At 42.6% G+C, this 144,179-nt stretch overlaps 2 protein-coding genes and 1 long non-coding RNA gene across 3 annotated transcripts in view; 1 reads left to right on the top strand and 2 right to left on the bottom strand.

The window, feature by feature from the left end:
- The window catches only part of SUSD1 (sushi domain containing 1), a 122,968-nt gene extending 113,056 nt beyond the window's left edge, over nucleotides 1-9,912 (top strand). Inside the window, exons 16-17 of the mRNA XM_078061296.1 lie at nucleotides 8,414-8,507; nucleotides 8,858-9,912. Coding sequence (XP_077917422.1) covers nucleotides 8,414-8,507; nucleotide 8,858 — 95 coding nt within the window. The 3' untranslated portion in view covers nucleotides 8,859-9,912. The remainder of the gene's footprint in view (nucleotides 1-8,413; nucleotides 8,508-8,857) is intronic.
- Nucleotides 9,913-25,342: 15,430 nt separating this feature from the next.
- Nucleotides 25,343-90,990, bottom strand: LOC118534866 (uncharacterized). Its single transcript, XR_013443796.1, has 4 exons — nucleotides 90,558-90,990; nucleotides 85,885-85,956; nucleotides 30,899-30,990; nucleotides 25,343-25,606 (listed from the first exon to the last, which is right to left on the bottom strand). It is a non-coding gene; the product is annotated as an uncharacterized LOC118534866 (long non-coding RNA).
- An 11,852-nt stretch (nucleotides 90,991-102,842) lies between these two features.
- UGCG (UDP-glucose ceramide glucosyltransferase) lies at nucleotides 102,843-141,098 on the bottom strand. Its single transcript, XM_036090942.2, has 9 exons — nucleotides 140,566-141,098; nucleotides 120,960-121,101; nucleotides 113,844-113,946; nucleotides 113,033-113,134; nucleotides 111,462-111,574; nucleotides 108,031-108,209; nucleotides 106,896-106,982; nucleotides 105,850-106,039; nucleotides 102,843-105,347 (listed from the first exon to the last, which is right to left on the bottom strand). The coding sequence occupies exons 1-9, from the start codon at nucleotides 140,661-140,663 to the stop codon at nucleotides 105,177-105,179; spliced, it is 1,185 nt and encodes a 394-aa protein (XP_035946835.1). The 5' UTR covers nucleotides 140,664-141,098; the 3' UTR covers nucleotides 102,843-105,176.
- Nucleotides 141,099-144,179: the final 3,081 nt, after the last annotated feature.

Here is a 144,179-nt window from a genome sequence, read left to right as displayed (position 1 = left end):
CATGTATACTTTTTAAAAAAAGATTTTGTTTATTTATTTTAGAGAGAGGGAGAGAGTAAGAGGGAGAGTGTGCGGGGCTGGGGAGGGGCGGAGGGAGAGGGAGAGAGAGTCCTAAGCAGACTCCGTGCTGAGCTGGGAGCCTGACGTGGGGCTCCATCCCATGATCCCAAGATCACGACCCCAGACGAAACCAAGAGTCGGGCGCCCAACTGCACCACCCAGGCCCCCCCACATATACTTTTAGGAAAAACACCCATTATGGAAGAATTATCCTCTGTACAACCAAAAGTGGAACTTGATTGGAAGACAACCCAGAGGTGGGTCTGTTACTGCATCCAGCTCCAAGACCAGGATTCCTGGCGACGGTCCATTGCTCTTGATCCAATGCAGGTGGACTTCTCATGATCCGATGGCAGTCGGTGACTAAATGCCAAATGTAAACATTCCCAAACCACAGTCTGTAACATGAAAGGGGGAACTGGACAAGCACAACAAGCACTTTCTTTTAGAAAGGAAGAAAAGATAAAGTGTGGTGCAATGGGCAGGGGGCCCAGAACAATGACCACATCCTGCTGGCTGGGAAAAGCAAGCATCCCCTGGCTGGCAGCAGAGTGAGTCACTTGGTCACTTAGTTGGGCTGCCTCAGTCTTTTCCTGGGAAAGTACCCTGGCCCTTTCCTCTAAAGCTGTCCATGCATGAGAAGCAGCAGGGAGGAGCTCTGCCGAGTGCTCAACAGCCTCAAACTTACCCACGCGGGCAGCTGTCCAGGTGGGAGAGCTGCCTCAGGGATTGAGCAATCGCAGCTCTGTGTCTGCCAGACGTGGGATTTCCCTGGCAGTACGTTTCTTTCAACCAACAGGCAGCCAGCCAGCCAGTGGATTTGATTCCCAGGGATTCCATGAGTTTGTAGCTAATACCAGAAATCTTGTCAAGTTTATGACCTCTGAATCTGGACCTTTTCTTTGTGGTTTATGAGTCCTAGCAACAGCCTGAGGAATTTTGCTCTTAGATTGGAGCATCAGTTTAACCCCTTACATCCTGCCCCTCACCTCAGAGCAGCAAGAAACAATAGGCTGGGGTGGTAAGGAAGTGCCCACATAACCCTGCTTCCAGAAGGATTCCAGCAAAGGGCACTTTACAATGGGGGATCTGTTACCTTGTCAGCAGAGGGTGCTTAGCAGGAAATGATTGGGAGGGACCTAGAGAATTAGGCTTCCTTCATTTGTCTGCTTATCTTCTAATCTTATTTCCCATCTTTTTATCTCTGCTCACACCAACTTCCATAAGAGCAGAGGACATGGCTTTTCTACTGGGCAGGGCACATTACCTGACCATCAGCCATCTTGGATTGTGGTTGCCAGGTGGCGAGGGTCTCCCCCACCCCACCCCTCCACTTTCATGAGATATAGCTTACATAACATTGAGGTTCATTTGTACAGTGTGATGATTTGATTTGTATTGCGAAATGATGACCTAAATAAGGTTAGTTAACACCTCCATCACCTTACATAATTACCATGTATATATTTGTGTATGTGTGAACATTTAAGATCTACTCTCCTAGCAACTTTCAGTCATATAATACAGTATTGATAATTATAGTTACCATGTTGCACATTAGATCCCCAGTACTTAATTTATTTTATAACTGGAAGTTTGTACCCTTTGGCCAACATCTCCCCACTTCTCTCCACCCCCGAGACCCTGGCAACTACCATTCTACTCTCTGTTTCTATATAGAATTCAGCCTTTTTAGATTCCTTGTATAACTATGAATATATAGTATTTATCTCTCTCTGACTTATTTTACTTAGCATAATTAGTGAGGGTCTCCCTTCACAGAGATGTATGCTCTTACACTAATGCGTGCAGATAGGCCTAGCTTCCTGTCTTGGAATTTAAGTGAAGACCACAAGAAACAACCACATGTTCCAGCATTTGGAAATTTTTCAGCCAGTGCATTCCCTGAGGCTCTAAGGGTGGGAATGCAGTTCCCACAAAGAAAAGAGGTGCTTTTATCTGAAGAATGGAGATGTGCAAGCCTCCTGGACAGGCTCAGAAATAGCTTCCAGAATCCACTGGTTTCAGCAGCTGTTTGATATCATTAGCAAACACTCTAACTGGGTGGAAGAAATGGCCAAAGAGCTGGCTACTGTGAAGTTAACAGGAAGGATTTTGCTTTGGAAATAGAATCTAAGTGGCTTTTGGTAGTGCCTTCTTTACCCTCCTCAGCCTAAGAAGCAGTGTTGAAAGAGAGCGCAAACCTTTGAATTCATACTATTGGAAGGCTCTGGAGATAATAGAGAAGCCCACTGTTTTTTAAAACGCTGAAGGCAATTCTGATATAAATATTTACGTGTCATGCACTCACCTCTGGCAGTCCCCTTTTGCAAAAATGTCGGAGACTGCCATCTCAGAAAATAATTTGGAGAGAACTAGGATCCAGATTAGTCCTGAACTTGTTCAAGTTCATCTGTGCCAAGCAACTGCCCCATTCTCACCTTTGCCCAGGGAGGAATTCTGCTATTTACCTTATGCAGATTGCCCCTAAAAGAGCTTTGTGATGACTACCAGGGAACCAGTAGTTGGCTTGAGGGGAAATGCAGAGGCCTGGGCTTCCTTGCTTGAGCCTTGCTACTCAACAGCCGAGTGTCTTTGAAATTGTATTTAACTTGGCTGGTTCTCAATTGCCTCTTACCGAGATCTCTCAGATCCCTTCCAGCCACAAAGTACTGGCTCTTTGATTTCTTGAGTCACAAAGCAAGGTCATTTGACATGCGTGAGATGATCACAAACTGTATTCACAGAACACTCTTCAGTCATAGGGGTGAAACCCGTGAGTCATTAGTGACCATTCCCCTTTCCCTTTCAGCCCACATTTTACACCTAGGGTGTGCCCATCTCATGTCTGGATTCACCCCCTGAGCATAGGCCTTTATATCTGTAGCATAGATGACTGGCAGAGCCTCTTTCTTCCTCTCCCACCATGGTGTTCAGGGGCTCGTTCACTCCAGCCTACACATCTGACTCATATTTCTAAACTGCAGCACTGATTTGATTACCTCCCCTGGTGGTTCTTCCAGAGTTCTCCATTAACATTTTAGACTGGTTTCTAAGGCCTCGGTTTGACACCAGCTTACCCTTCTGGTTGCCTCTCATCTTCTCCATTCAAAGTGATGTGTCCGCTCTTCTCTGGTTATGGTCCTTGCTTACTTTCCTTTGTGTCTTTATTCATACAATTACCTATTTATTTCTACCTGGCTTGCCCTATGACTTTCCTGTAATCTCTGTTTATTAGCTTATTACAATCCCACCTGTTTGTCAAGGTTAAAATCAAATGCTATGTCCTCCATGAAGCTTTTTTTATTTCCTCAGTGGGGCAGGATCTCTCTCCCTCCCTCCCTCCCTCTCTTTTAGCCATTCTGCCATACTATAGTGCAACTGGTGCACTTGTCTTTTCTTACTAGATTGCATACCCCTGAGGGAGAGCATTTGAAGAAGGGGGGCAGTGCTTGGTGCACATTGGTACCTAATCAGAATTTAGTGAATTGGGTTGGAGGATTACTGGTCAACCAGCAGTAAAATCAGATGAAAAATGAAGCACAGTAAGTGCAATACTTAAGTGAACCAGAGAAGATGGAAGCCTAGTGTGTACGTATGTGTTTGTATATGCTGTGCACTTGTATGTATACACACATACACAAACACACACGCATACTTTAAACCTTCATCATTGTGGCTGGAGAATTATGATACAGCCTCACAAATTCCTGGCCACTGGTATACACCCACCTTCACTCAGTTACTCATTCAAAGGCTATGCTAAGTGTTGCTGAGAAAGGATTTGAAGAATTAAGGTCCCGAGAAGGGAGATTATCCAGATGCACCTGACCTTCACATGAGCCCTTTAAATCTGGATCTAGAGGTCAGAAACAGGAGATTGGAGATTCAAAGGTGAGATGGATCCGACATGAATAAGGGTTTCTCCTGCTGTCTTTGAAGGTGGAGGGAACCACATGGCAGGAATGTGGGTGGCCAGTAGGAGCTGAGTGGCCGATGGCTGGCAGCCAGTAAGAATATGGGGACCTCAGTCCTACAACTGCAAAGAATTTGGAAGCAGATTCTTCCCCAGAGGCTCCAGAGGGAAATGCAGCCCACTTGACACATTGATTTCAGCCTTGGAAGACGCTGAGCAGAGGACCCAGTCACAATGTGCCTGAACTCCTGGCCCACAGAACTGCGAGCTAATGAGTGGGGGCTAGCTGCTAAGCTGCACTAGAAAATGAATTCAAAAATGTTGCTGATTCATCAGGTGTTACATATCTCTAAATTAATCTCTTACTTTGATCTCCTTTTTCATCGCCCACTCTGCATGGAACTCAAGTGAGGAGACCTTAGGATAGCAGAAGAAGAATTTAACACACTAACTAGACGTCATGGTGCAAATTATTTGTACCATTTGGAGAACAGGATTATGGCTTTCAGGAAGTGACCCTGCTCGTATGAATTCATGAAAAAATGTCGACAGCCACAGGAAGTTCTCAAGCTGTCCGGAAGCTTGAAAGTAGGCATGGAGTCTTTCTAACTTGCTCTTCAGCACCTGTGGTATTTGCATTAGTGGAAGAGTTAAAAGATAAGCCCAGAGAAGCCCTGTCACGCCTCACGAACATTGTACCTCCTCTGGGAGTCACCCTGAAGAGAAAGGCAGCGTTTAACCTAATGGATTTACTCTCTCCAAGAATGAGTCACTGTGATATAACACATGATTCACTCGAGTTTCCGAAAGAATATTCTACAAGTGATTCAGAAGAAAAATAAGGATGATTTTATAGCATGAAACCGTGAAAGGAAGGGTAACCAGAAGACGGCAAAGCTCTAAAAAATGTAATTTGAATTGGCCAGTTGTAAATTTTCTCAGTGAGGAATTAACTGGGAAAGTCCCTAAAGAAATCTTGTGTGGCTACACTGTGAGGGCTCTGGGTTGGACAGACTCAGATTTTCACAGAGTACATACACAAAGTAGACCAAGAGACCTATACCAGCAAGAATCATGCCTGAAGCCCAAACCCAAGTCATGTTATGCAGAATAATTAAAAAGAAAAAGATGATTTTCCAATATTTACATCTAGAGTAAGGAATAGTTGGGTGGGCCCATTGCTTAGGGTGAATGATGTCCTGCTGGTGGATGGTCAAGAGAAAGGTCCATCAACTCCAACTTTGCTTCTGTCCTGTTGGTTTGTGGGGGGACATTTTAAAAGCAAGAGAAGAGCTAACAGCTTCACATAAAGCCTTCTGACCTGGATGAAGCATATTCTAGCAGGTTCATACAATTTGCAAGTGAGATGGTGAACAACTGCAGGTGATCTTTAAGAGCAAACTTAAGTCGACCAGAGATGAGCAAAGAACGTGGAACTTTGTACGAGGAAGACAGAGTTTGCAAAGTGTAGTTGATGATAACTTGTGGTCAAGGGCCAGGCAAGATCTTTTAGGAGGTGGCTCTGTGGTAGAAAGAGCAGATCCCAGCAGTGAGCATTATGGTTCCTGCATTAATAAATACGCTTAGACAATTTGTACCTGCTTGAGATGTTTTAGATAAGGATTCACTTACCCTTTGTTCTAACTCTTTTAGGTTTCCATTTAAGTCTTTAAGCTGTCTGGATTTTATTTTGGCATATATAGTATAAGTTCTAATGATCAAAATCACTTTATTCTAAATGGTCAGCCAATTTTCTCAACACGAATTATGAATAATATGTCATTTCCCCTAATGATTTGAAACAGTAACAAACAACAATAATGAACCATAGCTGACATTTGCCAGTTGCCTACTGTGTCCAGGGCACAGTTCTAACAGGACTTACCTCATTTATTTCTCACAATAACCCTATAAGGTGGGTACTATTATTATCATTCCCGTGTTACTAGATCATCCCTCGGTGGGGCAATTGAGGCACAGAATGGCTGAATAACTTGTCCAGAGTCCACAGTTAGGGTGTTCAAATACAGACTTGGACAACCTGACTTGGAAATTATTTGATGTACATGGGTTTGTTTCTACACTATTTTGTTCCAGTGTATTCATCCCTATGCTGATACTGCACTGTTTTAATAGGTAGTCATTCAAGTCACTCCCCCAATTTTTTCTCTTCTAATTTCTAGTTTAACCACAGCTCCTCCTTCTATTCTGTAGTATGGCTTCTTAAAATATCAGAGCCTTTTTCTTCTGAATCCTAAAGGTAGCCAAACAATATAAGCCATGTTTTTCTGGAAAGTCTCTTGACAACACTTTCTGAGGTAATGGGTTTTTCAGAGCTTTTTAGCAAGAAGTGTATTCCCCGGCTACTTTTGCTGGTGCCAGCTACCCTGTGAGAGAATAGAACCAAACTGCTCTTAAGCTGGTTGAAGAGATGGAGCGGTACCCTTCAATGCAACCCTCTGCAACGGTGGAAAGGTTTTAAAGTGGTGCTGTCCAAGATGGTAGCAACAGCCACATGAGGCTGCTGGGCACTTGAAGTGTGTACTTGAAATTGAGCGCTTGAGATTATATGATCAAGAAACTGAATTTTTAATTTAATTTAGTTTAAACCTAAACTAACTAATTTAGGTTTAAACAGCCACATTGAGGCCAGTGGCTACTGTGTTGGATAGCACAGATTTGGTGATGAGAGAGTTAAGGAGCAGGAACTCTTCTCGGATGAGCTTCATTTGCTGCCAGGGAAGCGAGTCATCTATGTTTCGAGGGTCTCACGTCCAGGGGCTACTATTTTTCCTCTCAAGCCCCTCCTCCTTACTTAGCAGATCTTTGCTTTTGCTGTTTTCAGCTCTTCCTAGGCAGTACTGGATGCCCCACGGGGCAGACTAAGCATATGCTCGGGGCATCAGTAAAAGGAGGGTACCGAAAAGTGAAATAATTTCATATTCCGACAGTGACAACCATGACAAATTATCTGGCAAAATTTGGACTTAGTTGCACTTCCTTACACTTCTTCCATGGCTGGGCAGTGTTTTTCTTTTTTAATTCTATATATGCAACGTCAGCCCCCAAGATCTTTTCAATGTCTGGTGGCACCATTGCATGCAGACCTTTGTTCTTTTAAAGAGGAACTATCCCATCATCATCAGCCTCTGCAGGAAAGGGCAGGGCCTGCACCCCTAACTCCTGAGGGGGAGCGTGACCTGCTCTGCTATAGACAGAACTGGATTCAGATCTGCACTGGGAAAGCATGGTGTTGTGGTTAAAAGCAAAGATGTTGAAGCCAGACAGCTCGGGTTTGGATCCTGACTCTGTTGTTTATTAGCTGTGTGATCATGGACAAGTTGCTGAACAACTCCATGCCTCGGTCCCTCATCAGTAAAATGGGAATAATAATAGTGCTCAGTGTGTTATTAAGCCAGGCACTATTATTGTAATACCTGTGTGAGTACTAGGTAGTTAGGAGAAGTCATTAGAACAGTGTTTGGTATATCGTAAGTGCTAAATAAGTTGTTTGCAAATTAAAATGAGACCTTTGGTGTAGAACATGATGCTCTGATTGAGTCAACTGGCCCAAATGTGCAACTCAAGTGTGGGTGTTTTTCAGTCTATAGCAAAAGATCTCCCTGCAGTCAACATATGATACACCCCCAAACAGAGCATATGTATGTCTTTCAGAGAGCTTTTACATTAATTTTCTTTTTTTAAAAAAAGATTTTATTTATTTGAAAGAGAGAGAGAGTGCGCGTGTGCACAAGTTAGGGGAGGGGCAGAGGCAGAGGGAGAAGCAGACTCCCCACTGAGCGGGGAGACTGATGCGGGGCTCGATCCCAGGATCCCAGGATCATGACCTGAGCCGAAGGCAGACACTTAACCGACTGAGCCACCTAGGCGCCCTACGTTAATTTTCTTACTTTATCCTCATGGCAACCTGCTGAGCAGAGCGAGGAGGTACTATCCTTGTTGGTGTGTCGGGAAAATGACAGATGACTCCATCCATCAGAGAGGATTCATTTGCTATATTTGACCATTGGAGCTACCTATCACTTTTGGAGCAAAAGTCCAGGATGACTTCTTCCTCAAGGCAAAGGAAAACTGCCCATAAAAACTTTCAGTGCAGTTGACTGAGAGAGGACCAATACAAGCAACACAATTCGCTGTATTTGTATGCACAGCAAGATGAACTTTTTTATCCCTTGTAACTTGAATGTGGCCTGCGTTTCCATTTCCTTTCAGAAATACCCCGGGACTGTGTTTTCCTTAGGTCCTACACCCTCAGGGCCAACTCAGGGGACACAGAGGCACTCTGGGCATTCTTGGGATGGTTTGTTAAATGGGGCCAAGCTCTGGGTTAGACTGGAGTGAGCACAGGTGCACGTGTGCCTCCCAGGAGGGCCATGATTGCGTGCTGTGGGCTCAGTGTGTGGTTTTGTCCCGCAGATTCGTCATTCATGCTGCAGCAGATGGTGGGCGTCGGGCTGGGCTCCATGGCCGTTGTGATTGTTCTCGCATTCCTCTCCTTCTCAGCCGTGTGGTATGTGAGACTGTCATTTTTGAGAAATGAGTGGAATGGCGGAAGGATGGGGTTGGAGTCATGAAGAACAGCTGGGACTGAGGAGGGTCAAAGGGGCTGTGGGTAGAGGTCATCCTGGGCTCAGCACTCAGCAGGTGAGAGGCATGAGTAGCTCTACACCTCAGGATGGGGTGGGGGGTGCCCTTCTGGTGCAGAAAAGGAGCAGGGTCAGTGATGGCTGCCCTGGCTACTCACAGAGTGGTGGATGATCTCCCACACTGCTTCCCCTGAGGGTACGTGAGCAGCACATACAGATGCACCAAGGGAAAACCAAAGTGTGTCAATGGACTCTTTTCCTCCTCCATGTCTAGATTGCAGATGGGCGCTACGTGTGGGGGATGCAGTGCTGCTGGGGCAGGTGTAATGACAGCTTCTCAGGTGCCTGCCTACACAGAGGCCCCGTGTGGCTTCCATCCAGGTGTGTCTGGGTCTGCAACTTTTTCCATCCCCAGCTTGGCCCCATTTCTGGATTCAAGATGGTGAATACCTCTGTGGAACCCCCCAAGAGGAGGAAACTCAGGAATTGCTGACGTCTTCTCTGCCTACTACACAACCAGTTCTGTGTCCGTGTACTTGAGACCCTTGATAGATAGTGTAATATTGACCACAGGCTACAGATCATGTGGGTTGGACCTTTGTCTTCCTCTGAGTGATTCCTGAGAGTCAGCTCTTCTGGAAATTGAATGCAAGAGAGCCTCTGCACCTTCCTTTATAGCATCTCTGGATTAATTTGGAATCATCCTTTTACAATGAGCAATGAGATGGACTTAAGTTTGGGCTAGAATTTGCCTTTATGAAGGAGGTCATCGAAAAGGGTAGAGATCATTGACAGAGGCAACTTGTCAAACATTTTAGAAGCAACCCCTTTCCTACAATGAATTGACATACTAATAGAAAGTATACTAACCTGGCCACTCCAGTAAGTTTCCTGCAATGTCTGTTAGGCAGCGTGGCTTTGACGCAGATCCATGGGTCTTACAGGTATTCAAAAGCCATAAGTTTTCATTCAAATAAAAATATTCTGTTAATTTAGACAGTTCTTCTCTTCCACACCAAAGTTTATAGCAGTCTTGGCTAACTTTTTTCATTACTCTCTCTTAAAAATGCCCTTGTCTTCCTTTAGATCAGGTGCTCATGTAGTAACAATGGGCTGAAACACTGTCAAGCCCATGGCCAGCGTCCATGTGTTTACAGGGAAGGGGGAAGAATGTGAGTGATGTGATCTTCCCCTTTACCTACAGCCTCAGTGACTATGGCTGTTACTTGATCATGAACCATGACACATTAGATGTAAGCGGTCCTGGGCCCGCTCTCAACTTGCTGAATTTACGGATGGGCATATTAGATTGGACTTTTAAAACCTGAATCAGTGTTCGTTAACTTTCCTCCCTAACCGATGGTGTGACTCCAAGGCTCAGTAAGAAACGAATGGAGCAGAGGCATGTGGCTCTCCTAGGCAACAATGGTATTCTCCCTCTTCTCCCTCTTTTTCGAGGCCTGGAGAATAAAAAGCTTGGGGGAGGCAAGCAGGGGACAGTTCTAGTATATGACCTTCGGGGGCAGTGTGTATGAACGTGGCCCTGGAATTGTGCAGGGTTGCAGTCCTGCAGAAGAGGGACAATGTTCCTGACGGGGTGGGGGCGGCTGTGTTCTCTCTCTGCTAGCTCACTGGGCATTCGTTGAGGGTCAGATCTGAGTGGTCTGGGCTGGTGGGCAGAGGAGGAAACGAGAGGAACAATAGAAACAGGTGGAAACTGTCTGTGAAGCGGCCCTGCCCTGGGAGACCTGGCTCCAAGTATATCCCCTCAACTGGGGAGAGTCAGAGAGAGGGAAGTGATATCCTGACCCTTGGGTGTTCAGGAACAGCTGTTAGCCCCAGGCCCCATCAGCATTCGGCAGTATTTGGAATAATTGTCCTTTGTCCTCTGAGGCACCACCTCGGCCTATAACCTAGGATCAGCATTTAGAAACTTTCGTGCTCTCATCTTAGGTGACTTAGAGAGTCGAGCTCTCAAAAGACTAATACACATAGCATTCTACTTTTCATTTTTATATGCAACTATTCAAGCTTATAGTATTTTCACAGCCTTTGAATGAAATTTGGAATCATTACACATTATCGTGGTTACTGTAGGGTAGGGTCTCTGATGAGTAAGGATTTTCCTGAAAGCCTCCTCTATCCAAAAGAGAATCTGAACTCCCATTATTATTATTATTATTTTACTGGTTCTGTAAACACCATATGTTTCTGCAGCCCCCTTAACTTCCAGCTTTAGAATTAGCTGCCAAAGAAGTTCCTGTGGTCCACAGGGGAGCTTAGCAAAATTGTCATTGAAAGGAAGAAATCCCACTTGCTTAGTATCAAAAGCTTCTAGTTAAAATAACTAAATATTGAGTAAAATATTACGTAAAATGTACTTGTGGGTATAGTGCGGAAGTATGAAAGAATACTAAAATAACAAAAACATGGACTTTTTCACTGCCTATGAATGTTCTAAATGACAGCCCAGAGTTGCTCAGTAGTATTACTTAACAAGAGCAGGTGCTGAGCATTGGCAAGAGGATGTGCCATCTTTCTGCAGTTCTAATTGTTTTCTCATAAACTTGAGGGCAGCCAGAAGTTCTCTAAATTCGCGTGGTAGCTTTGCCACAAGACTGTTCTTTTTTTCCCAAGCCGATTCATGGTTAAGGTGGGGAGGGGATCTCAGGAGAGTGATAGTGGGTCTTCCTGGGAGAACTCAGGGTCTGTTTGTCGAAGGACCGGTAGGACGGCGCTCGGAGTTGGGTTTGCGTGCCACTACATAAAGCTAGGCCCAAGCTGGGGGTGGAGAAAGGATCTTTCCCTTATTAACTGTCTTGGGGACAGTGTGTCGAGTTGAGCTCTGAGACCTGGCTGTGTGCTCCCTTCTAGATGAGGAGTCAAAATTGGGGGTTGCCCAGCTAGGGGGCTGATTATTCCCTAGCTGATTTGTGTGTGTGCATGCCTGTAGTTCTGATTTATCTCATTGGAGTTTTTGTTTACACACATTCTTCCATCCCCTCCTCACGACAGTTGTGGATGGTGGGAAGGTCAGGGGTTACCGTTTTCCCCACTTTAGAATGGAGAAATGGGTTCAGAAAGGTATGTGACCTGAATTGTGGGGTCAAATCTTCTGACTGCAAGTGTAGTCCTCATTCCTGGAATTGGACAGGCCTTGAGCTAACCTTTGAACAGTCCTTTTGGTTTTGGGGAGAATCAGGTCTTTGCATTTCCTACACACACACACACACACACACACACATATTTTAACCATTGTCCTTAAGTACTGCAACACAGGCCTTTTTATATCTATCTTTTCACTATATGGTATCTCCCCGCCCCTCCATCACTTCTAGAGGAGAACACAAACTACCAAACAGATGGAAGTTAATTAGGGGAAATAGGTAATAGCCCATCTCTGACTCAAGACCTGAAATTGTAGCTGGGCACTTAACCAAGACCAGAGCAGAAGTGATTATCTTGCAATTCCACATTAGCTTGGAATCAAGTTAATATTTAAATTGATTTTAAAGGAAGTAAAAAAGAATTCTCAGTGCTCCCTTTTTATTGCTAACCTCACATTTGCATTTTCTAAGCCTTCTATTTTTCTATTCTATTCATCTGAGGGAAAACCAGTATCAGTAGTAGTAGTCAATCAAATAGTGTGTTAGGGGGCCTTTTGCCTGCCACACCATTGTCACTGAACTGAAGTGCACGATTTGGGAGAGGAAAGAGGATGTGGCTTTTTCTGCGCCCAAGTTTGTGGGCGGGTGATACATTGAAGCAAATCAGTTTGAAAAAGCAGTGTGCTCATTGTTTGAGAGAGAAAGAGAGAATGAATGAATCATTTTGGTGATGTGTATGTATGCACGTGTACCCATATCCATACTTTTTGGGCACAACCCAGGGTTACCAGAATGGGGTTCAACTACACATGTTTTGTAAACTATTGCTTCTTTCCTTCTTGGGCACATTTATTTATTTATTTATTATGTCAATAGTGACTACGTTAAAAGTTTGTGCTGTAGTTTCTTTAACCAATACTCTTCTGTGCATGGTGCATTTAGAATGTTTCCAGATGTTTGCTATCCTTATACAATTCGTATGTATGTAATTATCATTTAGGCTAAATTCCTAGGGATGAAATTGAAAACTATATACATTTTGTGTTTACTACATATTGTCAGAGGAATCTTAACAGGAAGTTTATACCAGTTGACATTTTCATCAGCAGAAAGCCTCAAACACCACTGGGCACTGTTGATGCGTTTCATCTTGATTAATCTGATGGGTGAAAAATGATGACTCAGTGTTTTACTTGCATATCTCTATTTTTGCATGTGGATTGGTCATTTGTAATTCTGTCTTGGTGAATTATTTTTTTTCTCAAGTACTTGGCTTGTCTTTTATTGATATGAAAAGCTTTGTATCATAGTAATTTTTTTTTCCTAGCTGTCATATATTTTGTAAACAAATTTTCTAATTTATCATCTCCCTTTTGACCTTGTTTGTGTAAAAAATTGCCACACAAAAACTTTACATTTGGATAGTCAAATTTATCAGTCTTTTCCTAATCTATTTTGCCTTTGGTGCCATGCTTGGAGGGACCTTCCAGTCTCAAGGTAATAAATCTAAATCAGCAGTTTAAAAAAAAAAACACATAAGTCTATAATCCATCTGAAATTTATTTTAGTATAAGGAGTGAGGTTCGGGGGGTGGATCTTTTTTTTTATTCAGTTGCTAAATGGTTTAGCCAGTTGTCCTATTAATATTCATTGACTTTTTTCCCCCCAGTGATTTGAATTATATACTGAATCATATACCAAAGTCTATTTCTGAACGTTCCCCTTTGTTCTACTGATCTATTTCTGTGCCAATACCACCTGCTATAACTTTAAAATAGGGTTTTTCATACCAAGTAAAAGTAAGTTACCACTCTTTCTGTTAATGCTCAGATTATCCTCAGCTTTTATTATGTATTTATTCAGGGATACATACTTATTATGCATAAACTAAAGAATTATTTGGTCAGTTTCCCCCCTGAAATCTTAACATTTTTGGGGGGAAGGGGAGAGATGTGTTAAATAATGAGTACTCCCATCCCACAACATGGTACGTATCTCCATTTAATTTTTGTGTGTGTGTCCCTCTCGAGAGTATTCTACTTTTTCAACTTACAAGGTAGTTTATGCTTATTTTTATGTATGTCTAGGTATTTTATATTTTGTTATCCTGGACTCTTGAGTCACTACCTCAGCTCCTGCCCCTGAAAGTGCTCTCTGCTGCCATTACTGTAGCTTTCCTGCCCTGGAAGTCCTAATTACTTTCCAAGGTATCTACTGGACTTGTGGAAACTCACAGATCCTTGCCATGCCAAATGGAGGACTGCCTGCTCTCACAGCTAGCTCTAGCCACAGACTAGTTTTCTTACTCATTTGACCTTTTGTCCTCCCATTAGTGAAAGTGTAGCTCACTCCCAGTGTGGTTCTTACTTTTTTGTCCTGCTGTCTGGCCTGACAGCCTCAGCTTCTTGACCCTTGAGTTTGTTATCCTTGGAATCAGTTACCAGGCCAGTGTGTCTTCCAGAGCTTTAGGGTACACAAGTCAGATTCTCTGAGTGTGGGGCTCCCTTGAAGTTTCTCTTTCCAGGCTTGCCCTGAGGAAGGTCCCCCACCCCCACCGCCATTGTGGTGGGGTGGGGGGATAGAAAATGCTCAGCACACCAATGGCTTTCTCCAAAGAACTTCTTTCTTTTGACCTTTTCCATTTAAATCACTTTATATCCTGGATATTGGGCTAAGGGTCTCAAGACTATGGGAAAAACCTCCTTTTAGAATATGGAAGTACTTGCAACCTGTTATTTTCAGGGTTTTTGAATTTGGTCAAAACAAAAAGAACAGTTTGGGGTCAGAGGATATGAAAATACAGCTCACAGAAAAGGAAATGCAAATGGCCCTTAAACATTAAAAAAAAAAAAGATGCTCAACCTCACCTTTAAGAAAAATGCCAATTAGTAAGATATTGTTTCTCACCTATCAATCTGAGGGAAATCCAAAAGTTTTAACAACCCACTCTCTTTGGAGGCACTCAAACACTGTTAGTGAGGGTACAGAATGGTACGACCTCTATGGAAAGGAAGAGAACCTGGCAATACTTACTTTGCCTTTGTCCCACAACCCTGTCAGTCCCACTTCCTGTGGGCTCACCTGCACACGTTCAGAATGACACAGGAACAGTTATTCACTGTGACATCATTTATCGTCACAAAAGCTGAGAAACAACCCCATGCCTCTCAGGAGGAAACCAGTTAAATGAACTATGATACTTCCTCATAACACAGTGGAATATCATGCAGTCGTGAAAAAGGAATGAGGAAGACCTCTGTGCACTGATACGGAGAGATTTCTAAGATGTATTGTTTGTGTATATGGTATTCTAATGTGTAAGATAGGAGAATGAAAATATGTATTCAATCTTGCATAAACACTGGAGTAATAATAAATTAAAGCAAATGGTTACAAATAGAGCAAGGGAGAATGGGGTGGGATGGACAGGGTGAACGGGAGTCTTTTGAGTGTTTATCTTCTCATTTTGTTTTGGTTTGAAACATATGAATATATTCAAAAACATAAAAATAAAGTTTCTTAAGAAAAAGTATGCCCTTTCATATTCAGTTACACATGTGTCAAATCAAAACCTGACAGGGACAGCGTGGCTTCCTTCTCAACCTAATCTGAGACACTGAAGATTTGGGTAGCATTGGTTTAACTCCTTATTCCAAAATTGGTAGAGTATCCAGTGCTGTCTTTTACAATTTTTGCAAATTCTATGCGGGAGTAGAGGTGCCTGTGTTATATCCCTAGGATCAACTCTAGGGTGGAGTCTCTGCTTCCTCTGAACTGCTTCAGTGGACGGATCATCTCACCTGTGTGGGGTCCCTGTTCCACCCCCACTGACCCACCTGTAGAACCTGGCTCCTTTCCATGATTTCCACTCAAAGTCTTACTAAGGACTTTGGGCGTTTAGAGAACATGAAGAGAGAGTGTATCACTTTCCAGTTGATGCCGTAACCAACTGCCACAAACTTGGTGGCTTACAACCACACACACATTTATTAATTTACCATTCTGGAAGTCACAAGTCTGTCATGAGTCTCTCTGGGCTGACGTCAACATATGGGCAGAACTGTGATGCTTCTGCAAGCTCCTAGGAGAATACATTTCTTTGCCTTTTCCAGCTCCTAGAGGCTGCCCACATTCTGTAGCTGTGGCCTTTCTTTCATCTTCAAAGCCGACCGTGTTGCATCTTCACATCACTCTCTGACTCTTGACTGGCTCCCCACCCCCTCTTTCACTTATAAGGATCCTTGTGATTACCTTGGGCCTGCCTGGAAATTCCAGGATAATCTCCCTACCTCAGGTTTCTTAATCACATCTATAATGTTTCTTTTGCTGTGGGAGAGAACATAGTCACAGCTTCTGGTACATGGACATCTTTGATGGCCCTTATTCTGCCCACCACGGAGAGTATTATATTTTATATATGCAAATTACAAATGGATATTAGTTATCCCTGTTCTTCAAATTTCTCTTCCCTTTCCATCTTTGTTCTTTATCAAACTTTCTAAATTCCTGAAATATAGAACAATTTAGCTATGTCCTTTTTTTTTTTTTGCTAATCTATGCTGTAAGCATCCACCTTTACCCAAATAGTTTACCAAAGTTTTTTGTTGTTGTTACCAAAGTATGTATGTATGTATGTATGTATTTATTTATTTTAATTTATTTGACAGAGACAGACACAGCGACAGAGGGAACACAAGCAGGGGGAGTGGGAGAGGGAGAAGGAGGCTTCCGGCAGAGCAGGGAGCCTGATGTGGGGCTCAATCCCAGGACCCTGGGATCATGACCTGAGCTGAAGGCAGACGCTTAACGACTGAGCCACCCAGGCACCCCTATTTTATTTATTTTTAAGATTTATTTATTTTAGAGAGAAAGTGTGGGGGGATGAGTAAAGAGAGAGGGAGAGAGAGAATCCTCAAGCAGACTCCCTGCTGAGCATGGAGCCCGATGCGGGGTTCGAGCTCACGACCCTGAGATCATGACTGGGGTGAAAATCAGGAGTTGGTCTTAACCGACCGAGCCACCCAGGTGCCCCACCAAAGTATTATTTTAAACAAAAATATTTTCCTCCTTAATTCTGTTGCTAGCTGTTCACTTCAATTTTATATATATTTGGCCTTCTGAAAATTTCACACATCTTATTATTATTGAGTGTATTTTTCTTTGTTGCACAGTAGTGATTGAGTGATTTTTCTTAAAAGTTTTCTGTGAATCTTTGGCCATGTGATTTTGGGGGACAACCAGAAACTAGAACGTGAACTATTTGTAAGAGAAGTATAGCAAAGACTATATATGCTTGTTGCCATGTATTGGTTTTCTGTTTGCTGTGCAAGAAATGACCACAAAGGTAGTGGCTTAAAACAGTCCACATTTGTTCTGCCCTAGTTTCTGTGGGTCAGGATCCGGGTGTAGTTTAGTTGGATTCTCTGCTCAGGGTATCACAAGTCTGCAGTCAAGGCATTGGCTAGGGTGCATTTTCATCTGAAGGTTCGACTGAGGAAAATTTCTCTTCCATGCATTTAGATTGTTGGCAGTGTTCATTTACTTGTGGTTGTATGGTAGGGCAAAATCCCAACATTGTGCTGGCTGGTGGCTGGTGGCTCAGGTCCTAGATGCCACCTACAGTTACTACAGGCCAACTGCAGTCGTCTACCTTGGGGGCTTCCTGAACACAGCTGCCTAGTTCATCAAGCCAGCAAGGACAATCTATGCAGGGAGGACATAGTCCCTCTTTTAAAGGGCTTTCATCTAAGTCAGGCCCACCCAGGACAATCTCTCTCCCTTTTAACTATCTAAAAGTCAACTAATTGGGAACTTTAATTACATCTGCAAAATCCTTTAACCTTTGCTGTATTCTGTAGTTTAGAAGGAAGTCCCACCGGCAGGATGAGGTGGGGAGGGGGAGGGGTGTAAGGGTGGGGTAGAGGAGGGGAAGATTATATAGGCTGTGAACACTAGGGGGCAGGGATTGCGGGCCATCTTAGAATTCTGCCTACCACATGTTGCTAAAGAAAAAAAAATCAATTATGAACTTTAAACTTCACCACAGTATTTCCTGGGTCCTTCTGATGGGGCTATTTTGACTTTATAGCAAAACCCTAGGGCATAATTCTGTTCTCTCTAGGGAGAGGTGTCAAGGCTGCCGGGAGTAGAAATGACCAAGGGCCCAGAGATTTTAGGAAGGCACCTGGGTCTTTAAGGCTGCTTTCTCATCTTTGACTGGACGCATTCACTTGAGTGAGGCACAGAGATTTGGGGGAGGGAAAGGGCGCCATTTCTCTGGGTCCATGGGCGTGTGTCCTATCTCCTAGCCTTTGGGTTAGTTAGCGGGATTCAGGGTTTGTGAACTTGGCCTGAAAAAGTCTATCTCTGCCAAACTTGAGAGAGGTAGCGTGTGGCCCTGGAGGGTTAGCTCTCTCCTATGATCCCTGGAGGTGGCCATCCTGAGACTTGGTGGGCTAGACAGGGTAAGGCAACATTGACCAGACTCAAGGCTTCCAGAGGGTGGAGAGAGCTCCCGGGATCAGAGCTGGAGAGCGCAAAGGTTACGCCCAGCCCCCAGGACCCTCCCTAGCCAAGGACTTGGAAGTCGTCCTGTAAGGCAGAGTGGCTGAGGCTGAGGGAGGAGCAATCACAGCTCTTAGCCACCAGCTGTGACTTCCGGTGAAGAGTGGACCCAAGAACCTGAAAGAGGCCTGAATTCCAAGAGCGAAGGGAACTTGGCATTTTGGGGGGTGATCGCTGTGGCTTGGGATCTCACAGAGATGAGCACCAGATGAATCCAGGGCCCTTGTGGTTTGCAGGGGCTCTGCCATGCTGGTGATGGTCAGGGACACGGGGAGGCTCTCCACCGTACTGCCTTCTGGTTAAAAAAGGGCAGTGCCCAGGACAGGGGCATTGTTATCACAGAGCCTAGGAAGGGGCAGTGGCTGGGCAGTGCAAGTCCTGAGCTGAACAAGGAAGACTATGTCCCGGTCCTGGGCCAGAGGATGTAACTGTCCACACGGCACATAGCCCTATAAGGGAGATGGCGCACGGGGCTGGGAGGCTCCAAGAATCAGCCTGTCTCCAGCTTACCGCCAAGAGTGCAGAGCTGCTGAGTCTGACTTGGCTGCCTGTGATCTGCGTTCATCAACATTCTTACTGGATTTCTCTTGGAAAATTAATGCATAGCCATCTGGTCTATCAGTCTGAGTTTGGTGCATCTGAAACAATTTGCTGGATTAGAGGGGGACTGAAGGAACTCCGCAAAGGCAAAAGGCCCAGCCCCCCAGACTGATCTCACAAGACTACATCTCCGTCTCCAGCTGTAACACACCTGTGGTGTCAGCCGCTTTCCTCCCTTTCCCCTCACTGCTGCAGCCACGGCTCTGGCTTCCTCTCCCTTTCCCTGCAGGCTGCTCCTGCGGACCCCTGCAGGCCTCATGGAGAGGCCACGCAGATGGGGTTGGAGTTAGGTGCAGAGCTGGAAGCCACAGTGGAGATACAGCCGGGAGAGCAAGTGAGTCTCAGTGAGAGCCAAGCATAGAAAGGTCCAGGCTTATAACTGAGATCAAAGAAAGAGACCCACTTCTGGAGGGAAACAGGCAGTCCGCCTTCCTGGAAGGATGCACGAAGCTGAACAGCCTTGGGGAGTTGACAGACAGCTTTAGGGAGGTGGCCTGGAATGTGGTCTGTATTGATCGTACTGCATACTTAGCTTTTTAAGGTTGACCAGGCAGCTCATTGTCCTCAGCCTCTGCCGGCAGGTGGGTTGCCAACTGGCCCTTCATTCCCCATGTGGCTTTCGTCAGCCGGTCACCCAGTCATTGCCCTTAATCCCTGGGACTTCACTGGTTTCCCAAGAACGTAGGATTCGTAGAACCTCTCATCTGCCACTGCGAGTTAGCCTGCATTTTAGGAAACTGACAAAGTTTCCAAATGGACTTTTTTTTTTTGCTGTAGGACTTCTGCTTTGCATAATTGCTTGCTTGGTCAGCCACCATGCTGCATGCTGATAAACCAAAAGTAAAATAAGGTGTTTGAACTGAGCAACAGGAAAAAGAACTTATTTTGAGCAGATACTTTCTGAGTAAATGAGAGCCTGAGACTTGAGTCTGAAGGGGAGGATGACCAGCTATACCCAACTTGCAAGTGTTTCAACAGGGAGGTTCCAAAATTCTCTGATCTCAGTGAATTCCCATAATCCTGAGGAGGCTCCTTAGGGACGCCCTTCTGAGGGTGGTGATGGGTCATTAGAGTTGTTTATATCTATTTTTATAAGATTTATAGTAAATGCTTAAAGTGAAAGAAAACTTTTTTTTTTTTAAACCGTAACACAAAGGGATGGGGTTTGATGCACAGTGAAAGAAATCATAGCTTAAATTAGTCTGTTACACTGTATTTTTGGAAATGCTCCAAATAGGCCACATATCTAAGACTCTAAGTGTGTAGATTATTATTTTTTTTTATTCCCAGGAATAAACTTGCTGAATCACCACAGGTTTTTGTTTGTTTGATTCGTTTTTAACTGCTAGTTTCCTGAATGTCATTGTCGAATTGGTTTGGAGCGCTCGGGGTCCGCCTTTGAGCCCACCTTTACAGCCTGTGTGACATTTGGAGCCCTGCATTATTGGCCATCCTCCCTGCTAAGTATAAAGCTTTGGTGGCCATTTCAAATTAGTGGGGAAAGATGGATTATTAGGGAGGCGTAGGAATAAATGTCTAACCATTTGGGAAAAACTTGTTTGCAATAAACATGGTTAACAAAAGAGTTAAGAGGCCTACTATGTGCAAGTCTTAACCATCAGTAAGAAAAACTAAGCTCCTCGTACAAGGGGGAAAAATGATCAGACAATTCACAACAAGTCTGCCCGTGTTTTTCTCTGGAAGTCATACCTGTAGTTTAGTTTTTCTTGCACTGCCAAAACTGGAGCAGCCAATGAAGAACCTGAGAACATTGGAGTTGGGAGCCAGGTGAACACATCAGAGAGCTGACCAGTGTTTTCCCTATCTAAAGGCGAGGTGTGATTTTCGTCCTGGCTCACACAGTGTGCGTCTTCAATTTCTCTATTCCCAGATATTATTATTATTTTTTGCCTACCACTAGTCTTCTCTAATTGATGACTTCCAATTGATCATATCTCTCTGAGTCCTATTTCTTCAACCCGAAGGAGGACTTGATGTGTGTCCCCCCATATGGAGTGTGCCTGGGAAGCTTCCCCCTATAGTTTCAAAGGAATGAGACTGGAAGTGTAAAATTCAGTCCCCTCTGTTGTTAATTTATCATTCATTCTGAGCAAATTGGATGTTAGCCCAACTGAAACAAACTTATTTTTTTCCCCCTTTCATTTTGACCCTGAATTTCCCCTGTGATTGAGAAATCAGTCCAACCTTCATTTCACAACACCCAGCTGATGTCTGACTGAATGCCACCCGGGATGGAGTTCCTACACTACACAGTGGTTCAGAGTGACAAGCAGAATGACAGGGAGCAAAGCAGGAGGCCAGCAAGCCCACTACTCAGGTGGATTTGGGGCTGGACCTTGGAGGGTTAGGAGGGTTTTGTCAGGCAGAGAAGAAAGACTAGGGGGGAAATTCCAGTAACGGCGGGGGTATAAGAGTGTTCGAACAAAGACATGAAATTTCAATGAGAGAGATGTTAAAGATCACAATGGAGGAACTAGAGAGGAAGGTCCAACGTAAGGGAGATGTTATGAAAGAAAAAATGGAAGTGATGGTGCACTGGATTGGCTGGTGTTGGAGGGTGCAGGGAAGTAGGTAGAGGAAGGGGAAGATTTGCTTATCAAGCCTTTCAAAATAACATTTAGAAAGAAGAAAACATCAGCTAGACAAACTGAATACTCTCATGTGACTTTTCCCCAAAAACAAACCAGATATTTATGGTTTTCCCCAAAACAAATCAGATTATTCACTTGTGATGCTATTAGTGTTTAAAAAAAATCTTTAGAAATACCCTTTGGAAATTGCCTTCAGAATGTGTTAATGACCTATAACAGAGCATCAACTAGTCTTGCTACCTTATAGTTTTCTCTGTCTCTGTGTGACTCTATATATGATGAAAGCATCCTATATGCATATAAGATATATATCATTAAAACTTAACCAGTTGCACATTCCTTTTATAAATTGGAGAATGTGACAAATGGCTTTTCCCTCTTCCCAAAAATCGAATACAATCTAAAAAGGATTTCACTTGTGGACTCAGAATCCCAAGAACAATGTGCTGCAGGCTCTGATGGCAATCCCCGAAGAGAGATTCCAACAGTACTTTGAGCCCACACAATGGAGTCAGCGTGGGCCCCCACAGTGTCTGTAGCCACAGGGACCGTGTTCTGTGATCATATGTATTCTGTGGAATTTTTGTCACCGTGAGTAGACAAGTCGTTATGTGACAGCATACGGTTCACAGGTGGCCTCCAGTGCAGTCACTCATAATTAGAACCTCTTGCTAAATCACCCGTGAAGACTGACAAAATTGGGCAAGGAAGGGGATTTCCTAGCACCGGCAAAGACGAAGACAGACAGCCTAGTGGCGGAATCAGCTCACTGCACACTCTGGCTTTGTTTCACAAACACGGAGCCCTTGTGCAAAGGGAAGAGAGCCCTTCCCATGACTTGAACTAGGAAATAGGCAGCCATGCTTCTCTATGTACTGATTCCATTTTGAAGAGAACTGCCCCCTCCACGACCACATTCATGGGCAGTATTCTGATTCGGAAAGAACAGAAAGCTTAGAAACAGCTGAGCAGTACACTGGGAAGGAACATGCTACAAGGACGCAGGTGTGATTCCTCAATAAACTGCCCAAGGTGGTGTGTGTGTGTGTGTGCGTGTGTGTGTGTGTGTGTGTGTGTGTGAAGGGAGCTGGGAGAATCCTGGTAGGAGTGAGTAGTAGGAACTGCCGTTGGTCATACTTCTTCCCTTCATCTTCAGAGGCCAGTTGAGTCAGGAGAAAAAAATTTATCAGCTGTAGAAACTATACTTTTTTGTTGTTGTCCTTTTTCTTTGTTTTGTTTCTTAAATTCCACATATGAGTGAAATCATGTGGTATTTTGTCTTTCTCTGACCGACTTATTTTGCTTAGCATAATACCCTCTAGTTCCATCCACATTGTTCATTTTTTCATTCTTTTTTTATGGCTGAGTAATATTCCATTGTGTAAATATCCCACATCTTCTTTATTCATTCATCTATGATGGACACTTGGGCTACTTCCGTATCTTGACTATTGTAAATAATGCTGCTATAAACATAGGGGTGCATGTATCTTTTTGAATTACTATTTTCATTTTCTGTCTTTTGACGAACCTATTGGTTCTTTTTTTTTCTTTTTACTTGGAAGGAGGAATGATTTATTCTTAATTGCCCAACTCTTTATATTAGAGTATCAGCAGATTGTCTCTCATCCGTATTACACATATTTTCCCACATTTGTCCTTTGTCTTTCAGCTTTATTTATAGGCTTCTGTATGTTGTTGCCATTGGAAAGTTCTCATTGTTCACAGTCGAGGTTATCAATCTTTTGTTTGTGATTGCTAGTTTTCATGATGTGCTCAGAAAGACCTTCCACCCAAGATCATAGAAGTAGTTGTGCAGTCTTTCTTCTAGGTCTTACATAATTTTAGTTTTTACTTTAAAACATTTGTTGTGTTTGGAATTTACTTTGAGTAATGAGTGAAACAAGAGCCCACATTTTATTTAAAATATTTCGCACCAAACCTGTGTTTCTCTCTCCTACTATTCATCACAGTGATAATAGCACAATTATTTATATGATTATCTTTTCCCAGTCATGGGTTGGGATATTTTTTAAAATGCTCCCTCCCACAAATATCATGTTGGGATTTTGACCAGAAATAAGATGATTTTCTAGATTATTTTGGAAGAAGTTATGTTTTTACAACCATACTGAATATTTATTCACCGCATATGCCTTTTGACTTAGTCACCTATTATTTTATATTTCTTGGGAGTTTTCCGCTTTTTCAGATCATTCAAATATATTTGTGTAATTTTATGTTTTTATATTTTTTTTTTAAATTTTTTTATTGTTATGTTAATCCCCATACATTACATCATTAGTTTTAGATATAGTGTTCCATGATTCATTGTTTGTGCATAACACCCAGTGCTCCATGCAGAACGTGCCCTCCTCAATACCCATCACCAGGCTAACCCATCCTCCCAACCCCCTCCCCTCTAGAACCCTCAGTTTGTTTTTCAGAGTCCATCGTCTCTCATGGTTCTTCTCCCCCTCCGATTTCCCCCCCTTCATTCTTCCCCTCTTGCTACATTCTTCTTCTTCTTTTTTTCTTTCTTAACATATATTGCATTATTTGTTTCAGAGGTACAGATCTGAGATTCAACAGTCTTGCACAATTCACAGCGCTTACCAGAACACATACCCTCCCCAGTGTCCATCACCCAGTCACCCCATCCCTCCCACCCCACCCCCCACTCCAGCAACCCTCAGTTTGTTTCCTGAGATTAAGAATTCCTCATATCAGTGAGGTCATATGATACATGTCTTTCTCTGTTTGACTTATTTCGCTCAGCATAATACCCTCCAGTTCCATTATGTTTTTATATTTTTACAGATTGATTTGGGGTTATATTTTAATACTAACTAATAACACTGTGAGACTTGTGATTTTTGAATATTAATATATCATGAAAACTTTTTGGACTTTTACTTTTCAATAATTTTCTGCTGAATCTTAGACTTTGTATTATCTGCAAATAATGATAATTTGTTTTCTTCATTCCAATATTTAAACCTCTTATTTTGTTCTCTTGTCTAATTGGAATATCTATCACATAAAAACACTGTCATAGACATTATCACCAAGGATGATATTGACTTTTGGTTTAAGATATGTCTTGATATTAAGGAAGTCATTCACTGAATCCCATTTCACAAAGAGCCTTTATCAGGAGTGGACACTAAATGGTAAGAATTGTTGATACCTACCATAGGATCATATGCTTCCTCCCCCTTTGGTCAATATTAATATAGATTTCCTAATATTTAGCTACCTTTGCATTATTGGAATACACACTCACAGTCATAGTGTATTGCTGTTTAAATCTACTCCTAGATTCTATTTGCTAATACTTTATATAGAACCTTTTATTTAAAAAAAATTTTTTTAAGACTTATTTATCCATTTGAGAGAAAGAGAGAGTGAGCGAGCACCAGCAGGAGGGGCAGAGGGAGAGGGAGAGAGACTCTGAAGCAGACTCTGTGCTGAGCATGGATCCCCATGCGGGGCTCGATCCCACGACCCCGAGATCACAACCCGAGCCGAAACCAAGAGTCGGACGCTTAACCAACAGCGTCACCCAGGCGCCCCTAGGACCTTTTAAAAATCAGTCTTGATATCTCTAGTTTTCTCTTGTGCATTGTCTGTTGAAGACAGAAGTATATTGGTATTTGTTAACGGGCAAGAATTCCTTCTTTCTCTAACCTAGAACATTTTAAGTAACTTAGGAATCTCTTTCCATCTAGTTTTCCAACTATGTCAGACAGGATTATTCAGTATTCTCCGTGATTGTGAGGTAGGCTTTGCCCTTAGACATTGCCCCAGTGTGAGAGGAAACAATGAAGAAATGGTGTGCTTGGCAGGACAGTCTCCCTTGCAACACCACATACCTTAGCAATCAGTGGTGGCCCAATGAGCTCTCTGGGGGAGTGTTTCTTACTCTTCCAGAAGCTTGTCCATGCCTCCAGCACTCATACAGGTGGGAACCTTTGGAATTTCCTTCCCTTGCGACCTGCAGCACTGCACTGAGTCGTGAGCTGGAGACTGGCGTTAGGTCATGGGATTCTCAATTTGTTCCACATGGCATTCTATCTGGCTGTATTCTTCAGAGTGTGCTGATTTGCCGATGGGAGATGGTTAGGTTTCCAAGGGAATCTAGAAAATTTAAAAATAAACCAATAGCTTGTACTCTGTTTACTCAGTGTATTTTTAGTTTTTCACTGGAGAGAGGGCACTAGGGTGGCTAAGAGACAGGAGCACTGCAACAAAGGAGAGTGGTCCCAGCTGAGGGGTCAGAATCACGAATGAAGATTCAGCATAGTGCATCTCTAAATGAAATCATGTGTCCTTTATTCAGGCCAGAACATTTCAGCTAATTCTGTATGATCTTTACATATCAGATAATGACAGGGACACTTCTAAATCTCTTAGTTTATAAATAGAATATGACTAGAGGAATGATTATGATCTATCGAATGCTTACCCTGTGCCGGGCATGGAGCTAAGCCCTTCGTAAACAACTCATGTTGTAGGTGTTTAACTGTCTTCATCATCATAATCATCATCATCCCTGTTTTAAAGATGACAAAACTGAGATTTAGAGTGGTTAAATCATTATCCAAGGTCACCTACGAGTACCGAACAGAGCTGGGATTCCAACCGAGGGCTTTGTACTCTCAATCTTGAGCTAGGAAATTATTTTGAATACAAAGTTCCATAAGTGCAGACATTTGTCTCATTCTGAGAGGAGTTCCTGGATGATAAACTCAACTTCCTGTTCTCTAGTTAAGAGATCACAAAAAGACGACCCCTAGGAATAAAAATCAAACACTAGCAAATACTTCTTTTCGCTTCTCAAATGTCAGGGTGCCACCCTAGTGTTCTATTTTCCAAATTTCAATACGATTCATTTTGTTTCCCTGTAAATATCTTTTTAGTTCTGCAAACTTTGACCTTAGGGTGGGTGTGAATATGTGTTTGTTCTAGGTGCTTGTATGTCGAAACAGTTTGTAGTACAGTTAATTTTTAAATTCCTCTTGGCCATTGGTTTAAACAGCATTCCAGCCACTGGAGAGTTGACAAAGAAATGAGTTCACGTCCTAGGAAACTCCTAAATGAACAACTCTTTTCTTGCTCTTAGTAATTAAATTCTCACATTCAACTTCATCTCAGGAGTAGCTTCTGTTTCATTTCCTGTGATGTTTTAACCTTTTTTTTCCCACCGCACTGTGACCAAAACACTCTATTATGCAAACACTGTTGTGCCTTTCTGAGTCTTGCCTATGTTAGAAATACCCGGGAAAGCACCTCAATTCAAGGTATCATTAGCATTCTCCTTGAAGGACATCCTAAGTAAAGCGGCGTGCAGAGAATATGCCCTGTCACATGAAGGAGTGTTGGTCGTCTGGCTCTAATATTTTTCACACTGGACCTTGCCAAGGCTCACATGTACCTGTTTCAGAAAACAGCATTGTGTTGTCGGCTGATTCGGAAGCTCCAGATCAGTGCTTCACAAGCTTTGCTAGACACTGAAATCATCTGGGAAGCTTTAAAAAATATTCATGCTCAGGGGCACCTGAGTGGCTCAGTCGGTGAAGCATCTGCCTTCGGCTCAGGTCATGATCCCAGGGTCCTTGGATCGAGCCCCCCATAGGGCTCCCTGCTCAGCAGGGAGTCTGCTTCTGCCTCTCCCTCTGCCCCACCCGCTCACTCTTGTGCTCTCTCTCTTGCACTCTTTCTCTCTCAGATAAATAAATAAAATCTTTAAAATAAAATACTCATGCTCAGTTCTCACATGACTGATTTAATTGGCCTAGAGTATCACCTGGGCATTGCCTTTTTTTTTTTTTTTAACTCCTCAGCTAACTCTACTGTGCATGCCCCCCAAGTGCAGGAGTGCAGATTAGCTGGTTTCTTGTTTGGAGCAGAAGAAAAGGGAATGGGCAAATACTAGGTAAAACCATTGCTGCTACCTTAGTTATTAGGAAGCAGAGTCTGTGTGATGCCTCAGAATCCAGTGCCTTCCATTGGCCTCCTCCCCCAGTGTCTATCCTCAGAATTGTATTTTACAGAGAAAAAATGAACTTCATCTGTTTTTACCAATAGGGAGAATGTAGTTGATATTATTATCTATTTATTTATAATTGAAGTGTAGTTGACATGCGATATTATATTAGTTTCAGGTGTACGGCATAGGGATTTGACGTTTATATGCCTTACTACTCACCACACTAAGCATAGTTACCATCTGTCAGCATACAAAATTATTACAATATTGTTGACTGTATTCTGCATGCTGTACTTTTCACTGCTGTTACTTATTTTGTAATGGGAAGTTTGTACCTCTTAATCTCCTTCACCTGTTTTTTTTTCACCTGTGTTTTTAAATATAGTGCTTCATGTTGAATTGAGAATACGGGAAACCTTGGGGGGGCGCCTGGGTGGCTCAGTCGTTAAGCATCTGCCTTCGGCTCAGGTCATGATCCCAGGGTCCTGGGATTGAGCCCCGCATCGGGCTCTCTGCTCAGCAGGGGAGTCTGCTTCTCCCTCTCCCTCTGCCGGCAGCTCCCCCTGCTTGTGCTCTCTCTCTCTGTCAAATAAATAAATAAAATCTTAAAAAAAAAAAAAAGAATACGGGAAACCTAATGGCAATACATATTATACAGAGCCTGAAACTAAGTCACACCGTTTTATGATAATCATAGTATTTTAGTTCTTTTGGGAAGAAGTTTGTGGATGTTTATAACTCTTCGGTGGGTGTGTATCCCTTTCACTGACACCTTCATTCAGGGTCACAAACGTGCTAATCTTCCCTGGGCTTTAAAACATTTCCCTTTTTTTTTTCTTTTTTGCTTTTCCTTCAATCCACCGTACCACCTTCTCGCATCCTCTCACTGCCAAATTCTTCAAGAGCACAACATGTACTTTCCACTCTTTCCCAAACATCGCTAAATCTAGCGTCCATCTCCTATCTTCATGGAAACTGTACTCACAAGGGTGATCATGGTTTGGGGACTCAAATCCATATCCGGTAGCTTCTCGCTCTTCATTTTGCTTGATCTGTAGTTACTTAACACCTTTTAAATTTTATTTTTATTATTTATTTTGAGAGAGAGAGAGTGCATGCAAGAGCAGGGAGAGGGACAGAGGGGGAGGGAGAGAGAGAATCTCAAGCAGACTCCACGCTGAGCATGGAGCCAGACAGGGGGCTCGATCCTACGACCCTGCGATCATGACCTGAGCCGAAACCAAGGGTCAGATGCTCAACTAACTGAGCCCCCCAGGTGCCCCTACTTAACACCTTTTAAAATTCTATGAAGCAATGGCGATAAAAACACTATGAACTTGACACAAAAACCTATACATATATCAGAGAAACATAATTGAGTCCAGAAATAACCTTGGGTACATGTGGGTAGTTAATATAGGACAAAGGTGGACATCAGATTAAGTGGGAAAAGAATCCATCTATTTCATTAGTGGCCTGGCTGTGCATCATGAGGAAAATGAGGTTGGACTTCTTCCTCACGCATCACATACAAAAAGTATATCTCAGATGGGTTAAAGTTTTAAATGCGAAAAAAAGAAAATTTAGGAGAATATATATATACACTGGGATAAGGGGAGAATTCTTAAACAAATCAGAAAACCCACAACTTACAAAGGAAAACATAGACATGGTTGGCTACATTAAAAAACTTTTTTTTATCTTGAAAAACACCAAAATCAAAGTCAAAAGAATCCCAGCTAGTAGTACATGTAATAGAGATTTAATGTTCTAATATACAAAGAGCTCCTACAGATTGATAGAAAAAAAACAAATCGAATTTTAAATGGGCAAGGACATAACTAGGCAATTTATAAAAAAAGGAAATGCAAATGCCCAATAAATATGGAAGACAGCGTAATACAAATTAAGGCAATTAGGAGATACCATTTTCCATTGACATTGGCAGAACGTAAAGCATTGATGAGGCGGTAGGAATAATGAGTCGCTGCAGTCTTTAGGAATGCAATTCAGATGTATCCATTACAACGAAAAACATATTTATATTTGGCCATGAAATCTCACATTTGGTAATCCACCTCCAGGAAATAAGGACACTGGTATGTAAGTATAGGTGTACAAAGATCATTGCTGCATCTTTGCTTCTCTTACACATACGAGAAGAGAGGCGTGAAGTGTGTCCTTTAGAATTGCAGGGCTGGGCCCAGAAACAGATCTTACAAATACCCTTCTGAATCCATCCTCATCTTATTACTTATTTTCAGTTCCCCTTTTCCTTGCTTCTCTTACCTTTAGTGCAGGCTTGATGTGTCACATAATGATAGAAATATTTTAAACTCTCTTATTTTTATTCTATTTTTGTCATCTTTTCCTTCGTTTTCAGCAGCTTGCACTTTTCCATGTTATTTGATACATAAAAGATAATGGTTGTTATAGTTCAGTCATAAATGATGTGCCTTTTTTCAATTTAGTTCTTTTCTCTTGAATTCTACTTTATTTAGAATAATGACAGTCTCTCATTTAGTTTGCATTTGCATCATATGTCTTTGTCCATTTTTTATTCTGTGTCATTTTTATATTTTTCAAGGTTTGGGATGTCACCCATCACATTTTAATTCTACTTATGGTGTTGTCTAAGACTTCTAAACACATTCTTGAAGCTAGAATTCCCTATTTGTCCACCATGGGATTTAAGTAGGGGGATTTGCTATTCTTCCAGAACATGAGGAATTCAGAAAACATCTGATTCCTCCCGTTCTTGACTGAGCCCTTGAAACGCTGCAATTCTGGGCTCATCTGGCGTGTAGCGGTGTCCTCATTTTTATACAATGCAGGTGTTTCTTATTTTTTTTTTTTTTAAGATTTTATTTATTTATTTGAGAGAGAGAGAATGAGAGACAGAGAGCATGAGAGGGAGGAGGGTCAGAGGGAGAAGCAGACTCCCTGCCGAGCAGGGAGCCCAATGCGGGACTCGATCCCGGGACTCCAGGATCATGACCTGAGCCGAAGGCAGTCGCTTAACCAACTGAGCCACCCAGGCGCCCTGTTTCTTATTTTTTTTTAAAGATTTTATTTATTTATTTGACAGAGAGAGACACAGCGAGAGAGGGAACACAAGCAGGGGGAGTGGGAGAGGGAGAAGCAGGCCCTCCTCTGAGCAGGGAGCCTGATGCGGGACTTGATCCCAGGACCCTGGGATCATGACCTGAGCCGAAGGTAGACGCTTAACGACTGAGCCACCCAGGCACCCCAATTTCTTTTTTTTTTTTTTTTAAGATTTTATTTATTTATTTGTCAGAGAGAGAGAGAGAGAATGTACAAGTAGGAAGAGTGGCAGGCAGAGGGAGAAGCAGGTTCCCCGCTGAGCAGGAAGCCCGATGCAGGACTCGATCCCAGGACCCTGGGATCATGACCTGAGTCAGGAAAATTCGGATATTTACCTTCATGCACTCTCATTCCAGGAGGGACCATCTCTCCTGCTGTTGGTGTCGGGTCTCGGCCTGCCAGCAGTCGGTCTGGTAGATCGGGGGCTCTGCCAGAGGAGGTGGGAGAAGATAAGGGTTAGGGGTGTGAGCACTGGGGTCTCTCCACCAAGGATTGCATCCTGACTTCATCACTTCCTGGGTGGGTCGCCTTGGATGATTAACTTATATTTAGTTCCCTCATCTGGAAGAAAAAAGGTGGGGGGACGGCAATAGCAGAATTCCAAAGGGTGGTTTTGAGGATTAAAGGATAGAATCCATATTCCTGGCACATACTAAATGCTCATGAAATGCCAGCTACTGTTATTATTTTTATCATCATCATCATCATTATCATCATCATCATCCATGAAGAGGACTGATGAACTTTCAGGATCATTTCTGCCAGTGCTCAAGAAAGTACCATAACAATGGTTGCCCTCTCCTTCTCTAGAAATTTCTGCTCAGGTTTTCCCACAGACCAAACACATGCTGGCTCATAAGGGAATAATCACAGATCTATTAATAAAGAGTAAATTTACCGTCACAGAACAGAAACTGAGACTTTCTTCCACTTACATAACATAAGGGGCAAGTCCTTGCCACTTCCAGAAAAGAAGATAAAGTCAGTTAAGCAAGCATGCTTTGTACAGCTCTGTGGAATGAGAGGACTGTTTCTTTTTCAAGATTTTTATCTTTAAGTAATCTCTACACCCAACGTGGGGCTTGAACTCACAACCCCGAGATCGAGTCGCATGCTCCCCCGACTGAGCCAGCCAGGTGCTCCTGAGAGGGCTATTTTAGAATATATTTTTTCTCTAGAGCTGTGGGGAAAATTAGGCAAAATGTGGCCAAACTCCTGAGAGTGAGTTTCATTAATTCATCCATTTTACAAAGCTTGGTTGAGTCTTTCCTGAATGATGTTTGTGGGCACAAAAAATGATGTCTTTGGGGTGCCTGGCTGACTCAGTCAAAAGAACACGTGACTCTTGATCCCGGGGTCATGAGTTTGAGCCCTACTTTGGGTGTAGAGATTGCTTAAATACACTTAAAAAAAGTGATCTTGTCAAAGGTTGATGGGTGCAGAGATAAGGAGCAAGAAATCAACCTGGATGATGGTCTCTATTTTCCACTTGAGCGAATAAGTCTGGGCAAAAGACACCTGCCTCCCATGCACTCTTTACAAGAGCAATTTCCCAGCACAAACCCTTTGCATTTCCCAGGCTCTAATGTTCACCCAACCCCTACCCTCCAAGGATGACTTTTCCTATCTCAAATTGCCTTGCGTAGAGAACATTCTCTTCCAGTAAGCCTGGCCATCCTCCTGGGGGGCAGGTGGTCCAGGAACTATCTTGAAGCCAGTGCTATGACTAAGGGGCCTGCGATGGGCCAAGGGCCCAACGATGACATGAACAGCAGGCACTGTTGAGTGTGTGCTTTGAACTCAGGAGGGATGAGGCCTTTTGAGGCTGGGGGATTGGAGACAAGTTCATATGCCAACTAAAGTGGCATATGTTCCCCCAGTCTGGGAATTATGGCTCACGTTCCACACAGCTTAAGCAATTCTCCCAAAGCAGAAGCAAAACAGGCTTTTGTGGGGAAATGGAAACTGGCTGGTAGGTGTTCTTCATACGTATCACAGAAATTCTGGGAGTCCTCCTGGAGTGGCAGCTGGTAGGGAACAGTGGTTTGTCAAAGTGACTAGCAAAGTTGCTTACAAGCCAAGACCGTGAGTCACTTTCATTGGACCCTGGTGTCCCAGGGAAGGCTGAATCTTGTACTTCCCTTCTTTGTCACCAGAACCCTGACCTCCCTTCGGAGGTTTTCCGAGGACACCTGAACGCCAGGACCCATTGAGGTGTGAAGGGACAGTCTGGACTTGTAAGTTTGGAATATCAGGCCTGAATTTGCTCTGGGGCTAGAAAGTTCTGGTACTAGGTGGAAAAATTTATTGAAAGAAGTGGTTGTCTTTGTTTTCTTTGTATATTACTCAGCATTCCAGCAGGTGCCAAGTTTTTGTGCTCCCTTGCCTCAGGGTCTCTAGGAAGAAGTAGTTGGCAGGCCATCTCCCTTCCTGATTTTCCCCCCTTTCTCCTGAGGGATTTGAGCATATTATATCAGGGAAAGGAGCTGAGAGTGGCTTTGAGGGGTAGAGTTTCTAGTAGTGAAAGAGCAAAGATTTTTGTCCAAGAGAAGGAACAGATGTCTGCAGTTTTTGCAAGTACAGGTTTCCCCGGCTATCCAAAAGTAGAGCGTTCCTGTGAAAACTTTCGGAAGCTGAAATGGGGTGAAGAAGCATTACCGGGAATTTATATGAAAACATTTTTTGAGCATTCCTAGACCCCCAAAATGACCGCTCTCAGGCTTTTCTGATACCTTAGGCCGCACCTTGCTAATGGAGGCACAGAATAAATCGAGATCGAGCACAGATGCTCACAGACGCAGCTCAGACCTCCGGCGGCCTGATGCTGAGATGCTGAGTGTGGTTTTGGGGAAGGAGCTTGGGGGGCCGCTCACTGCTCAGAGTGCGCATGCCGCCTCTGTAAAGGCTGGCTGCAACACAAACACTGAACGCTATTTTTGCTTTTTGTCTTTTTACATGAAATTTAAAAATCCCATTTTGGAGAAAACAGGTACTAATATAGGTCTGTCATAAAAGCAAAGTGGCCTAACGTAAACTTTCGAAAAGCAGGGGATACCTGTCATGGTGCTCTGCAGTCCATCCTCACAGAACCTCAAGAAGATGACAAGCCGTCCAGAGGCAACAATTCCATGTTAAATATAGGAAGGTCTTCCTGGCCTCTGGGTAGTGGGGCTCTCAGCCCTGGCAAAGGACCACCCAACTTCAAGGATCTATGTAAGTTTGGCCTATGGGGATCGTGGTGGAAACCATGTTGATAAGGGGGGGCCCATGGGTCAAATCTGGCCCACCATCTGTTTTTGTTGACATGTTAGCTAAGAGTGGTTACCTATTATTGTCTGCGGCTATTTTCAAGCAATAATGGCACGGTTGAGTAGTTGTGACGGAGACCCATCTGGCCTGCAAAACCTGAAATATTTACTATCTGGTCCTTTACGGAAAAAAGGTTGCTTGCCCTTGATGACCAGGATGAATGTTTGACTTCACATCCCAACTCCTGATCATTAACTCTTGGAGTGGCGATGGCAGCGGGAGGTGGGGGGAGAAGAGAACCCTCTCAGTCTTTGACATTAAATCCAGCCAGCGGAAGGGAACGGGGCGGGGTGGGGGGCGGTAGGCTCAGTGTCATACATACCCTAATTTTATGTAAAGTAAATAGAGCAATGTGCTGTTTCTTGCACTTTCAGGTTGGAGTTACAAATTCATTCCTGTCATGCTTCATCTTCTAGGCCTTCAGTTTGACAATCATGGCTTTTGTTTTCCCGAACCTGTTCTGGAACTAACATCCATAGGTCTCCTCTCGCTGCATATCCTAAGCCGACCATTAGGTCCCAACTTCAGTGTTCGCCCTCCCCTCCACCCCTGGAAGTCTCACTTTGTTACTTCAGCTAGCAAGTTTGCCTAACAAGATTTTTCAAAACAAATTTGCTTCTAGATATCCTGGCTGGTTTTTCCTCAGACAGTTGAACCATATCTCCCAAATTAAAAAGTTTAGATGTGGGGTCTCCATTCTCTCAATCCCTACTGGATTCTTTTTTTTTTTTTTTAAGATTTTATTTATTCATTTGAGAGAGAGAGATCACGTGCGGAGGAGGGGGCAGACGGAAAGGAAGAAGCAGACTCCCTGCTGATGCAGGGCTCAATCCCAGGACCCTGGGATCATGACCTGAGCCAAAGGCAGACATTTAACCATCTGAGCCACCGAGGTGCCCCTCCCTACTGGATTCTAATGCACATTCACGTTCTGGTAATTTGTGTACATTCCTTGTTTTTTTCTTGAGTACAGGGACTGAGTCTTAGGTAGGTAAACCAGATTGGACAAGAATCAGCTTGATCCGGGTTCAAATTCTGACTCATCCCCTAGCCTGTAAAACCACGGGCATATCATTAACATCGTTGGGCTTTAGTTTCATCATCTGAAATGTTCTAGTAATCCCCTCTGTGCCTCCAGAGATGTGAGGATTAAATAAGATAGTGCCATAAAAGTGCTTTTTTAGGAATCCGTGATCTCAGTATCCGTTGCCATCCAACTCGGAGCAAGATAAGGCCCTGGCTTGGGAAACAGGCACTTGACACCAACCTCTCCTCCTTCTTCGGAGGGTTGTGACTCATCCTGAGAATCAGTAGCTGACCTGACCCCCACCTCAACCCTCATAAGCACATCGTAATCACGTGACCATCATTGTGCTGGGAACACCCAGGAGGAGAGGAGGGGAGAGCTTGAATCGGATCAGTGGGACTGTCACACCAGGGTGAGGCGGAAGCCTGTGGAGGCTCCAGAGTTGAGGAGGTTGAGCAGAGCGCCCGAATGCCTGGGCTGGTGTGCTGCTGGGGGCAGCCCAGCCTCGGCCTGGTCACTAGTGCCACCGCCGATCATGTGTCTTTGCCGGAGATGTGACGGTTCCTTCTCGGCTCCTGTTGGGCCCTGGCTTTTGTGTAATCTCATTGGAAATGGAGCCACTGTCCGGGAGAGGACAAACAAATCTCAGGATGTACATCCTGCAGAAACAGGATAATTAATGATTCAAAATCCTCCAGATTTATTTATTTTAAAGAACCAAGATATTGTTTGTACTTCTTCCTGTGAAACCTGCTCTGTGCCCTTATTTTGATCATTTCCTTTGTCAGTTTAGTTGGCTCACTCCTCAGAGCCTGCTCCGTTGGAGGGGTGTTGCCTCTGTCAAAGGGGGTAGGAATCAGAGCTGGGGAGTCGGGAATCCTGTTTTCTGACTCTTGCTCTAATCCACCTTTTCCACTCATTACTATCCCTTTACGCAATGAAAGACTCTCAAATGGAGGCTTTGTCTGCCACTAGGACAGCTGTGAGGGAGTCCCTGAGGGAGGGGTGTTGACGGGAGCCAGGCGGGCTCTGCACCAGTTCCTTGTCTGAGACCACTTATGGGAAGTCGTTTTGATGTGAGGACAGACCAGTCCAGGGAGGAGCCCTCCACCTGCCATTTTCTGTGCCCACATTGTCACTGCCAGGGGTCTCCCAGCTTCCAGATATGTTTGACAGACTGTGTGCCTGATGGTCTTCTGCCCAGACTCCCATGGCTGCCGCAGATCTGTCCTCAGGAGAACTCTGGTCTGGCTCCATCCTCTGCCTTCTGAAGGACTATGGTATGTGGTTGTCCACTCTCCTGCACGTCAAATCTCTCCTTTATGGAAGACTCCCCATCAGCATTAAAACGCTCTTTTCTTCCATGCCCCAACACAAAACCCCAAAACAACCCTCCTAAGACCCCATGCCCCTTTTTAGAAGCAATCCACTTTCTCTTCTCTCCTTGGTAACCAGACTTCTTGACATTGAGTACTCTCGTGTCTGCACCCCCTCACCTCCATTCCACCTGCAACCCACAGCAATCTGGCCTCCCCTGGCCCTGCTCTCCTGAAGCTCGCCTATTCACACTCAGCTTCTTTGAGCTCTGTTGACTCCTCTCCTTTTCTTGAAACCAGCTTTCACTGGCTTCTGTGACATCTCACAATCCTGGGTTTTTCTCTTACGTCTCTGATTACTTTTTCTTAGCCTCCTGGTCAGTGACTCCTCTAACCAGTCTCGTCTGTTGGAGTTCTTTAGAGCTCTGTCCTAGACCCTCTTCCCATCCAATACTCATTCCTCAAGAAGTTGCATCTACTTCTTTGGCTTCAAATAGCATCAGAAAGGGGTGCCTGGGTGGCTCAGTGGGTTAAACGTCTGCCTTCAGCTCAGGTCGTGATCCTGGGGTCCTGGGATCAGGATTGAACCCCGTGTTGGGCCCCCTGCTTAGTGGGGAGTCTGCTTCTCCCTCTGCCCCCCCTTGTGCTCTCTCTTGTGTGCGCTCTTTCTCTCTCACATGCTGTCTCTCAAATAAATAAATGAAATCTTAAAAAAAAAAAAAAAGCATCAGAGAGCTAGTCCTTATAGCAGAATGGCCCCACCACAGTGTGGAGCTGTTCGTTTTGACTTGCAAGATCAGGTTGGAGAAAAGGGAAGATGGGGTTTCAACCCATAGAATCGCTGAAAAAGCAGCCCAGTTAAGTATCTTTCCTCATCTGAGAAAGTCACTCATTGGGTCAGTCAAGGTGAGCTGGACCGCAGTGCAATCAGTGAGCCTGGGGAATCCCTGACTGGCCTGCAGGCCTCCCAGGCCAGGACGCCTCGGTCTGATAGGTTAGCCTTAGCTCTTACGGAAGAGGAACCACTGCTATTGAGCCAAGCCACGTAGCCTACCAGTGGGTTCAGGGGTCAGCTGTGAGTAGTAGAGATGGAGCCGTCAAGTGGAAATGACTCTTCCCACTGAAACGACTGAAAACCACACGGTCTGTTCAGATAGTGTAAAGAACGCACTATTTCGAAAGATAACCAGAGAATTTCTAAACTATATTAGTTAGTAGTACACTACAGGTGTGTGTTGTGATGGTAGAATACAAGTTGAAAACTAAATGGTATGTTTTTTCCCCTTCAAATCTATTTTTCTGTGACTGTGATGAAGTCAGGTTGGATGTGTTGATGGAGCATTCTGGTAGCCTGAACTAAGGCTGGGGAAGGAAGCTGACTTGCAATATTTAAGGCTTGGAGCTGGCAGGACCCTGTAACCATTTGGATAGTCTAGAATTACCCTTGGCCAGTGACAGGAGTGAACACAACTGTGGGGGAGGGCGGTTTCCCTCAGATGTTGTCTTAGTGTATTTCTTACAACAACCCTATGAGGGGATGCAGCGGAACCAGGGTTTGAACCAAGTATGTCTACCTGTGAAGTCCGCTAAATCCTACTGTGTCTGGGAGGCTGTGTGAGCCCTTGAATCAGAAAGGGAAGGATTGGCTAGGGGAGGGAGCTGCTGGTGCCCCAGCGGTTCCGCTGACCATTGCTGAGCCAACATCTCTTACTGTGCCTGCATATCTGGTGTGGCTTTGGGAGACGTGGCTGACAAACTCATCTTGCAACCTTCTACAACCTTGACAGTTTATCTATCCTGCTGATAACAAAATGAGACAGAACCGTACTGCTGAGTGAAAGCTCTAGAGTTGGCTTGCTTGTCAAGTTTCTCCTCACACTTGCCATCCCCACTTCATTTCCTGACTTGTAAATAGGCAGGATGAGAGCAGGTGACCGACGAGTTTGATAACCAGAGAACTCTGCTGTGCTCAGCATATCCTGTTATTGTGAATCTCAAGTCCTGCTTTGGCATCGACTATCCTTTTTCCCCTCTTTTTTTCTGGCTTACTCGGAAGATCACGAACCTTGGAACCAGCACTGGGTTCAAATTCCAGTCCTGACACCAAACTTGTTTCCATTTTGCCTGAAGATAAATAGAAATATTGAACTCAGAGTTGTTTTTCTTTTTTTAAGTTGGCTCCACGCCCAGCGTGGAGCCTAACGTGGGTCTTGAACTCATGACCCCAAGATTAAGACCTGAGCCGAGATCAAGAGCCCGACGCTTAACCGACTGAGCCCTGCAGGAACCCCTCAGAGTCATTTCTGAAGACTACGTGAGATCATGGAAAAGAACTCAGCTCTTTTCCTGACTTTTAGTAGGCATTCAAGAAATTATCTTTCTTCTCTTCTCTGCACCCCTTTGCCCCCCACCCCACCCCCAACTGTTTTAATTTTAGCCCAAAACCCAGCCTAAGCATTTGACCATGGGAAGGTCTCCATAGGTTGTGATGCTCTGGGTGGAGGGAGTGGGGTAAGCAGGGTGAGTCTGGGAAGTCATGAGGAATACAATTCAGCTGGGAAGGGGGGGAGGGAGCAGGGCCCCGTCTCTCCCTCACTGATTGGAGCAGGAAGGTTGCAGACCTCTAAAGCACATTCCACCTTTTCTCTCCCCTCTTCCAAAGTGCACTCCCTGCCCAGAAGCCCCAGCTTGGGCCTCAGTTAGCACAAGTTTCTCTACAGGCTTGCCCCATTCTTTCCCTCCCTCCGGTGTCAAGACTGAGGGCAGGTGGGGCCCAGACTTGGGTGAAATGATAAAACATGGACTTAGTTCCTGGGGCAACCAATATCCTGAATTGGGTCCTTTCTGTCGTTAAGATTAGCTTTCCTTCCAGTGCCCTGATGTCTCTATCTTCCCCTCCAAACACACACATCTACTCCCAGACCTCAGCTTCCAGGAAGTATGTGGGTCAAGTCAGCCCCGCCCCAGTCCTGCCACAGTGTATTAGGACATGGCTGCCCAAGAAATGCCCAGCAGAGCAGAGCCAGCAATAGAGTCAACAGATGACTCCTTGCCTTCATTTATTAACCTGAATAAAGGAAGTAAGCTTGGTACTTGAGTGGAAAGTTAAGTCCCTTGTCCAAGGTCATACAATTAGTGGTCAATGAAGAATCCAACCCAGGAAATTTAATTCTACATCCAGGGCTTTTAACATTCACGATTGCAGAATAGGATATAACATGACTTTAAGTCAAGTGCTGAGGTCTGGATTTTGGGTCATGACACAGGAGTCAATAGTTGCAGGGATGCAATCAGTATCTTTTGAATGAAACTAGTTATTTGCACTTCTTTATAATCAGAGGATGTGGGTTGGGGTATATATTGGTGTAGCCATCTTTGGAAAATATAATTTGCCCCAACATATTTGAGGATGTTATAAAAATTAGGACCTTTATATAAAATACTAAAATTTATTCTACTAATAAAAAGTAAAACCCACAAAATTTCTTTCTTATTCTAGGTTCTACTTATATACCTTCAAAGCATTACCTATCTAGAGGGCGGGGGTGACCCCAAAGCCATAGTCCTTATGTACGGAGAAATTTAAAAGACCACATTAAAAGCTTCTGCTTTTAAATGTACATGTTCTCCCAGGTAAAGGACATATTCCAACCCCTTAGCTGATACTTAAAAACCGAGAGGGGAAAATTACTTTCAACTGTAAGGTTTAGAGAGAGAAGCCAAAGCCTTTGGATTTCCCCACATGTAGGTGTGGTCCCAATAATGAGTGAACTCAACCGTGTGGTGGTCCCCAGAGTGTCTCAGATTTTGCTGGGTGAGGCCTGCACTCTCTGAACATGACTCACCTTCTTCTGGATATTGCCGCCTGGCAACTTGCCAAGCACGTTCCTGAGTGACATACAGACACTTTCTACGGCATAGGCTGTTATAACCAGGACCCGAACAAAAGTGGGGGCTCCAAAGTGATTCCTCCCCATTGAGATAGGTATGATCAAGCACATATCTTTGCCTGTGGACTGGAGAAACACACCGATTAACTGGCACGGACGTGGAAACATGAAACAATGCTATCATCAGGAAATAATTTGTTCTGACCACAAAGATAGTGAAAGTCAATTCAAAAACATAATGCAGGGACGCCTGGGTGGCTCAGTCGCTTAAGCCTCTGCCTTCGGCTCAGGTCATGATCCCAGGGTCCTGGGATCGAGTCCCACATTGGGCTCCTTGCTCAGCAAGGAGCCTGCTTCTCCCTCTGCCTGCCTCTGTCTCTCTCTCTCTCTGATAAATAAATAAAATCTTAAAAAAAAAAAAAAAAAACATAATGCAGTGTGGTTGAAAGAAGAATATAATAATATCAGTCAATTATTGAGCGCTCTGCACAGGGTATTTTATTTAAATTTGACAAGGAGCCCTATAAACTGGGTGTTAAAATGATCTCCATGTTTATGGGTGGAGAGGTGGAGGCTTTGAAGGTTGAAATAACTTGCCCACAGTCACACAGACGGTCAGTGGAGAAGCTGGAACTCCAATCCAGACTGTCTAACTCCGACGTTCACATTGTTCACTGCAAAGCAATGCTCTGGGCCCTCCGCCTGGCCGTTACTCTTCTGCAGCCTGGTTGAGTTCATGGCATCATCTCCCCATTGGTCACCAAACTCGGGAGTTACCTTTCACGAGGCTCCCTCCATTTCCCTCACATCCACTATTTGTTTAACATGTGGACTTAGACTCTCCCGCGTGCCAGATAGTGTGGACAGAAGGGGGAACGAGGCAGTAACGATTCCTGCCTGAGTTAAGCTGATTTTCTCTGGGGCTTTTAAAATTTGGAACCAGAAAGAGTAAATATCCGTCTCATTCTGGTGGTGAAAGAGGGAGATGCCAGGCTGGGGAGGCTCTTGCAGCCATGTCTCCTGTTGTGTGGGAAAATCTGGAGGCAAGTAAACTGATATTCAGGGAGAATCAGAAGTGAGAGATGGTCCTGGCAGAGTGTCCAAGATTCTGTTTCTGGCTATTCTTGAGACGAGTTGTACCCTGCTCTCACTGCACGCATGTTAGCCTTTGGATGATTTTCACTTTCTCCCTCAGCTGGTTAGAGTTGTGTTTCTGTTTCTTGCAACTAACCCATTCTTGAATGATACAAACCAAAACAAAAAGACATCCACAGGCTAACCCCCAGAGATAAGCTGTTTTCATGTTGTGGTGTGTATTCTCAAAATAGCTCCTCTTAGAGCACTTGCCCAGCTTGCCAAGAGTCTCTTCCTGGTCATGGCCCCTGATTCACAAGACCTCTCGTTGCCATGATGATACTACTTGGCTGTACCCACTTGGCCGTAGTTTATTAATCCAAACCGTCATTCCTGCCCCAAGTTGGGCCAGCAGAAATTCTCTCTTAAAATTTTTCATTTGGACTATTAAGATGTATACTGTCTACTTCAGGAATTTCTATCTTCCAAGTGCAGCCTCTGATCTTGCTACTCATGACACCAGACTCGAGGCCTCTTTGCATGCCTTCCTCAAGAAAATCCATTTAACAGAATATTAATGATCAGTGTGGATTCTACTAAATATTTGCTAAGAAAAACGGAGCAGTGGGTTTCCACCACACACCAATGTACAAGCCAATCAATAAGCCCCCAGTCCCAGCTGGGCTGAGCCCCCTCCAATGGCCTCATCTGCTTTATGTTTCTCCACATGGGTCTGAGTCCTGATGGGGTTTTTAAATATTTGTTTCATAGTTAAAAGTCAGTTCTCTAGATCTGTACTTCCACTCAAGCTCTTACCCAAAGGCCTTGGTGATCAAGAAATGTGGGTGCCCAAGAGGAGGAGCTAGGGTCCAGGGTTGCCCTTATTAATATCCTTGTGGGATTATTGGGCTCTGGAAATATGCTACTTCCCCTCCTTGGCTGGGACAGTTGGACCTTCTGACTTATAAAGGATCTTTAACCTCACAGCGGCCTACTGGCAGCTCCAAGCGGGTTCAAGAAGACCAAGGAGGACAGTTGCATTTGAAAGCTGAATGTCATGACTGTCCTGGATCAGACTCAAGGCATGTGTTGTCTTATCTCATCCCTCACTGAGCAGTGAAACCCCTCTCCCTGCACTACCATCCTATCAAGCATTGTTCTTTGCAAAGTTCTTCCACATAGCCTACCTTTTTCCTCTATCAATTCTGTGGGGTAAGTGATTATGTCCAATTTACAGAAAAGACAAAATCAGAAATCATACAACTAAAACAGAAAAGATGGGACTAGATAAGAAACTGAACGGATTAGCCTGGTGCAAAATTGTTTAGCTTTTTCCCAAGCAACATTTATGATCTTTTCCCCCACCGCCATCCCTGTTTGCTTTCTCCTGTAACAAAGTCTTTAGTTCAGTACTTTCCAGGTCAAACACTGGGATCTACACCCTTTAGTCTCCAGGTTCTCCCAGCTTATTTTATAGTTAGGCTTTCTTGCAAGGCTTACAGTGGGCCTGTGGGTCAGCTTTGAATAGAGACAAGGTCAACACTACTTGAAAGGAGTGGGCATTGTGCCCTGAGGTTTGCAGTGTAACCTTGAATTTTTTTTACATTGTTAGAGAAATGGGTTGAAAAGTCTTGCCAAGCCTTAAGGGCCAATGTCCTTGTTCTAAGGAAATTTCACTGTTTCAGGGCTGTTGAAGTGAAGAGTTGAGGTCTCAGGGTATGGGGTGTGGTGGGTGGCAGGGAGCTTGGCAGAGTGAGATTTGTGTATTTCATTGAGCTCTTCATAATCATTAGCACACAAAAATTTATGGTATTTGTTGATGATTTCTAAATCTTCATGTCACTAAATAAATCCTTTTAAAACTCAGGATAAATCTTATTATTTGTGTTGCCTTAGTATTATTTTTAAATAACTAGACAAACAAAGAAACAGCTCTTGGATTTAGTTATCTGTTCTGTCCAATTTTGTTTCCTAATTAATTTCCACCTTTATCTTTATTATTTTGATTGTCTTAATTTCTTTCCAGTGGATTTTATTTAAATCTCTGTCATTAAATGTTAACACATTATTGTTATTTTGTCTGGTTAAAAAAAAAAGCATTATTAAATGGAAGCATCTCATTAGTTTTTTTTTTTTTTTAAACAAGGAAATATTTTAATTTAGTAACAGAATCACCATCCATACATAACAAGGTACTGAGTGGCATTTTTCCTATTATTTTGGAACTGTGGCTAAAACTGAGGGCAAATGGAGGTAGCTAAGCACCACGTATTCTAAGTTCAAAACCTTCCGGAAGTTGGGGTCAGATGCCTCACAGATGGCTCTGTGACATACGGAAGAATAAATCTGGCCCTGCCACTAACCTCAGTCTCCCAACCCCAGGTCAGTACAGGGGAAGGCCTGAGAAGCACAAGGAGGTTGACACGTCTTTGAGAAAGGAGTGATCCTAAGGAGAGGCTCTCCTCACACCCTCTGAGGAGGAAGGAGCCACTGATCCTTTCAATGGCAAGGTGGTTCAAAATAATCACTTTTAAAGACCAAGAATGGAGGATTGGCATTTTATTCCCTGCTTGGATGTATGCTTACCAGTGGAGAAGCCTACATTCTCAACATTTTGTGTGGTAGAAATTTCCCATGGGAAGAGTGAGCACTGACCGAGGAAGGCCATTGGGCTTGAGCCTTCCTTCTGATACCCTACAAATAGGGCCATCACCCAGACAAGGAATCCCAGGAGATGGGAGCTGTCCCTCGGGGCTTAGGGAATGGTGGAAGAGATCACACTCAGGCCAGAAAGCTCATGTCACAGAACAAGCCTGGGGCGGGGCAATTTTTTGTAGGGCTTTCAAAAGACCTACCCTGCAAAAGAACTAGCATTTTGGATGGTGCCTTAGTTTCCTGGGATTGCCTTAACAAAGTCCTACAAATGTGTGGCTCAAACAACAAGAATTCATTATCTCACGGTCCTAGAGGCCAGAAGTCTAATATCAAGGTGTCCACAGGCTGGTTGCTTTGTGGACTGTGAGAAAGAATCTGCTCCATGCCCCTCTCCTAACTTTGGGTGATTTGCTGGCAAATTGTATAATTCCTTGGCTTGTATGCATCGCTCCAATATCTGTCTTCACTTTTACATGGCATCCTTACTGTCTTCACATCATCTTCCCTCTGTGCAAGTCTGTCTCTGTGTCCAAATGTCCCCTTTTTATAAGGACACTGGTCATGTTGGATTAGGGACTACCCTAATGATCTTATTTCAACTTGATTACCTCTCTAAAGGGCTATTTTTTTTCTTCCAAGATTTTATTTAAATTCAAGTTAGTTAACAGTGTAGTATTAGTTTCAGGAGTAGAATTTAGTGATTCATCACTTACATATAACAACCAGTGCTCATTACAACATGTGCCCTCCTTAGTGCCCATCACCCATCGAGCCCATCCCCTACCCACCTCCCCTCCAGCAACCCTCAGTTTGTTTCCTATAGTTAAGAGTCTCTTATTGTTTCCTTCCTTCTCTGTTTTTATCTTATTTTATTTTTCTTTCCCTTTCTCTATGTTCATCTATTTTGTTTCTTAAATTCCATATATGAGTGAAGTCATATGGTATTTGTCTTTCTCGGACTGACTTATTTCGCTTAGCATAATACCCTTTAGTTCCATCCATGTCATTGCAAATGGCAAGATTTCATTCTTTTTGATGGCTGAATATTATTCCTGTGTGTGTGTGTGTGTGTGTGTGTGTGTGTGTGTGTGTGTGTACACACCATACCTTCTTTATCCATTCATTAGTCAATGGACATTGGGCTCTTTCCATAATTTGGCTATTATGGACATTGCTGCTATAAACATGGGGCTGCATGTGTCCCTTCGAATCACTATGTGAACCCAAATTTATCCTTTGGATAAATACCTAGTAGTGCAATTGCTGGATCATAGGGTAGTTCTATTTTTTAACTTTTTGGAGAACCTCCATACTATTTTCCAGAGTGGCTGCACCAGTTTGCATTCCCACCAATGGTGCAAAAGTGTTCCCTTTTCTCCACATCCTCACCAGCATCTGCTGTTTCCTGAGTTGTTCATTTTAGCCATTCTGACAGTTGTGAGGTGGTATCTCATTGTGGTTTTGACTTGTATTTCCCTGATGATGAAGGATGTTAAGCATTTTTTCATGTGTCTATTAGCCATTTGTATGTCTTCCTTGAAGAAATGTCTGTTCATGTCTTCTGCCCATTTCTTAACTGGATTACTAATTTCTGGAGTGTTGAGTTTGTTAAGTTCTTTATAGATCTTGGATACTAGCCCTTTATCTGATAAGACATTTGCAAATATCTTCTCCCATTCTGTAGGTTGCTTTTTAGTTTTGTTGATTGTTTCCTTCGCTGTGCAGAAGATTTTTATCTTGATGAAGTCCCAGTAGTTCATTTTTTGGAAGCATCTCATTAGTTTTTATAAGTTCTATTTTATAAATAGTCTGTAATAGTATTTTAATGTTGGGCAGCACAGGAGTCTTTTCTAGTTTCCAATTGGTAGATATTAAAAATCAGGATGGAATGTTAGTGAAACTTGCCAGTAATATTTATATCTGGGATTGCAGAAATGCATAAATCATCCTCATCCAGTCACTCTATACTTCTTGGAGATTCCCACAGAGCTTTACAGAAGAAACATGAATCAAATGGGAATCAAAGCACCATTTTATTAATAGCTGAGCCAGTTCATAATAATGTTCATCGAGAAGCTCTGGAGAAGCTAGAATGGAGCACAGAACTCGGGGTCAAGCCCAACAGAGACCCTGCTCTAAATCTTGGGAGCAAATACTCAGGCATCAGGCTGGGAGAGCTGGCTGGGCTCTACGAGGGGCCCTGATGGTGCCCACCTGGGCATCAGTGGTCCCAGACATGCAGAACTGGAAAAGGACAAAGAAGTGAGCAGAGCTCAACAGCCACCTGGCTTAGGGGAAGAGTGTGGGGGAGGAAGAGGGTGGGCAGAGAAGCATGTGACGTGGGGAGAAGAACTAAAATTTCCCTTCTTCTATAGTTGAGGTTTTATTTTTGTGTTGTAGTTTTGTTATTAATGTTGCCTTATGCTCTGTGGTCAAAGAATGTGGTCTGAAAAGGTTCTGTGTTTCAGAACTTGAGATTTTCTTGCTGGGCTGTTTCTCTGTGCGAATTTTCCCTGGACATTTAAAAAGAAACAATTTTATACATATTTAATGTATATCTATGAATTCAAAATTATATGTATTATTGGACATTTTTATAAGCTTATTGTTGTCCGTTTGGTTGGTGATAGACCAATAAGAACAGTTACAATCATGTGTTTAGAAAATCAGAACATGATAAGCTTTAATATTTCTTCCCTGCATCTTTTTTTTTTAATTTTTATTGTTATGTTAATCACCATACATTACATCATTAGTTTCTTTGTCTCGTTAAAGGCTTAGCCCTTGAATTCCACTTTCCTGCTGTGAATATTGCCAGGCTTTTATGTGTTTGCTTGATGTATCTTTACCTACATTTTATTTAAACTTTTCTGAGTGTTTTGCATTAACTATGTCTTAATCTGAAACTTTTGTGTTACTTCTGTCACATTGTTTTGTATTTTTTTGTGTTAAAAAATATTTCTTTCTGTTTCAATTCTTCTCTTCTTCTTTCCTGCCTACCTCCTCTGGCAATCTCCGCCCCCCCATTTCACAAACTGAAATACACACTTCAGTAATTTTTTGTAGATTCATAGAGCTGTGCGACCGCTACCACAGTCCAATTTTAGAACTTTCTCATCATTCCCCTTTTCTGTGAAATTCACACAAGTGAAATCATAGAATATATAGTCTTTGTCTCTGGCTTTTTTGCACTTAACATTGTGTTTTTGAAGTCTTTTGAGTACATCATTTCATGGAGCATTATTTCGTTCCTGTAATTGCTAAATAGTATTGCATTATGTGGATACACCACATTTTACTGTTCTACTCACCGCTGGGTGGGCCAGCTTTTGGCCATCATGAGTAATGTCGCTATGACTATTCTTGAACAATCACTTGTGTGACCATATTTTCATTTCCCTTGGGTAGATTCTCAGGAGTGGACTCTTTGGTAAGATTTATGGTAAGATTCTGCCTGACTTTATTTTTTGCTTATGAAAACACAAGTAGATCAGTAGATCATTTTTATCAGACACAACTGGTCTTCCAATTTCTCTCCATTCCCTTTTTTTCCAAACTGAGAAAGGTATCTTTTATGTAATTGGATATATCCATATAAAGTGGTTGCTTTAATTCAGACCTTTTGGGGCCCCAGTGTTTTTAGTTTTAATTTGTTTTACTGAGATGAGGTATATTCACTATGTTGTGCAACCATCACCACTATCTAATTCCAGAATATTTCCATCATCCCAGAAAGAGACCCCATACCTATTAGCAGTCAGTCCCAATTCCTCCCTCCCCCTGTCCCCTGAAAACCACACTAATCTACTTCCTATCTCTATGGATTTGCCTATTCTGGAAATTTTATAAATATGGAATCATATAATATGTGGCTTTTGTGTCTGGCTTCTTTCACTTAGCAGAGCATGTTGGATGTTTTAAGAAATAGTGTATACCAGTTTACATTCCAGATCAGCAGTATATGAGGGTTCTAGTTCCTTTAGATAGTGCTTTAATGATTGCAACTCTTGTTATTCCCATGAAGTCAAAACAGAAGAGATGTGCCTGACTCAGCAGTAAATACTTCCCTCTGTCCTGTATCAATATGGCAGGAGCATGGACAAAGAGATGGTAGAAGGAGACAGCCTAATCCCATGTGGATGGTGACTTTGTTTTGGGCCTTCTCATGAGGTGGGAACACTCTGGTCTCATTTCCTTCCTGTGCTTCCTTGAGCCTTCCGTAAAGTCTTTCTAGCTCTTCCCACATTCCAGGTCTGAATTGAAGTGAGGAGAGAAATGGTACATTGGCTGATTTAGGAAAGATTTAGGAAATGTAAAAAGGCAATATGAGATAGCATCACTTTCCAGGATGACTTCCTCTCGCTTTTCTTTTTTTCCTGGAAGGAATGAACGGTGCTTTGCAGCTGAACTTGCAAGAGTAATCTCTGTGATTTATTTGATGATATGAATCAGTTGGAAAAGAGAACACTTGTAATTCTGATAACCACCATTCATCCCTGCCCCACGGCTGTCCCAGAGCCAGTCCTGTGGCTTACATCTCGGGAGAACTGAGGCAGCACGGTGTTGCAGGAAGAATTCTGAGTTTAGCAGCCAGATTTTGTTTTGGGGGCTAGCTTTGTCAGGCACCTTGGGGAGATACTTCACTCAATGTCATTGCTACTGAAGTTAGTTATGACAGGTGTTAGAAGAACAAATATAACCCAGAAGAGGGAGGAAGGGTGTTAAAACTGGTGTGCTAAAGGAAAACAAATAAACAAAATGAAAGTTATGCCAAAATTTATTTCTTAAGTCTTCTGTTTTGGGCCCTAGAGCAAATAATAAAGACAAGTTGGATGGGTTTCTTTCCAAGTTGAAAGACCAAATGTCTCTGATACAAAAATATAGTGACAATGTCCTTGAATATACGTCAGTGGATTTTCCAAAAACTCACCTCACTTTTTCAGCTATCAGCTGTTGCCTAGGGCTTTTGGAGGTGTCTTCCTGGGGAACAGTCCAGGCCCTATTTAATCACTGTTTCCCTTTCTTACTTATTCTGTAGGTTTGGGTAGAAAGAGCAGTTTGAGAATATGCTCAGGAACCCAGTGCAAATAACAACATATGGCATGAAAAATAATTACATATTCAGAAGACTACCTTCTTTGTGGAAAGCACTGAGTTTGGAAGGAGGGTGGGCCTTCTCTAGTAACTGCAATTCAATTCAAATCAACTCCCATGTATTTAAGTAAATTTATAAATGCATTTTTAAGAGTTTGTATCTCTCCAGCAATTTTGTGGGGACTTTCCTCCTAAGGTTATTATTATACATAATGATTTGCAGAAATGTTTATTTATACGGAAGAAAAGGTCAGTTTTAAAGCTGTGAGTCAGGCAGTTCTAAATTGTGTTCTATTGTCCTGAACATCAATACGTTAGCATTTTTCAAGTGATATTTCTGGGGATTCATATCATTAAAGGTGGCTAATGGCATCTGGTTCAACGTCTCTTTCTTTAAGCAGTGTTCTTCCCTGTGATCTGGAACATTTGAGAGCCTCCAGGTGCACGGCGAGTGAGCATACATAGTATTTAATGGGAGTCAGACAAATGTTCTGGTGAATGAATTGTCTTGAGGTTGTATTGCTTGGTTCAACAGCTGTTTTTATTACTTATCATTTACATTATTTGATTCATCCTCACTACTGATTGTGATAAATACCACAAACTCATGAAGGATATGTAGGAATAATTCTGTAAGTTTGCCTCAAACAAATCTTCATTCGATCAAATGTTGCATTCATCCAAATCAGATTCTCATATAGCATAACAAAGAGTGTCTGATACTTGAAAAATTAATATAAAAAAAGAAACTATGGTGACATGCATTTCCCATTTACCTTTTTTTGCCTATTGGGAATAAAGATTATTTGCAGAGAAGGTCTCCAATTAGCTGCCTGGAACTTTCTTTCTAATCTTATTAATCAGAAATAAAATGCAAAAATTAAAACAGTAAATCAGTTTATTTTTAATATTCAAAAATTTCAAAGTTTTGAATGATGGGTTTTGTCTACTTTTGATGACATAACACACTGGCGATTTAGTTCATTTTAGTATGTGCTTGATCCCCAACTAAACTCAACATAACATGTCGTTTAAGTTTTTGTTTAAAGTTATGATTTTGGGGGAGTCCTGAGTGGCTCAGTCAGTTGATCATCTGACTCTTCATTTTGGCTCAGGTCATGATCTCAGGGTTGTGGGATTGAGCCCCACACATGCTTGGGATTCTCCCTCTCTCTCTCCCTCTGCCCTTCCCCTCTCCCTCTGCCCTTCCCCCTGCCCCGCTTGTGTATGCTCTCTCTCTCAAAAAATTATCTTTGTATATAATCAAAGAAATTCAGGGGCACCTGGGTGGCTCAGTCGGTTAAGCGTCTGCCTTCGGCTTGGGTCATGATCCCAGCATCCTGGGATCAAGCCCCACGTCGGGCTCCCTGCTCAGCAGGGAACCTGCTTCTCCTTCTCCCTCTGCCTCTCCCCTCTGCTTGTGCTCGCTCTCACTCTTTCTCTCTCTGTCAAATAAATAAATAAATAAAATCTTTAAAAAAAAGAAATTCAGAGTATGTCATTTGTTAAATAAGAGAAAATAGAGTTTTGCCTTTACATATTATGAAAATTATCAGACTGTATTAAAAGGAACTTGTACTACACTGATAAGATATCGATCTAAAATAAATTATTTTAAAGTTAAAATTACTTCTATATTATATACCATGCAAAAATGATGTTTTTTATTTCCTAAAAAATGGGGAAAATATATAATTAATAGAATTCATTAAATGAACTTTATAACTATATATAAAGAGCTATAAATATATAAAAAACTACATATAGCTCTTTTTCGTGGTGCCTCGGAGGCGGTAGGCTGCTTCAGGATGAAGCATCTCTTTCCCAGCTACTGGCTGCCAGAAACTCATTGAAGTGGATGATGAACGCAAACTTTGTACTTTTATGAGAAGCATATGGCCACAGAAGTTGCTGCTGATGCTCTGGGTGAAGAATGGAAGGGTTATGTGGTCCGAATCCGTGGTGGCAATGACAAACAAGGCTTCCCCATGAAGCAGGGTGTCTTGACCCATGGCCGTGTCCGCCTGCTGCTGAGTAAGGGGCATTCCTGCTGTAGACCAAAGAGGACTAGAGAGAGCAAGCGCAAATCTGTTGGGGTTGCACTGTGGATGCCAATCTCAGTGTTCTCGACTTGGTCATTGTAAAAAAAGGGGAGAAGGATATTCCTGGACTCATTGATACTATGTGCCTCATCGCCTGGGGCCCAAAAGAGCCAGCAGAATCCGCAAACTTTTCAGTCTCTCTAAAGAAGATGATGTCCGCCAGTATGTTGTGAGAAAACCCGTAAACAAAGAAGGTAAGAAACCTAGAACCAAAGCGCCTACGATTCAGCGTCTTGTCACTCCACGTGTCCTCCAGCACAAACGTCAGCGTATTGCTTTGAAGAAGCAGCGCACTCAGAAAAATAAGGAAGAGGCTGCAGAATATGCTAAACTTTTGGCCAAGAGAATGAAGGAGGCCAAAGAAAAATGCCAGGAACAGATCTGCCAAGAGACGGAGGCTGTCCTCTCTGGGAGCTTCTACCTCTAAGTCTGAGTCCAGTCAAAAATGAGGTTTTCTAAGAGTGACAAGTAAATAAGATCAGACATAAAAAAAAACCCCTACATATATATGTATACAAATAGATGATGATAGATACATAGGTAGATAGATAGGTAGTTAGATGATAGATATAGATCTAAAAGAAATACCTTTTACTGAAAATCACTTGTGAATACATAGTCTATGTTTGATGAGGAGAAATGGAAGAGAGGAGAGGAGTGAAGTAATGGTGGAAACAAATCCTTATTTTATATTACTAAACCATTGTCCTACACATCTCCTTTTAGTAAATCCTGTGGTCCCACATAGAAAATTTATTTCTTCTCCAGGTGTCTCCATCACCTTCCCCAAGAGTATGGGATATGAGGCTCTGCCCCAAATACCCCACCCTTTTTTTTCTAGGACTAACTCCTATTTGAGAAGTTAAGGGTTTGGTGGCAGTGATAACTCCTCTAGACCTTTCAAGGGTCAAGAGAGTAGGCCTGAATATTGGGTGGTTCATCCTCTTTCTCACACTAGCTTCTTTTCTCTTCTACCACCTTCAGGAGGCTGACCCACATGGGCAAGCAGGCAGAATGTTCCCAGAGTCAGACAGACCGCTAATATGCATTGTATCACCAAAGAGTAAACAGCTGTCTTTGACATACGGGCAAGGGTGTACAATGTTGGCATGGAACTTGGGCTGGTTTTTGACATGAATCTCTTGACATGCTCTCTTGACTCTCAGACTAATTTTATTTCCCCAGTCTCTGGGTTCTACAGTTTCAGAGTTGGCCTCCTGCTTTTATTTGTCTAGATTAAGTATCTGTTCATGAAAGCAGTCATTATGCAAGTCCTTCCCCTTACCCACTATCCTGTGTCAGGTCCCAGATGTCTGGTATGAGAGAGGAAACAGGTGCCATCTCAATCTAGACTCTGTGGGAGCAGAGTCCATCATTTCAGTTCCTTTCTGGTTTCCTGAGACAGCCTTGCCCCTGTTACGACTACCAGGCCTGCCACAACCCTGGCACGGCCAGCTATGAGATCTCCGTATGGGTGCAGTGAACCTTGAAATGGTCGTTGTTCTTATACTCAATGCATAAAGGTTACTCCAGTTCCTAAAGTCTTAGAAAAAGGTCTCTTTCAAAACCAAGCAGTGGGGGCGCCTGGGTGGCTCAGTCGGTTAAGCGTCTGCCTTCGGCTCAGGTCATGATCTCAGGGTCCTGGGACTGAGCCCCACATCGGGCTCCCTGCTTGGCGGGGAGCCTGCTTCTCTCTCTCCCCCTTGCTCATGCTCTCTCTCACGCGTGCGCTCTCTCTCAAATAAATAAATAAAATATTAAAAAAACAAGACAAAACAAAAAAAAACAACCAAGCTGTGGTCCCTATAACTTTGCTAGGAAGTTTTGTTTTTTCTAATCCACAGGCTTGCTGCATGTATCGTGGTCCCCTGATGGTGAAAAATCATGAATGTGTCAATTTTTCATGGTATTGAGTTCCCTTTGCCTTGAGGGCTGGCTCTTGGAGGACCCATAAAAGAATCCCTTTACCCAGCTACTTGAATGACATGTTATAGCCTAGGGGAGCTAAATAAAGGACCCAATAATGGGAACAGCACGGCAGCCTGAAAAATCACTTACTATCTATAATAAAGGTAAAGTCAGTTCCAAATGGACCACAAAAGCCAAAGATTATTCTTGCAATGGATTGTATAGTTAAACATGTATGACAATAACCTGACTATAAAACCTGTATCTGGCCTTATTTTACTTTTTTTTATGTTATGGTCAGTCTTCTTTGCTAAAGTATAGGCTCTGTGAGGGAAGAGAGTGTTTCTTTTCTTTACAATTGTCTCATCTGTGTCTTGTGCACACTAGGTGGTCAGTAACCAATATTGAACCATAGGAAAAAAAAGTGGTCTAGTCAAAATTTTACTTTTCTTCCATTTTTTAAAATTTAAATTCAATTAATTAACATATAATGTATTATTAGTTTCAGGGGTAGAGGTCAGTGATTCAGCAGTCTTATGTAATACCTAGTGCTCCTTACATCACGTGCCCTCCTTAATGTCCATCACCCAGTTACCCCATTCTCCCACCTCCCTCCCCTCCAGCAACCCTCAGTTTGTTTCCTTTGACTAAGAGTCTCTTATGGTTTGTCTCCCTCTCTGGTTTTGTCTTGTTTCATTTTTTCCTCTCTTCCCCTATGATCCTCTGTTTTGTTTCTTAAATTCCACATATCAGTGAGATCATATGATAATTGTCTTTCTCTGATTGACTTATTTCGCTTAGCATACTACCCTCTAGTTCCATCCATGCCGTTGCAAATGGCAAGATTTCATTTTTTTGATGGCTGACTAGTATTCCATTGTATATATATATACATCCTCATTATCCATTCATCTGTTGATGGACATCTGGGCTCTTTCCATAGTTTGGCTATTGTGGACATTCTTGCTATAAACATTGGGGTGCAGGTTCCCCTTCGGATCACTACATTTGTATCTTTGGGGTAAATACCCAGTAGTGCAATTGCTGGGTCATAGGGTAGCTCTATTTTCAACTTTTTGAGGAACCTCCATACTATTTTCCAGAGTGGCTGCACAAGCTTACTTTCCCACCAACAGGGAAGGAGGGTTCCTTTTTCTCCGTAACCTCACCGACATCTGTCATTTCCTGACTTGTTAATTTTAGCCATTCTGACTGGTGTGAGGTGGTATCTTATTGTGGTTTTGATTTGTATTTCCCTGATGCTGAGTGATGTTGAGCATTTTTTCATGTGTCTATTGGCCATTTGTATGTCTTCTTTGGAGAAATATCTGTTTATGTCTTCTGCCCATTTCTTGATTGGATTATGTGTTCTTTGGGTGTCAAGTTTGGGAAGTTCTTTATAGATTTTGGATACCATAGTCAAAGTTCTAAAAATTTTTTCATCATGAAAAGATATAAAGATAAGTACAAATAGAACTAGAAACATTGATTTATTTTCCAAAACACTATCAAAGGTCTGTCATGAAAACTCTATACCCAAAAGGTATAGATGAAACTTTCACACAAATACAAAAACAACTTTGTGTAAAGTTAAAAACTTCTTTTAAAATACTTCTAAATATGTAGAACTATACATTAACCCATCATATTGTCTGGGTTGAGGGTGGAAATATAAGCAGAGGTAGGTCCTGAATGGACTTGTAAACTATGTTAGATTTTTCCTTTTAAAGGCAATGGGAGCTCACATCTGGCTCCTTGCTCAGCGGGGAGCCTGCTTCTCCCTCTCCCTCTGCCTGTAACTCCCCCTGCTTGTGCTCTCTCTCTGTCTCAAATAAATAAATAAATAAATAAATAAATAAATAAATAAAATCTTAAAAAAAAATAAAGGCAATGGGAGCTATGTAAAAGTTTTAAGTATAGGAAGAAACATAATTAAATTTGCCTTTTAAAAGGATCATGCTATCAGTTATACAGAGAATAAAGAAGATCTAGAAGTACCATGGAAGCCAGTTAGGAAGCTAAGACAAGAGTCCAGGAGGGAGAAAATGGTGACCTACATAAGGTGGTGATAGAGGAAAAGGAGAGAAGTAAATACATTTGAGAGGCAGTTAGAAAATAGAAGAGATAAGATCCGATGATTGGTTGTGCGGGTAAACATGGTAGATTTTATTTCCAAAGACAGTCTCAACAGTATTTCCCATCCATATCAAGAAATGGAGCCTTTCTTCACCCTCTTAACTCTGGGTGCGCCCTGAGACTACTCTGACCGCTAGAATGTAGAAGCAACACTGTGTCAGTTCCAAGTTAGTACCCAACTAGTCTGGCCACTTCCTGTCTCTTAGAACCTCTGGGTAGGAAATATGACTACGCAAAAAACAAGCTGTGAAAAGCCCAAGGCATTGGAGAGACTTTGGAGAATGAAATACCCTGTGAAGAGAAAGAGATCGAGGAGTACTGAGGTGTCACACAATGTGAGTGAAGAAGACATTTGAAAGTAGATCCTCCACCCCAGGATGTCCCAGCTGATACCACATGGAACAGAGATGAACTGCCTAGCCAAGCCCTTCATGAATTCTGACCTACAAAATCATGAGTAAAATACCTGTTTTTAACCACTATGCTTTGGGAGTAATTTTTTATGCAGCAATGGATAACAAGAACAGGGAGGGAGAGGGGAAAATGTAATAGGAATGCCGGGTTTATGGTGGTGCCTTTTTCTGAACTAGAAGATGGTTGGGAAGATGATAAATTCATTTGAGTGTCATTCATCAACAAGAAACCCTTGTAGAGTTTCCAGTAGGTATAGAAGGAGTTGGTACAGTGGCTAGAGTGAACAAGAAAATGCAGAACCCTCAGGAAACCAACATAAGGGAGAGGAAAAGGAAGAACTTGTTAAGAAGGTCGTGAAGGAGAGGCCGGACCTCAGAAGAGTGTGGAGATTCAGAAACCAAGGGCAGAAAAGAGTCTTAAGAAAGAGAGAAAGATGAACAATGTCACCTTAAGACAGAAGAGATCTCAAATCTTATATGGATGCCAAAGTGCCCATAGGATTAGCGACTGCAGGATGAGTTTTAGGCAAAGTGATGGGAGAGAAAAGCAGACTGAAGTTCATTAAGGAATGGGGGGAAGGTGAGGACATGACAATATTTAACATCAGTTTGACTATAGAAGAGAAGGAAAAGAGGGATGTATCTTGATGAGGACAGGGGGTGGTTGAATGATGCTTTTTTTCCCCTTAAGATGAGGAAACTTTTAATTTTTCTTTTCTTTTTTCTTTTAAAAAATGATATTTGTAGCAGTCGGGGCTGTTATTGTTCAATTGTCTTCTGGCTTCTTATGTTGCTGTGAGAGGTACGAGTGTCTCCAAGCCCTAAGCCTTTCCTGGATGGGAATCATCTTGCTTCTTCTTGGCTTCCCCAACAGGCTCCCCACTTTCCTCCCATCTTCTATCTCTTCTATCGGCTTTCCATCTTAAAAAATAGTTCTGACAATTGAGTCTACTATTATTTCCTCCACAATTCTCTTTGTTGGTTTATGGCTTTTGAAAAACATTCCTTTCCCTGTCATTTGAGTGGGTTTTTAATGTGCCCCATTTGCCTTGTTTAATTGGAATCCCTTGCTCATGGAGTACTAACGACACCACCTATTTGGCCAGACAGACAACAATCATACATTCCCCGAAGCAAAAATCTTATAGGTCCTATTGTCTCATGGCAATGAAAAAGGAGAGGTAAAAGTAGGGGTAACAGGACTTAGCTGGGACCTGGAAATGAGGCACAGTGGGTTTGGTGTGAACCCGGGGCTTCTTTTTCTCATGGTCATTTGGTACCAGCAGCTGCCGAAAACGGCAACTGACAAATGTGGACATAGTTGGTGGCAATGAGGAAGTAGGCCTGAGCCAGATGGCCCTTCCTTCATGGTCTTGTGTTGGTCCCCTGCCTGAACTACACAGAACTTTGTGGTGGGTGGAGAGGTGTCATGCGGTGGCCTTACTCTCCCTTCTCTGGTGGTATAACCACTCCTTCATCCCCGGTGCCCTCAAGAACGCAATTACTCTCGGGGGGTGAGGGACCCTTGCCCAGAAGACATGTTGTTAGTTCGTGGCCTCACTTTTATGGTAATGATATAGGTTCCTTAGACCTTGTCACAGGATTCCCCTGCTGTGACTTTGCCTCTGGTAGGCAGTGGCTCCCATTCTCTTGGCTGGATCTAGACAGGCACCAGACTTGCAGGTCCTCCCTGGCATGGACAGAGTGTGCTCACCTCAGCTCCATGCAGCCCGTCTTTCTGGTGTATCCTCTGGCGGCCTCCTCGTGACCATCCTCCTCACCAACTCAACCTATACTTCTCCGCTCTGCTGTGGGAAGTGAATTATTCTCCCTGAATACAGCCTCTTACCTTCCTTAGGATTAAATCCCCAATATAGGAATAGCCAAGATATTTCAACAATTACAGTTCATAGTTAACATTTATCGGGGTTCTCCCGGCGTGTCAAATACTGCCCCAAGCACTCTGTGAGGGGTGACCCCTTTCATCCTAACAACACTCAATCAATCATGTTTCATTGATTCTGTGAATTCGTTTTCACATTTAAACATCTCTAAAACCTGAATGCATCTTATAACAAATAGAATACTTGGTTTAATTGATAGCATTTTTTTTTTCTTTCTCAATGGTACATAAAATAGTGCTGTTATTCACTTTAATGATGTCTTAGATTTGATTCAAACAGCTCAAAATGTGCTACGTTTGTGAACTCCAGTCTGGGAACCACTAAGTTAGAGAAGGTCTGATGTCCCATTGTGAGATTCTTTTATATTTTCAGGCCTCAGCAGGAATAGACATTTATTCTAATACTGTGCCCTTGCTTTGTCCTTCTAATTAAGAACACTGGGCCTTTCCTTTGGTGAGGGGCAAAACTCTCCATCAAGCCTCCTTTTGCTATCAACAGCTCCTGGAGGGTTGGGCAGTTAACTTTACAGATGACATAACAGAAAAAAGGAAGAGAAGATTCTCATGAAGTTTCATTTATAAACTTCAAAGACTGTTCTTTTGGCAGTCTTACTTTTAAAGGCTCTGTCCCCTATAACCTCGTTAGAAATTATAAATTAAATCCCTTCTAATACCATAGAGATGCAAATTAAAGATTTGGCTTCCTTTTAAAAATTCTTTTCACTTGTGGACTGTGCTTTTTAAACTATGACTTCATACCTACTTGGGTTTGGGATTCATAAATGCTGTCTGTGTTTTCCCAGAACTCCCGCCTTGGGGATATTAGGCTGAAAGAGGTTTTGCAGTGTTCTGGGCAAGCAGGCAGCAAAAGTGAAAGGAAAACTGAGAGGGAGAACAGTGCCCACGAGACTGTCATGGGCCCATCCTCACCCCACCAGGACCACGTGCTCTCCTGCATGAGGGTCAGTAGGAAGCATCTCGTGAGACCCTTCACCTTCCTCCCACTGCTACTGAGCCTGTAGGACCACGTCCTGGTGGAGTCATGGGCTGAGTCTCAGATCGGCCCTATGTGAGGACGGGGGTCCTTGACCAGAAGCTGGACATCTCTTGCAGTGGCTGAGCCATCTGGTAATTCCTCAGCGTTTCTGGGTCCGGCTTCTGGCCTGAGTGGCAGCTGAGATGTGAGGTTTGCTCCTCTCTTCATAGGGAGGTTTGGCAGCCGGGAGAAATGGGGCAGACAAGTTCTTTGGAGAGTACGTCCCTGAGTTCTTTCTAGAACCGAGTCGAGTCCATAGTCCAAAATCATTCCATTCCTGTGCCTGGCTAAGAGTCATCCCACATAGCAAGAAGAGAACCCCTGTCTCCCCAGGCTGAACCTGCAGCTTAAGACAGTGACTATCTTTATGCTGGATAAGGCCATTGAATATGCATCTTGCTGCTCCAGAACCAGAGGCCGCTCAGAGAAGTGCCATCCTTCTCTCTCACCTTACCTGCCAACAGTAAAATAAGGAAGGGGGCTCACACTGCCCATCTGTAAGCCCGTGGCGTGTCTGCTGGAAAAGGAACTTCTGTGGGAGGGGTAGCAGTGTGTCTGAGCATTTCAGCGGAGCAGGTGCGTGCTGTGTTTTGTTTTGACAGTCAGTGTAGTACAGAGGTTGAATCACCAACTTTGGAACCAGACTTTCTGGGCTTCGAGCCTGGCTTTGTTCCCAGCTGGCTGTGTGACCTTGGGCTAGTTACTTAATCTCTCTGTGCCCGTCTTCTTATCTGTAAAATGGTGACATAATAATAAGAATGCCTCTCTCAGTGGGTTGATGTGAATATTAAATTACTAATATATGTAAACACATTAAACAGTGCCCTCAGCTCTAGATGCATCATTGCCACTAGAGGGAGCTGTTAGCCTTAGGGGCACAATCCTTCCCCTTAAGCGGAACAAGATTTCCAGACTGAGGAACTCAGCCGTGAAACAGCCCCTGCTCTCTCCCTGGTTTGAGTAAGAAGAATTTGTAATTGTTGAAGAATCAGCTGACCGTGGTGCAGGAGAAGGGCAGGGTGAGGCCAGGCTACAGAAAGACCAAGCAAGCCAGAGTTGTCTTATCAAGCCTGAGCTGGGGCCTGGGATAAATGTAGACCCCCCCCACCCCAGGGCAACACAGATAACTGTTGAACTTTGGCTTTTGAGAGAGTAGCGCCCATGGATTCCGGCCTATGCTCCCCGAAGCAGTCAGAGAAAGGGAGTCAGTAGATAGGACCGGGGCTTCAGAGTGAAGAAAGAATCACGAAGGAACCCTGCTTGAGTCCCGCGTAAGGAAGCTTGGAAAGGCAAGAAGAGACTGAACATTATAAAGTGGAGAACTGGGGGCGACTGGGTGCCTCAGTCGTTAAGCATCTGCCTTCGGCTCAGGTCATGATCCCAGGGTCCTGGGATTGAGAACCACATCGGGCTCCCTGTTCAGTGGAAAGCCTGCTTCTCCCTCTCCCACTCCCCCTGCTTGTGTTCCCTCTCTCGCTGTGTCTCTCTCTGTCAAATAAATAAATAAAATCTTAAAAAATAAATAAATAAATAAAGTGGAGAACTGAAACCTGATACAAAGTCAGGACCTGAAGGGGAGATGAGAAGCAAGACAGGAGCGAGTGGGTCGAGGAGGATTGTCTGAGAAGTACCCAGTGACAGGAACACTGCAAGAGGCCTGCCTCCAGAGCCCCCGGGCGGGAGGAGCCCTCTTGGGGGTCTCTCCTGGGCATGCCTCCTCCCCCTGCTGTGTGACCCTCGGTGAGGCCCACCCTGATGGTCTCTTTCTCTGGGGGAAAGCATTCTACAGCACAACGGGCCCAGACCAGTGCTGGCTCTTCTTACCGCTTAGTTTCCTGTACCCCTTGCAGAAATCCAACGGGTTCGCAGCTGGTGGCCCTGAGATGTTCCGCAGTTTCCATAGCCAGCGGCGCCTGTCTCAGTGGATTTCCTTGAGGCACCTCTTTTGGACCAACCTGCCCCCTCCCTGGCTTGCTCTCCCTGGCAATCTCGGGATTTTGGCAGCATTTTCTGTGTGTACGTGGGAGTATGTGGTAGGGAGATGCTGAGATGAGAGAGAGCGTCTGGATTGTGACCGAGATGGAATATTGGTCTCAGCAAAGTGGGTGAGGGCCCCAAGAAAACTCGTTGTATTTATAGAAACAAAGAAATGTGGCATTTCTCACATCTGAGTGTGGTGCTGAGAAACCCACATCAGCTCTCCTAACTTCCCCAAACTGCCTGGGTTCGGAAGGGGGCACGTTGTGGTAGAACTTGCCAGGCCTTGCTAGAGGTTCCCCAGCTGCCCCGGGATAGCTCCCCGGCCGCCTCGTCTGTGCCTGGCGTTTTAGTCCTTAGCATTATTCCTGTCCGAGAGAGAGGTGTTTCTGTAAGAAGAGGAAATCTCTACCCCTGTTGCCTAACTGACAGGGCAGCCTGCAGAGAGCCGGGCCCAGGGCAGCCCTAGGGGGGAGCTTTGCTCTCTGTGGTTTCTCATCTGGTGTAACAGCCACAGAGGGGCCAGTTTTCCCATGTTTTCTCCTTGGCTCAACCGCCACTCAAGGCACACGGCCTGGTGGTCTGTGGCCTCCTTCCTGGGGCCCCTGCCTCCTTTTGCTGGCCCGTAGTCTTCTGTTACCATGGAAGCCGCTCCGACCATGGTCGATCCACAGCGACACAGATGATGGAAACATCGTGGGTCCCCACGTCCCACGGCCAGCCTTGCTTCCACATCAGAAGGTGGGACACACTTCCCAAATTTCTTCATTTTGTCTTGGACAGAGTACCCCATTTTCAGGAAGTGGGACCGTGCGTTGCCTACCAGATGCTTCCTTCGGTTAGTGTCTATATCCACGTGCTCAGGCCAGAAATCTCATCATTCCAGATTCTTCTTTTTCTCTGGCCCTCCCCATCCAGTCCCTCAGCAAGGCCTGGAGGTTCTGTCTTTCTTCTCACACCGCAATGGACGTATTTCACTTTTGTGACGAAAAAAAAAATAAGCATGTGGGTGTGTGCAGGAAGCAGTTTATGGGCAGTTTTTCTATTAAAAAAGGCCAAGAGAAGGTAGGGAGTGGAGGTCAAAGGTTTGACAGGGTGGGAACCAAGAGTTTAGGTTTGAAAAAAGGATGAAAAGAGCTGAGTTTTAAAATAAATTTCCCCCTCCTCCTCTGCGACAAGAAAACTTCTGAGAATTAGCACGGGTAGTCCCAGTGGGAACGTACTTCCCTGTTAGAGATATGCGGGTTTGGCGCCATTAGGTCAGAGTTCCTACAGGCCCGTAAGTGTGAGGGTGGGGTTCTGCCAGACTGGGTTCAATCGCAGGTAACATGGTGGTTTCCCTGGAGACAGAGTAGCTCAGGTGGTGCCCAACAGAGGCCCGCCCGGGGCAGGACACTGATGGGTGGTGAGGACTCGTTCCTTGGGTCTGTGCCTCAAGGGTTGGTCTCCTTCAAGGCGGGGACTCTTTCAGACAAGGCCCAGGAGGGGGCCTTTCCCGAGGAAGAAGGTGTGGGCAGGGAACAGGACGTGGAGGAGAGGAGTTTGTTAGCCCCACAAGACCACGAGCCCCTGGGAGCTGGTCGGAGGCTGGCTCATGAGAGGATCCCGTGAGAAGGGCTTTCCTTCTGATCTGAAGACTGGGGTAATTGTGAGGGCACGAAGAGGTGCCCTGCTCCCGTACCTGCCAGGCGCAGCTTCTAGCTGGCACAAACATATTCCCCACCAGCTGGGAACTGCCTCAAATTCCTCACAGATGTTGGTTTCCTACCCCTAGAGATTGCTTACACAGCCCCAAAAGGAAACCCTTGTACGGACCTCCCCTCCTCCCTCGACCCCTCAGCCCAATGGAAATGGCGATAAGACATAAGGCTTTGGAGTCTCATTTCCTGGATTCAAATTTCCAGCTCTACCACTTACTGGCTGGTGAGTTTGGGCCAATTACCTAATCTCTCTAAGCCCGTTTTTTTTTCATTTGAAGAATGAAGGAAATAATATCGCATGCCTTGTAGATTTGTTATGAGCAGAAAAAGAGATAATGAAGTGTTTGGTGTAAATGCCCGGTCAAACAAAATAAATGCTTAATAGATTTTAGCTGTGGTTATCACCCCCACAAGGAGATGCGGATGGCAGAGCATCTGTTGTTCTGGATTCTGAGTAACAAATGAGGGAAGAGTTCTTCTTCTTCTTCTTTTTTTTTTTTAATTTTTAATTTTTAAAGTTTTTTTTAATTTTAAGTAGGTTTTTTGCCCAATGTGGGGCTCGAACTCACAACCCCAAGATCCAGAGCTGCATGCTCCACTAACTGAACCAAGCCAGGCACCCCGAGAGGAAAGAGTTCTAGGATAGTGCAGTGGAAAATACGACGCAAAGGGCCTTCCCTGGTGCCCCCCAACTATAACATCATCGAGGTGGGAGGGAATGGAGGAGGCAGGGATGCAGAAGGAGCAGCATCCCAGAGGCCGAAAGCTGCTTAGGCTCTGCCCCCAGCTCAGCCTTCGGGGTACCCCAGAAATAGAAAAACTCAAATTTCCAGAAAAATCATGGTGAAAGACAATCGACCTCAGGAAGCTGATAGAGGTTGTCTAAAATTAACTTGTGCCCAATGAGAGAGACACATGGTCAGAAGAAAGGGAAGAAGTAGCCAGCTGCTGGGCAGTGCTTGGGGCCTGCTACTTTCATCTTGGCTCCCACTGCCCAAAGGGGTTCGTGGCTCATCTCTGGGGACAAATGACAGGTGGGGGAGGAGAAGGGGAAGAATCCACATCGGGGCTGTCGAAGCTGGGACTGCTCCGAGGGAAGGAAGTGGGTTCATCGGTCTGGGGCTCGAGAAGCCCCAGCTGCCTTAACTATCCACTTAGTACAGGAAACAGGCAGGAAGAGAAACAGAACTGAGTGGAAGAGGAAGGTTATGTCCTGGGGTGGTGATGCTGTTGGTTTTACATCATTCAGGGCTAATAACCAGCTGCATTTATGAGGTGCCTGCCTTTTGATAGCCCCAGAGCAGGCCCCCAGATGACTCACTCATGAATGGAAAGAGGGCCTTGCTTAAGGTCAGTAGCAAATCAGGGTTAGGGTTTGTGGAGTACGCGTTGCACTAGTGGTGCCCACGGCAGGAAAATCCCAGCAGGCCTCTCTCCTGCGCGGTTCTCGGTGGCTTCTCAATCCCCAGCTGGCTCCCCAAGCTGTCTGGCCTTCCTGTGCTGTGGGTGCTCCCCTCTCTCCCGCCCGGCTCCTTTGGAGGTCACCACCACTGACCCCATGCCCTACTTAGGGCTTGACTGCAGTGTAGAAGGCCATCTCCCTGCTTCTTCCCCTACAAGGCCGGCACACGGACTGTCCTCCCCTTAATGATTTTATCCCTACTCATGAAAGAAAAATAAGCAGCATTGCAAAACCAACCCATCTGGGAGAGTTAGAGAATTTATACAGTTTTTACCACTCCGGTCTCTTATCCATTTCATTTGCTCCTTCATTCATTCGTCTATGAATTCATTTATCCATTCAACAAGCATTTACTGAGCACCTGCTGTGTACCAGGGACTGGCCTAGGCCCTGGGAATACAGCAGCGAACAAGGCAGCCACGGACATGTCCCTGCTCCCGAGGCGGTCCTCACTCCCCTGGGAGTCACAGGAGCCTCTGCATTTGTGTCCTCTGCTATCTAGATTCCCACGGGGAGGCACTGCCTCAAAGAGCTTGCATTTTAGGCCAGATGCAGGAGGAGGCGGCCTGAGCCCTTGACCTGGAGTAGCTAGGAGCAGTGCAACAGGGAGAGATGTGCTAGTCCTGGTGAAGGAGGAAAACCAGGAGGCAGGGCCAAAGGCCGAGGCTGTGCGTAGGTCTAAGGGGTGGGTGCAGGGCTACAAAGTGAGTCGAGGCATTTGGAAGAGGTCAGGAGACAGAGAGTAGTGGAGGTGGCTGTTAAAAGGCAAGGGGATCAGGAGCCCATCCTGCTGGGAGCTGGCTGAGTGGCAGGAAATCAGGGGTTTAGTCATAATAGCTGCCATCCAGTGTGCACGGAGTGCTCCCAGTGTCTGCGCCAGCCACCAGGCTAAGCAGTTTATATTCACAGTCTCGTGTGAAAGGTAAAGAGCTGGGCAGGACCTCTGCTCTGAAGCATAGAAAGGAATTCACCAAACCTCCCCCTCCTAGACCCCAGTCAAAAGTTAAGACCGAGCTGAACCTCCCCTTCCAACACCCCCTACTCCCCACTTCAAGCTCTTCCTATCATCTATATTTTGCAGTGGATATTAAGATAAAATAAAGGCAGAATAACAGCGGCCTCACCCCATGTGGACAATTAACATCTCTGAGCAACTCACCTCTTTACCAAACCTTTGTAAACTCCAGGAACGATGCTCTCTGGGCATCACCTTTTAAGGGGGCACAGATTCAAGTGTGTCAGGGGCCAGGCAGGAAATGTAAATGAGTGTCAGCAAAGAGAGTGGATCCTAGTCTTCAGGGCAAGAGAAAACCCATGGGGACTGAGGCCATTTGGGAGGTGCTTGCCCTTCAAAGCATGAAACCCAATGGCCAGATCTTCTGTTTTGTTTTTGTTTTCAAGAGAAGACAGAAATCCAGATTATAATACGAAACCTCTAAATTGTTTAAAGGTTGGCAACACCCCCCTGGAACCTCTGTTACAGAAATCGAATGACACACAGCCGAGAGCTGTCATTTGCCGCTCAGCCCTGCAACAGCTCAGCAATATCAAAACTGAATCAGTCCTTGGAACTCCTTCCCCCAACAGGTTAAATCCTCCCACAGAGATAGTAATACCTTTAGGATACTGATAATACCGCTTTTACCAAATTCTAAAGTAGCTTCGAATTTCCATTATCTATTGACTTTGGGAGAGTTGGGAGGGGAGGGGTGAGAAGAGCCACAAAAGGGGAGGGGAAGGGAGAAGATGAGAGCACTGCGGGGAAGGCCACTACTGTATTCTGGGCCTGACTATGTTATTGATACCTTATCTCATTTAATCCTCATAGCCTGTGGCATAGATACTTGCCCTGTTTTCCAGAGGAGAAACCGTTCCTGAGGTCACTCAGAGCCAGAGCTTTTGTATATTCTGTAGAACTGAGTATTTCCAGTATATTCTGGAGACCTGCCTGGAGGGACATCTGGGCCCATGGCCTCAGGGGAGCTGACGCAGCCAAGCTCCCGCTCTGTGTCTCGCTGGACTCACTCAGTGTTGCCTGCTGAGCTTGCACTGAGCGGGCAGCTGGGGCTGAAGGGATGGAAGGAACGCGGGGATTGTCCACACTCCCTGTGGCAGCCTGGCTTCGCGCACAAGCATCTCTGCACATACCTAGCAGGCACTTGCTTTCTGCTCAGCACTGTTCTTAGAAGACTGAAACAATGTAGAAGCAGCTGAGGACCCAATTTCTCCCTGTAGAGAGCTTTCAGTCTGATAAAGGAGACCCAGGACCACCAGAAGACATTGGGCTGAGGATGTGAAAAGTAACCTGTTTCCAAGTGTAAGATGAGGGGGTCAGATGTGTCCACCCATGAAGACAATTCTGGAGGAAGGTTACTCAGAGCTGGAGGAGGCCCCGTGGGTAGGGCTGTTGGATGTCTTCTCCAAGAAGGAGGCCTAGAGGAAGGAACCAGGGGCTAGAGCTGCTCATTCAGTCCCATTCAAATCACACATCTGGAATACTATTCAGTAATAAAAAGGAACACAATATATACACACTAACAACATAAATGAGGCTCAAAAGCATTATGCTAACTGAAAGAAGCTGGACACAGAAGGTCACATCTTGAATGATTCCATCAGTATAAAATGTCCAGAAAAGGCCAAGCCATAGAGACAGAAAGTAGATTAGTGGTTGCCTGGGGCTGTGGGTAGAAATGGGGTTTAACTGTAAATGCCGATGAGAGATCTTAGTGGATGATGGGGATGTTTAATACTGGACTGTGGTGCTAGTTACACAACTTGGTAAAATTATTAGTGAATCTTATGGTATCTAAACTTGTTTAGACACACACACATAGAGGCGTTGAGGAGGGCAGAAGCACAGGACCTTTGAATACAAGGCCAAAGAGGAAATTAGGTCAAGCACAGATCGGCTCTGGGTCCCAGACCTACCATTATCTCATCAAACCTGATGGGACGTTAGACAGTTCGTAGCCTCGAAGGAAGGAGAATGTGGGTGCACTCTACATGATTCCGGGCCAGACTTGCATGAAGGAATCAGACCTCACCTCAGCCGGACTGGTGAGAACAGCCCCATCCACGAACGGGTCATACCAGAACCTTCCCTGGACATGCAAACCTACTGTTGGCCATGCTTTTAATCAAGGAAGGGGTTGGCATTTTACTGTGTTCACAACAATGACTCCCTGGAGAAGGCAGGCTGACTTTGGGAATAAAAGAGTTAAATCTTGCCTTGGAAGAGAGAAATAAGGAACCCAAAGCATGGGTGGTAACCGTAGATATGATGAAATCGATCACTGGATTCTGGATGATTTTAGCCTTTGTTCACTTGCTAGCTATGTGACCTTATGTCACATGAACTGAAATCATCGTCTCTTAAGCCCATTCAGCTCCAGTTTCTTTATCTGTATGACAGAGGTTGAAATCATACACGAAAGCACTTAGCATGATATCTCACAGGCAAGTGCTCCATTCATGTACTTTATTCATGGAATGAATATATTGCGAGCTTATACTATGTATCAGGGACTGAAGGGACATCAGCAAATACAGAAACAACGTAATTTCATAGTGATGAGTGTTTTTTTTCTTTTAAAGATTTTATTTATTTATTCATGACAGACAGAGAGAGAGAGGGGGGCAGAGGGAGAAGCAGGCTCCCAAGGAGCAGGGAGCCTGATGCGGGACTCGATCCCAGGACTCTGGGATCATGACCTGAGCTGAAGGCAGACGCTTAACCATCTGAGCCACCCAGGTGCCCAGTGATGAGTGTTTTGAGAAAAGTAAAACAGTAATGGAATAGAGAGTAACTGGGCAGGGGTCGGGGTGGGGACAGGGTGGGTGATGTTGTAGCAAAGTCAGAGAAGAGAGGGCCTTTCTGAGATGATGACACTAGAGCAAAATCCTAAATAATGAGAAGAAGCCAGCTATGCAAGGATTTGGGAGGAACATTCCAGACAGAGAACAGCAAGTACAAAAGCCCTAAAATGAGAATGAATTTGGCTGGAGCCACGACTAGAGTGAGGCGAACTCAATGCTCACTCTCAGGGTCCAGCAAGTACAGGATTAGATTCCGTCTTTATTTAAAATATTTTGGTTTTGTTTTCGTTTTAGTTGTTTTACTGAAGTATAATTAACACAGTGCTATATTAGTTTCAAGTGTATGAGAAAGGGATTCAACAGTCCTCTACATTACTCACTGCTCACCACCATAAGTGTACTCTTTTTTGTTAATTTAAATTCAATTTAATTAACATGTAGTGTATTATTAGTTTCAGAGGTAGAATTTAGTGATTCATCATTTGCATACAACACCCAGGATTACATCATGTGCCCTCCTTAATGCCCATCACCCAGTTACCCCATCTCCCCACCCCCCGCCCCTCCAGCAACCGTTTGTTTCCTACAGTTAAGAGTCTCTTATGATTTGCCTCCCTCTCTGTTTCATCTTACTTTATTTTTCCTTCCCTTCCCCTATGTTCATGTTTTGTTTCTTAAATTCCACATATGAGTGAAATTGTATGGTATTTGTCTTTTTCTAAAATTTTGCTCTTTTGTTCATCATGGGCTTTTTTGCATCAGAGCATTAACATCTATTGTGATTATTAGGTTTTGGGGCACTCCTTAAATTTTACACCAAGGCTAGTGCCTCACTTATCTTCCCCTGGTCCTGGCCCTGTGGGCAGAAAGCAGTGCAATAAGATGGTAGTTGCTACTGATGTTACTCTTAGGGATACTTTCTATAAAAGTTGGGATGGGCCTCTGGGCAAGTCCTCTGATTCTGTAATTTTTTTTTTAAGATTTTATTTATTTAGAGAGAGAGCATTTGTGAGCGGGGGGAGGGGCAAAGGGAGAGGGAGAGGAGGGATCTCAGGGTGACTCCCCACTGAGCGCAGGGCCTGTTGTGGGGCTCAGATCTCACAACCCTGAGATCACCACCTGAGCAGAAATCAAGAGTTGGCCGCTTAAGCGACTGAGCCACCCAGGGGTCCTTGATTCTGTGATTCTATGATTTGAGCATGAGGTCAGGATTACTACAAAAATAATCTAATGGTAAATATTTCTCTGTTTTCCTTTTTTTTGGAAATATTAAGACCCTGGATTATACTCCGAGATGTGTTCGCCGGATTATCCTCAGACTCCCTGATTCCAAGTCCACCAGCATCGTCCCCTCTCCCTCCTCCTCTGCAGCCACATTTGCTAAAGGGATACACCAGAGTCTTCCCCCAATCACTCCAGGTGGGGGGAGAATCCTGGGGCTGTCCGCTGTGGGACCCTTCCAGCCAGTCCTTCCCAGGCCCGGCCCCATCCTAAGGCCAGCATTGTTCCCCAGCCCCCAGGTGACCTCCCTGTTTGGCAGAATTCCTTTGAGATTTAAGAAAAAGTGTATAAACAGCAAAGCTCTAACAAAGTCTCATCTGCTGGCTCTTGCAAGGCCTCAGTCCTCTCCAATCCCATTGGAAGAAAATCCTTCCACCCTCTATTCTGCCAAACGCCTGGAGGGGGGTGGCAACGTGGGGTGTTCAACAAAACCATGGCCCCCACAGGTAGCTTTGCTTTTTCCCGTTGACAGAGTCTTGTGTTGGAGATCTAGGCCACGTCTGGTTTTTGCCTCTGGTCTCATTTATTTTCCCTTGCTTAGGGGTTGGAAAGAAAGTGCTGCTTCCTTCCTGATTTGTAGCAATTTTTAGGACCCCTAGCAACCTTTATGCAAATAGGCGCCCAGTGGCCGGCTGAGATATCTCATCCTCCTTCCCTCCTTCCTCTCTCTCACCCAACAGATACATTTTTTGATTGCTTATATGCGTGTCCCTGTAGTGGGGACACAAGAATAAATAAGACAGACGTGGCCCCTCTCTCACTGAGCTCTCACTCTGGTCAGGAGACAGAAGAAGAAATAGCAATACAGTTGCCACGATGAGGGAGGCAGGGTAAATGTCCCTAGAGGGGAGCGGGGACATCTAGGCTCTCATTCTTTTAAAATATGGAAATGAGGTTCAGAGAAAGAAAAAGCTGTGTCCTTGGGCCCAGGGTCCCAAAGCTCTGATCTACTTATTTCCTGATCGTGCTCTTCCTGCTCCTTTTACTTGCTCATACAGATCTCTCTGGGGGCCCAGAAAAATCTCTCAAGGGAAAGGAAGGCAGGTGTGTGTAAAAGCGGGGGACTCGCTGGGGAGTGTTGGGCGGATGGCAGTCTGAGGAAGCGCACTGCCTAAAACACAGGGCCAGGGCATCTCCCACCAGCCTTGGGCTCAGCCCCGGTCCACTGCCCCGCCCCGCGCGGCCGGACTGCAGGAGGGAGAGGGGGAGAGGGCCTACACAGGGCTGGGACCTTCCTGAGCCTTCTTACGTTTTCTTTGCAGGCTTCCTGTGTCAACTCTCTCCTTACCTGTCACGCTTAGTCTGCACAGTAGGGCTTTTCTAGCAGCTGCTCCAGAAGTCAGGGATGGGCGCTGAAAGCAAGGAGTGCGTCCACACTGAGCCGTCAGCTAATTCTTTAAACCCATCAGTCAAACCATTCCCATCTGCAACTTGCCCTCACCTCCCAAGGGGCAGCTTTCACAGGTTTCCAGAAAGACCTGAGATGTTTTGTAATTTCTGGCTCAGCAACACATCTCTGAGCGTTACTTACTGCACCACGCACGCCTCGGAAACATAAAATGAGTGAATCTAGCAACTGATCCTGCTCAACCTTATCTTTAGTGGTCTAATCTGAAACTGCTCCTCTCCCGGCAAAGCAGGGGTTAACAGGTCTCTTTCAGTGTGAGCTCAGGCGGTTAGGCCTAAAAAAAATGATCCTGACTAGGAAAAGATAAAGGGCTTTCTTCTCCCCCGCCCAGAAGATGGTCCTGCCTGACAAGGGAAAGAGGCCAAGGAGCGTCCTCCCCACAGGCAAGGTTACTTAAAGTTTCCCAGAACCTTTCTGGCCTAGAATTATCTTTTTCCTTCCTTAAATTGTTTAGTTCTTGGTGAAAGCAGAGAGCAGGTGGCTGGCTGCTCGGAAACCAGGAAGAAGTTTTGGAGACACAGCAGAACTATCTGACATTGGAAAGACTTTTGGTTTCCTCATTATCTCAGGCTCTGTCGTGGGGCCCTGGTGATTTCTCCGTGCTGTTAACTGACTCAGTCCTGCATTTTTAGTGGCGCACAAGTTCAGCAGTTAAACAGGACCACCGGGGCGCCTGGGTGGCTCAGTCAGTTAAGTGACTGCCTTTGGCTCAAGTCATGGTCCCAGGGTCCTGGGATCAAGCCCCAAATCAGGCTCCTTGCTCAGCGGTGAGCCTGCTTCTCCCTCTCCCTCTGCTGCTCCCCCTGCTTGTGCTCTCTCTCTCTCTGTCAAATAAATAAATAAAATCTCTAAAAATAAATAAACAGGACCACTTACTTTGCTGGGTTTGGGGGGCGCTATCCAAATAGACGGAGAGGTCAGAGTTCAGCCCATGCTATACAAATTCTTCTCTCACTCTACCAGGGAAAAGTAAAAATTCCATCCTGTTATGATAGCTCAAGCAATTAACATTCCCGAGGGCAAATCTAAATGCAAGTGTACCTGCCAACTAGGATCCCCAAAGGGGAGGAATGCAGGAATAGCGAATCTCTTATAAACAACTTGTGTGAACTTTTGTTCCAAGGAAATTAACCTTTAATATATCATTTTGGTAAAATAATACCCTGTAAAGTAGTGGTTATTAATCCTGACTGCATGCTAGAATCATCTGGAGGAGTCTTTGAGAAATGCTGATGGATGGGCCCTATTCCAGAGATGATTCAAATGCACAGGGTTGTGGGGGGCGGCGCCTGGGCCGCAGTAGTTTTGAAGGCCTCCACCTGAGTCTGCTGTGCAGGTCAGGGCTGAGAACACTGTCCTAAGTGGACTCTATCCACCTGACTCCCAGCTCGGGTGGATACTCTAATTCAGAAAAGGGAAGAGGAAAAGCAATATGAGTGGCACTAAATTAAACCAGCTCACTGGTCCACTGCAGATAGGCAGGATGGCTCAGTTAGCCCACCCCTCCTTGCCCAGCACGTCTGCAGAAGGAATGGAGAGGTTTTGTTGACTTCAGCTTTGGTTGTCCCCCCAGAATAGCCACACAGTTTCCCCAAATGGCGAGATGAAATAGCCCGTAATTTCCCCACTGATTCCACATTCGTATTATCCATTAATGTCCCAGGATAATGGGGACTTCTCTGAAGTCTCCAATCTAGTTCATTGATCTACCTATATCTGCATCAGTATTACATGGTTTTAATTACAGAAGAGTTATTCCTAATTTAATAATTTTCCTTGATTACAAAAGTTAACAGTGAAATGCTCTCCAGAAATAGCCATTTTTATTTTTATTTTTATTTTTTTATTTTTTATTTTTTTAAGATTTTTTTTTATTTATTTATTTGAGAGAGAGAGAATGAGAGAGCAAACACATGAGAGGGGGGAGGGTCAGAGGGAGAAGCAGACTCCCCGCCGAGCAGGGAGCCCGATGCGGGACTCAATCCAGGGACTCCAGGATCATGACCTGAGCCGAAGGCAGTCGCCCAACCAACTGAGCCACCCAGGCGCCCGAAATAGCCATTTTTAACAACAAAAGTAAACTAATACTTAGTAGGCAGCTGCCCTTGGTCAACCACTCGTCCATGTAGCGACTGGTTTCATCTTTACAGCCTGGAATTAGGTACCATTATTAGCCCCATTTTACGGCAAAGGAACTGAGGCCTGGAGAGATTATATATCCTGCCGGAGGCTACCCAGTTTGTAAATGGTAGAGCTGGGATCCAATATATGCAATGTGACTCTGACGCTCTTCCCAGGCTGTCCAATCTCTCTCTGTCTCTCTCTGTATCTCTGTCTCTCTGTTTGTCTCTCTGTTTCCCTCTCTATGTATATAATATATAATATATAATTTTATTACATACTTACTATGAATATTATATAAATATAATATATTAATAAATATATATAATATATATTTTATATGTACATATATAAATTTATATATAAATTTATATACAATAGAAATTTATAAAAATAATATTATTATATATTATATGATATAATGTACACATATGAGGTATGTTATGTTTTTAAAGGAAATATTTTACATACTATTTTTGGAGTTAAATTCCCTCCCCCCTGCAGCAATTTCAAAAGGAGTATAGAGAGAGCCACTTCTGATCTCACTGATGAGAGGCATGTTAGTGGTCACATGCTTTGGCTCTTAGAGTGAGATTAACTGGATTCAGGTACCTGCTCCATCACTTCCTACCTCTGTGACCTTGGGAAAAATAATTAACACTCCCTAGGTCCGATTCCACAATTAAAAAAAAAAAAAAATAGATATAATGGGGGCTCCTGGGTAGCTCAGTCAGAGCGGAGCCTGCTTGGGATTCTCTCTCTCTCTCTCTCTGTGCCCCGCCCCCCCGCCCGTACACATGCACACGCACATGCTCTCTCTCTAAAAAAAATAATAGATATAGTGATGATAATATTACCTCTCATATTCTAATATTTAGTATATTTTAATTGCTTACTTATAGCACACTTAGAAGTTGAGTAACCTTGAGCAAGATACTTAATTTCTCCGTGCCTCAGTTTCCTTTTCTGTAAAATGGGAGATATTAATGGTACCTAGCTGATAGAGTTGTTGTAAGGATGGGATGAGATGAGATGCGATGTGAAAGAGTGCTTGGCACCCAGTAGGTGCTTACTAAATATTAGTTCTAAGAATTGAAGGAGATGAGTTAGGGTTAGCCAGGGTCTAGGTAGATATTCCATGTTTATATCAGAGTCTCATTCTTGTTTAGCCAACTGTCCTAGAATTTTCTCTCTTTCATTGCAGATTTTTAAACTTTTAGACTCGCTTTAATTTTTCTGATTCTATATGTTTCCTTTGTCATTAATTTTATGAATTAGTATTCTGTCTCTTTCTCAAAGAGACTTCCTGCTTTTGAGAATCACTGCTATAGTGAACCTCTTCCTTCAGATTTGCTGAGAAAAAATATGTTGCTAAGTCCTGGTTTAAAAATGTCCAATCCTCTATTTATTAAATCTTCTATACTGAAGTTAATTTTTTAAATCTGTGTGATCTAACAGTTTCTGAGTAAGTGTTAAAACCTCTTCTAAAAATGGTGGTTTTAGCTCTTTCTCCCCTAGTTGCATCAATTGTGGCTTTATCTATTTTAAGGCTAAGTAGTCAGATGTATACATGCTTATAAGTATTATGTCTTTTTGGGTGTACTATACTTGTACCATTTTATGACATCATTATTTTCCCCAGAGTCTGTTTTTTTTTGTGGGGGAGGGGAATAAAGAGTTTGAAATCTATTTTGCCTAAAATTAAACTGCGACTCCAGCTTTCTCCAGCCCTTATCATCTGATGTGTTCCTCCTTGTCACCTTATCTTATACCTTTTAAAATTCTCCTTGTCTTCTCCCCAAATGAGTCAAGTCTCTCAGCACAATTTCACATCCCTGTGACCCAGCCTTCTCTCCCAGAACGTTGGAACTCTCTAGTTGTAGTGATGCATTGTCATGAACACGCGTTTTGTTTTTTAATTTTTGCCATTATTTAGTTAGCTGGCCACAAAGTTATTTGCTTAACCTTATTTCTCACATGACATTGCTTCTTCCTCATAACATCTATTATTCTTTTCATACTGTGGCATTTCTAATTCCTCCCCTGTGTTTCCAAGGACATCTATAATCTTTTTTTTTTTTTTTTAATTTGACAAAGAGATAGAGAGCACAAGTACGTAGAGTGTCAGGCAGAGGGAGAGGGAGAAGCAGGCTTTTCGCTGAGCAGGGAGCCCGATGCGGCACTCGATCCGAGGCAGACACTTAACCGACCGAGCCACCCAGGCGCCCTGGACATCTATAATCTTAATTTGATATTTATTTTGCCAGTCCTTTAACTCAGCTTCCTCTGCTGTCAGCTTTTCAGTTTGTCATCTGTATTTTATAGTGTTTGCGTTCCTCAGATGTGTCATTGTTTTTTTTCTTGTGAGCTCATATTGCCTTGTGGCCACTCTGGCTGACCACGTGTCTCCCAGGGAGGGATGAAGACCTGAGCACTGTCTTCTTCTCCAGATGAGTGGAACGGGAGAGCCCCGGGTAGGCTCAACAACTCCACCTGAGTGCACTTCCAAGAACCCCCCCATCCCCTAGCAATCCCACTCTTTGGACAATCTCTAAACCACTGTATCCAGGCACAGATCTTTTGCAGGGGTGGTATCCTAGTTTGTCATTTCCTACTCACAGACTGTGGGGGGAGAAGCAAGGTGATGATCAGGGGCCAAGCACCCGCCTGACCGGTCATTATCAGAAGATGCTGTGGAGGACGGGAGGGTCTTCTCCCATTGACCTTCTGTGGGCATTGCCATCCTCCTGCCATTCACCCAGGGAGGGAAATGTGGGGGAGAGGAAATGACAGGGGGAGAGTGTGCTCCTTCAGCCATTCCCTCACCCTAGGGCTCCTGACACTGTAATGGAAGGCAGCAGAATGCAGAGACAAGAGTCCTGTGTCTGGAGCCAGGCTGCCTGGGTCTAAATCTTGGCTCAGCCCTTACTAGCTCTGTGACATTTGGCACACTACTTATCTTCACCCTGCCTCAGTTTGCTCATCTGTAAAATGGAGATAGGAATTCCTACCTCATAGAATTGTTCAAGGGATTAAATGAGCTATATGTATACAAGACTTAGAAGAGTGCCTGGCAAACAAGAAACACTTTGTATTATTTTTATTACTATTAGGCTTCCAAAGCCTATTTCCCTCCCTCACCAAGACAAGGAATTGAGTTACTTGTCTCATTATTATGAACTATAGAAGTTCTTTATATATTCTGGCTATAAGTGCTTTGGCAAATAGATATACTGTGAGTATTTATTTATTGTTTGGGTTTTTTTTTGTTAATCTTCGGGGAAGTGGCATTTCCTTTCAGGGGTTGTTAAAACTCCCATAGCTGTGAGCAACTTCACTGATTTAGGATCTCGTCTTTCTGGTGGGGGAACAGTGGGTGAGTCTCCATCCTTCTGTTTGATCCCGACTTTGGGGAAAGGCAGCCATTTTGGAGGAGGTCTGGCTAGGGAGATGCTAGTGCTTGGTTTTATTGGTTGGCGTATCTTCCCCCACACCCCACCCAGTCACTCCTGTTCTGTAGCTTCCCTAAAGACCTAACCTGTCCAGGATGGAAGCAGAGGATCTACTTCCCCAGTGTTCTCTGTAACTTTATTAAGATCTTACAGAGCAATGTGTCCTGAATGTACTATCCCACAACCCACCCCAACTCTCTATTGGTATTGGGTAGTAATGGTGGGACCCTCAGAATTTTGTCCCCTACCAATACCAGCAGTGCTCACCAACTGGAATGTTAATGCTTTCAATCTCAGCACCAGTTTTCAATTTGGTATGAATTGAATCATAGCCAGCGAATTTTCCTAATATGTATGAGATGGAGGCCTCCTCTATTTGGGGATATTTTTGTTTATTTTAATGAGCATAGGCTGGAAGGGAACTTGTCAATTTGCATTGAATGACCACTTTCCAGAAGTGTTTATCTAACACATTTTCAACAAGTTGTTTCTTAACTTTCTTGTACATCCTATTTTTAATGTGAGCTTGGGTCAGCTGAGATCATCCTCTGCATGTTGTTTTGGCCTTTTTCTCTTTTGTTTTGATTGGCAAGATTTTCTTTAATCCCAAATTCAGTGGGCAGGTCAATGTCCCTTCCAATTATGTTTGCAGATTCCAGGCGAGTTTATTGACCCCCAATCATTTCTGGTTTTGAATTCAAGCTCCAGCTCCCTCACACTCATGGTTTCATTTACATTCCACCTCCTGAAGCCATTCTCTCTTCTCTACTCCATAACGCAGCTCCTTTTCTGTGATTCTTGCCCCCCAACTCCCCCCGCCAAACTTCCCACAGGCTTTTGTTTTTTGTATATGGTCCACTTGTCAAAGGTTGGAGGTGAAGGGGGAGCCAGGGACAGGCACTCCACTCCCTGCTCCTGAAGGTTCCAGCTCTTTTCCTCTTAGAATCCCTCCAGCTCAATTCCCCTTATTCTTGTAGGCATGATCATGACAACTGTATTTGTAGTCGTAATAGTAAACATATGCGGAATGTACTCTGTGCCAGGCAGTTCTAAAGCACTGGACATACAGCATTAATCATGTGATCTTCACCACGATCCTGTGAAGAAGCTATTATGATTCGTCACATTTTACAATTAAAAAACGTAATCATATCCCATCTGCTCTGCTTAAAAATGGACCGTTAGAAAAACTAGCAGAGGTTTTGAAATTTTGTTTATTCCTTCTCTCTCCCCGCTTGTTTCTGGGAGGTACACTGAGCAGTACATCAATGCATTTTGCCAAAGGTATGAGTAATGCCAGTTCTTTTGAGGGGCAAATGTGGGCATAGGCAGTGACCTTTTGGATAACTACAAGACGTCAGCTGGGTTCATCCTGCTTGCAAAATTTAGTGTAATTTAAAGTCCCCATTTTATAACTTGTAGAAATCAATGATCTTCCCAAAGTTTTTGCAATAGTTTGAGGAACCCACCTGCTCATGGTTACCTCTGTTCTGGTTCATGTTTCTGCTGAATAAGTTTAGATTATGGACCATCCATGACAACACATAGACCTAGATATGGACACAGCTACTGTCCTCTACTCCCCTCTCCACCCCCACTACACACAGGCTTTTCATTTGAGGAGCAAAGGATGCTGGGAACTTGGAGAAATGGGGGAGTTTATGTCAAAACAATACTAACAGGGGTGCGTGGGTGGCTCAGTTGGTTAAGCATCAGCCTTCAACTCAGGTCATGATCGCAGGGTCCTGGGATCGAGCCCCATGTGGGGCTCCCTGCTCAACAAGGGGTCTGCTTCTCCTTCTCCCTCTGCCCCTCCCCCCACCCCCGCTCGTGTATGCTCTCCCTCTCTCTCTCAAATAAATAAATAAAATCTTAAAAAAAAATAGAATACTAACAACTCAACTTTGAATATCGGGTATCCTCTTCAAAGTCCATTTAGCTCTCCCAGCCCTAGGGATTTTACTGTATCACTGGTTCCTGTTTTTTCTGTCTTCCTTCCTTGTTTCTGTCTTCTCCTCATGGGGCTCTAAAATAATTCCTTTTGTTATAAAGCAATTGAACTCCCTTTTTGCACCTCATGACTAGGCTTTGTGACCTGAGAACCCACTTTATCTATCTAAGTGGACTATGAAATGTTTTTTAAACAGAGTGCTCCCGCCTTAAGATAAATCCCAGGGCCATTTGTTTTGATGATTTGAAGAATGATCTATATAAGACTTGCCTCTGTTATATGAAAATAAAGATTTGGTAACTTCAGACAAATTTCTCCCTCTTGGGTCACAGCATGGGCCCTGCGCCCTGCTCTAGCAGCCTTACCCACAGGCAGCAGAGGCTGTCCCTAAGTTTTCTTGTTTAGGGCTTATCTACTGTGCTCTACTCAGGTCAACATTATGACTAGACCTTGTCCATGGGGTCTAAGTGGGAGGTGAGAGCAGTGGGAGCTTTTATTTAATTTATGCAACTTTTAATTTCCTGTATTATAAAGCTAAAATCTCATATATATTATGTATAATAATATAATATAATGCAATATAATCTATTTGTGAATATACATTAGTGTTCTGAAAATAGATATAACCTGAAGAGCTATTTTTGTGAGGCTAAAAGAAAAGCCTAGGAAAGTTCTATGTCTATACATTATTTGGTATGTTATATACACTAAGTGTATAAACACCATCCAGCAAATTATACAGGTAGGAAAGATTTGGATAATTTTAAAAATGATATTGGAAAAGTTGGCTGGCCATTTGGAAAAAAGTGATAAGTATACTTCCATATATGGGTGAACATTTACATAATCTTGAAGTAAGAAAATCTTTCCTAACGATGACATTAAAGACACTAAAATAGATTTGACTGACACATCAAAGCAATGCTCAAGGGGCCTTAAGGAGCCTGCAAAGGGAATGAGCTTCACCTCAGGTTGGGAACACTCTAAAGCCTGAAGGCATGCCCACAGGATGGGCCCTGACAAGGTCAAGGAAGAGAGTTGAGACAAAATTCACAAATGCATGCATGCACACACACACCTTCTGAAGGTAAACAATAGGGCATCCATGTGCCTTTTGAAGTACGAGGGGCAAATATATAGGCAACCCAAAGGCACAAGGAAGTGAGGAAAGGAACCCACTCGCACTACTAAGAGTCGAACAGGAGACTCGGAGAACACATCCCAGGGAGCGGTAGGGGCTTTCAGATAGCACATGCCTTGTACTTCCCACAGAAAAAGATAGAGCATGTGACCTCTGTGGAAAAAAGAGATAAAAGATATAGTAATAAATCAACGGAATGAAATAAAACAAGGAAGCCAGAAGAGCTAAGAAAAGAAAGCAAGGACATAATAGCATTTTTCAATGAATACACATCATAGAAATAGCACACAGAGCATAATTTATGCAATAGCCAACTTAATGTGGGATCTGAAGAAAAAGCATAAGAAAATCACATGAACTTTAGATGAAAACACAAAGTAATAAAAGCAATTAGAGGGCGCCTGGGTGGCTCAGTCGGTTAAGCGTCTGCCTTCGGCTCCGGTCATGATCCCAGGGTCCTGGGATGGAGACTGCATCGGGCTCTCTGCTCAGCGGGGAGCCTGCTTCTCCCTCTGCCTCTGCCTGCCTCTCTGCCTACTTGTGATCTCTCTCTGTCTCTCTGGCAGATAAATAAATAAAATCTTTAAGAAAAAAAAAGGCAATTAGAAGAAGAAGGAAGAGAGGCAGTGAAGAGCCACCATAGCTGTTTGACGGACGCTGTTGGTTTTGACACAAATGGCCATTCCCAACCTCTTCTCTCTTGCTATATATGTATATATATATATACATATATAGCAGATAAGAAAGCTAAATACTCACTATCTCAGCCTCCTCAGGAACATACACAATCTTCTGACGTGGAAACGTGCTGAAACTACTTTAAGTGAAAAAAAAAACAAACAAGTTGCAGAACTGTGCAGAAAAGGAATTATTACGTGTGTGTTGTAGGTGGAATTTATACACCACCAATTTGGCCAATTCCTGTGCCAAAGCCCTAAGCCCCAGGATGTCAGGATGTGACTGTATTTGGAGGAAAGATCTTTAAAGAGGTAATTAAAGTTAAATGAGGTCTTGAGGGTGGACCCTAATCCAATATGACTAGTGTCTTTATAAGAAAAGGAAATGAGGACACGGACACACACAAGTTAAGGCCATGTGAAGACAGAGGTAGAAGATGACCATTTGCAAGCCAAGGAGAGAGGCCTGAGGAGAAACTAACCCTGCTGCCACCTTGACCTCAGACTTCTAGCTTCCAGACCAGTGAGAAAATTCATTTCTGTTATTTAAGTTATTAGCAAACTAATACAGTGTGTGTATGCAATAAAATAAAACTGGAAAAGATCTATCAAACTCTTGCTGAGGTTATTTCCGAAGAGGTGGTTCTAGAAGGGATTTTAATTATACATTTGACTTTATACACTTTTACTTGAACATATTACCAAAGCACAATTTCTTTCTTAATGGAAATAGGGGATTTTATTTTATTTTATTTTATTTTATTTTTTTTAAAGATTTTATTTATTTGACAGAGAGAGCACAAGCAGAGGGAGAGAGAGAGAGAAGCAGGCTCCCCGCTGAGCAAGGAGCCCGATGTGGGACTCGATCCCAGGACCCTGGGATCATGACCCGGGCCGAAGGCAGCCACTTAACTGACTGAGCCACCCAGGCATCCCGGAAATAGGGGATTTTAAAAAATTAGGTAGGATCAAAGAAGGAAAAAAAAAAACCACCCTAAAATGCATAGTAACTGATGCATCTCTGTGTGGGGCCGCAAAGTCTCTGAGCTGTCAGTGCTGCAGTTCCCCCAAGTACAGATTGTTCGGTACGCTCACCATGTCCGTGAGATAAAAGCTCAGGCCGGGGGTTACAGGTACCCACCCAGTGCTGATAGTGTTATCAGTCAAGAATTGACTCATGTGTCCCTGCAAACATGACACTGTAAGCATTTGTATAACTCAAACCATGGCTGGGTCCATAATGGCTGTCTGTCTCCCAGCCCTGGGCACCCCAGGAAGTGTAAGCAAAGGCAATTTTATGGGGCCAGGATCAAACTGGACTCTCCAATTTGTCACACATCCCACCTGGCCCACTTCCCATGTTTATATACCTGTCTGTTCTCTGGATATTTACAATTGCAACCCCAGTGTAAACAGAGAGAGTGGGGAGAGAGGTGGGGCTTATGGAATTAGGCCCTCTACTTCCTCCCCTCCCTGACCTGTGCTTTGAACAAGACCAAAGGAGTGATGCCTATGACCAGCTGTGGAAAACTCAGTATCAACCACCTAGTAGTTTGGTCTGGGCACAAGAATTGAGGGTAGGAGGTGTTTATTCCAGGCTGTAGAGAAAAGAAGACTGTACTTTGCTCCTTGAACATGTCCTGAACACTTACTCTGTGTGAGTCACTACTTCTTCTTCTTCTTCTTCTTCTTCTTCTTCTTCTTCTTCTTCTTCTTCTTCTTCTTCTTCTTCTCCTTCTTCTTCTTTCTTCTTCTTCTTTCTTCTTCCTTTAAGATTCATCTATCTACTTTAGAGAGAGAGCGTGCATGAGTAGGGGAGGACAGAGGGAGAAGGAGAGAAAACCTCAAGCAGACTCCCCTCTAAGCGCACAGCCTGACACAGGACTTGATCCCATGACCCTGAGATCATGACCTGAGCCAAAATCAAGATTCAGATGCTTCACTGACTGAGCCACGCAGGCGCCCCTCATGTATGAGTTTTCTTTGGCTGCTGCAGCAAATCTACCACAAAGTTGGTAGTTTTAAAAAAAACAAAGTTATTGTCTTACAATTCTGGAGGTCAGAGTCCAAAATGGGTCTCACAGGGCTAAAATCAAAGAGTAAGCAGAGCTGTTTTCCTTCTGGAGGCTCTAAAGGAGAATCCATTTCCTTGCCGTTCCCAGTTCTAGGGGCCACCTGCATTCTCTGGCTCATGGTCTCTTCCTCCATCTTTAAAGCCAGCAATGTAGCATCTTGAAATCTTTTCTGTCTCTCTCTTCCACATTTAAAAAACCTTTGTAATTACACTGGGATTATCTGGATAATCTAGAATAATCTTCTCATTTTAAGACCTGCTGTTTAGCAAGCTTCATTCCATGTGCAACCTTAATTCCTCTGTGCCAAAAAATATAACACATTTACATGTAAGATAACATATCCCTCCTAATCCAGGGATTAGGATGTGGCCATCATGGGAGGGGAGCTTATTCTGCCTATCAGTTAGCAAAGATTATCTGTCATGAAAACAAGGAGAAAGGATCCTTATCCTTACTTTCCTTTTATCATTCTCATCAAGTAGAAAGATCTTTGGACCCAAAAGAGAAGAATAAACAGCTCAAGGTGGGTGAAGCGGCAGTATGTGCTCTGGGCTCTCAGATTGGAATGGAATTCACTCCAAGATACTGAGAATTTAGGAATGAGATTTCCAAATTGCTCGTGGAGAGTTTGAAGGATTTATAGAGAATAGTAAACATGTTAAAAGATTAGAAATGTACTGATTTTTAAAACAGAGAATGTAGATTCCTTAAACTATAGGTGAATGAGTTCAACATTGCTCCTGGAAGTAACTTTGGATGAAACACTGAAGTTCACAGGCACTTAAAAGGGTCCATTGCAATTATGAAATGACATGGGTTCACTGAGAACAAGTCACATCAGACAAATCTTATTTCCTCCACTGACACGGTTTCTCCATGGTGGGTCTGGAGGGAAGACAGGCATTGTGCATCACCAGACTCTAAGAACCTCTTGGAGCTTTTCTATGGCAGAAACCATCTATGGTTCGGGGAACCTGGGTGGCTCGGTCGATTGGGCATCCAACTCTTGATTTCGGCTCAGGTCATTATCTCACCATCATGAGATCAAGCTCTGTGATGAGCTCCACACGCAGCGTGGAATCTGTTTGGGATTCTCTCTCCCTCTCCCTCTGCCCCTCCCACAGCTCTCTCTCTCTCTTAAAATAAAAAAGTCTTTTAAAAAAAAAGAAACCATCTGTGGTTCATGTGTACATCATCAGTGGTGTGCTGGAGTTGGCTCATGCCGGCTCACAAGAGCTGATCATACACATGCACCTAGCAGGATGAAATTGAGGCAGTACTTAGTTGAGCACTGAGAGAAGAGTGACTTGAGTGTTGGGAGATATAAAACTTGTCATGTGAGACATGACAAAGGAATTTGGAAGTTTTCATTGGAGAATAAAAGACTCAAAGGAATATGAGGTTGACACCAAATATTTGGATGACTGTAACATAGACAGGGCCACCACACTGCCCAACTCCTTACAGTGTAGTCTATGTGAACAACAACAGGTCTGCACAGCCAGAAGTGCTACTCTTGTATGTGGGCAAGGGGTTGCTATTTAGTCCTCAGAACCCCTAAAGATGTTTTCTCTTGCCTTGGATAGACTCAAAGCAGAGGCTGGGTGGCCACTCATGCTCTCTGTCTCTCTGTCAAATAAATAAATAAAATCTTAAAAAAATAAATAAAATAAATAAATAAATAAAAATAAATAAATAAATAAGAAAACTACTATTTATGGAGCTTCTACTTGTGCTAGGCATTGTGTTAGGTACTTTATATTCCTGATTTAATTTAATCTTCATAACCACACAACAAAATGGATGTTATTATTTTTAATATACAGATGAAGAAATTGAGACTCCGATTATTTGTCCATGGCCATCCAATTACTAAGTAGATTAGCCAGGGCTTATCCCTGGGAGTATATGACTCCTTGATTCTTCCTGGAGCCCTGAGGATTGGAAGGAAAGCGAACGATTCCACCCACTCCATGACTACTGGGTACCAGGGCAATCAGGGTTGATACCAATATTATAGTCAGGGGACTTGTGGGAGGAAGCTCACTGGAGGGAACATGGGGCCACAACTGTGGGTGCTATTGACTGGCCAGTGGGGTCGTGTCTTGTCAGTAAGTTTTCATACCTTGCAAGAGCTGACTTTGCTGGACTCTTACTTTGCTCCTTCTCTTGCACTGTCAACATAAATTCACAAGGCCTTGATGAAAATGAAGATGCTCACAGAAACACAATCTCTGACCAAAAGCTCCCTCGTTGGATTCAAGGATGTGAGTCAGGAGTATTTTGTTTCACTGCTTAAGACACTGAAATCTGAGGGCGCCTGGGTGGCTCAGTTGGTTAAGCGACTGCCTTTGGCTCAGGTCATGATCCTGGAGTCCTGGGATCGCGTCCCACATCGGGCTCCCTGCTCAGCAGGGAGTCTGCTTCTCCCTCTCCCGCTCCCCCCTCTTGTGCTCTCTCTCTCAAATAAATAAATAAAATCTTTAAAAATAAAAAATAAAAATAAATAATAAAAAAAAAGACACTGAAATTTGAGTCTTGATGATGACTCTGTGGGCTCATAACCAGCCCCAGGATTGCTTGCATGGAGCCACTGGAAGTCTGGAGCAAGTTCCTGGGAGCTACCAAGTAGCTGACAAACTAGGAAGCATGATCTTTGACTCATCCACCCATTACACAACTAATCAGCACTACAGAGCTTGGGTGTTCACCGTGTGTCACCACACGCTGGAGCCACACCTCTCCATTGCTGGTATAGCTTGCCTGGCTGGCCTTTGCAGCATCAGAAGATGTTTGTTGACTTGAACAATCAGTGCCTTTTCTATTACCTAATGAGCTGCATTAAGACTGACATTCTTACTTGTCAGTCATTTTTCAGTGTGAGAATTTGGTTGTGGGCTCATGTTGTGTCTTGGGCAATTACTGTGGATTTCTCTGGAACCACCCCTGTTGACATGACTTGTACTCACACCTAGGATTAAAGTCTACTGACTATCAGAGGGCAAACACCTGTCCTCACACTGAACACAGCTAACATTACAGTCAGGGCACAACTTATTTTTCTGTCGGAAGTATCTCCCTGTCATCCAGGAACTCTAGACCCCACCATTATTCTGTTCAACTCCCTCCCTCCTCCCCCATTCTTTCCATGTCAGAAAATTTACCTCAGAATCATAAAAGTTGATACTGCAGATAAGGAAATAAGCACAAGAAGGCTCATTCTACATCAAATAGCAAGTGAAATGGTCTTTTCACCCAACTACCATGCCCCCTCAAATGAAGAACTGGTGTAATATGTGGCAGGAATGATAGGAAAGGTGGTACATATCTTTATTTTTCTAAAGGACTCTAATATTGCCTTGGAATTCACCAAGCTCAGAATTTTATGGAAATGGCAAAGTGAAATGTTGAGAATGATTGAAGCGCGGCTATAGTACACACTGGGTAACAGCCCATGGTGAGTTCTGAACCCTAGCTCCGGCTCCTCTTTAGATGATTCTGGTGATGACCCTAAAGCAGAGGGGCAGATGAGGCCTAATTCTCTGTAGGCAGCCCATGTCGCCCCATCTCACACAGTATGCCCTGCACTGGGAGGTCTGCCTCTTTCTTTTTTTTTTTTTTTTAAAGATTTTATTTATTTATTTATTTGCGAGAGAAAGAGATAGAGCACATGCGCATGCAAGCTGGGGAAGGGGCAGAGGGAGAGGGAGAGAATTTCAAGCAGACTCTGGTGCTGAGTGTGGAGCCTGATGAGGGGCTTGATCTCAAAACCCTGAGATCATAACTTGAGCCGAAACCAAGAGTCAGACACTCAACCAACTGAACCACCCAGGCACCCCAAGGTCTGCCTCTTTCTGTAGGATCCAACTGCTACATGTCATCTTTCTGCACATGCTTAAAGGTACAGTGTTTGGATGCTGAGTCTGGGAATAGCTGAGTGAGGCTGGTGCCCTGAATCTCTTACCCAAAGTCTCTAAGTGTACACTCTGCTGGGACTCCTCTTTTCTAGTGGCTGTATTCATTATAAATTGTGGTGGCAAAAAGGGGTTTTAAAGGCTCTCTGGCCAGAGGAGTCCCTTCCTGCTTGAGGTCAGAACTGAAAATGACTTCCCCATTTACACAGCATCCTGGCATTTCCTATGCAACAGTACTGTCACTTTTCGCCCAATATCTCCTCTTACATGGTCACAACCCTCTTGCACTCTTTCATGCATCAGAAAGGCAGAAGAGTTGGTGAGTAGTTTGAGTTCTTCAGCTGCAATCTGTAAGGGATGTAGCGAAGTGCTATCTGTGGTCGTTTTATGGGGAAAATCGAGGAAGGTTTGATGGAGGGAGATGCCCCCTACCTCTATCCATCCTTGATCCAGACAGACGTTGGTTACAACACTGCTTACCCCATATCTCGGACTGAAGAGACTTTCAAAGATTCCTTCTTCCTCATTGGAGCCATCCTTAACGGATACCTCCTGAAAAAAAGAGAATAAAAATAAAGTTTGCTACGTGTATATCTTTAGGATAAACTCCTAGAAGTGGAACTATAGGTCAAAAGGCACATGATCTATAATTTTCATACTGAAAATTATGCCAATTTGTACCTCCACCAGCAATGTATGAGAAGAGTGCTTGTTGTCCTATACCTTTGTAAATAAAATGGGCTTTTGCCAATTTTATAGATGAGCAAATAAAATAAAGTTTGCATTCAACTGTGAAAAATTCATGCTTGTATCACTGGAGATTCTTTGGCAGAAGGAGATCTGGATTCTGCAGAAGCTTTGTTGAGGTTTACTCATTATCACCCCAGGGTCCTGAAGAGAGGCTGGGGAGAGGGGAAGTGGGGAGGAGAGAAGAGTGGTACAGAGGGGAAAAAAAGGGTGAAGAGGGTGAGGAAGTCAAGTGGTAGTAGGTTGGGGCACAACCAGCGAAGCTAGAGATGACAGTTCCTAGCTATCAGATGCATTCCTCTTCTCTCTCCACCTGACTTGCCTCCCTCCATCCAACACATACATTCCACCCAGCTGCTCCACGTCCGTGAATAGGTAGTTATGCTCTGGGCACTTAATCATCCCAACGCCATTCTTGGACCTCAGGATGGACACTAGACATGGAGGCACCCACTGCCCAAGGAGTCCCTGTCGAGTGTGCCAGGAAAAAAGGGGTTGTTTAGGCTGCACCGGAAGGCTTCTAAGGCTGCATTAGTGATTATTTGGGATGGAGGACATGATCACAGGTGAGATTCTGGTCTAATCAAAAGACCTTAGGTCTTACTGTGAGGGGGGGATAAAACTATTGGATCAAAAATTTTAATACTAATGTATATGGTTTGGTAAATGTATATGGTAAAAGCTAGTGTGTTAGTCTGTTTGGGTTGTAATATACAAAGTGGCTCATCCAGATTACCCTGAGCGTTGGTGGTTTGTGAAGCTACATGTTTTAAGGAAGAGTGACATGTCGGCCATATAACCAGGTCTCTGGTGAACCTATAAATAGCTCAGTAGCTAACCTCCCCAGGGCCTAGAACATAGTTTGATAATTGGAAGGTACAGGATCCAGTGTGGGTCTGGCAGCTAGGTGATGTCTACCCCTCCCTCAGCAGCAGGAGGAGCTAATTGCTACTCTGGAGCTTCACCATCATTTGGATCCAGCTCCTCCATCCTTTCTTCTGCCATCTACATCTCCGCCAATGAAATACTCTTTACTCCACCTGACCTCACACTCTGCGCACTCAGAGCTTCAGCTCATGTCTTCTTACTGCCTGTTCTCTGTGTCTTTTGCTTTTCCTATCAATTGCTCAGTGCCCAATGTCTTAAATTCAAAAATCCTCAAAAGATAGAATCTGGTGGGTTCAATTAGTCACTGGCGTCCCTTCTGCTCAGTTTATAGACTGACATCTAGGCTGGCTACCGTTCCATCAGATGCTCATTCAGTGATGGCCATGCTGGAGGGGTCAACAGGGGCAGCATGGGATCCAGGGTGAGAAAGCCTGAGAAGGGGGTCATGGGTATGGGGCTTAGGTCATTAGACTTCTTTAGGACAACCAGACTAAATGCCTGGACTCACATCCCAGCTCCATGTATTCCCATATGACAAACAAGCCTGTCAGGTGAGCAGGGATTTCTTGTACATGATCTTCAAGGTTCTTTACAGCCCTGACAATCTAATTTGGTGGTTATACCAGTCCGCAAATAACACATCTGCTCTTCCTGGTTACCAGTCCTTCCTCCTATATGATTGTCTCATTTACCTACCATTTGAGATAAGACATCAAAGACCATTGTCTTTCTTTCCTCATCACAATGGATTACATATTGCATCTGCTGATGTCTCTGATAGACTCAGGATGTTGCAATGTGGGAAGCACAGTGTTGAGAGGAAGGAATGCTTGTTCCCCGTTCCTGACACTGTCATGGAGAAAGCATGGGCAGACACACCCAGCCTGTGTCTCCACATAGTGCTCCCCAAGGGAGGAGGAGTGACCAACTGGAAAATTCTCTTTTGGAGCAGCTTACTCTCGGAAAAGGCAGATTCTCTGCTTCTCGATGCAGTGAACTTACCAGAACATATTCTGCCCTTAAAAAAGAGAGAGAAAAGACTACTATTTGGGGGGTAAATAGTAGGAAGTCTGGGGAGGTGAAGCCATGGTCTCCTTTGCAGCCATGAAGCTAGTATTTTTATTTTTGTCTTTGTAAAATTTTACAATTATGTCTCAGTCACTTTGGAAGGTGGCTTAGGAGGGAGGAGTATGGTCAACGAGCACCGCCTTGTTTCCCAATAGATGCCCATCCTTGGGCCTGGATGTTAGAAAGCATGCCACACCAGCTTTGATACAGCCCAGAGTGATTTGCCTCAAGGGTCCCAAAGTAACCTGAGGAAAGAAGGACACCTTGCAGGGATATTGGCCTCCTACCAGGGAATCCCAGGCCCCGGACTCTATCCAGAAAGATGCTCTATTCTTCATTTTCTTCTGTGGCTCGGTGCAGTGGAAAATGTTCTGGGTTTGGAGTGAGAGGATTTGAACTCAAATCTCGGCTCTGCTGGTTACTATTTGCATAATTGTACATACATGTAAGTCTACTGAGTCTCAGTTTCTCCATCTTTAAGATGGACCTCATGATACCTACTCAGTCCTTGTGAAGAGCTCATTCAATAGGGAAATAAGTGGGAACACGTTTGTCGACTCTGCAGATGGGAGTGGTTGCCAACAATCCCACTGAGAATGAGTGCATTGTGCTCTTCTCACCCACCCACCTCCCTCTGCTTTTCCTCTTGAGTTCTGGTGGAAACGAAAAAGATGCAGTAGTTTTCTGATGACTATCGCATTGCTAAGTTTTCTGTGAGCCCCCTCATCTGGAGCAAAAGGAGAACCGGGGCCTGAGCCAGACCAACTGGGACTAAATCAGCCTGGCAGGGGGGTATTCTGAAAACTGTGGGGAATTCACTTGTCAGAATCCCTGGTTACTCTTATCATTTAGAAAATGAATATAATCATTCCAATCTCATAAAGTTCTCAGGGGGAATAAATGGGCTCAGTGATCAGGCGCATGATTAGAATGTTAAATGTTATGTCTCTTCTTTCCATTAAACACTGAGTAAGATGCTACTCCTCAGAAATGTTTCTTATAGAAGTAACTTGCTTTGCAGGAAGGACCACACGACAAAGAAAGCTCACAGAATGTCAAGTTCAAACTTGAATCCACACAGAGAACTGTCATGTGACATCCGGACAGATTTGAGTTTGATAATTTTTTCAAACACCAGAGAAATGATTAGTAGTGACTTTTCTAAAGATTTTATTTATTTGAGAGAGAGAGAAAGAAAGAGAGCATGAGTAGGGGGAGGGGCAGAAGGAGAAGCAGACTCCCCGCTGAGCAGGGAGCCTGATCCCAGGACCCTGAGATCCTGACCTGAGCCGAAGGCAGACGTTTAACCCGCTGAAGCCACTCAGGTGTTCCAGTAGTGACTTTTAATATATTAAAAGTTGTGATTAGAAAGCCAAGTGAGTTCTTTGCCAATAGTCAAACCAGGAATGAGACTTCTCCAATTCCATATCCCTGACCTAAACCCCCATCTGGTCCAAGCCTTGGCGTCCCACCTAGACTAGTGCAATGGCCTCTTCATGGGCCTTGTCTTGGCCTTAATTGGAACTTGTCTCAAGTTCCTCCTCAATAAAGCTTCCCTACTGTTGCCAGCTGAATTTTTCCCGATGCACCACTCTGATAACATCAGTTCCTGCTCGGAGATCCGCCCTGGTTCCACAATCACAGTTTTTAAACTTGCCTCCTGTTCCTTCCTTTTGTGTACCCTTCGACCCTTTCAAATGGAACTAGCACCTGTATGGATCCTTCAGTCACCATGTGCAAGGGATAGAAATAGTCTCTGGATTTTGGGTAGTTTGCAGACTGATTGACAAGACCAGAGAGTCAGCCACAGCCCTGTATTTATAGAGCCCAAACAGCCGAGCCACAGAGCTGGCTTTATGAGGAAAACACCTTGGTTGTTTCCCTGAGCATTAACCAAATCTGTGGTTTTTCCCTGCTGCCACTTCTGGGTCAGAAATTCAATTTTATTGCAACTGCTATTTCTGCCAGGATCTGTGACATCTCTTCAGCAAGAACTCAGTCTGGAGGGCTCTAGAAGCCAGAGTTCTGCTACCCTTTGGACAGAAAAAATTAAATCTATATGCACTACTGTTTCCTTATATTGCTTACTTCAAAATCACTGTCTCCGTGGGTAAGCCTTATCGATGGGGTCTGGATTACATGTTTATGCTACGGTTGACAGGAACGCTGGGAGAGTTCTTTTGGCTTTTACCTTGGGGTGGGGTGGGCTGAGATTTATAAGATGGCAAATTCCCAAAACATAGCAAGAGTGCTCAAAAATTGCTGGGCAGCCAGAAAATGTGATGAATATTTATGGTATAGTCAACTCTGTTTACTCAACATTAATCTACACCCTTCTTGCATACTTAAGCTTACCAATGACAAGTCTTCTACCTTGAGATAATGCAACTATCCTCCAAAAGAAAACAGACTTATCCTCTGTCCAAAAAGGAGACAACTCAAGGTCTCACCAATTAGGGCATCTGGCTTCAAGTCCCGGATTTCTGGGTGACGCACATTCTCTAGTTTCATCTGGATTCTGGCTTTATATCCGGGAACCTATGGATTATATTGTTAAGATAACCACCAGCACCACAACCCTCCATTATACATTAGTAAGCATATAGGAAAGAGGAAAAATAACAGTTATGACACAGAAAGGAAAAAATACAAGTACATAATATAGCCTTTCCCCCCACTATTTATTAAATGGTCAGAGTTGGTGTTTATATGTCTTCTTTCCTCTACCATCCACTCTATGTTCCTTTGTCCTCAGTTAGCCTGTTGGCTGGATGATTCTATACTATTCTATAGCGTTTTTTATTTAACTGCTACTGGGTGAAGAAATACTGGGAGGTTGTGAAATATTAAGAAAAATACATATTGGTTTCTGTCCCCAGTTCCTGACTCAGACTGTACATTCTAAGCACTCAGAGCACTAGGAGCATCTTTTAGTCTACTGAGATGACTCTTGGTGGGCTCCTCGGTAGGGGATGGTCACCAGAATGACCAGGCCATGATTAGCAGCTTGGAGTTTTCAGCTCCAGAGAGGGGAGAAGGGCTAGACATGGAGTTCATAAGTGATCATGCCTCCGTGATGGAGCCTCCATAGCATCCCAGTAGTACGGGGTCTAGGGAGATTCCAGGTTGGTGAACACATTCAGGTACTGGAGGGTGATGCCCCCGAACTCTATGAGGACAGAAGCTCCTGAGCTTGGCACCCTCCCAGAGCTCACCTGATGCATCTCTTCATCTGGCTGTTCATCTGTATCCTTTATCATGTCCTTCAATACACTGGTAAACATAAGTAAAGGCTTCTCTGGGTTCTGTGAGCCATTCTAGCAAATTAATTGAACCGGAGGAGGGGAGCCATGGGACAGAGGCACAGGTTACAAGCTGGACTTGTGATTGGCACTGCAAGTGGGGTGGGAGCAGTCACGTGGGGCTGACCCTTAACCTGGGGGATCTGAGGCTATCTCCAGGGAGCATCAGAAGTGAATTAAGTTGTAGGACACCCAGCTGGTGTCTCAGAGAATTGCTCGGTGGGGGAAAACCTCCGCATACCTGGTGTCAGAAGTGCTGTGAGCGTGGCAGGGTGAGGGCACAGGAGACACACAGGAGGAAAACCAGGTTTGTCCTTACAGAGACCTAAGGTATATCCCGACTTTCAGACATAACCTCCCCCCGCCTCCATTGTATAACTGCAACCCTCTTCCACCTTGAAAATCAGGATAAATCATCCTGGTCAACACCATGACCCCCTTTCTGCCTGTTCTTCAAGTGATAGGAGGAGCCCAAATGGCCAAGTGACTGGTTCAGCTTTTACTTCAGTGTCATCGTTTTTGGGTCCCTGGTGGAAACATTCCTCGTCTGGTAGTAAGATTCTAAACTAACAGAGCTCAGAGTTGTGGAAATGAGCATCAAACTAAGTGGTATATCAGATGCAACAGTGAAGATGCTACACCCACCATTTCATCTTTTTTCTTGCTCTGGATCCTGCTCAATCCTGGAAGGATTGGTCACACAGTAAAAAGGTCCAAACAGCATGCTTAAATGTGGTATACAGGGCCTCCCAAATCTAAGGACGTCTGCCAAGCGATGTGCCTCTTTCTTAATGGTAGAAGTTGCAAGGCACACCGACCTTTTCCTTTGAAAGTGGTATCCCAAGCCTTGGGGCCCCTGGGTGGCTCAGTCAGTTAAGCATCTGCCTTCGGCTCAGGTCATGATCCCGGGGTCCTGGGATCGAGTCCCGCATCAGGCTCCCTGCTCAGTGGGGAGCCTGCTTCTCCCCCTCCCTCTGCAGCTCCCCCTGCTTGTGTTCTCTTGCACTCTCTCTCTCTCAGATAAATAGTAAACAAAAATCTTAAAAAAAAAAAAAAAAGAAAGTGGTATCCCAAGCCTTGCACTTTATGAGAGCTTTATACTTAATGAGGCAGCAGCCCCCTATATTTTCATGGCATGCGTCTCTCCCTTTAGTCACATCTGTATCTTCCCCAAGGTACCTAAAGCACCTGCTGCATCCTGGCCTCCAGGTTCTATTAGCCTGATGTCATCCATATAATGGGCCAGCAGCACGTCCTGTGGAATAGGCAGAAAGCCAAGCTCGGACACAACTGTGGCACGGAGGCAGAGTCCATGTAATCCCAAAGCCAAACAGAGAAGGTGAGCAGCTGTGCCTGCCGGGTGAAAGCGAAGTAGCAACTAATGCTTTCTCCTTATTTGAATGGACACAGTTACCACGCCCATAGCTGCACACCAGACGTTAGGAACTGGGCTTGTTTGCTCTAGTGAAGAGACCACATCTGGAGAGGCGGATACAATTTGAGTCTCTACCTAATTAAATCTATAGTAATACTGTATACTTCTTTGAGTTTATCTGATAGCTGCATAGGTAAAACAGATTTGTTAAAAAGGGATATGAAAGGAACCATTCCCAAATAACCATAACCACAATCAAATCTTTTTCGATTGCATACGCATTTCTGAGAATCTTCCCGAACATGTCATTGCTTCTGGTTAGCTCTCACAGTGGGGAGGAGAAGCTCGAGAGCTGGGCTATCCAATACCGTAGCACTTGACACGTGGTTAGTCCATAATAAGATGTTCTGTAAGTGTAGCTTAGTACAAAAATAAGTGTATTAATAAGCTGTGTATTGCTTTCATGTTGAAATGATACTATTTTGGATATAGTGGGTTAAATAAAAAATACTACTGAATTAATGTTACCTGTTTCTTTTTACCTTTGTAAAATATGGCCACTAGAAAACTTAAAATTAGATGTGCGCTCACATTATATCTCTATTGGACAGTACTCCTTGGAGGCTTAATTTGCTTCTCTTACCACAATAGCCCTCATGACGGGGTCAGGAAGCAAACTTGGAAATTATGCTCATTGCCAAATTGATCTGTTCTAGCTACACTCAACCACAAGATAGGTGTGGGGTTTCACAGGGCCCCATGTGAAGCTGATTGGAATTAAAATATTTATCATCTGATCACGATAAGGCTGCCACTCACTGGTAATCCACAGAGGCATCCTAGTTTGCCATGATTTCAAAGCCAGAGGTTTGGAGATTTTCTTTCCCTCAGTATACATTGACGCTGATGAATAGCTGTCTCTTCGGAGAAGATGAGGAGAAAGAGGCACAGTATAAACCTGACATGTTATCATAGAGGCTTTTGTCAGGGATATGCACCCTTCCTTTCATTTAAGGGGCTCAGAGTTTCTGAAATAAATCAGGCCTGTGAATTGAGTGAGGACATGGGGTTTTCTATTGTAGTGGCTCAAGTATGATCTCTTTCCACCAGACTGGGGTTTTTTTTTTGGTTCCAGAAATCAAGTACAACCTTGTAGGAGGCTGCCCACCTGTTTCACTTCTGGATCTTATGCTTATTAATTAGATACTGTCAAAGAGACCATTCCGGTTACCACTGTAAGTACCTTTGCCACGTGCATTAATCCCAGATATCATGCCTCTGATGGTTATAGATGCAGTGTTTGGCCTTGCTCAAGAGCCCCACCCCGATCCCACCATCCTTCCTGAAATCAGGAAATCCCTCCCATCTGCATCTTTGGCCAAATACCTTTACAAAGATCCTTGCTCTCCCTGAACAAACGTGTTTCTCAATGGTTTGGTGATAGGAGTACATTGTTGATCCTTACTGGGAGATGGACTGAATCACCGATGATAAATGCATTCCCCAATCCCTGTCTTCCTAAGTCTACTCCTTCCTTGCCATTGTCCCAGAAATTTCTGACTTTCTGGCTTCATTTGGTGGGGTCCACCTCTGAGGTAGTTTCCAGCCAGCCAGTTGAGCAAGACAATCAGACGTACTCCCAGCTGTTGGAGCTAGTAGTTTCATCCAGAATCTCTGGCAAGAATACGGTCTCGAAAAATGCAGCCTAATCTTTAGTCATGTCCCTCTCTCTTTGGTCAAGCCCTTAATCTCACACACATTCACCAGGGTTTTGCTGATAAAAATTAGCAAAGATTTAAAAATTCCTTTGATGTCTTAGCCATCGTCCTGGTTCTGGGCCCCTGGGGACATACTAGGATATAATTCTAGTTATAAAGTCTGGAGATAATCAGAGATGATAAGGGTAGGGCCTGAAGAAACTGGCTCCCCCTTGCAGAGTAACTCCCGGGAGAAGATCATTGTGGGATCCCCACTGGACAAGAAGGAAGAGAAGCTGCATCTGCCGGCAAGAGGCTCTGTGGGATTCAGGATACTCTGAAGCACACAAATCCCCCCAAATCAATTCCTGGGGACCTACTTCCTTCTGGTCAATGCCATAACTTTTGCAATAGACCTGATGAAGCTATGGATTCAGCTAAGGTTTTAATTTAACAAGCTTCAAAATCAAATTTTGAATATTAGGTGGCAGCAGGGAAAGCCAAGCTGTGAGTAGGAGACTTGAACAGGGAAATAAAGTTAATAGCACCAAGAGCCCGTCATATGCAGGAACAAATTGGAGAGTGGTGTCCTTGAGAAGTCAGGTGAGGGTAGGAAGTCAGATGCAGTGGGCTGTCATCCTGACATGGATTTTACTTAGGTGTCAGCCTCCTGGGACTTTGGGAAGTCAGACCCTCATGAAGGCAGACTTAGGGTCGGTATGGAACAGAAAGGATTCCCAACTGTAGAAAGCGAGCAGGTTGTAAGTGGAACATTCCCATCTGACCTGCGCAAAGGGAAAAAAGAAGTTTCTAGCCACGCTGTGGTTATAAAGGTAGGGATGGTTTCCATAAACAAACAGAAATCCTCTTAGGTTAGAGCAACAACTTTCCTTCTGGTCTCTGCCTTCAGGGTCATTACCACTCTTATCTCCATGTAGCAACCAGAGAAATCTAACACACAAAACATTAAATGGCTCCCTACTGCCTTCAGGATAAAGCTTAAATTCTTTATCTAGGATTCTTTATCTTTAAATTTAATTTATCTTTAAATTTAAATTCTTTATCTAGGATTTCAAGGCTTAGCATGCTCCTGCCCTGTCGTTCCATCCATCTTCATCTCATGGTCCTCACCTCCATCCCTACCCCTATTCTCAACCCTATTGCTTCCCAGTGACCCTGAATTTCATCCAGGACTCTGTCATGAAGCGAGAGAAATGTTCTTTAAAAGCCTACAGCCTTCTAATGGGGTGGATTCCATCAAAAGAAAGACCATAAATCACAAGGTTTTTGCTAGTCCTTTTTATTTCTAAGGGAGAAATTGTTCCTTTTGTTCAACTGAGCATCTTGATGGCTTTTGGAGCTGAACAGGTGGGCCTGGAGCTAAGTTTGCAACCTGTAGCTGATCTGCCTTGTGTCAAGAGTAAGACGAATGTGGCTAGGAACAAAAACAAGGATGGGGAGCTGAGAGGGTAAAGAAAGGACACCACTATGTGTGTGTGTGAGATAGAGAGAGAGACAGGCAGAAAGAGAGAGAGAGAGATTGAGGGGATACTACTATTACCATTAAGAAATCCTCAGTGGAAGGATGGGCAAAGGACTTTGCAGGTGTGAGGAGCAATTTGAAGTTGTTTTTCACGCACTGTGGCATGGTACCACAGCTCGCGACTTGGTAAACCTCAACAAAGCTTGAAACCATTTTTACTTCTCCATTTTCTTTCACATCCCTACTCCTAGGTTTGGAGATGTTAGAATTTTAGCCAAGGCTATTGAACTTTCCCCTATAAAAAGTCTTAACTGATTCAAAAATTTCTCATTATTCCATGCCACACTAGCATCATCCATTCAGATCAATACTAACACAAGGTTCCTTATTTTTTTTTAAAGATTTTATTTTATTTATTTGAGAGAGCGAGAATGAGAGAGAGAGAGAGAGCACATGAGAGGGGGGAGGGTCAGAGGGAGAAGCAAACACCCTGCTGAGCTGGGAGCCCGACTAGGACTCGATCCCGGGACTCCAGGATCATGACCTGAGCCGAAGGCAGTTGCTTAACCAACTAAGCCACCCAGGCGCCCACAAGTTTCCTTATTTACCACAGTTTCCTTGAATTCTTTCAATTCTCCCATGCAGAGATTTCGGATTTATTTTCTTGAGTATTTTCTTGACTAATTTCTTCAGACAGAGAACATGGCTGGTGTACTTTCTGAGGCCCTCTGTGTCCAAAAAATGCCTTCTTTTTTTTGCCCTCCTATAATAATGTTTTGACTGGACGTGAGCTTTTCTGATCATAATCCACTACCCCCCCCCCCCCCACTAGCCTGTAGATATCATTCCTGTGCCTCCCAAGAGCCTCTGGTATTGCTAATAGTCCAATCCTGGCCTCACTCTCTTTCCTTTGTCAGTAACTTGCTCTTTCTGGCTGATGAGGGTAAAATTCATCCTTGAAGCTCAGACCTTTCACCAGCATGCTTCTTTGTGGGTGTGTCTTTTCAATAAACCCACCTGGGCCCTTTAAATAAAAATCATGTCTGCAGGTTTCTTCTCTCTTCCCCTTTTCCCTGGGCCTCCTACTGTTAGACTACTAAGTCTTCACCCCACTGGTCCTTTACCTTTTGGATCCGTGCATTTTCGCATTTAGAATGCTTTGTTTTGTTTTGTTTGGCGCTGGGTTATTGAGACACCCTCCCACCCCCAAACACTAATTGGTTTTTAGACGGAATCACTCTATTTCTACGTCGAAATTCTAAATTTAGAAATCTTGCCTTTTAGTTCCATAATTTCATTTGTTATGCTCTAATTCCATCTTCTTGAAAGTTCTCATTATGTTTTCCCGCTCATTATGTTTTTTAATTGAATTCCCCTCTGTTTCTCCCATTAATTCTGCCTCCACTTACCCACATCTTCTGGCCACTTGGTCTCTTCCCTGCAAATGACGTTCTCTTCGGTTGCAACTTCTTTTGCCTGATAATTTGGTAAGTCAGCTGTGGAATCCCTCCAGCAGTGGTGGGCTGACTGCCACTGTAATATGGGCCAGCCGGAACAGGGACAGGAAGCCTGACATTTCTGTTGAGGCTTTGGGGGTGGGGTCTCTGTTCTCAGATGGAAGAAAGCTCAATCTTCTTTCTAGCACCATCAGTGGAATTCACCGGTGTCTCCCAGACAAGATCACGGCAAGGACGTACGGCAGCCAGATTTGGACTCGTGCCTAGATTTCAAGCAACAAGCTCCTAGCTGTGTCTGGACTCTTTATTCTGTGGCTGAGTGGTCCTAGCTGGGAGGGACTGAGATCAGAAGTGACTATAACAGGGGCACCTGGGTGACTCAGTCGTTAAGCGTCTGCCTTCGGCTCAGGTCATGATCCCAAGGTCCTGGGATCGAGCCCCCCATGGGGCTCCCTGCTTTGCGGGAGGCCTGCTTCTCCCTCTCCTGCTCGCCCTGCTTATGTTCCCTCTCTCGCTGTCTCTCTCTCTGTCAAATAAATAAATAAAATCTTAAAAAAAAAAAAAGTGACTATAACAGGTTGTCATTTTCCCAGAACTCCCTGGGACGGCAGGTGCTGCTCTCAGCAACTTTGACTCAATGTCTTTAGACACAGCAATGGTACTCTTCCACACATTTCCCCCCTTGGGCTAATCCATGAAAACAAAGTAAAAATTTTAAGTTCCAGCTACCCTGGTAACAAAGTTCAAAATTAGAGTTTCTAAGAAAAAAATATTTGAAAACTTTGTTAACTTTTCAATGTGTTTTCCTCTGCGTCTAAGTTCCCACTAACCCGGCCTCTTGTTTGCCAATCAACATCTGCCATTCTGTATGATCTGCCTCGTAGATTCTTGGGTGTTGTGGCAACCTCTGGTGATTACACTTGCACGGGGCCACTATTTGGTTCCTGATCACCATTCCACCATGTGGCGGGGGAGGTTCCCCCCACACCAAGCAATGCTCAGGACACCAGCTGGGTGTCCCAGAGTTTAGCTCCATTGTGACACTATCTACCCAGAGATAGAATTAGACCTCACAGGGTAAGGTTTCAGTTCTACAGGACCGTTCCCCAACCTACCCCCTGCCGCTTCCGAAGCTGGTCCAGGTTGTCACCTAAGCTTCTGACCAACTGGCTATAGATTGGAGTTTCCAACCACCCAGGCCTTGAGTTCCATTATTCCGCCAGAGCGGCTCACAGAACTCAGAGAAACGTCTCACTGACTAGATTACCAGTTTACTAAAGGGAGTAACTCAGGAACAGCCAGATGGAAAAGATATAGAGGCCATGGCAGGAGGAAAAGCTTGGAGCTTCCATGCTCTCTCCAGGTACATGGATCTCCCCCAAATCTCCATGTGTTCACCATCCTAGAAGTTCTCTGAGCCTCATCCTTCAGGTTTTCATGGAGGCTTCATTATATAGGTACAATTAATTAAATCATCGGCCATTGGAGATTGATTCAACCTCCAGGTGCTCTCCCTTCCCTGAAAGTTCCAACCCTCCAATCATGTTTGGTTCTCCCAGCCACCAGCCCCAACCCTAGCTGCAGTCAGAGAGTCACCTCATTAACCTAACAAAAGGCCTCTTCATGTAGGAGATTATAAGGGTTTTAGGAGCTCTGTGCCAGAAAGGGGGGTGAAGATCAAATGTATATTATTTTTTTTAAAGTAGTCTCCACGCCCAGCAGAGCCCAACTCGGGGCTCTAACTCACGACCCTGAGATCGAGACCTGAGCTGAGACCAAGAGCGGGCGCTCAATCAACTGAGCCACCCAGGCGCCCCTATGTTTCTTATTATAAATCAAAGTATCTCAGCCACTTCACTTAGAGATCAAAAAAAAATATGTCTTAGGGGCTGAGCCTCAACTTTCTTGCCCACAAGGCCACCACCTTCATTCCACAGTCCTTGACTTGTGTGAAATGCATCCCCATGGTAATATAGCTCTACTGAAATGTTCCTTGAAGTGTCCCGGAAAGTGCCTGCATCACAATCTAAGGAAAGCTTAAAGGTACGGAGTTTTTGGCTTTAGGACATGGGAGTGGAGCACTGCAGCTGGCATTTAAAATAACTCTCATATGAGATGCCTGGGTGGCTCAGTCGGTTAAGTGTCTGCCTTCGGCTCGAATCATGATCCCAGGGTCCTGGGATCGAGTCCCGCATAGGGCTCCTTGCTCAGCGGGGAGCCTGCTTCTCCCTCTGCCTGCCACTGCCCCCCTTTGTGATCTCTCTCTCTGACAAAATCTTTAAAAAATAAAATAATTCTTAATACTCGTTTGGGAACCATGGAAGCTACAAAGCCATGCGGAAGAAAAGTCCCCGTCAGATGGCCACGTCTAGAGACCTCGGCCTCCATGCTAATTGCTGTCAGTGCCCAGAGTCAGAGAGCACCCAGGAAACTCTCTTTGAATTATACAGGAAATTGTGCTATAAAGGAATAATAGCTGGAAATATTCCAGCCATTCCAGCCAAGGTAAAATTCCTTGAATGTTGCCCATGTCACGGGTGCACCTCATTCCACACAGGTGTGTCGTAATGCTCTGCTGTGAACAGCAGGTTCTCGGCCTTTAGATTCTGTGGCCATTCTTGTCAGACTGTGGGTCTGTGCAGTGGGGTCTTGCGCTGTTCTGCCAGGCCTTGCAGCTCAGGCCGTTGGCTCTGACATTCTGAACAGTATTACATGGGCTACAGTGGCACTATTGAGAACAGTTTAAATGAATCAGATTGATTTTCATCTTGAAGGCTAGAATATTTACTCTGAACCACCAAGGGCTGAGGGGTCAGTTGCCCTACAAAAGATCATGCAACTCCCTCCATCAGATTGTGAACAATTCTTTCCCTCAAGCCTTGGAGGAAGAAGAGCTACTTTGTCGACGGTGTAACTAAGCTTTCATTTTCACTTAGTGACTTGAGATCCTTATCGTCACACACAAGGTTTTACTGAGAACGTGGCTTTTCAAATGCAGTCCTCCTTTTAATTCTCACACTGACCCTGAGAGGTCGATCACGTCGGTGTCCACTGAGGCAGAGAGAGTGTGTATAGGAAGCAAATGGTGACGCTGGAAAGTGGACCCGAGCAGGCTGGCTCCACAGACTGCATTCCTCTCATGTGATTAGCTATAGGTCTCAGGTTGGTGACACAGGCATGCTTATCTTTGTTTGTTCGTTCATTCCAGAGAATGGACTTTGTATCAGGTCCTAAGCCAGGAGCTTGGGACACCAAGTCAAGTACATTACTGACCCTCCCTGCCCTTGGTATTTCCAATTTAATGATGAACACAAACAACTATAGGACCAATGAAAATAACTAGTATTAGGTACTAGGTACTAGGTACTAGGTACTAGGGCGGACGTGCAGGGCGAGGCTGTGGAGGCAGACACGGGGTCCATAAGCCGTGCAGGTAAGTCCCGGAGGGACTGGCACCTGAGTGGAGTCCCAAGGGCAATGTGGAGGCTGGAGGAACGGAGTTGGAGGAAGTAACAGGCACAGAGGCGCAGAGCGGGAAAGAGCAGACGTCAGGTCAACGGCAGGAAGCTTACAGTGAGAGTTCAATGTGAGTGGGCTGGGCAAAACAGCAAGAGGGGAGGTGTGCGCAAGGATGTCACCAAAATGGCCTTTCTGCCATGAGTAAGCCTTGGGCTTTAGCCTGAAGGTAACATCAAGCCATTCAAGTGTTTTAAGACTAGGAGTAATGGAGGCCAGGTTTTCTTAGAGGATACTGGCGGCCTGGGGAGGGACGGCCTTGCCTGCAACTCTGCTCTCAGACCTGAGGTGCAAGTTCAATCCGCACAGGGGCTGCAGACCTCCTGCCCAGCAGCACACGCAGCTAGCAGGAGTCCGAAGAGAATTATGAAAATGCTGTGTGCATCTCTGTGGTGCAAATAACCAAAATGGACTTTGAAAGACAGAAAATGTGAACTGATTCGTACCAATGAAATAAACTGCAAAAGGTTATTGAAGTGCCAGGCCCATATAGTTTTATGGATAAATGCTTTCAAACTTTCAAGGAACAGATCATTCCTGGCTAAATAAGTAATTTCTGGAGCACAGGGGGGAAAAAAAACCCAACTGACTTTGCAGTTAGCATAACCTCACTCTGAAGCCTAGAAAATATTTCATTAAATACTAGCAAATAAAGTTCAGAAATGAACTTCTATCTGGTGATGTAAATTGTTTATTATGGTTAAGAGACAAGACTTGGAATACACAATAAGGAAGCATTAAGACCCTCACTTAAATAAGATCAGAAATTCCAGTGGTTATAAGTCATACATACAAAATTACTCAATTTTGCCAGTCATTTAAAAAAATCCGTATGTTGAGGGGCACCTGGGTATCTGACTCTTGATCTCAGCTCAGGTCTTGATCTCAGGGTTCTAAGTTCAAGCCCTGCATTGGGCTCTGCGCTGGGCGTGGAGCCTACTTTAAAAAAAAAAAGAAAAAAAAAAACTCCTTGTTTAAACAATGAGGTACAATATTTTCATCTCTCAATTTTAGAAAGATTTTGAAACCAGCCATTCTGTGTTTGAGCAAGGATACCAAACAACGAGCAGCTCTGTGCACTTTCTCGAACCATTTCGGCAACAGGTATCAGAAGACTGGAAGGAAATAATACATTAATGGTGGTTTCACGATTTCCTTTATTTATTTTAAAAAATTCAGATATAATTAACAGACCATAAAATTTGCCTTTTAAAGTATACAATTCAGAGTTTTTTGTCTATTCACAAGGTTGTGCAACCATCACTGCTGTTTTACGGCAAAACATTTTCATCATTTCAAATTCTTTTCAGACTCTTCCTCCCCTGGGATCTGCTCTCCAGTTAAAAGTATTCTGCCCTCACAGGCTGATGGTGAAATAGGCCTGGAAATGCCTCCAGCTTGGGAGGAGCCTGGCCCTGGACAGTGCGGGGGTCGGGCTTAGCAATCTCCCATCTGGGTCTCCAGCCAGTGGAGCCATTTCTTTCCTTTCCCAGCCACTGGAGTGGTACCATCTAAAAGGCTGAGTCAGGCTGTGAGCTAAGGCGGGAGGGGGGGCCAAAGGGGCCAAAAAGGGCCAAAGCTTCTCAGGTCTGCCTGCTCAGAACAAGCAGAGCTCAGGCCTCACCCCGGAATAACTGAACCAGAATCTCCTGTGGGCAAGGGCGAGGCATCTGTATTTTTTTTTTTTTTTAAAATTCTCCGGGTGGTTCTAACATGCAACCAACGTAGAAAAGCCCAATGTGAAGCCATAAGCCTGACTGTAGTGCAGGTAAAAAGGAAGATTTCAAAATTAACACTTGACAGAATTCTCCCAGTAATTCTGCTATGCATGGTGGAACATGTTATTTACAAAAATATAAAATAAAAAAAGGAAAGACAGTAAACAAAAATACATTATTGTTAATGTTTTGATTGTATTCAAATTTTTATTTTGAACAAAAAACTTAATACAATGATTTTAAATAATAAAACGTGGTATATTCTAGATACTTGTTGGTATTTTTGTTTTAAATTTGGACTCCTACAGTTCTGTTGTGATGCTTCCTTCAACATTTATATTATTTCTTACCATATTATCACCACTCTAAACTTGCTAAACAAAGAATCACTCTAAGTGAAGCTTCACTTGAAGCTTCACTTTACCACAGAAAACACACATACAGAACAGTCATTTTTATATTTACAAAACACAAGAAGTCTGTCCAGCCATTTGGATTTGTTGTTACATTGCCCATACTGAGATTAGCAAAAAGCTAACTAATAAGCAAGATTTCACTTCAGCAGTGCAAAAGATGGCATCAACCAAACTTCATTAAACAAACCGACAAATTACAAATTCAGTAAAATTCAACTTGTGTAATAGAGATTAAAAAAAAAAACACAAAGTGGGTCACAACTAGACTGGTTTTCACTGTGCAACTTTCCTCAGAGAACAACACTACCCATTTCACATAGAAAGGAATATGCATCAAAGCCTTTGTTCATGAAAAAAATGCCCTCCAAATTTGTCATAAGGCGCAAAAAAAAAAAAAAAAAAATTTTTTTTTTTTTTGAATGAAGCAGTTTGGCCCAGAGAAAAGCTTATACATAATGTGTATACATAGTATATACACATTAATAGCTACAATTGAAACCATGTTAGTCATTAGACAATTAAATGAATTGGCTCAGTGCAGTGAAAATGTGTCCATTTTCTATAAATATGTAATTATTGCTGATATGCTACACATGATGCTTTGACACGGAAACTGTAGTAACTTAGACTTGCAAGCCGCCATATTGCCGGCGTCGGCCCTGCGGCAGGCGTTCACGTGGACAACATGCCATCCAATCCTGAAGAAAAAGCAAAAATTCCACTACAGAAAAAAAAAGGCTTATGCACTGTCCCTTACATTTTTGCCTATTTTTTTAAAAAAAAACAATAACTAGTCCAGTTCACCACAAGTTAAGTACAACCTGACAAGCAAGTTTAGCGGCAGGATGGGGAGAGAAGAGTGAAAGACAGCATGCATTTACAACTAGCGCCGATCTAGTCTATTCTGTCATACAAACTGGAATACAAAAATCCAATTTAAATAAGACTAGACTAACTGTAAGAGTTAAAAAAAAAAACACATACACAGTAGACTTAGTTTGATACTGATTAATTTTAAGAGGAAAACTCATCTTGTCCCCACTTAATACTCTACTGCAATTTATTTGATGGCTAGAATATTTACTTACTTAAAAAAGATATTAAATACCTGTATCATGAAATTACATTCTTTTTAACAATAAGACATACTGTGTAAGAAAATAGCTCATGTGTGAAATGTGTCTGAAATGCATTTTTCCTCATAACTATCAAAACATCCACTCACACTAAAACAAAACCACCACCACCCCCCCCCCCAAAAAAAAGTTCAGGAAAGATGGGGTGGGGTCGGGTAAGGAGCAAGGAAGGAAAGGTTTACCAGCACAGTGATTAACAATGGTTCAAGACAGAACCAACAGGAGTTGGTCAAAAGGATGCCTTCAATACATGGCTACAATTAAAAACCCAACTCAACCACTTTTGGTTCATTGCAGTGAGACCAAAAAAATCTCTCTCACAGATTCATATAAATACTAGACTCCAGCTCTTTTATTATTAAAGTTTTCCCATTTGTTTTTGCAAGGCCTAGCTACCTTATTACAATTTATATTTGCTCTGCAACAACTACAAGAGGTAGGCATAGAGCATGAAAAAGTTTCTTAGTTAGTACCCCGCTGTGGGCTGTCCACCACATAATACCTTTCACTTTAGACACGTAAAGGGATTACTTTCTAGCCTTTCCTAAACCCCAAAACAAAGCTGCTGCCATCCCATGAATGTTCTAAAAGAGTGTACTCACAAATAAGAAACTTTCTCTACTGAAGGATACTGTCATAGTGTTTGTTGCAGAGCATTCATATATTTATATATATATATTTATTTATTTTTAAAAAATAAACAAACAACAACAAAAACCAAACCCAGGTTCCTAGAACCAATTCTCTTGATTCACTACTTCCACAAAATAAAGTGTACCATTTGGCCAAGACTACAGATGTGTTTTTTTTTTTCTTCACAGATGCAAGTGCCATGCAAAATAAATTAAAGAACAGATATCAAACATACATGTGATAAAACTACTGAAGGTAGATCTTTAAAAGCATTTATATAAACATAATTTATAATACTTCTCTTTTTTTCCTTTATGTACAGTCACAAAGCTGTCGTTATACATCTAGAATTTCCTCCGCTGTGCCTCCACAGCGCAATCTGTAGCGACCAGTTCTCCAGCTTATGGTAGGGTCCCATAATGCCGACAAAAAAATGTATATTGTCATGGATTCACGGATGAACCAGGCTACTGCATAATCAAGTTTTGAGAAACACAGTGTGCCACCCTGGGGATTTAAAAAAAAAAAAAAACAACAACAACTGACTGACCGACTGTCGAACTAGACACAGTTAAAAAAAATGAAATTCTTCAATTTCACTCTTTTAAATACACTACATAAAAATCAAGCCTGCTTCTTTGTATGATTTAACTGCCATGCTATATCTGTTAAAAAGTGTTAATGATGAGTAGAAAAACCATTAAAATCATGGCTATCCTGACCTATTTTAGTGTGAATACTTGATTCTTTGGGGAGCCTTAATAAAAATCATTTTATTACATTATTTTTTGAGCCTTAATAAAAGTCATAGTATAACTACCAACTGAAAGTTGAAAATCAAGTTGAGTTTTGCATCCGCATTCTACTAAGGAAAGTAATGTTTAAACCTGATATTAACCTTCAATGGGAAGCTAAAGAATGGCTCAGATAGATTTCTTCAACCTTTTCTACATTAAAATAGTTCTAGTTCTACCAGATGACTGCCAGCCTCTTCATGCCAGCCACATACCTGGACACCCCTGAGTTGAACGTAGTCAAATATAAACCAGGCCAGGCAATGACACATGAAAAATACCATAATATCCCATCTGAATACATGGTGGGCCGCCCATCCGATAATCAAACTGGCAACAAAGCACTCTGAAATTGGCTCACAAATTATTGTAGCAGGAAGCATGTTAATTCGCAATTTGGTCCACCTTAAAAAAAAAAAAAAAAAAGATTTTCTTTAAACAACAGCTTGGTTACAAGACTAATCAATTTTCCCCCCAAATGATCAGCTCTTTACCCTGTAATATAAAGGCCTCCTCTTTAAAGAGTATTTAATGAATTTCTTTTCTATTTTTATTCAGTATATATAAAAAAAGCCTATAAATTCATTTGTATGGATTATAGAAGTCAAAATATAGAAAGTTAGAAAACAGAGATCAGCATATTGAAGAAATCAAATTCTCAACATCTTTTTAATTCTTTTTTTTTTTTTTTTTAAAGATTTTATTTATTTGACAGAGAGAGACAAAGCGAGAGAAGGAACACAAGCAGGGGGAAGGGGAGAGGGAGAAGCAGGCTTCCCACCGAGCAGGGAACCCAATGCGGGGCTTGATCCCAGGACCCTGGGATCATGACCTGAGCCGAAGGCAGACGCTTAACTGACTGAGCCACCCAGGCACCCTTTTTTTTAATTCTTTATTTAAATTCAACTTAGTTAACATATACTGTATTACTGGTTTCAGAGGTAGAATTTAGTGATTCATCAGTTACATATAACACCCAGTGCTCATTACATCATGTGCCCTCCTTAATGTCCGTCACCCAGTTACCCCACCCCCCACCCACCTCAACATCTCTTTATTGAATGCTTTCAGGGTTACACAGCAAAGAAAATGTATTTATACAATAAATTTATTTTAATAATGATGTTAAACTCTCTTTTCTGGAACTAAGCAAAATTTGACTTTTAGATATTTTAAATACCAAGTTAGACCATGTAAAAATTACTCCCCCCACCCTTTTTCTTTTAACCAAGTATAAAAAGAAAAAAACCAGCTGATTTACCTGATCATTCTGGACTGAAACTGGGAAATTGAGTAAGAGCCAGAGTTTTGCATTGCAACCTGAGTGGACATCGCAAACCTCCAGCCTCTGAAAATTAAGACAATTATAAAATGTACTAAGATGATGATGAACACATACAGGCATGACTGACTATGCATTTACTCATCACTATAAAGAGGAAGCAACCGTTGGTGTTCAGGGGGAGCCTAGTTCTCAGGATTAGCACCCTACTTGGGGTATATCATACTTATGGATGTTTTAGCAATTACACAGGCCCATGACAGTACCATCTACAGCTGGAAGGAACTACAACCCCTCCGTTTACAGTTTAAGAAACTTAAAATACAGACATTCTGAAAGTACTAAGTGGAGTGGGTTCTGTATTTCATAGTTTAGTCCCTGATCACTACTAAACAAAACCAAAACACCACCAGCTCAAATGGGGGGCGGCGGGGGAGATACATGTGATACGTGCGTATCAACAAGATATCCACATGTTGTGGATATTCAACAAGAAATGCAAACAAAATGCAGCATTATGTATCTCATGGGAAACACTATGAAACTATGAGCCACATGAATAACATCATGAAAGAATTTTAAAAGCATACCTCAATTTTTAAAATCTTATCTTTAGTAAATTATCACACAAGGCAATGAAAACCCTTTTAAAAGCAAACAAGTATTTTGTGACAGAGAAATGTTATTAAGTCATTCTGTGAATCGTTAGGTGGCTTCATAGCAAAGCACCAAATAATCTACTGAGAAATTCCAAAATGCGAAATCATATTCTTTAAATTTTCACCTGCTGGCTTATGACTGCACTAATATTTTTAATTCTTCTAAAACACATAGAAATTTACATCTATAATAATGTAAATTTATAATCACAGAGAAGCTTCTTTTAATGTCAAACCACGTTAAAGAATCTAAAAGAATCAGAACACTTATTTTCTTCACTTATTTCTTTCATAACGTATCTATGAATAGGAATTACTTTGTAAAATATTAACCTATTCTGTACTCACCAGCAAGAAATAAAATAGCCCCAAACCCATGGGTTTAAAAAATATAATAAACCAACAGGAGCCAGCTACTAAGACTACTACAGCCTGATGTCATTTCGTTTGCTTACCGGTCAGCTATGGCTTTGGCCATAAAGTAATCTTCGGCAATGTACTGAGCAAAAGCTATAAGCCCTCCTGCTTGATCTAACACATCCTTTCTCATTAAACAAGACATTCCCGTCACACATTTGAAACCAGTTACGTTGGCAGAGATATATGACCTTGGATGAGAAGTTCCAAAATATACCTGCCAAAACAAAAGCAAGAACATTTATGCATAATTAGAATGCTATGTTAAAAGTATGGTATTTATAAACATTGTTTTCTTCCTAATGAACCTCCTTTAAGTATGACTGAGTATCTTATTATTCTTATAAAATTACCTGAATAAAAGTTATTACAAAATAATGTTTACATGTAGCGGGCAATCAGTAATTTCTTTTTTTTTTTTTTAAGATTTTATTTATTTATTTGACAGAGAGAGACCAGCGAGAGAGGGAACACAAGCAGGGGGGGGGGGAGGGGAGAAGCAGGCTTCCTGCAGAGCAGGGAGCCCGATGCGGGGCTCGATCCCAGGACCCTGGGATCATGACCTGAGCCGAAGGCAGACGCTTAACGACTGAGCCACCCAGGCGCCCCAATCAGTAATTTCTTATTTGATTGACTATTCTATTTTTTTTTTCAAGATTTATTTATTTATTTTAGAGAGAGCAAGAGAGAGAGAGCACGTGAGCAGGGGGCAGGGGCAGAGGGAGAGAGACTCTCAAGCGGACTTTGCACTGAGCGAGGAGCCCAATGTGGGGCTCGATCCCACGACCATGAGATCACGACCTGAGCCGAAACCAAGAGTCAGACGCTCAACCAACTGTGCCACCCAGGTGCCCCTAGATTGACTATTCTTGTTACCACTATTACAAAGAAAAATATACTTCTGGGAAAAAAAAGTGTATTCTATTCTCAGATAAATATTGTGTTCCATAAAGCTGCAAGATTCAAAGATTTATCCAAATAAAACGTAACTGGTATATAAAATAAATTAGGTAAAAATATCATTCACTGACATGTCAAATATTAACAAATATCTTACATAGCCTACTATCAAATGTTCGTGTAATGACACACACACACCCCTACATACACAAGTGTATGTACGTGAATGTACATGTGTACTCACACACGCATACATACATACAAACACCACCTATAGGTGTATCAACCTACAGGACAATCCTATTTTAATTCCTTTCATAGCTAGCTGCTTCCTGCCCAAGTCACTGAGCTTTTTCCCGATTTCCCCAATGTTATTTTTCAATGTATTTTTCATAAACAGGGTAGATACTAAAATTCTGTCTCCCATTTTACTCCCCCTTTCCCTAGATATGCTTTGAAGTCATGAGCTATGCAAGTTGCTAAGTTAGTGGTAGAATAAAATGGTCATCACCCTAATTATTAGACATAAAACATTATTATTTACATCTGAGATACGCTGCCTTTTCCAATTAGCTTGAGAGGAGAACGGTGATTTTTCTCAATGGCAGGAGTTATGCACACAGCGTGGAACAAGAGAATTATCAGGGGTGATGAAGAAGATGATTCTTGCTACCTACCCTATGTCCAGACTTCAACGAAGCTTTGATGTTTGTGGGACTGAACTGAACCAAATATATAAGACCAGAAGCACACATCTTAATTCCTTAAGCAGTTATTATGTGGGGCTTTAAGAATGAGGTGTAAATAGGGACTATGTCAACGGCTCCCAGGATTTCTTTACAGACTTGAAACAATCCCTCTATTTCCATTCACTCTAAGTACGGCAAAAGGGGCCTTTAAGGATTAAATTTAACCTCAGGGACTGACCGTGATCTAGGAGATGTGGCATACCACTGCCATATACATCAACTTGGATATTTCTAAAACAAAAATACAATGTGGCATATAAGAATAAAAAGTATTTTATTTTAAAGTAGCGGCTCAGAGTTTCTCTTAATAAACAAAAACTCCGGTATTTAAAGATTTAACAATTTCTTGCAATAGGACAAATATATTCATAGGCAATATTAAGAGCTCATAGCTCAAACTGCCAAAGGTTAAATTCCACTCACAATGTGCCTTTACCCCCTTAGATCTGTGGTAATCACAAGACTGAAATACAAAATAATGTAAGTGCAGATATGCTTAAAAGCAAGTTGATATATTTAAAAGACTACAACCGTATATCCTTCCCTGATGACATTAAGGCAAGTTTTTCTTCCCAAATGTGTTAACAGCACAGGAATGGTTAAATCAGGTATAGAACATACATATGATAGACTGTGACACAGCCCATAAAAATTAATAACTTTCTAAAAAGTTATTAATGATATGGAGAAAAGCTAATGAAGTGACAAAAGTCAACTTATTTTTTAAAAGCACATAGAAAAAAACAGAAACTTCCTCTAATAGGTAGGGTTATGGGTTGTTTTTTATTTTTTGCTTCTTTTATTTTTCCAAAATTTATAGTTTACATTTCTGTTAATAGGGTGAAGAGAAAAAAAAAAGGAAAACTCAAAGTAAGTTTCTCAGGTAACTTTTAGAAATCTGTTTTTAAAGGAAATCAAACAGGGGTGCCTGGGTGGCTCAGTTGGTTAAGCGCCTGTCTTTGGTTCAGATCATGATCTCGGGGTCCTGGGATCAAGGGTCCCCCCCATGTCAGGCTTTCCTGCTCAGCGGGGAGTCTGCTTCTCCCTCTTTCTCTCCCTCTGCGCCCCCACCCCCGGCCAAGCTCCAGAACACTCTCCCCTCTCAAATTAAAAAAAAAAAAATCTTTAAAAAAAGTAGGACATCAAATGGATTTTATAATGATTTGTATGAATAATTTTCCCTTTTTTGTATATTTAAAATACTCTGGGGATGCCTGGGTGGCTCACTTGGTTGAGCATCTGCCTTTGGCTCAGGTCATGATCCCAGCGTCCTGGGATCGGTCCCGCGTCAGGCTCCCTGCTCAGCGGGAAGCCTGTTTCTTCCTCTGCCTGCCGTTCCCCCTGCTTGTGCACTCTCTCTCTCTGACAAATAAATAAAATCTTTAAAAACTAAAATATTCTGTGATATTTAAAAAAGATTCTTTTCAGACTGGATCTCTGAAAGAATTATATGCCATGTGCTTTTATGTAAATCAGTAGTCTAGAACCTAACTCTAGATCTGAGAGCGAGAGCCGTAAGGAGAAAGAATACACTCTGTTCAGCTGGTGATGAGACCGTAAGAGGAATTTCCTGTGCACATTCCTTCTCTGCCAGAGGGCAGTTACGTTCAGCTGTGAGTGATTCCAGGGGCCCAAAAATGTCTTCAGTAAGAAAACAACTACTCTCATCGTGAGGATGTCAGTATCTAGCAAGTTAAAACAGACTTAATCACAGTTAACTTCGGGTAGCTCATCCCAACTCTCAGACCTAAACTAGTCTCAGGTTTCTGGTAGATGAGGGATGTGACAATAGGAATATTACATATGACCACCATACTTACCTGTTCTAATGTGGCGGCAAAGCCCTGTCTGTCTGCTACATAAGGCAGACCATGAACCAGGCCTACTTTCTCTGTCATTTGGTTAACCATGTCAGTGAGTGTGTCTGGAATTACTACAATGAAAAAAACAAAAAGGTGGCAAGGGAGAGAGAGAAAAAAAATTATTTTTAGTAAAGTGCCCACTAATGTGAAACATATTTTGTGAGCTATTATCCTTTTTTAATATTTGGATCTAATAGAATCATTCTCAATCACTTTTCTAAGTAGAATACACATCCCAAAAAAGGCATAATACATGATAAGCTAATTTACACGATACATTTTCAGGCTAATAAATACCTAACATGTACCAGAGACAGGATATACCTTGAAAATGTTACTCTCCCTGTTTCAGAACCTCCAAACTGGACTAGAGACAGTATGTCCTAAAAGAAAAGGTACAGGAGCAGAGCTCTAAAGGACCTCGGTCCTTATGTTGGTTCCCGCATTCTCTAACTATAGGAAATGAGCCTCCACTTTCTTAGAGGGTATGAGATATCCCATCTCCTAAAACCGCTAATGCTAATGCGAACTGAATGGCATGATACTTGACAGGGATGTGTACATATGTTATGAAAACGTAACAAATATATGAGAAAAACAACTGAACATAGCAAACACGAAGAATGAACATAATCTCTGACCACGAACTGAGGGATCTGTAATGATCCTGATTAATTAGGCATGCCACACTTCTATTAGTTTCAAATCTGCATTTTAAGCTAATAAAAAAATTTAAATCATTGTCCCCTCTTCAAATAGCAAACATCTCATATCTTTTTACATGACTTTATTTTTATTTCCTTCAAGTCTTACGAACGAAATCTACTCTATAAAGTGTACTTGGACCTTAAATACAGTGGTTCTCAACTGCTGCCCTGCAGGGGACATTTTGCAACGTCTAGAGACAGTTTTTGGTTGTCACAACCAAGAAAGAGGTGCTACTGGCATTCAGTGTGTAGAGGCCCGGGATACTTGCTAATCATCCCACAGGGCAGCCTCAGCAACAAAGAGCTATCCAGCCCAAAATGCTAAGGTCAAGAAACTTGTGGTAATTAGATATAAATATTTAAAAATGCAAAACTGCAAATTATAATTTCAGTATATAAACGCCTTCCTACTAAAATAAGCCATGTATGTATTTTGGTAATACATTCACCTATTAATTTTTGTGAACTACATTTTGTGTGAGATAGTATATTATTGGTGCCACAAACAGATCATGAACTAGGGAAAATTTACAACTATGAAAAATCCTATATAAGGGGCTGTAAAATGGACCATGACTATCTTTTTCTTAATAGCTGGAATTTTCTCTTTAAAGCAAAATATTTTTATACATGTAACATTCTAGGTTAGCATTACAAAATTCCAAATCTTAGTAAGTATAACTTGACATTTTACCATGAAATAAGATGAAATAAATTACTTTGTTAGGCAAATAAAAAGGATTGACAAATATATTTTCAGACTGCTTTTGGCATTTTACCATCAAATGGATAGTTTTGTGAAATAAATAAAAAGAAGCTCACCTCTTATTCCACTATCACAAATCCATATCAGATCATACTTTGCAACTTCATATCCTGGCATTAAATTATTAATTTTAGGATTAATGCCAACTTTTTTGCCACCTAAAAATGTAAAGGTGCAACAGTGAAAAAGATTCATGCAATACTGAAAATATTTTCTATAATACAGATATAGGGTAGAGAGAAGTGAAAAGTACTTTCATACATAATAATTTAAACAAACATACTTTATCATTATGCTTAACATTCCTTATTATTCGTAACATTTAGAAATTGTTCATTCTCAAAGAGAATTTCTTTGAAAACATTATTTTCAGTTTTTTAATTCTTAAATGCATCAGTAGTAAGTATGAATCAATGTTTAATGGCAAATATCTCTCTACAAGTCTTCAGAATAAACCTATAGGCTTTTGAAAAACATTTTTAAAAATATATATATATTCTTTTTGTAATATCATAAGAGCAAATTCTATCAATCACTCCCAATTACAGTGAATGTGATATAGAAAAGCCCACAGATCGAAAATATTAAAGAAACAAAAAAACAGACTCTCATGTCTGATTGAGAAAACAGGGTAATTGGGGGGGAGGGAGTAGGGGTTTTTGTTGTTATTTTGTTAATCCCAGATATGAAAAAAACCTGTGTTTTTAGAACTTAAGTTTTCTCAAAAGGATATAAACATATCCTATCACTACTCCAACATGCATAAAGCAAACATGCTAATAACTTCACTCTAGTTTAATACAAAGATTGCTGATACTTAATATTATTAAAGCAAAAGGGTTATTGCCGAAGTAAGTTGTTACCTACCAATAAACAATCTAGCATCAACATTTGGGTATTTTCCAAGAAGCTTCTTACATACATCAATGGCTGGATCATCATGATCTTGTACACAAAGGAGGACTTCATACTAGTCAAAGAACACATTTTATGTAAATTAATCTCTTACAAAAATAAGCACATTATTAGTATTTGCTGACTGATAAAAAGGCGTTAGGAAAAACAAGCAATTGTACACACACAGTTTAAAGTTAAGAGAGTACTCATAATGGATGCAAACACTTATGATATCAAGTGTTGCTTTAATTGAGAGCAGCTTCTCCCTGAACAGGGGCCTATTTGCAAACAGAAGAGATCATGAAGGGCCTGGCAGCCCTCACAGCTGAGGGCCATTCCCAGATAGGCATGACCTGATAATTAAACTGGATCTCAAGCTTCTCCGTGGCTCCGAAGCTTTACCAAATACTCACAGGGTGCCCAGCAGTGTAAACGCAACATAGAAAGCAAAATAAACACCCCCTCTGTTCTCTAGAAGCTTGGTCTCTGAATTTATCATTTCATGAAGGTGCTATCAATTACGTATCAACTCCCCTTATGATCAATTTAAAGCACTTTCCCAAACTCTTCGCATGAAAAGGACAAAGGGAGTTTAGATTTTTGCTGTATAGTAATTTCTGAAATAAAATAGAATTTGACTAAAAATCTATCATCCTGAAAAGCACGGTTAGCCTTTTAACAATGAAAATACCCAGGGTTCTATTCTGCTCAGTAGGTTAGGGAGTCATTTCTTTGCACTTGACTGGTTTGGTCCTTTACCCTGGGATATTTATTTAAAGAAGATAATACTGGGCCCCACTCTTACTTTTGAATTAGAACTCAGGGGGTGATTCTGACATGTAACCAGGTTTATAAAATCTTGAGCTAAACTTTAAGTTACCAATTAGTAAACTACTAAATTTTTAAAAAGTATCTGCTTTCACATACAAAGATGCTACTTCAATATTTTATGGGGTATTCTAAGTAGTAATTTTTTTTTTCCAGAAGTGCTATTAAATTCATGCTGACTCTGCAACAAATTTCCTACCAATCTTTTTCTAAAATGGGGTTGGCATTTTTAAGCAAAGGAGGGAGGTTAATTATGTCCACGAAAAAAATAACAAATCCATGGGTCCTAAAAAATAAAAAGAACTAAAGACATAACTTTTTAAGTGTCTAACATACAGGGACTAGCCCAGGTAAAGGGGAAACTCAGCAAAAACTGGCAATATGGAAATTGGTGGCTGAGTATGAAAAGGGGCCAGGACTAAGGTCAAAGAAGGAGATAATACGATTTTTTAAGTGCAAAAAAAAAAAAAAATGTTTTCTCAATAATTAAGTAGAGGGGAAAACAATGTATACTTCCCTCATACTTTCCACCTATTATTAGCATACATTCTATCAACTATCTACCTTTAATGATGACTGACCAAAATTGCCACTCAGGAGGTATCAAAACCAACTTTACAACTACCCAGTCTCCAGGGACCAGATAAAAATCGGAGGATGGGAAGGACACCACTCTGGCCCACACCCTTGAATTTCCCAAAGGGTTGACTCTTAAGTCCTATAAAGCATCAGTCATCCTCGAAACCTGACGCTCAAAACAATGTTTGGCTGAACCAGCCAAAAGGCACTGACCTTAACAATGAAGATCAGAAAGATTAAGTGACCTTCCAAAGGGTAAAAGTAACAATTGGCTTCCCTACTAGAGCAAGCTGTTCAGCCAGGCTTGCGGTAAAGAATTCCTTGTTTTTCCAAACAGCCAGGCTTGCGGTAAAGAATTCCTTGTTTTTCCAAACACCGCATGGTTTCTTTAATGCTTTTACAATTTATGCTGTTTTGCAGGTATGACCGAATACAGTGAAAGGGATATTCATAAGTGATATAATTCCATAAAATATAATGAAAAAGCTTTGTAAAATATATGTTCTAGAAATGATTTCAAAGGAGGCAGAGTTTACCTTTCTTCAAATGCAAGATTTAAAATTTTTATTTTAGGGGCACCTGGGTGGCTCAGTCAGTTGTGTTCAACTCTTGATTTCAGCTCAGGTCATGCTCTCAGGATCCTGAGAGCTGGAGTTCCACATGGGGCTCCCTACTCAGCAGGGAGTCTGCTTGAGATTTTCTCTCTCTCCCTCTGCCCCTCCCCCTGCTTGTACTCTCTAAAATAAATACTTCAAAAAATTAAAGTTTTTATTTTTATTGATTATACTTCTTAAACTTAATTTTAAACAAAAATCAAAAACCTCCTGATTAGCCAGGGTGCAAATAAAACTCAATTCACATTATCTAAAAAACGTTAAGACTCTTATTAAAAAACACATAACTTTTGCTTGTTTCTGAAATTGAAAATGAAAATCATACCAAATAGGAGGTAAGCATTTCACGTATTTCCTAAAGTATGAGATTTTAACCAGGAGTTCGTTTTTTAGCTGTGATAATCACCTGTGTCTTCAGTTTGATCAAACATTTTATTTGCTAGGAATCTCTATTAGAATAGTTAAGTCACTCTAACTACCCTGCAACTGGCAAAACACAACATTATCAAATTGGTTAAAGGCTTTCTTAGTTAACACACAAAAAAATTTCTGAAATGTTTTTTAAAGACTGTGTTTATTTACTTATTTAGACAGAGAGTGCATGAGTTGGCGGGGGGGGGGGCGGGGGCAGACGAACAGAGGGAGAGGGACAAGCGGACTCTGCGCAGAGCCCAATGTGGGCTGGATCTCACGACCCTGAGATCATGACCTGAGCTGAAATCAAGAGGCGGAGGAGGCTTAACTGACTGAGCCACCCAGGCGCCCCTGGATATTTTTATATTATCTTAAGGATGGGACATAAGTATATATGTTCAAAAACATAATGTTTATTAAAAATATTACACTTTAAAAATATTTCAAGATAACATTTACTTTATAAATCTGAAAGGGCTATAAGATATAGTGAATTCCATTATAAATCGGTGTATTATGAATACATAAAGTCTAGAAATAAACCCCAGAGTAGTTTAGATAAGAAGGTTAGTGTTCCACAACTCTTTGGTAAGGTTACTATACAAATAGCTAAACTGGCTAATTTTCCCTTTTTCTTTTCAAACAGTGCAATGACTAAAAGGCTGAGAACAAGAGAGGTGCAGGAAATCCACCAACTGGGATTCAGCCCTTTGATATTTAAGAACTGAATATCTGAAACAGCAATAACCATGAATGCTACTTTTCAGTTTTTACAAATAAATTCAGATGCATACATAATATTAGATTTAGATATATAAATAACATTAGAAAAACCTCACTGATAAACTTTGCACTATAGCAAACAAAATAAAACATCCTCTTAAAATAGAAAACTGTTTTAATGATATTAATCAATCATATTGCATATCAAGTAGAAATATCTTGAACTATTCTATAAATAACTACACATTTTTACAGAAAAATTTTATGATGATATTTGGATGACAGCAGAATATGAATTTTCTATAACAGAACAGATTTAAACCCCAAATGCCTAGAACATTCTCTGGCATGGAGTGATTAATACACTTGTTAAGTTAATGCATTTATCCTTAGGATAACTTCTGAGTGAAAGACAGATGCCAGGAAGGAGATGTTTCATAAGAACACAGCTCTGAATTCAAAGTTTGGACAAGTAATATTACATACTTCTCTATTTTCAAGAAATTGTCTATACAGTTTTCCAAATTTACTTGGCGAATTCCTATCTTGCAGATTCACCACATATATTGTGCTTGGTCTTTTGATAATGGATTCGATTTTCTGTCTTCTCTAATTCTTTGTTTAGATCCTGTTAAGGGTAACTACACTACCAGCAAGAAAGAGTCCAAACATGGCACCGGACTTGTAACATTTTAAACCAATTCTGTATTTGCAAAAAAGGCAAAAAACCCACCATTATTACCACAGCCTCACTCTGGTAATAACTCTGATCATTTAATTTAAAAACTCTTCATATGGCCAGAATTTACTAACATAAAGCTGTCAAGCCATTTGAGACATTGCTGCATCTTCCCTCCGCGGCTAAATCTCTCCCTAAAACGCCGTCTATGCTGACACCAAGCTGAGCGCTCAATTTTGCGGAAAATGAATTGTATGGCTTTTTCATTATTTTTTTTCCCCCAAGGAATAAATATCAAAGTAAGTGGAGGAGTGCCTGGGTGGCTCAGTCCATTGGGCGGCTGCCTTCGGCTCTGGTCGTGATCCCGGCGTCCTGGGATCGAGTCCCGTGTGGGGCTCCTTGCTCAGCGGGGAGTCTGCTTCTCCCTCTCCCTCTGCTGCTGCTCCCCCTGCTTGTGCTCACGCTCTCTCTCTCAAATAAATAAAATCTTAAAAAAAAAAAAAAGAAAGAAAAAGTGGATTGGGGCTCCTGAGTGACACAGATGGTTAAGTGTCCCAACTCTTGGATTTGGCTCAGGTCGCAATCTGGGGGTCCTGGGATGGGGCCCCAAGTCAGGCTTCGAGCTCAGTGCAGAGTCTGCTTAGTAAGACTTCCTCTCCCTCTGTCCCCCACCCCCCGTCCATGCGTTCTCTCTCTCAAATAAATAAAATCTTAAAAAAAAAAAAAAAAAAAAACCCAAAATAAGTGGACTGACAAGATATGTAAATGTAAAGTAAAGAAATCTTTCAGGGCAATTAGTATAGTAACGATTCTCACCAAAATTTAAACCCAGAAATTCAGAACAAGTACCAGCAGTAAATCTTGCATGTGTCCAAAATTAAATAAAATTTCTAAACTTCAACATGTTCTTTTTCCAGAATGGTCTATAATGTTCGGAATCAAATCAGGAGGAAAACCTTATGTCCAGAATGAAACTGGACATACTTCTGGAAAACAATGTTCACACTCGAAAAAAAGCCAATAGTAAAGTCTGCTGGGCCTGGCAGTCAGACAGATGTCCCTTTCAGGACTACATGCCTCCTGGGTGACATAAGCAACTTGTCTGTTCACACTTAGATTTGTGGAATTTCAGCAGTTTAACTTCAGTTTCTTGTGGAACATCTGCCACTGGGCTTGGTCTTTTAAAAAGCCAATAAAATGCCATGAAGTCCAAGGTTTCCTTTAGATTGCAGGTCCCTAGCACTTTCCCTCCGCTTTCTATATTTTCTATTTACACAGCTAACAAACAGTACCTTTATAATTAGTAAAGTTCTGAAAAAAGAATAAAAACAATCTCTTATATATGTGGTTCCTCATTTTATAAGTATCAAAACAGCTTTCTCTGCGATCAATTTAAATACCTCAATGACGTAAGTGCAAAAAGAAGCAAAAACTAGAGCTCTTGAGATAATCTCAAATTGTAATAAAAAAAAATCTTCATTCATTCAGAAGAAATCAATTATTGATTTATCCCAAATGTTCAGGATTAATGGATACATATGTCCCTGGGTTATTTTTAGAAACTCTTTCTACAACTAAAACCCACACTAACTTCCGCAACCAATTCAATTCCATCATCCCCCAAGGACCCAATATAAAAGTTCCATAACTAAGTTCTGAGAGTGGGTGAATGGGGATAGGGTGGGATGATGATTAAACAATTAAAATGTGACATCAAGTTTCACAAGGATAAATGCATGATTCTAGCTTAATAATAATCAATGAAATATTTAATAATAATGAGATTTAATAATAACCCATGAAAATATTCATTAAAAAATTCTCTTTGCATTTACTTACATAATGTGAGGTTTGAAAACCTTCCATTTTTCTAATTAATTTTATTTGTATCATTCTTCCTAAATTACAAAAGTACACTTTTTGCACTTTTAGTTTAAAAACATCAAGTATGTATCTTATTTTTAAAAAATTACATATTCGATTTATTGGATACATACTGCGTGCATATATATATACACACACACACAGACTAGAAGAAAAATACGTAACTGTTTTGCTTCAAATTAGCTTCAAATACCCACTTCCAAACTTTAAAAGCACTAATATAAAAACAACACTAAAAAATAACCAATTATACTCGTGTCCACATACTTAATAAGAGGTGTATTAAGGCTATTACATCTGTGTCTTCTCTATTCTTTTCATTGATGCTACCGAGAAAAATACGGGCTGAAAGAAAAGAAATAAGAGTGTCACCCTAAGAAATGTGGTGTGTATTATTTTCCTTCTCACAACTTGAGATACACTGTCCTAAAGAAATAGGAGGGGAAGGGTCTCCAAGTGGCAAAAACTATGGACAAACTGGACAGTCAGTGTAAAAACTGACACAAGACCTTGGAGGAAAATTCAATGGATCATTCAATGAATGATCAAGCAGGTAGAAATGTAAAGACACATTCAAAAGCGGTGTTTCAAAGAGGCAATTTAAAAAGCTGCAATAAAGCTAGATACATAAATCTCTTGATTTAGTAAGTTCTCCTAAGAAACTACAGGTGGAATATTAAAGGGAAGAGATAAAAAGGATACTGTCATCTCAAGAAAACCGGGAGTTCGCCAAAGAAGGCGTACGTTGAGTTCACAGATCTACAGACCATATAGATAAATGATACGAACAATACAATTAGGCATTAAAACCCAGAAAGATAAAGAAATTAGAAATTAGGTATGAGGAAGCCCCATCTTACTGCTAATTGTAACCTATTCTTGGCTCAAAAGCCAGATTTCTCAAGGGAATTTACGTTTACTTCCAGCTCTCTCGAATCTCATTTCAGACCACTAAACGCTGTTTTTTCTTTCGCACTGCCTTCTCCTCCTGTTGTTCACATACAACTCTCATGGAACAAGATTTTTATATTCAAACTATCAGGGACTTAACAATGTCTGAGCTCCAGGCGGTCTGCTCTGGGATTTCTAATTCAGATGGACATGCAGGTGGTCACAAGGTCACAGAAGGAATCTGCACGCCTTCCTCAACCCCAATTCTGTCCTGTAACTGCTGCTATTGCAGCATCAGTTGTATGAGGCCAACATCATCATGCACTTTTTTAATACCTCTACCTTTTACAGTCAAAATGCCTCTTTAAGGGTTTACCATGAGAGAAAAGCAAAAAAAAAAAAAAAGAAAAGAAAGAAAGAAAGAAAAAAAGAAAAGCTCTCACCCATTCCTAATGAGTACAAGGCTGTACTTACTTTGGGGTAATCCAATTCGAAGAATGTCTCCAAGTTGTTGATTAGGTTAGGATCTACCCCTTTCAGGGGCTTCAGAAGAGACACGCCTGGGAGCTTGCTATACGGCTGTTTGTCTGTTGCCTTCTTGTTGAGGTGTAATCGGCTAAAAAGCAAATGATGTTTACGTCATTTCTGCAGAACACATTAGTGCCAAATCTGTATAAAGTATGTGTTAAGCTATCAAGAAATTACTAAATTCTAAGTTTTAAAAAGCTATCTGAAAATGAAGGGATGTAACCAAATAAGCATCCAGTTTAGGAAAACCAGAACTAAGCAGAATGAATGTTCCAGTGAAGGCTGGAGCTGAAGACTGTTGTTTATGGCTGTACTCTCAGTGCTTAGAGAACCATGCCCAGCAGAGAGGAGGCATTCAATAAATACATGGTGAAGAAATGAATTATAGTGTTAGCCCACATATTAACCACCCTTCCTCCCAAACTGCCATCACTGTAGACCAAGAACTATAACAACAGTGGGGGGAATCCCTATCTTCCCCAGAAAGAGAGAAATATAACCAGAAAAATCTGAGAAATTTCTATAATAAGCAGTCCACACAACACACGACTGAAAGAAGTACTACACTCCCGAACGGCAAGCAAGAAAATGGGATAACTAGCAGAACTCCTGATATACACAAGATCAGAATGGCAGCGATGGAACAGAAGGAATTTGAAAGTAAGAAAAAGAAAAAATCTCAATGATAAGAAAAATGTCTATTAATGCCATTGGAAGATAACCAGTGCCACCAACACACAGATAAGTTAGCCATTGTTCTCAGTGCTGGTCCATCCCAAGGGTGCTACAGCACGGGGCTCCTAAGGAGGGAAGCCATGCCAATTAATGAGAGAATTTGCCTCAGTTAATGTTTGTGGTGTGACAACAGAGAGAAGAGATGCCTTTCAGCCGAGTGGTGATGTTTCTTTTTTTTTTTTTTTTTTTTTTAAAGACCTTATTTATTTGACAGAGACACAGTGAGAGAGGGAACACAAGCAAGGGGAGTGGGAGAGGGAGAAGCAGGCTTCCCGCGGAGCAGGGAGCCCAATGCGGGGCTCGATCCCAGGACCCTGGGATCATGACCTGAGCCTAAGGCAGACGCTTAATGACTGAGCCACCCAGGCGCCCCGAGGGGTGATGTTTCTAAAGGAAGTCACTGAAGTCTTTCCTCCTTCTCATAAGCAAGTCTCCAAGCACTCAACAGTAATTAGAGGTTAGAACAATCACGGGACCATGCACAAGATATTTTAAGACACACGTTCTTCCACATTTTAACATCTCTGAAATCAACGGCATCTTAACAATTGGTGGCATCCAGTAGCAGTCCTGAATTAGTAGCATGAAAACCAACCAATGAAACCTTCTAGAAGATCAAGAAAACACCAGCATCAATGCATCTTTGATTCAATGAAATACACTATTAATCTATGAATGACTTCTGAAAGTACACCACTAACATCATGCAGAGCAGTTAGCCATGGGCTCAGGTTCAACTAATTAAAGGCTGGGATGTGCCACGGCGGAATATCTAATGTTTCAGATAAGGCCACAAAACATTTTACAGAAAGAAAACAGGTTACCTACAATGGAAAAAATTTAAACCAGTAAGAGATTTTTTAAAGAACAAGACTGTATCAATATCCGATCTACAGCCCCCAAATACCAGAAAATAATGGGGTACCATTTCCAGTAGTGCCGCTTGGTGTGGTTAGTGCATAACTTGCTTTTTTACCGGTCTGCGATGAGAAGAAATGGAGAGAAAGCGTTTAGAAACAGTTACAGCAATTTGACATTTCCATGCCATCCAAGCATGTGATCAGTATTTATTTTTATTGTAGTCTACCAAAGTATCAGTCCATGCCAGACTGGAAATATTTTAAAGAGCTGATACTCTGCCATAGATAGTTTGGAAAATATTCATCTAGCAAGTTCATCGAGAGGCTGACCAGAGGTAAAACCATGATCTAAAATTTATATAACCACCGAGGCACGTGGGTGGCTCAGTTGGTTAAGCGTCCGACTCTTGATTTTGGCTCAGAGGTCATGATCTCAGGGTCATGGGATTGAGCCTGCACTGAGTATGGTGCCTGCTTAGGATTCTCTCTCCCTCTTCCCCGCCCCCCATGCACACGTATGCATTCTCTTTCTCTCTCTCTCTCTAAAAAAAAAATAAAATAAGGGGTGCCTAAGCGGCTCAGTCTGTTAAGCATCCAACTCTTGATTTTCGCTCAGGTCATGATCTTGGATTGTGAGATTGAGCCCTGCATGGGGCTGACCATGGAACCTGCTTAAGATTCTCTCTTTCTCTCCCCCAACACGCCCCCCCCCCACCGCCACTCTCAGATGCATGCACTCTCTCTCTAAAAAAAAAATAATAAAAAAAAAATAAAACAAAATTTATATGACCACTATTCCATACCTAACAAAATGGCAGACCAGATGTCTGGAGAAACCTATCCAATACAGAACATACAGATTGTTGGAGAAAAAAAGTTTATATATTTAATTGATTGACAGTAATATCCACATGGTTCAAATCACTGAAGATATTAAACACAAAAGAAGTCTCGCTATCATCCCTGCCCCCCATTCTCAGCATTATTAGTTTCTTACTCATCTTTCCAGAGACTTTTTAAAAATGCACATACAAGCCAACACACATGCACAAATTCTTACATATTTATAATGTTTAACATAGATGCATTAAAAGCTTGTTTTAAAATACATAACTGAACTGTTAGGAAAATAAATGAAACCTCCCAGGTCAGAAACAAGGAGAAATCTCTGAGTGAGGGAATGCTGACTGGCCCCAGGGACATCTGTTGGTGGAGACAAGCCTGAGACAAGAATGAGGGAACTCTGTTCTGTCCACCGTGTATAAATATGGAATCTCTGAAAGGCAAAGTAGAAAAATGCTGGCCCACAGTGGGAAGATGGGGATGCTCCCTTCTTGGATTCACTCCTGAATGAAGTGGAATAAAAGGAAAAAAGTCTTCCAAGAGAACACCCAAACACATGGGTTTGGAACCCATAATGCAAACTACCTGTGATGCTTGAACAAAACCCAAGGGAAATAAAAAAATTATAATCACTGACACTAGAAACTCAATAGACAGGTAGGACAAAAGAATGCATATACAGTTTAAAAGAGAACTGGAGAACTGGAATCTAGATTTGAAGAAATTATTCAGGATGTGGCACAGAGAGAATGGGACGGAAAGACACTGAAATCATGGAACAGTTTGAGACATGGGAGGATAAAACAAGAAGGCCTGATATCGCAGGAATTTTTTCATCTCTTCCTACTCCATGATCTTTAAGTGCTATTAAACTTATCAAAACTTGCACGAGGTCATGCCAATACAGAGAAACCCAGACCACTAACCCATTGATTTTGGCAAGTCTTTAGATTAAAAACAACAAGGATAACTTAAACAGTGTTAAACAGTCTAGTATTGATTCTATTCCCCCCCTTCCCTTCTTCTTTATTAAGACATTTTAGTTTAAGACACATAGATCAATGGGATAGAATAGAGAGCCCAGAAATGGACCCTCAACTCTACGGTCAACTAATCTTCAACAAAGCAGGAAAGAATGTCCAATGGCAAAAAGACAGTCTCTTCAACAAATGGTGTTGGGAAAATTGGACAGCCACATGCAGAAGAATGCAACTGGACCATATCCTTACACCACACACACAAAAAGACTCAAAATGGTTGAAAGACCTAAATGTGAGACAGGAATCCATCAAAATCCTAAAGGAGAACACAGGCAGCAACCTCTTTGACCTCAGCCGCAGCAACTTCTTCCTAGAAACATCACCAAAGGCAAGGGAAGCAAGGGCAAAAATGAACTACTGGGACTTCATCAAGATAAAAAGCTTTTGCACAGCAAAAGAAACAGTCAACAAAACCAAAAGACAACTGACAGAATGGGAGAAGATATTTGCAAATGACATATCAAATAAAGGGCTAGTATCCAAAATCTATAAAGAACTTATTAAACTCAACACCCAAAGAACAAATGATCCAATCAAGAAATGGGCAGAAGACATGAACAGACATTTTTCCAAAGAAGACATCCAAATGGCCAACAGACACATGAAAAAGTGCTCAACATCGCTCGGCATCAGGGAAATCCAAATCAAAACCTCAATGAGATACCACCTCACACCAGTCAGAATGGCTAAAATTAACAAGTCAGGAAACGACAGATGTTGGCGGGGATGCGGATAAAGGGGAACCCTCCTACACTGTTGGTGGGAATGCAAGCTGGTGCAGCCACTCTGGAAAACAGTATGGAGGTTCCTCAAAAAGTTGAAAATAGAGCTACCCTATGACCCAGCAATTGCACTACTGGGTATTTACCCCAAAGATACAAAGGTAGGGATCCGAAGGGGTACGTGCACCCTGATGTTTATAGCAGCAATGTCCACAATAGCCAAACTGTGGAAAGAGCCGAGATGTCCATCAACAGATGAATGGATAAAGAAGATGTGGTATATATATACAATGGAATATTATGCAGCCATCAAAAGGAATGAGATCTTGCCATTTGCAAAGATGTGGATGGAACTGGAGGGTATTATGCTGAGCGAAATAAGTCAATCAGAGAAAGGCATGTATCATATGACCTCACTGATATGAGGAATTCTTAATCTCAGGAAACAAACTGAGGGTTGCTGGAGTGGTGGGGGTGGGAGGGATGGGGTGGCTGGGTGATAGACATTGGGGAGGGTATGTGCTATAGTGAGTGCTGTGAATTGTGTAAGACTGTTGAATCACAGACCTGTACCTCTGAAACAAATAATACATTATATGTTAAAAAAAAGAAGATAGCAGGAAGGGAAGAATGAAGGGGGGGATATCAGAGGGGGAGACGAACCATGAGAAACTATGGACTCTGAGAAACAAACTGAGGGTTCTAGAGGGGAGGGGGGTGGGGGGATGGGTTAGCCTGGTGATGGGTATTAAAGAGGGCACGTACCGCATGGAGCACTGGGTGTTATACGCAAACAATGAATCATGGAACACTACATCAAAAACTAATGATGTAACGTATGGTGATTAATACAACATAAAAAAAAAAGACATTTTAGTTTAAATGCTAATACAGATGTACCTTCTATCCTTTGGAGAGCTTTTCATATCAAGAATGCAGCATTTTATCAGACACATTCTGACTCACCCAACAGCAATGAAGCTCTCTCCAGGTTTATGAAGAAGAGAACTGGTTAATACTAAATCTGAAATTTCTACTCAAAATAACTATAACCTAAACTATATCATAGGACCTTTAAAAAAAATTCTCATTTGTGTTTCTCCATATCTATCTCTCCTCCCCCACCCCCCAATATTTTCATTCCATACCCCAAGGAGTCACCTTGTGGAGTATACCCTAGGATACAAGAATCCTACTTTGGAGAATATTGTTTCGATTTATGTAACAGAACTGACAAAGCCCCTTGTTACAAATTAGGTGAAATGTTTATCAAAAACAGTAAAATATCCATTAAGTCACACACAAAATCACTCCGCACTGTGCTCAGCACACAGTGGTGCTCCATGACTACTTAGCATTCCCTTGCTGAACAATCATTTTTGAACCCCAAATGTACACTAGGCATTACCTTGTGCACTGGTGGTATAGCGAACAGGGGAATTCCCGACTATCAGGGAGCTGCAGTCTAATGGGGGAGTTGCACACATATATAAGCTCTTCTCCATATAAAACTTATATGTATAGTCAACCAAGCTATGTTCTAAAGCAAGAAATATATTAACTTGGCCTGCCACCTAGAGAAATGATGCAGGTGGATGCCTTAGCCATAGCCAGTGTTTTGTAAACCCATCTGTATTTTTCCAAAATATGATCAAAAGCCCATTTGCCCAGAGTCTCAAAAGTGGCCTGAGTGATGGAGTCCTCCAAGTGGGGTGTCTGTGACAGGGTCTACAAGGTTTACTGGTTTCAAACTTTGGTATCTGGTTTTTTTTTTTTTTTTTTTTTTAAGATTTTATTTATTTATTTGAGACAGAATGAGAGAGAGAGAGAGAGAGCACATGAGAGGGGGGAGGGTCAGAGGGAGAAGCAGGCTCCCTGCCGAGCAGGGAGCCCGATGCGGGACTCGATCCAGGGACTCCAGGATCATGACCTGAGCCGAAGGCAGTCGCTTAACCAACTGAGCCACCCAGGCGCCCTGGTATCTGGTTTTTAACTTTGGTATCTCAGGGCAGGGGTTCTGTATTACTTAGAACGGACTTGAGCCCACTGCAGCCACACATTGCACAGGCTTTATCATGGGTGCCCATTTCTACCCTGGGCCTAGAGCAGGTGACTTGCTTTCTGTCAGGATCCTTTGTACAATACTTTCTCAGTTTCAGGTTCGACACTGGGAATCCAGTTCTACCTCCCCATCGTGCATTTGGCTTGCGGGCCTGGTCCTTCTTTAAGAGGGTGGGGGAGAGTATTTTTTCTTGATGGGTAACACACATATAGTAAAGTCACATGCATTTTCTCAGAGTGAAACACCCATGTAACCAGTACCCAGATCAAGAAGCAGAATATTACCGGAACCCCAGAAGCCCTTGCCATGTCCCTATCTACTAACTACCCTCCTCCTCGAGGGTAACCACTATCCCGACTTCCAACACACTAATTCTGCCAGCATTACAATTTTATCTAAATGGAATCCCACAGGATGTACTCATTTGTGTCTGGTTTCTTTGACTTCAGTGAGATTCATCTTTGCTGTTACATTTAGTTATAGTTCACTTTTAAAAAAGATTTATTTATTTTCAAGAGGGAGCACGCGCATGCACACACAAGCGGGAGAGGGTACAGGGAGAGGGATAAAGAACCTTAAGTGACTCTGCACTGAGCATGGGCCCAACACAGGGCTCGATCTTATGACCCTAAGATCATGACCTGAGCCCAACTAAATATCTCACTCAGGTGCCCCTAGTTCATTCATTCTTATTACAGCATGTATTCCTTGTATTAATATACCACACTTTATTTAGCTACTTTCTGTTGATGGGCATTTGGGTTATTTCCAATTTGGGGCTAATACAAATAGTCTGCAGCCTTGTCTCTGTCCTTACTAAAGTACCAAAAACCCTGGCCTAAACCCCACTCCCACCCCTGGACTTAAACTTTTAGACAAGATGAAGAAATAGGGACTGAATCTGCTTGCCCACCTGAAGCAATTTTTTAAAAATCAGACAAAATATGGGAAACAATGGTTTTTAAGATACCGGACATAAGGTAAAGAAGGACAGTGATTCCTGCGACATGGAAAACAAATGAAGTATGCCCTCCAATTGCCCCAGCTTACTGCTTTGAAACAATTTCCAGGCCAGGAGACCAGTGTTTCTCAACATTTAATATACATAATGCCCAGAGGTAAAAATCACAACTTAATGGACCAGCTGCAGAACTTAAGAATCTATTTTTACAAGCATCCCAAATGATTCTAATGCAGGCTAGCGTGAACCACACTACAGTAGACTATAAATTCTCCAGGCTCCAGGAAAATAATGATAAACAGTATGTTTATCTCAATTAAAAAAAAAACACCACTGACTAAATAAGAGTAAATAAACATATACAGAGCTCAGAAGGTAAGGTTTGGTTCAGAGATAAAATTACGGAGCCATCCAGAGTTTGTTAAATACATTAGCTCTCTCGGGTAGAGCATGCCATTAGCAGGTACCCACAAATCAATGTAACTGATAGAGGGCCAGTAATGCATGAAGGAGACCAGGAGTGAGTAACCCAAGAAGCAGAAAGATAGGCAGGAAGAAAGGATTTAGTAAAGAAGGCTTTATTTGGCTAAGCTGTTTTTCTTTTTGAAAGTGTTCAAGGAAGAACAACACTAAATGCAGCTGAGAGAGAGATCAAGACATGTCCCTGACTGTCCCCCTGACTGTGTGGCCTTGGGGCCCTTGGAGCACTGTGGGCAGGGGGAGGTAAATGAAAACAGGCTAAGAAGTAAATGAATGAGAAGTACAATGTGATAACAGGGAATAAACACTATTCTCTCCTGAAATCTGACCTGAATAAAAGTTACTCTGGCCAGAGGAACTAGATGGAGAAAGGTTTTTCAGTTTAATTTTGGAAAAAAAAATTTTTTTTCTTTAATACTTGAGTATAGAGAGTAAGGGGAACAAGCTAGTCAAAGGTAAAGAGAGAGAAAATTTAAAATAATTAATGGCATGCTAGGACCCACGGTGTGAAGCAGGAGTTAGGAAAATCTGACAAGACTGAAGGTAGGAGGGTGAAGAGTTGGAGAGGTTCCGCCAGTAACGGGTGACAGGGGCTGAATAAAGAAACAAAGCATTCGGATAGCACCGCAGGCTCAGCAGAGATCTGAGACCATGAATGTGTAGTAGTACTAACCCACAGGGCTATGGGATTGCCCTCTGCAGGATTTTGAAAGTTGAGAAGCTATAAATCATAAGATGGGTTCAGGATAACAAGGCCGACTGACAGGAGGAAAGGCGAGGGGCAAGATGATGGAGTGATGAACTCGAGCTCTGGCTAGATGGAGGACTCGACAAAACACGAGATAACAGGTGGAGGCCACAACTGTGGATGGGTAGATGGCCTAGGGCAGTTGTTCTCAACTTTGACTGCACAAGAAAATCACCTGGGGAGTTTAAAAAAATCCTGATGCTCAGACCAATTAACTCAGAATGTCTAGGGCTAAGATGTAGGCAAGCAGTATTTTTTTTTTTAAAAAAGGCCTCCCCTGGTGACTTCAAAGTGCAAAGCCGAGAACCATGGACCTAGGAATACTAGATCACTATAAGAAGAGAAGAACGCAAGAAGGGTGGAAACTCAGGAAGATCAGCAGTTATAGGATGGCTGAAAACAAGGAGGCTGTGAAGGAGCAGTTCAAGTCACGTGAGAATGGGGAAGAGCTGCAGAAAAGAAGTAGGGGGTCTCTCCATAGTACTCTCAACACTGCCAGTTACCAGAAACTTCAGATTCACAGCAACTGGAGAAAAGTCCCATACAGATACTCTATCCCTGTGGATTACTTCCGGGGTTAATTTTAGGTTATCACTAGCTGTATAGAGCAGCATGCTGGTTTAAGAGCCTGGGCTGGAGCAGATCGCTGGGATTTTTATACCAGCTTCACAGCAAACGGAGTATCCTTGGATAAACTACTTCTTTATCTCATTTTTTTAAAAAGTGTGGACAATTAATACCTACCTCATAAAGCAGTGAGAAATAGATGAGATTAAGCCACAAGGTAAACATTCAATAATAGCTATTACTGTTTTTAATTTTAAGGACATTTTCCACTTCTCTGAGTTACCAAGAGATTTAGAAATGTCGAACATTGATGAGGCTTATACACCAGAATGGAAGAACTGGAAATTCATATATTTAAAGATTCTTTCAGAGATATTTAAATATTAAGCCATTATGTTGGATTTTTAAATTAATTTTTATTTTTTAAAGATTTTGTTTTTAATTAATCTCTATACCCAATGTGGGGCTCAAACTCACAACCCCAAGATCAAGAGTTGCAGCCTCCACAGACTCAGCCAGCTAGGTGCCCCTATGTGGGTGTTTCTTCTTACTTTGTTTGAGAGAGAGAGCGAGAGAGTGAGAGAGCATGAGCACTGGGGGGCAGGGGCAGATGGAGAGGGAGTGAGAGACTCTTAAGCAGGCTCCACGCTCAGCACGGAGCCCAACACGGGGCTGACCTCACGACCCTGAGATCATGACCTGAGCTGAAATCAAGAGTTGGACACTTAACCGACTGAGCCACCCAAGCACTCGGGGTTTTTTAAAACATAAAATCACCCTTATGTATTAAGAAAGATTAAAGGGGGAAAGAGGAATCATCAAAAGTCCCAAATCATGGTTAAAACAGAGCAAGTCAAAACATGGCATAAAACACATCTAATGTAAAGTTTAAATTATATGCAGTATATAGGCTAAGGTTATATTTAAAGTTAAAATTATGCTCACTATTTAGGAACCAATTCAAAATCCTACAGAGATCATCCAAAAGCATAGAGGCAATTAAGTACAACAGAGAGGAACATTAAATATCACCAATGATCCACTGAAAGTGGCCTGAGCTCTCCTTTTAAACCACTAGAGAGGTTCTCAACTGGACAGAGGCACTGCACAGTCCTGGCTTCTCTGAATTCCTCTACCCTCAGAGCCTCACTCAAAATGTGGGATTCCACTGCCACAAGAACCCTTCCCTTGGCTCTGCTAGAGGAGAGCTCGCCACGCTCAGAGCTGAGGGGAGAAGGCCAGACATGATGAGCAAAGTAACTCCCAGTTACTATGTAATCAAAGCACACTGCCTTCCAGGATGGAGACGTTTTGAGGGATTCCAGAAGAGACTGTTTTGTTGACCATTAAATCACCATGCCCATGGCAGTCCCCAGAGCAAACGCTACAAGGCAGCCTTCTCACCCTAGTCCAGGCCAGGGGGAGGCCCCTCTGCACAACCCCTAACACCGGGTGAGCCCTCAATCCAGTGGTAGCCATGTCCCAGGCTGCAGGCCCAGCAGAACCGTAACTGGGGATTTTAATAATAACCTTAGTTCTTTATGAAATAGAATCTCCCCTAACACCTACATCCATTTGATTTTCAGAAATTTGATTTTATTACATTTTCAGGAACACACTGGATATAAAAGGAATGCACCTCCTCTATGTCTGGTCAATGGTTTTGATTTGTTTCATTTTTAAAGGATAAAATGATCCTGGAATGTGAGTGAGCAATGTTGGGGAGACAGAAAGCACAGGAAAATTTCAATGTGTCACTCCTGAGGAATGATTTCTAAATTAAATTCTCTATCAGAAGCTAGTCACTCTGTCACAAAACTCGTAATTAAGGTCCCGCCGCCCTCAAGCGCAGGGGGGGGGGAGGTGCTCTCAGCAGGCACCTGCAGGGCTGCACCGGCCAGCAGCAGCAGGACTGGGAGCCGGAGTGCAGGCAGGTACACCATCCACGGGGCTTCCTCAGAGGAAGTGAAGTCTAAAAGGTTGTGAGGGATGAATCACAGGCAAAAGAGAGAGGCCTTCAGGGTCCTGCTTTCCATTGTGAGCTAGAAGGACATCTATTCAGGGAACACTTCAAAGAGCTCCAAGCAACTGGTAAGAAATATTCAGGGGTTCTGCTGGACTTTATAGCAGCTTTATCTTCGTGAAGCCTAATCGCCTCTCGGCACAAGGGTTTTCAACTTCTGAGCTGATGGAATGGCCTTCTTTCATCTTAGGTGATTTTTATTTCCTAACAGCTCAGTCTCTAAAATTGTTACTCTTTTTCATCATTTTGGCTTACTGTTTCATCCGCCTACTCTTTAGCTCCCCCCTCTCTCAAGTTTTTGATTTGCTAGTGTGCACCACTTTAAATGATTTATTTTACTGGTTCATATTCTAATTTCGTTCTGAGCAGGAGGGAAGGAAGCCTGGTGCGAAGGGAAGCTCCCTGGAGAGAGGGCGGGCTGTGCCCCTTCAGTCGGCTGGCAGCAGCCTCTGCAGCAATCCTAACGCAAAGCTACACCTCCCAGAACGGCGGCACAAGGTCCTCACACAAGGCTTGAAGGGAGAATGTGGATTCCTTGAGAGCAAAGTTCACCTTGCTTAACAGCCCCAGATCGTGCTTTTTTATAGTTCTGCTGGGTGGCTCAGTTGAACCAATTTATCTGATTCTCGGAATTTATCTCCTCTGCTCCATGCCACCAAGCTTGTTAATATGTCATGTAAAATGAGGCTGACTGCTGTATCAGCAGGTCCCCTACTTCACAGAGTCCATGCCTGCAATTTCCCATGATTAAAGGCTTCTGTTGTTGTTACTTGTTGCCTGTGCCCTGGAAGGCTGTTACCGTGTGTTTATGATCAGTATGTGTCATGACTCATGTTACTTCCATATTGCATCTATCTTTTCAACAACGGTATTGCATCAAAATGAGCTTCTTCAGCAACACAAAGCACACCTTCTGGTACAACTTGAACTCTGCAGACACAAGATTCCCCACAAAATACATAATAACCAATACTGAGTTAGCTTTATGGGAAAACACAAACTATTTCCACTGGACAGTACACTTATATACTACAGAATACAAAAGATTCCATTACCATTGAAAACAAGAGATCTTTATTAATTTTACCACACCCTCCCCCCAAAAAACCCCAATTCACTAAACCTTTGGTGACAACAGAGCTGCCCTAGTTGGAAATGGATAGAGCATGGTGTTTTGCTAATAGCAACTAAGTAAGCCAGGCGCCCAGCAGAAGCTATGGTTCCAGCACATAGTGCTCAAAAACACAGGAGACCCTCAAACATACCACATGCTCAAACTCTTTTCACATCAAAATGAAACTAATGGGACTCAGTGCTCTTCTACAAAACTGGCTAAAGCAGAATGTGATGTTTAAATTCTTCTGTGTATAAAGTAAAATTCTTGGATGGAGGAAAAGTGGGGGGCACTGATGATTTGCACATCAACCAACTCAGGAGAGTACTGGGCTCTGCACCCCCTGAAAGTCAGATCTTAGTGTAAAGATTATTTATGGTAAGACAGGCATTCCCATCGGAAAACCTTGGGGAGGGGATTCAGATTTGTAGGTAAGCATGTTATTAATAAAACCCTGTTTCTATTTTAATGTGCTATTAGAAATAGTGAAATAAAGATTTCATTTGGTCCAATAAATTTCATTAAAGTCCATCACCACTGAAAGCATCCCCAAATCTGACCATCTACCTCAGATCATAAGGGCCAAATGACACTGAACTAAAGACACTGAAAAATCCACCATTACCACTGGAAAAAATTCAAAGTTCGTTCATTCAACCAGCAATAATTGAGTGCCTAGTACACACTGGACATTGAACAGTAAATAAGACACTATCCCTACCCTCAAGACCGTACAATCTAATTGGGAAAAGAGACAACTGAACACATTTACAATCTGGATGGGTAAATTCAAGGCACTAAAGAAGGATATAAGAAGAGGTGCCTGGGATGCCTGAGTGGCTCAGTCGGTTAAATGTCTGCCTTCCGCTCCAGTCATGATCCCAGAGTCCTGGGATCGAGTCCCACATCCTCTCCCTCTGCCTGCCGCTCCCCCTGCTTGTGCTCTCTCTCCCGCTCTCTCTGACAAATAAATAAATATAATCTTAAAAAAAAAAAAAAGAGGAAGAGGTGCCTAATAATGCAGTAAAAAGCTAAAGTCTAAATAGACTTGAATGAGTAGAAGTAAAACAAAAAGGAAGGGAGGGAAAAAAAAGGAAGGAAAGAGAATTCTAATACACAGCATATTCAGGGGAACGTCAGTAATTCAATACTGCTGAAGAATTAGGTACAAGGGCTCAGTTCCTAAAGAACTATGCATGTCTTGTTAAGGAGTCTGAATGTTAACCTAAGTCAATGAGGGAACCATGGTAATATTTTAAGCACATGATCTAAGATTAGTGCTCCAGGAGGATAAGGCTACAGTAAGAAAAATAAAGCAGAAAGGGAGCAAGGCTGTTGGTAGAGATACCAGTGAATAGAGACAGTTTCAATAATCTAGAGTAGAGATAAAGGGTACTGCACTCATGATGTAGGAAAATGGTCGGATAATGCATTAACAGAACCATCACTGAATATCAACACTGAATTATAACTGTCATGTTGCTTTTTAGAGCTATCACACTGTCACCCAATTCGGTGTCTTCCCAGGCTCAGGTTAAAGAGGCTCAACAGCCTCATTCATTCTCCCAAAAGTGGTCCTGGCAGCAATGACCCTAACTGATCAACACATGACCAAAGTTCAAGAGCATCCTCAGAACTGAACCCAGAAAAGCAGCTCTCGATTTACAATTCCACTACGGCTCAGAACACCAATGTATTAAGGAATTTAAGGCAAAGATCATACTATCTAAAAATATTATTTGAAATGCTAAAATTTACATTAAAAACAATTAGTTTCTGACAGGATGTTCACAGACATCCTGATACAATGAGTATTTAAATTCCACTCAAAAGCTATGCAGCAGGTATAAAAGTTGCTGTGCTAAAAAGGTTTGAAAAGGTAGAAGGAACTTGAAAGGAAACTCCACGGAAAGACCTTTGCTTTACTAGAGGGCAGTTAATATTTACAGATACAAGAAGTTATTTCCACACTAGCCTGGCACCTCCAGTCACTTAAAAGATAAAGCCTAGCACTGACCATTAGAACTTTACAAACAGAGGACAAAAAACAATAATCCAAGGAGAGGGAGAAGGGAAAAAAAAAGGGAGATGGAGGGAAAAAGGCAAGATGCCTCGCTCAGATACTCTTATCATCCAGCAATATGGCTCCTAAGGGCTAAAAAGAGAAGGAAGTGACTGGTTCCAGACTTTTGTAGGATTTCACCGCAGCTCCCAAACTATCAAACCACACTAGCTCTCAAAAAGGAAAAGCTCAAAGATCACTTAACCGTTAACTCTGCCCAGTGAGGCTAGACTCATTAGTTTTTTTAGGAAATTAAAAAAAAAAAAATCTTGGGAATAAGAGCCCTGAATTTTAGGCTCTAATTTGAATATTATCTTGAACATTACAGGCAGTAATCCCACAAAAGTCTGCCATCTAGAACATATTACAAAATGACTAAGCATCAGTTCAATACAAAAACTGGAAAGGAAGGTGCCTCAGTGGGTTGGGCATCCCACTCTTGATTTCGGCTCAGGTCATGATCTCAGGGTAGTGGAATGGAGCCCCACATCGGGCTCTCTGCTCAGCGGGGAGTCTGCTTCTCCCTCTCCCTCTGCCCCCCCCCACCCATGGTCACATGCCCTGTGTGCGTTCTTTCTCTCAAATAAATAAATGAAATTAAAAAAAAAATAAAAGAATGGCTTTCAAGTTTATAAATTATCTCAGTTTAAAAAATTTTTTAAATTAGTTTTTAAAGATTTTATTTATTTATTTGACAGAGAGAGAGAGAGAGGGCACAAGTAGGCAAACTGGCAGCCAGAGGGAGAGGGAGAAGCAGGCTCTCCGCTGAGCAGGGAGCCTCACGCGGGCTCAATCCCAGGATTGGGATCATGACCTGAGCCGAAGGCAGACACTTAACTGACTGAGCCACCCAGGCGCCCCCTCATTTTTTTTTTTTAATTGCAGGCTTACAGGAATTGTGAGACATTTGTGAAGTCTGAATAATCTGAGCAAGAACTGTTCGCTGTATTAATCACATTGAGCTCCATTTTTTAAAGTTTATTTATTTATTTATAGTAATCTCCGCACCCAAGGTGGGGCTCAAATTTGCAACCCTGACGTCAAGAGTTGCATGCTCTACCAACTGAGCCAGCCAGGTGCCCCTGAGCTCCATTTTTTAATACAGGCCAATACTTATTAGCTCTGTCTCTTTCTAAGAGGACACAATTCAATAGAACACTGAATCTAAATTAACTAGATACCATTACACACTGTATTTAATTTAAAAAAATAACCAATTGGTTTTTAAAAGTTTTATAACTTTTCTTAGCCATTTACTATAATATCTGCATGACTTAAATGCTTTTAACAATTAGGTGTCCATGATTAATCTCTTTAATGTGACAATCAGATAATGGAGTAATATAAGCTTTTGAAATAGGCTCCATTTCCACCAGTTGCAAGCACAAAGTAGGAGAGTTTCAGTATCTGCTTATTTTATGTACACTTTACCTTATTTCAAAAAAGATTTGAGAGACACAGACCATGTGTTCAGAAAATATATTCTTCAATAAAATACAGAACATTAGCACACTATTTTAACCAAAATATTGTTGCCAGTGTTCTTTAGCTTTCCTTGTCAAAATGTTAACAAGTTTGCAATTTCACTAAATAACAGTGGGGGGGGGGGGAAGCACAAACTGTAGTTCTATGCCTAAAATAACTCATTAAACTGGGAAGTATCTTTATTTCAGTAAGAAAGTAATGAGATCAAACACATAAGTAATTTTGAAGGTGGGACCAGAAGAAAGGAACTTATCCAAAAAAAAGGGTTAAGATTTAATTTATACATAAATTAAGCTGCTGACTATTTGCTCTATGTTGAATTACCCATTTCAGAAAGGTATTCACAAGATTCCTTTAACTAGCTGTTCATTATAATCTGTTATAAACTAATTGCATTTTCTTCATTCTATTTTCAGGATCCTGTTACTGTTAGTCACAAAGGTAACTATATGGGGCATTAGAAAATAAATACAAAGCCTCTCTATAGTATTTTAACTAAGCTAAGTGTTTGCACTATTCTCAAACACAAAGTATTTAAAGAAAACTCTAAACATAAAATAAGTAACTTAAAACAATTGTGGAGTTGTCTCAAGTCTAACAGCACAGGTTACTTGGAATATTAGGCTACATCACTAGTGTTCATTCTAATTAAAGAAGTATGACTTTACCATTATGTATATATAATTGAGGGAAGGGGAATATCATAGTTCTATGTTGAAAGAAGTCAAATTTTTCCAAATTGAGCTGTAAATTTAATAATTCCAATTTAAGAACAAGATTTAAAAATTGCAGTTATAAAACCAGATTACTTAAGAGTCTTGGAAAAAATGTTAAAATACACCTTTAAGTAAAAATGTGTAAAAGCCAATAAAGTTTGGAAAAGAATGAGGGGTTTGCCTCACCAGTAATAAGGTAATAAAACTTCATTAATTAAAACAGTGGATACTAGTACAAGAATAGATCAATGAAACAGCACTGGGAGCCTTGAGACATATGCAAGTATACAGACGAATTTAGTCTATAATAAAGGCAGTATTTCAAAACCGTGGAACGATAAAATAGTAATTCACTAAGTGATTTTGGGACAAGTGGCTAAATATTTAGGTGAACCTAAAATTAAGGCTCTGGCTCTCATCATATAATGAAGTAAAACGAGTATATTACAGGATAAAATGTAAAACAAAACAAAAACAAGAAACAACCAACGAAGGGGCGCCTGGGTGGCTTAGTCGTTAAGCGTCTGCCTTCAGCTCAGGTCACGATCCCAAGGTCCTGGGATCGAGCCCCACATCAGGCTCCCTGGAGGCCTGCTTCTCCCTCTCCCACTCCCCCTGCTTGTGTTCCCTCTCTCGCTGTGTCCCTCTGTCAAATAAATAAATAAAATCTTAAAAAAAAAAAACCAACGAAGAAAATTCAAATTACTAAAGAAAAACAGATATTAACTATATAATAATTGGAGAACTAGATATAAAATTACACAAGTCAAAAACATTAAAAAAAAAAAAAAAAAGCCCTGAGAACCCAAAACACAGGCACACATACTTTTCTCCATGTTAAATATATGAACATAGTTGAAAGACAAAAAAAAAAAAAAAAAAAAAAAAAAAAGCTAGGGAAAAAACTTCAACCTATCACAGAAGAACAATCTTCATATAAAGATTAACAGAGCAATGGATTGCAGGACAAAGGATTATGAGTATGTAATTTACAACTAGATGTAACTAGCGTATCAATATATGAAAAATGTTCAATGGAACCAGTAATTAAAGGAATGAAAATAAAACAGTGAAAAGCCTGATACTTAGTAAAGGGAAATGGGCACCATCATACATTTTTACCAGGACTATGAATAGATACAACTTTCTATAGGGCAATATGTATCAAAGTTTAAAATGCGCAGGCTTCTGGCCCAGTAATTCCTCTTTCAGGAATGTAAACTAAGGAAATCCTCTCTCAAAGATATACACATATGAATTCACCACAGTGTTTGTTACCTTGATGAACTGACAACCTAAATGCCAATTAATAACAACAAATACATACTAGTATCTCATAAACAAAAATGCTATGCATCTATTTAAAATGATATAGAGATCATACATTTACTGACATGGAAAAAAATGGTCATGACACTACATGTAAACTCCATGTGAGCAGGCTGGGCAAACCCTGGATGTCCTGTTCTTCAACCTTATTTCCAGCACCTAGAATAGTGCCTTGTACAAAAGAGCTTCCCAGAAAGCATTTACTAAACAGATTAATTTTAAAAGCAAGCTACAGAACAATAATCATAATGTTGACCCCCCCTTCTCTCTCTCCCTCCCTTCTATCTCCTTTCTCTCTCTACACACACACACACACACACACACGCACACACACACAAACACACACACAAAGACAGTCACAAAAGGTTAGGGAGTTTTGGTTTGTGTGTTTAACTTCCTTCTTTATTCCACTCTGTACTGTCTAAATTCCTTACATAGTAAACATTTTTTATGATTGGAAAAAAGTAACAAAATTGATTTTTAAGAACTCATATATTAAAAATGAACTCCAGAAAGTGTTCAGTGACGACAGCTCACAAACTACAAAAACTAAGATCAGCAATATCCAAGTGGCATTTTCTTTCATCTCCAAAGAAATACTGGTAGGTCTTCTACAATGTAGCATCTTTCTCCAGTACCAGGAAATGCCACCCTATACTAATAAAATGCAGAACTTCCAAAAGAAAAAGCACATTTTTTTCTGTAGTAAAAGGGGGGGGGGGAGCAACAAATTTCTTAAAAGTCCTCCCATCTCCTCTATTAACACATGCCCTCTTCTAGTTGGTGATAAAGATTACTATGTATAGTCATTTTTTTTTTTCAGGCTAAAATGCCAGTGAATCCATCAGAAATGTGCTCTATGCAGTTCTTTCATTTCTTTGGAAAAACAGATTTTATTTTAAAGACATTTAAAAAATTGAAATATCAAAACTAGCCACATACCCTCTGTCATTATTCATCCCACCACCCTGTTTTATATTACTCACAGACTTTATCACTACCTGAAATAACCTTATTCGAATTTTTATTATCTGTCTCTCCCTTCTAGAATGTAAGCTCTATGAAGACAGGAATTCTGTCCTTCTCACCACTGTGTCCCCAGTGAATGGCATCTAGTAGGCCTCAAGGAGTATTTGTTGAATAATGAAAAAGGGGTGTGTGGGGGGGCAGGGACAAATCTAAGGAAGACTATAAATAAGGAATTGGAAAAAAGAAGAGAAAACCACAATGAAATGTACAAGCTGACATGACTCAAGGCTATAACGTCAGCCCGGAGGTTTGGTGGACATTTTTCAAGGTGGACAGGTGCTTCACACCTATCTAAAAGCATAGAGCTCTTCCAGGAAGAAGAAAATCCACAGGGAGGTCCCCGGGTAGCTGTGTGCAGCTCCCAGAAGACTGGGAACGATCATCATCATAACAGAAATGTCGTCCAGATCGAGAAAACAACAGCAACAACATACTATACATCTTGGCCCAGATGAAAAATCAAACGAATTCTCGACACAATGAAACCAAGCAAGCAACCTTCCGCCCGACACGTAGAAAGAGCACAGTCTCCTTTCCCCTGGCCGTGCAGTCGCCCGCAGCCCAGCAAAACCCCTCACTCATCACTTTCCCCCCTCAAGGACCCCCGCCCCAGCTGGTCCAAGGGGAAAGGGAATGGGGGGCGGGGAACAGTATGAGAATCAGCTTTCTCCACCCCCACCCGAGCCCAATCCTCTCCAAAGCGCAATGCCTCCCACCCACCCACCCCGAGGCCCTGACCCCCGCGCCAACGGCTCCTCCAGCAGCCCCTCACTCACGTGTAGATGATGGCCATGAAATGCATCAGCCACAGCACCAAGAAGAGGACGAACCCGAAGACGGCCATTCCCTCCAAGGCCAGGTCCAGGAGCGCCATCCCCCGGCCTGGCCTGGCCCGCTCCGGCCGCCGCCGCGGACCGCGCTCCCGCAGGAGGACAGGGTGGGCGCCCGGCGCGGGGGCGCAGTAGGGGAGAGGAAGGTGGGGAGAGGAAGGGGCGGAGGGGGGTGGGGACGGAAGGGGCGGGCAGGGCCTGCGCGCCCCGCCCGCGCGCACTCGTTCGCGCTCTGTCCTGGGCGCGCTCGCTGCTGCGGGCGCTGCGGTGGCCGGGCTCCGTGGTCAGAGCGGCCGTGGCCCGCGCTCAGGCTCGCCTCTCTACACCCTCGCGGTCGCCGGCCGGACCCTGCGCGCCTGCGCCCCCGATGCCAACGCCCCGCCGCCTCGCCGCCCGGCCCCGGGCCGCACAACTCCGCACCCTGCTCCGCCGCCGCAGCTCCGCGCACTAATCGAAACCGGCGGCCAGCGCTCCGACTCTCCGGCGCGCCCCGCCCCGCCCCCGCCCTCCGGAACGGCGGCGCCCGTCCCTCTAAGGGGTGGTGCGCGACGCTGCTCCCCGCCCACCCTGCCGCCCTCGCGCCCGCTGCGTCACCGTCACCGTCACCGTCACCGTCGGGAGCGCGCCCCTGGGAGGCTTCTGCTGGACGCGAGCCCGCCTTCCCCGCGGGCTCCTGTCTCCCGCCGCGCCTAACCCTCGGCGTTGGGCGGCGGCGCCCGGGGCGGCCAGGAGTGCCGCCCTGGGCCGGCCTCCCTCGGCGGTGGCGGCACGTGACCCTGTGTCCCGCTCGAAGGCTGCTTGCCCTCTGCCGGGCTCCAGTGTTTCCGGGCGCCCCAGAGAAACATACGGAGTTCCAGGCGGCCGCCCGAGTTGTCTCGAAATCTAGCTTCCAAAGCTGCGTTTGCAGCTTCTCCGCCCGGCACTGCTCAGAGGGGCTTAGGCCCTCCTCCAGGCCACGTTCCTGGGCGCTTGGCTGTCCCATTGCCTTCCTCCCTCACTGCTTTTAATGCTGTGTGGTCTTGGATCACAGCCGACCCGAGAGCAAAATAATCTTATTCCTCACAGATCTGTAAGCACCATAGAGACAGCGTGTAATGTAAAAGAAATTCTCAAACTCGGAATGTAAGGAAGTCCCCTAAGACTACTGTCCAATACGGTAGCCATACGGGGCTATTGAGCGCTTAAAATGTGGCTGGTAGGAATTGAGACGTCCTGTGCGTCTAAACCATACACCGGATGTCAAAGACCACCTCCTTAATACATTTTATATTGATTACATGTCGAAGCAATATTTTTGATATATTGGGTTAAATTAAAAATTACTAACTTCACTGTTTTTGTTGTTTTACTTTTTAAATGTGGCTAGCTACTAGAAAATTTTAAATTACACATGTGGATAGCACTGCTCTAAAATGTAAAGAAGTGGCACTTTGGACAATAAGTTAACTTAGCCTTTATCTTAATTTTAAATCAGTTCAGAGAGATGTTTTAATCTAGTACTAAATGTTTCTATTTGTTTCTTTAGCCTAGATGAGTTTATATTGTTTCTTGATTGTTTTATGTTTAGACAATGTTTATTATTTCAAGTGATTTCCTTTTAAATAATCCATGACCTCCCTTGAGAGATTTCAGAATTGAATTCAATTTTGAAAAGAAGTTGGTTATTTTATCGTTGCTATTTATTATGTTTGATATTGATTAAATGAACTATCTTAATCTACAGTTAAATGGTAAACTATAATCAGTGAAGAGTTTAATGTCTGTACTGAGAACCAATTCTGCATTCACTATACTCTGTGTTTTACTGGGGTAAAATCAGTAAGAAAGAACAATGTTTACAAATGAAACTTCCATTCTTCAGTTACTGGTTAATGAATTAAAGTTATAGCGGGATAGAATACTACCAGCAAAATAACTATAAATGGAAATTTTAAAAACATCACCATTGTAGTTCATTAATTCTGGGATTCATTTTAAAAAGAAAAAGATTTTTTAATTAATTTATTTGAGAGAGAGAGAGTGAGAGTGGTGGGAGGGACAGAGGGGGAGAGAGAGAATCTCAAGCAGACTCTGCGATAAGTGCAGAGTCCTCCTACCCCCTACTTGGGGCCTTGATCTCACAACCCTAAAATCATGACCGGAGCCAAAACCAAGAATCTAATGCTTAACCCACTGAGCCACCCAGGTACCCCCAGGACTCACTTTAAAAAACTCTTTAACATGGGGCACCTGAGTGGCTCAGTTGGTTAAGTCCCACTTCCGGTTTCAGCTCAGATCATGATCTCAGGTTGTGAGACTGAACCCCGCCTCTTAAGATTCTCTCTCCCTCCGCCCCTCCCCCTCTTTAAAAAAACAACACTTTAACACATTTTAACATTTCTGAAATGTAAATGTATCTCACAGTAACATCTTAACACTAACTGGTAGATGATTTTTTCTTGATCATATGTAAGTAACAGTGCATCTTACAATGAATGCTCTCTTATATTCAATGAACTATATCAGTTGGTCAATTAAAGCATTTTGTTATATTCTGCTTTTCTCCAAAATGTTTTTTTGGAACGTTACAACAAAAGATTTTATATAGTATGAACAATAACATGGAAAATGAGGCCAAGAAAAGTGAAAGAAGCACATATTCTTAAGAACAGAATTGGTATAATTGAGTATAATCAGTAGATTAAAGATCAGCTATGTTGTACATAGGCCTAGTTAAACTTGGTCTTGTCCAAACCATTCTATAGTATCTATAGAATATTAGGATTACATATTCTAAAATGAATATGCATGAATATGTAATCCTAACATTAGAATATATAATCCTAACATTCTATAGATACTGTAAAAGTGTATATTTCTTCCACGTAGCACAGGAACATAGGAATCTAGCAAAGACCCTGTCCACTGATCTTACTTTTTGGCAGTTAACTTTTTTTTTTTTTGGTTGTCTAAAGGGCCCTCCTCTCTTTCAGAAAACCAGTTTTCACCGAGGTCAGGGCTTCTGATTCTTTCCAGGGACAATCCAGTAGCATTAGTGTATATTAGAATTCATACAGTTTGAGGAGCAATATTTTCAGAGACAAACAAAATCCAAATTTGAGTCATTTAATGGCCCTAGATATTTTAGTTTATAAAACCTTAACAAGAAAAGAATTCAAAATATCTGGTTCAAACCAAGTAGTTAGAACACATTTTTGGCTTGAACCAAACCCAAACTAAAATATTTAGCTGACTCGAAACTGAAACTGAAATGAAATTGTATTGGTTCTAGCCCAATGTCCCAGAAAAGATAGGGCAGAAGGCTGGGAGAACACAGGTACAGAAGTTACTCCAGAGAAACAAAACAATTTATCTTTGGCAAGTTGATACTCTTAGTTACATTATGCCCCAACTGCCTGTATTTAAAAGTTAGTGTTACATTTTTTAAAGTTACATTTTTAACAATCAGGATTCCTGATTTGGGTTGTGTCTAAGAAAAACATCATCTTTGGTAAGATTCTAGATAAGTTTAAAAATGTGGCACTGAAAGGCTATGCAGAGAAAAAAAGACAAATTACGCC

The sequence above is a fragment of the Halichoerus grypus genome, chromosome 14 (genome assembly GCF_964656455.1).
Source record: "Halichoerus grypus chromosome 14, mHalGry1.hap1.1, whole genome shotgun sequence".
In the NCBI taxonomy this organism is placed as follows: domain Eukaryota; kingdom Metazoa; phylum Chordata; class Mammalia; order Carnivora; family Phocidae; genus Halichoerus; species Halichoerus grypus.
Note: the sequence above shows the minus strand (reverse complement) of the source record. Positions and strands in the feature narration are given on the sequence as shown.

Coding starts and splice junctions, on each gene's coding strand:
- UGCG (XM_036090942.2), bottom strand. CDS start 140,663: ATGGCGCTCCTGGACCTGGCCTTGGAGGGAATGGCCGTCTTCGGGTTC. Junction 121,102..140,565: donor TTCATGGCCATCATCTACAC/GTGAGTGAGGGG, acceptor TTTGCTTTTTAG/CCGATTACACCTCAACAAGA. Junction 113,135..113,843: donor TGATGCTAGATTGTTTATTG/GTAGGTAACAAC, acceptor TTACATTTTTAG/GTGGCAAAAAAGTTGGCATT.